General features: G+C 45.9%; 1 protein-coding gene across 1 annotated transcript; it reads left to right on the forward strand.

Annotated features, from left to right (window-relative positions):
- Positions 1-27,810: 27,810 nt before the first annotated feature.
- MFSD12 (major facilitator superfamily domain containing 12) lies at positions 27,811-116,565 on the forward strand. The gene is made up of 10 exons (XM_086947121.1): positions 27,811-28,379; positions 44,732-44,942; positions 49,077-49,209; positions 50,387-50,587; positions 59,017-59,109; positions 59,613-59,705; positions 61,933-62,103; positions 63,472-63,566; positions 64,397-64,527; positions 114,661-116,565. The coding sequence occupies exons 1-10, from the start codon at positions 28,115-28,117 to the stop codon at positions 114,744-114,746; spliced, it is 1,479 nt and encodes a 492-aa protein (XP_086803247.1). The 5' UTR covers positions 27,811-28,114; the 3' UTR covers positions 114,747-116,565.
- The last annotated feature ends 27,614 nt before the right edge of the window (positions 116,566-144,179 follow it).

Genomic DNA, 144,179 nt, shown 5'->3' on the forward strand with positions numbered 1-144,179 from the left:
AGAAGAGGTTGTTGATCGGCGTTGTATGTCATAATATTGATAACAAAAATAGTGGCTGAAATATTGTGGGCTAAATATTAACAAAAAATTGCCTTGTTGGGTGTCAATTTTGTATTATTAACTCCATTGAAGTGATATTTTTATAAACAATATTTAGGACACAGTATTTCTTTCAGACAGTTTTTAGGTACTAGGCAGTGAAGACCTGGAGGCACAATCAGATGGACACTGACTCCATGCTGGGCACATGCCTGTTTAATTTATTGGAGTTAAGCCTGTGAAGGAAGCAGTTTACTAGGTTTCTCTTCAGTACCACTCGTAACCACCATCAAAATAGCTTTATTGTGACTCTGCTGGGGAGTGTTGCTGTGTAGAAGCAGAAAGGCAACTAACCAGGGGACATGATGCTTGGAATTCACACATTCAAGTACACCGCTTACCCTTCTAGCCCATAGCCTCTAGAGTGACCCTGACTGCCACAACAGGAAGTGCCAAACTCTGAGGGTCTCCCCTCTGGGCAGCACCCCACAGAGACGGGGTACCCAATTGAACAGCCATCAAGCAACACCTTTTAACAAAATAGTAACATGGTGAATAGAAATAACATGGAAACATTTTGCGTCAAAAAGACCCTTGAGGCTTGAATGCATTAAAGTGCACAACAATGGCTCTGATGTAGTGGTGTGGCACCTGGCTAGGAGTACATCAGACAGACTCCCAATTACAGACGTCAGGAGTTGCCCTGAGGCAGGGATGCAGATGCTAAACAAATGCATGGAACTAAGGCACATTCCTAAACTTAACAAGCATTTGCAATGCAATAGGTCTCGCATTTGCAAAACTTTGAGCTACTGGCATTGTAAATGACAAACATTTTACGTACGTGTGGGTTTTCAAAACAGATCAATAAAAGGCATTGCCATTTACAATGCTAATAGCTTTTGATGTTGGTTGTGTAAACTGCTCATGTGTCGGATCCTAAAAGTACAGAGCTAGTTCATGAATTCAACTTTGGAAGAGATTCTATTTCTAAATATATAACTTAGAAGCCAATATAATTGGGGAAAATGGCTGCGAGATGCAGCATTCAGCCTTGTTTTTAAACATAAATCGTCTGCAGGAGGGGCACGCTTCCCAAATTCCCATGAGGTGTTTGAGGCTCTCGCTACAATTCAGAGCTCGTATTACACGTGGTTCTTAATTCAGCGCTGTGAAGTATAGATGGGGAGAAAAGGTGCTGTGGGGAGGAGAAACGGAGAGGTGGACAGAACATTGAGTTACTGGAACACTAGGAACATTGAGTCTTGGAGACCTGACAAGCCAGTTGAGCAGGAGGAGGAAGGAAAATAAAAGGTGAAATAAACAAGGCTGACAGCACGGGGGGGGCAGAAGGGGGGGGGAATGATAAACATCACACCGTACAAAGCCCTGCAAATACACATTTTACAGAACAAATTCCGATGGACATAGGGCCGGTGCTGCCACGCCTTCGAGGGACAAGCTGCCAGTCTCATAGTTACATCATGGCAACAGGACCCCCCCCCCCGCCCCACAACATACCACATACCCGCAAATAACACACAAGACACAAGTGTTATGTTGGGAAAAAACTTGCTGCAGGTTTATTACATACAAACATTATGTAATCATAGTGGGTTATCTGACGGGCAATCCAAGGGCAGGCCGCATTCTCGCCACCTGCCCGCCTGATGAGCCAGGCAGCACCGTGGCAAACCACCTGAGTGCTGCCCCCTAATGGTAATTAATATACTCGCTCCCCTAGTGGGACGGAGCGCAGTTAGGCAAGCCCCCGGTTGCACAGGCCCACAACCGCCCGAAGGACTACTGGGGCACCGACACGGGTTCCCGGACCTCCCCTGAGGTCCAGGTCTTAGGCTCCCTATGTGCCTGCTGAGGTACAGATGCTGCTCCTCTCTGCTTCCGGATCGCCCTGTAACTCCGCCACAGCCCGGCCAGCGGCAACCGCGGCCGCCTGGGCCCCCCACCACCTAAAGTCCTCTACTATTTGCAGCCTTTACCCTGCAGGGCTTCCTGTAAGTCCAATAAAAAAAGGTCCATACCGACCGGAGAAAGGTGGACGCCGTCAGGTTCAAAGTAACCTTTTATCTTATCCTGAATCATTTCATGCCTGATGAAACCAATGCCCTTCTGCAAGGTGAATTTACGCATGTCGCTGTTTATTCTCCTCCTCGACTTCTCTATTGCTTCGCCTGACTTAGCGCCCCGCCATACCCTGCGTGGTACCAGTTCGGACCACCAAACCTCGCAGCTTCCCACTAATCTGCACACTTCTCCCAGGTCGACTTTCATTTTATGCAAAAAGGCTGACCTTCCCAGGTTGGTGATATCATTGCCCCCCAAGTGGATGACCAGATGATGGGGAGGAGCCCCCTTAGAAGCTAGGGAGTCTTTGAGCCTCTGCAAAAGGCCGTTCCAGCGCATGCCAGGGAAACCCATCCACACGCACTTAGTGTTGGTGAAACCACGCATCCAATTTCTTATGGCCGCCCATCGGCCTAACCTTGCGACGGTTGAATGCCCCAAAACCCACACTCTTGAACCTGTTGAAACAAAGGACACAATTTCACTTTTTGTTCTTTTGTTTACACCAGTGGTACAACACAGCAAACACTGCACACAAAATTATCAATTAGCCAACACTGCAAACTTAACATCGACCCATGACTCAGGGGCGGATGTAACGCTTATAACAAAGGGATTCCCAGCGTCCAACTCTTTGTATGCTTGCTGCTGGCATGCCAGCGCAGGCAGCCGCTGTGGCCGCCCCTATTCTAAAAGAATGGCTGGAAAACCTCATTCCCTTCGTCGAAAAACCTGCTCTGGAGAGACATGCCATCATAACTTTGTCCATCTGGTACCTGGTGAACGGGCTTTGATCCTCATGCATGAGGAGGTAACCTGATACTGTTGGTCGAAGGGCGAGGTAGGCACGGACCGCTGAGACTGGACAACCCATCTGGTCCTGTAATGGAGCTAGCACAATGACCACCCCTTTCCTAGCCTGGTCCGTTTTTGACTTCCTGAGCGTAATGGTCAGGTTTGTGTCTACACTGACGTCATCCCTGTCCAGCGCATCCCCTGAAATGTCATTCTTGGAGCGTGCCACCAGCTCGCTACTACGGAAAGCTCCAAAGAAAGCTAGGCAGAAAGCTGCCGCAAACAAAGAAGATTCAAATTGAGTGTGTGCCACGGCTTGCAACACCACCAGCATAGACTGCAGAGTGTGGAAATCAATGGGGGCTCTATTGTCTGGTGTCCTGGGTTCGTCCCTTGCCCACCCCTTCAGGGCCGCTCTGATGACGAAGGACTGGGCTTGGTCCCTCAAACCTTTCAGCTTTGCATCATAGCTAACAGCGGCTTGGTGGCTACAAATCCATGAGTGAGACTTGCCCTGCTTCTTAGCCCAAACAGTGAACGCCTGTACTCTGTCTTCAAGGAGGAAACCCGACAAACCCATGCCTAAGACTGCCTCGTTGAAATACGACAGGTGCCTCCCATAACGCTTCCTGGTACTTGGCGCCAATGCTCTCTCCCCCATTAGTCTAAGTTCTTGCTCCACTCCAAGATGCGCCAGAGTGCCGGTGGGAAGGGGGTCATTTCCTTTCTCGCTTGCGGGCAGGCCGCACGGAAACGGATACTTCCCCTCCCCCCCCCCCTCACTTAAGCGGGACCAGGTTGAACCCTTAATTGAACACAGAATGCTCAAATGTCCACCAAGGGACATACGCCAGACATTATTATTATTATATTATATAATATATTATATATATTTTTGGGGCAGTTTCTTTTAGACACACACAGAGACAATGCCCCTGGGTTAGAAATCACAACAGACAGAGCCTTATTTTAACCATGATAAGAAATACTCCATCTATAAACCTGCATAGTTACTTTACCCAATGGAGTAACCTACCACTTATCCCACTTGTCTGACCCACAACATCACCCCTGAAAACGCTCTCAGTTCTGAATAGAATTTTTTATGTTGAACATGCCTGGCAGCTACACACATTCTTTGAGTACTACTGCAAAATAAGCCTGCGTATATTCATGTATTCCATTGTCCTTAGATTGATAACATCACTAGGATACTATGATCTGTGCCAAATACTACTGAGATCTTTCCCCCTATATATAGCATTGTGGTGGAAGATCTCCTGAAGCTTTACCCGCTGGACACTGTTGTTGTCTGATTGTTTTTAACTTTAGGTGAGTCATGAATAACTGCGTGCAATAAATACCAAATCGGTATTTTCTTTTTAAACACAAGATTTTGGTTTTATCTTTATCCTTCACACGTCACTCCCACTGAATTGCCACTGTTGAGAGTACTTGTCACACTTGTGTAACTATACTGCGCCACGCATGAATCACAGCATGCGTTATACACAAGTATCACAGTCTGTAAAGCAATGTGTTACAACTTGTTCGCGATATGTTTCTTTATCCCTTCTTTTTGCTCCCAACAGGTATTAACAATCGCAACCTGAAGAAGGGTAATATAGTCCCCCCTTTTTTCACCCACTAGGATGGTAGCCATATGAGCCTACATACACCACACCTAGTGACAATAGTGTAGACAGTTACATTTTCACTTAGATACTTGCTAAATTAGTCCCCTTGGTCCTGAAGAATCGCTCAATAAATTTTAGAGTAGCGAGAAACATGTCGACCGGACTCTAACACACTCCAGAAGAGAGTAGGAAACATCACTTTCCACTACTCTCCTCTAGGAAATTGTTTTTAACTAAAGCAGTGGCCCTCCTGAATAAAGTGTCTCCGGTACCACTAGCTTTATTTTATCTCACTCAACTACGTCTTCCCTGAATCCTGGCCCCATACCCGCACTTCATCTATACGGCAGTTGGAAAAAGATCTCCGCCAAAGAGCTCCTCTATGAGGTGTTGCCCGTTGGGTATTGCACCGCCGACCCAACAAGGAGCAGGCCCAAATGATGAAGCATGACACCTGAAAGGGTGTGTGAGGGCATTAAATCCAACAAAATGGATTCCCAGGGTGACCACCAGGCTACCCTGTTCTAATCCACCTGCACTACAGACTGTACAGACACCTTCCCCTGTCTTTAGGAACATCGCGACAATCTTTGTATTCCGCACGGAAACGGTCCCACTGGAAACGAGAAAGTGCATCAGCTGCAACGTTAATGACCCCAGGAATGTGTCGCGCCCTGAACTCCATGTTCCAGCGCAGGCTCCTTCTCGCTAACTCCCTGAGCAGGGAGAGGACCAACGGGCAACTGGCAGCCTGCCCATTGATAGCTTGGACAACCGCCATATTGTCCGACCAAAAGAGTACCTTTCTGTTGGACAAAATGCCGGGCCAGAGATGCAGAGCAATAACAATAGGGAAAAGCTCCAACACTGTGATGTTGGCAGTGATGCCTCGCTTGCGCCAGGCGTTGGGCCATTCTTGCGCACACCATTGTTCGCCCAGAATTGCACCAAAGCCCTCCCTGCCTGAAGCGTCCGTGAACATGCTGAGGTCCGGACTGTCAGCCCAAGGTGCCCTCCAGATGACCGTGCCGTTGAAGTCATCCAAGAAGTCATCCCACATTATCAAGTCCTGCTTCAAGCCCGCTGACAATTTCACAAAATGGTGGCGTTTGACTACATTCGCAGTTGCCCTAGCTAAACGCCTAGCAAAAACACGGCCCGCAGGGATGACACGTGCCGCGAAGTTGAGTTTACCAAGGAGGCTCTGGATGACGCCTAGCGGTGCCTTGTTCCTCCCCAGCAGATCGCGGATGTCCCGTTGCAGGTCCTGCACCTTCCCGGCAGGGAGTCTTGACACCCCATTCACTGTGTCTAGCTCGATGCCCAGAAACGTGAGCACCTTTGCCGGGCCCTCGGTCTTGCCTGGGGCCAAAGGCACCCCAAGGTGTCCTGTCAGATCCATGAAGCACGAAAGCTCATTGCTGCATTCGTCAGTACCTTCACTCCCAATGAATAAGAAATCGTCCAGGTAGTGAGTAACCGCCCTGACCTCATATCTCATCGAGAGTGACCACTGCAAGAAAGAGCTGAAAGCCTTGAAGAATGCACAGGAAACTGAACATTCCATGGGCATGCACTTATCAAAGAAATACTTGCCTCCCCACTTGAAACCCAGCAGGTGATGGCTCTCAGGGTGAACAGGCAGGAGTCTGAATGCTGCCTCAATGTCGGCTTTCGCTAACCAAGCCCCCCTCCTTGCTCTCCTGATGATGTCTATGGCCACGTCTAGTGACGAATAACATACAGAACATGCATCCTCCGCCAACCAGGAGTTAACAGAGTCCCCCTCCGGGAAGGATAGATGGAGTAATAATATAATCGATTACACCAAACAAAAGAAGTTTCTGTACAGCTCACATCCTTAACATGCATATTCGCTTCTAGAAGTTGCCAAGTTGTATAGAAGGTGTGAAGTGATACCTTCTTCTGTCAGTTTAATTGTCAAGGATGTGTGGTTTTAGATTATACTAGAAAAACACTGTAGAACAATGGGATATGCCTCGCGTATCTAATCACATATATAACCACATGCTCCACACCTTAAATTACAAAAAATAACTTCATTTATTAATCAAGGATGATGCATCACATATTCAGGCTAGCGAAAATGACGTCATGAAAAGACTGCATCTGTTCCTCCTAGCGCTTCGACGTCTGTCTGTCATCCGCACTGGGGAAATCCTGTTTGGAGGGTAATCTGAGACTTTCCCCATTAATGCTGTGGCTCTCTTCCTGACAAAAGACAGAAACAAATCTTAACCGACTTGTGACTTCAGATTGACTGCGATATGAATAAGTATGTAACATCCCCTGGCTAACATATACAAGTTAAAAACCTGAGAAGGGCGGCAGCACAGGGAGGGCATACGCTGCTCACAGCACTTCAGGCGTCCTTATCACCACCGGAAATAATTGCACCAAAAACAAACTGCTGTGTCATTCCTAACACTGACGGAAATCCGAACGACGTCAATGATAATTAGCTTTGTCGTCTTTTAAAATCACCAGAAAGGCTCTTTGCTCAGTGGTGCGAGTATTACCAAAAATAAAACACAGCAGTGCGACGTCAGCCTAATCAGATGCTGTTGCTGTGAAGGGCGCTTCATGTAGGTAGTAAAGGTGGGGCAGCGTGGCCCAGAGGGAGAGACAGCCACAATGCTGGGAACCTTCAAGCATTTTTAAATGAGCCGGCAACAAAAGTGAAAGCACCCGGCCACGAGCAGGCAAACAGCGTGCATGCATCGTGCACGCAGACAGAGAGGAGACGCCATGCGTGCGCACATTGGCTGCCCGTGCGCGCACATGGGTTGTCTCCCTTTGCGCCCCAAAGCGATGACAATAGAGTCTCCTCGCCAAGCGAAGCAGTTGCGCTGCATTCGCTACGCGAGACCTAAAAAAGTAAGTAAAAAAGAGGAAGATATGCATCGCCTCAAAAACATTATCAGGTGAGAACCCCAGGCCCGGACTACGGTCTTCGCTAATTGAGTTGAGGTGCTAGATGATCTACATACGCCTGAAGAAAGACCGACACCACAAGTTTGGTTTTTCCTGCGTGTCTTCCCGTTACAAAATGCAAACTTGGCAGCGGCGGCTCCTCCCTTATTGTGGAGGAGCGTTGCTCCCCTGCCAGCAGAGACAAACTTGAAATGTAAAATGATAAAAAATTGTTTTAATATAATTGTAGTTTTCTTCAGGGAGTCGAGTCTTGGAGGTGGGGCAATACTTACCAGAGCACTGGAAGCATGGATGATTGGTGGGCACTACTGCAAGTGCGGTTTGGTCGGCTGTCTGGGAACGGCCAAACTGAAATGCGCACTGACATCTCTCCAACTCGAGCTGCATTGCCGGGTGGAGAACTGCAGGCACAGGCTCCCAGTCCCCATTGGAGAGGAAAACCGACATGCTCAGGCCAATTCTAGCACATCTCTCATCCCCGCCGATGCCTCGCCACTTTCACCTGATACGAGCCGCTACTGAAACTTGGAATAACTTTTTGTGCCCATATCTCAAAAGCATTTTCCTATCTAAATTTTTGCATGGGCAAATATTGCCGGGTCTGGGTGGTATTTGCGTGCCAGGTTTGACTCCGAGCTCGACATCCTGTGGTTCTGGTTGAATAACTCAATCTCCCTGTGCCTTAAAAAAAACGAATCTGACCCTGTGTAATGTAATCTGATGCTCATATAAAGTGCCCCAAAGCCCTTGGGCCGAATGTGGGCTATATAAAATTGAAAATCAAAACAGAATTAATCAATGTGAAGAAGAGCTCTGTCATAGGTTATCCATGCAGGATCCTGTCTCTGGACAGAGGAGGCGGAGTATGAGGGGTTCTCCTCTTAGCTCCCTCCACCAAACCCAGTCAGCTATGTCAATGTTATTTATGTACTGCATTTTTTTTTTGCAGTTTGGATAGCATTGTTTATTTTCTAGATTTTTTAAATTTGTATTAATTTGATGCACTGTACTTCTGCTCTTATTGGAAGCATCGAGCTGAGCACACATATGTGCAATACGCGAGTTTAAGAGCAGCTCTAAAATCTTCTAAAGTTTATTTGAGCTTGTACTTTGATTGCTCCATTCTGTTTATTTGCCTTTTGAGTTCTTCCGAGAACTAGTGCGCGTGACTGCTTGTCACCTGTGACACCGTGTTCTATTCTATGAATTACCAGTTACAAGGCATTGTTTTCAACTGTGTGTTTGTCCAAGTAGCTCCTTTGAAGGGAACCAAGACTACATCTCCCAGAATGCATTACGTTGTCAAAGTCAAGCCCAGGCCTGGTACAAATAGGTTACCAAAAAACTCAGTGACATTGTTACTGCTTCTGTGGCTAGGCACTACACAGCGCCTCGAAGCTCTGTAGTGACCAGAAGCAGACATGCCAAAACAGAAAAGAGTAATACCAGAACAAATCTGCCTCTTCCTCTTCTCCTGCGTGAGTCACAGTGAGGAGTACTTGCTGACTCAACAGACATCAGATGTCCTAAAATGGACGCAGCCTGCGTCGGTGCTCGGCCTCCCAGCCCTTCTCCTCACCCCCTGGGCACACTTCAGTTGTGTCAGCTGACTGTCACTGTGCTGCACACTCAGTGACACGCTCTGCCGCACTTTCCCTAGTAGAGTAGGAGCTGCCGAAGTCACAAGACCGGTTCTTCCTTTGACCTGGGGTATGTTTTTGTTGTTGTTTTTTTCCTATTCTTTCCAGGCAGCGAACCAGGTCCCTCAGGGGAAGTTGGGCCACAGCCATCCCCACCAGAAGTCTGCTCGTGACTCCAGAGGCCAGATGTGGGTGGAGTTTACCAGACAATGATTTGCAGAGGTTTTCCCAGAAATCCAACTTCAGTTCCTGCAAGAAGTTGTGCATTGTAGCTGTGCACCTGACAAGGTGCTGGCTGGACCCGCGGACGGGGAGCACACTACGCCACAGGCTTGGTGCAAACCATCACAGTACATGGGCAGTTTGATGTGGCGCGAGGGAGCAAAGGCGCCATTTACAGAGGACATTTACTATAGAAGGATCACCTCAAACATGTAGTACAGAGACCAATATGGAGTGTAGAGTCCAGTTCAGACTGGGATGTGATGGTAAGGGGACAGAGAAGCATGAACTTGTGGCAGTACTTTGTTCAAACCACTTTTTAGATATTTTCGTTTCACATATTTACAATTTAAGAGACAGAGACATAAGAGACAGAGACATAAAGCAATTTGCCCAAAACTAGATAATAACTTTTTTCTCAAGTGATGATGTCAGGATATGTATCCGGGTCACCAGACTTCAAGGTCAGGCATTAGACCACATCTCCCCTTGTTATGCGAATTCCGTTCTGCAGAAGTTATCTAAGACCCCGCCTGAAGACATTATACAAGACCCCACAAGCAGACATTATCTAAGATAAAATGCAGAGATTATGCAACACAGCACATGCAAGCATTACACAAGACATCCTAAGCAAAGAAAACTACATTCATCGCGCCACCCTGCCTAACGCCTCACCAGCAGATCTTACGCAGTACTCCTCAAACAGGCTTTATATAAGAATCGACAAGTCCCTCTCATACAAGATTCCCCAAGAAGGTACATAGCAACCCAAAGAAGGCCTCGCTCGAAACCCCACATGGAGAACTTGTATAAAGACCCAACAAGTCACCAAAAAGATCCCAAAAACAGATCTTGCACAAGCTGCACAATATGTAGAAATCAACGTTTATACATAATCGTAAAGCAGGATGTACACAAACCCGTCACAAGCAAGTTACCTCAAAGACACACATACAGACTTTGTGATAAACTATGGTATGTTGACAAGTTAGCCGGTAGATACATTAATATTGATTTCAATTCATTTAAACATTGTAGATGGTAATAGCATGCCCCACCACGACTGGCACATCTTTTCCCTATTTCTAAGCTCCAGCAATCCAGACCTAAGCGAATACTCACCGACACACCACTCTATGCAACAGGACAGTGGCACTCAGACAGCTATGATGCCATGTCAATGTAGACCTCGCGTCTTAGACAGACCCTACACTATAAGACCAGACAAGAGAATTAAATCAGGGGAAAGTTCTTAGGTTAGAAGTCAATATAGGTATGCATGAAATCCAATTGCTTTATGCGATTCTTAGCAGCCAGTAGGCGCTGCTAGCAGGACCAGGATCTGGGAGAGGAATGTGATTGAGTGGTGTAGGTGAATCCAGTGAGGAAGTAGTAGCCACTCACCGTGAGTGATTCTGGACAAATAGTGGGATCCACCGATTCATAGTGAATCCAGTCAGGGGTTGGACCACTGGCAGTAACTGAATCTGGGAGAAGAGAGGGATCCACTGACGTGTGCTAAATAGCCGTTATTTATTTCCTACCATATCCAAAGCAGTGGAGCCCATCCTCTGCTACTCTTCAGACCTTAAGTATTCTTATAATGAAGTTTTATGTCTGACTCTCTCCTTGAATCTGAATAGAAATGAGCTCTTGTGTGGGCTTCACCTTATATCATATCTAGTTATCTGCCCTACGCTGAGAAATATCGATGGAGGTCCTGCTGCATTAACATTATGTAGGTGTAACTCAATAGGTAGACAGTTTCTATACATAATAAAATGGGGACATTGATGTTTGGAGAACAGAATATGCAAAATTGTTGAGTGTTTTACGTTTTAAAAAGTGGTTGAAAGAGATAAAGTTTAGTGGTCTGACCGCCGTAGGACCACATCTGCCCCCGCCAGCAGCCCACGGTGCTGGTGGTCCAAAGACCGCCGTATTACGAGTTGACCAGGGGGCAGGGGGTGTGAAGGCAGAGTCTTGCAGCGGTGATGAGTATTGTTCACAAATATATGGATCCCTGTGTGTGCATTTCGACTGCATATGTGTCGGATGCACACATATGCATGATATATGTGGAAAAATACTGTATACCCATTACCGGTGTTCAGCCCATATGTGGGCAGTCCTTGCAATGGGTATATGGTACGGAAAAGACGCACCTGTAGATCGCAGCAAACATCGTGGTAACCCTCGGTGTGAAGATCCTGCTGTGAAGCTGAGAGGGGCGGGTGACTGGAGAAAGGGATCCACATCGGAATCTGCCTAGAAGAAGAAGAGAGGGGTGAGTACGCACCCCAAATCCTTCATCACCACCACCTTGAAGCAGGTGCTTGTGGGACAGGCAACTCACAATACGCATGGCGGTGCAGTTCCCCTGTACTGCCCTATGGGGGCTGCCTCTCCCCGACCACGAACCTGGTGGTTGGCAGTCTGCTGGCAGTCTTGGCGGTCCAGTGGTGGTCTTCGCAAAGCCATTCCGCCCAACTCGTAATAAGGCAGTCGGACCACCGAGCTCGCCATGCTCGGACCACCACGCCGAAATGGTGGTCTACGGTAGAGCCGCACTCGTAATAAGGCTCTAAGTGTGAATGCAAGTGAATGAAAATAAGAGTTCTTTTTGTATGAATAGTGAATTGAATATTCTATTTTTGTACAACAAAAAAGTGGTGGTTAAATAAACGTTTAATTAAAAGATATTTAGGGTTCATGTTTCTACAGCATCCAAGCAAGGCCGAATAATGATATAACCAGAAGTGGGAAAGGATCCCCAATATAAACGTAAGGGTAAATGGGGAAAAGCGGATAATATTGAGAGCACAGGCATAGGGAGATGCTACTCTATTTAAGGTAATCAACAGAATTAAAACATGTTTTGTAGTTCTTCGAGTCCTTCCCAGTTACTTCTATCAATAGTTGATCATTTAAGTTTAGTATTGCTTGTTGGTCAAGTACTCTTTCTACCATCATCCTTACTGTCGACCTCATTACTTCCTCCATATTATTTTTGACTCCGATATCAGATTTGGGCATAATTGCAGGATAGTTGTCAATGAAGTATCTTCCTGGGTCTTTTCTGACATTCTCACCAGCCTCTGTGAACATCTTCTAAAGAACCAACACTTCACCTATAGCTAGGAATACAAAATAGTAGATTTTAATATCTGATTTTTTTTGTTTGAATATATTTTATTGGTTTATGCATTCAGTTTGTTAATACACATAGATGCAACGCCAGAATAGATAGGAAATAATTCACATACATTGCATTAAAAAAAATGATACATCAAGGTAGTACAATGACAGCCTTCATCAAAACAGTATCAGTGTATACCAGTTCCTGTGGCAGGAATGTTAGGACAACATTGATAGGTAATCTAGCTGCAATGGACGTGATAACACTCAGTATGTTGGGCAATGCATCCGAAGGGTGGTGTGTGGTAAAGCATAGTGGGAGGTGGCATGTTCATGTGGCTCTTGTTTTGTGTTGACATAATTCCTGATATACAGCGCGTGGTAGCACCAGACGTGGCGTGTGATCAGGAGTACCGAATGTCGGATATATTCCATCAAAAATGCAACATATTCAATATTTTAGCAGGTATGGCAAAAGAATCTACCATAGTAACTTCCAAACAAAAACCCCATTGGGGACAAAAGGTCAAACAGGAACAAACAGGGAAGAGAGAGGTCTCAAGTATCACGAAGTGATTGCTGAGAGGGGCAGAAATAACAAGCATTTGCAATGCAATAGGTCTCGCATTATTAAAGTTAGAGCTATTGGCATTGTAAATGGCAATGCCTTTTATTCATTTGTTTTTAAAACCTGCAATATTAATTATTTAAAAAAATTAAAAGCCATTGTTATTTGTAATATCAATACATCTAAGTCACGTAAATACAACACATATTGCAGTACAAATGCTATAGGTGTCACATTTGCAAAAGTTAAAACTATTGGCATTGTAAATGACAAACTATTAATTTCGCTATTTTCAAAACCAACACATAGATAAAAAAAATTGTCATTTACAAGACCAATAGCTCAAACTTTCCTAATGCGAGACCTATTGCATTGCAAATGCTTGTTTTAAGTGTATTTCCACTGCACACACTCTCCGTCTCTGCCACAAAAAGCCTTCATGTTGGAGTGCCATATTGGTGCATGTAGCAAGGGGTCCATGTTTCCATGTCTCGCATTTTACGAATCATTTTATCAAGTGACCGACTGCCCGAAGTACTAAGCCGGAGTCGCAAATAGAGGCGGGGATCCCAGCAAATTAAAAGGGGGAGCCGGTCTGAGCCAATGGTCTGCCTTTGGCTCTAAGAGCCCATGCACGATCCATGTCATGAAAACATTTGGCTTTTTTTTTTCCTCAGAGTTTTATATAGCGCAAACTTGACTCGAAGTTGTCGGATATCAGAGCGCTTTACATGACCACCCATTGCATTACAAACTGTCACATTCATTTTTGCTAGGCGCGGGGAGATTACGTGATTTGCCCAGAATCACAGGATGTTGAGCGTCCTTGCCGAGACTTGAACCCGGTTCCCCAGATTTGAGGTCGACTGCCCTAGCCGTTAGACCACATCCTCTCCTCAATGTATGCATATTATTTAAAAGACATAATGTAAAAATATGATACAGTTCCTTCAAAATGCCAAAAAGTGTATTTCTTTACCAGGCTGAAGTGTTTTTTTCATAGTACATTAGATTACATCACTGCATAGACAGACATTTATTAAAAGTGATAGTTTTTAAACATGAACTTTAAAACTTTAAAGAATTACCGCCTACCCCGACGACAATACCATTAGTGAACTAAAGGGTAAGTAATACTTATGTAAACCCTAAACGTGGCCCATATTCTTATTACAGATGGAGCAACATTATAGGCTATTAAATCAAATATAAGTGGTGCTTGTACAGTGCACTTCCTGAACTTAAGTATTTAAAAGTGCTCTTGTGTGATAAATAAAGATAAAGGAGATTTTTGCCTAGGATCACACGATTTGTAAAGCAGGGAAGCCGGGATTTACTTCAGTTTAGCTGGTTTCACATTGTGAAACTCAGCCACCAGATATATACATCTCTGGCGCTTGTTCCTCCTGTTTTACAACAAAGGTCGCAAACTCGCAACATGAAATAGCGTCACAGACAAAGCAGACCCAACTCGAGGGCATCAGACCCAACACCAAACGAAAAATGCATTTATTTGGAAGATGTTACACCCCAAACACCCCTTCTGAAGCTACGCCCGTGGTCACACAATCATACAGCAGCGCTATCATCAAATGAGGTGTTTCATGCGCCAGTCTACAAAGCAAGGCGGCGCACGTTGTAAAATAAATACATTTAAGAGACTCTTCGTTCAACCAACGGCGGAAACGTCACGCCAGCCAAATGCCTCACTACAGCCACGAGGGGGCAGCAAACTCCGAAACATTCAGAAACCTACTGAACTGTCTCTAACATTCATATGACTCTCAAACACAGAGAGCCCAATTAAACGAGTAGCTCCTTGTCTCTCACCGGTAACAGCATTGGAACAGATGAAATCATCAGAGTGAACCTCGTTAGCGCTGTCAACGCTCAAAAGCCTCCTGCTGCGAGCCTAATCACGGCCCTTCAGCAACTTGATGGATTGAGCCGGTCGCGGTCACAAAAACAAACTTTACGAACCCGGGCGGAAGTCAGGCAGGCCGGGGGCGGGATGTCAAGACACACGCTTCCGTGAGGTGAGAGCCTCGCACGCACAGAAGGATGAGACCGCCGCCGCCTGCAACGAGCCCTCGCCTGGAGACGAGTACCGGTGAGTGGGGGCCTTTGCTGAGCTGCGAGGGCGGGGGGCATGTGTGTGTGCGTGGGGCGGCGGGGGGCTCTGTATGTGTGTGAGCGTGCGTGTGTGTATGTGTCTTGGAGTCTGTGTGTATGCGTGTGTGATGACTGCGGCGGCGGAGGGGGGGGGGAGAGTGTGTGTGTGTGTGAGCGAGCGAGTGTCTGTCTGTGTGTATGCGCATGCATGTGTGTATGTGTGGGGATGTGCACAGCGCGGGAATTGCTGTGAATGTGGACAGAGCCGACGTGCGCGTGCACGAGGTCAAATCCACAGGTTAAAGCGCGTGGCACCCTCTTGTCCTAATCCCCCCGAAGTCGATGACTATAGTTGTCGAACTTGGACAGCATCCTACGGATGCTAGTCCAGCTCGACCTAAAAAGGGGGGGAATAAGTCGTGTCAATAGGAATGCAGTGTTGTGAGGTTTGTCAGTATGTGGCTGTGAGGGCGAGTGTCTGGGCCTGAGATCAGGATGGCAAAAGTGTGTTATAAGGGTCGCTTAACATGACAGGGGAGTTGATCCATCAGTAACTAGGAGGTGTCATGGTGCTAACTCCAGGGGCTTGTAGGTGTCTGGGAGATAACGTGGCCTAGCTACACAGCAGTATCACCTCCCATAGGTATGCACCCTTCTAGTGTGTCATCCCCTAAGTGAGCCCTCGATCCAAGCTTGCCTGTTGGTAGATTTTAATATCTAATAATATTACTAATAAACATACATTTACAGCAACGCAAGTTGCATATATCTTTTCAACAGTGTCTTCTGCACCAGTGCAGTCACTAAAGTTAAGAAGTAAAAATGTTTAAATCTTCGCTGTAAGCTAAAATATAAAACTGCTCACAAGCGAATAGCTGTCAGATTTCCAGACTGTTCCAAAATGTAGTGTTTTTAGGTTCTGAGCGCAAGCCATGCGAAGCTCTTCGACCTTAGAGTATAAATACGGCTATGGCCAACAGCAGCTTAGAGAGGACCATCTTACTCAGTGATACCATTTAAGAATTTTCAAATTACGTTTTTAATGTACTTTCTAACAAAGCAAACAAGCATTTGCAATGCAATAGGTCTTGCATTTGCAATGCAATAGGTCTTGCATTTGCAAGAGTTTAAGATGAAGGCATTATAAATGAGAACACATTTTATTTATCTGTTTTGATAATTAACACATAAATAAAAGGCATTGTCATTTATAATGCCAATAGCTCAAACTCTTGTAAATGCAAGACTTTTGCATTTCAAAGAAGCGGCTGCCATTGTTCCGGGTGGATTGGAAAGGGAAAGCATACATGGTGCGCTGAATGTTGCAGGAAAGCATGTCATGCCTGCAGTAGGAGAAACTCATTAAAGAAAACAATGCTTACAGAATAAATAAACTGAAAACACCATTGGGCTCCCAACAGTAAGGCCAATCCTCAAAAAAACATTTTCTTTATTTAAATATTTTCACATATCGAAAAATTCAAATTTAAACAAAACATAAACTGGTCTACGCGTAGACCAGTTTATGTTTTGGCCATAAGAGTACTTTACAAAGTTAAAGTTGTTAGACTCAAAACATCTATGCTGTAAAATAGAGTTCTATGGCTTGTATTTAAAAGGTCTTTTTATAAAAAGTCTAAAAAGGAAATTTAAAGTTTTTCTTATGTGTGAATGCTGGGGGTGTAGTGAGTGAATGCGCATATAGTATGAAGAGAATGTGAAAGTGGAACGAATTGAAGAATAGTGAATGGTTGAATAATTTTTCATTGAAAAAGTTTTGCTGAGCAACATGTAAAGATTTAAAACTTTGCAGAATTGTTTACATTTGAATTTTTGATATGTGAAAATATTTAAATAAAGAAAAAGATTTATTTCAGACTGAAAAGGTGGTCTGTGGCATATATTGTCGGACTTTCAATATGGCCGCTCTAGAGTAAAAGAGTTGGAATGAGGTAGCAGTATTGTGTGTAGTTCTTTATTATACACACTAAATAAGACATACAGTGTAACAACAGAGGTAAAAGGGCCAGTCATCATGGAAGGTTACAAATGAAGACAAGGTGGTACTAAGGAGGGACTAACAAGCCTGTTAACGAATCAGAAGCCAGCATTTATGAAGGACAATGCCACAAGCCAATGAGAAATGTGGGCGGAGAGTGGGAAGGGCTTCACACCCATACTCGAATACAGCATGCCTCGCAGAGCAGGACATGCACTGCTCAGGCTCGACCTAAAAACAAGATTGACATCCTTCACAAAGAGGCTGCTTGCAGTATAATGCAATGTGTTCTACTGCATGCTGCCTTGCATTGTGTAAAATGAATGATTCGCTCATGAATGATTGGTGTGTAGAGCGTGGTTACCCCTAGAGCCATCCTGGTACATGCCGCGGTTGAGGAAAATGTATTGCCATAAAGAAAAGTATAATAGAGACAGAAATCTTTAGAGATTTTCGTAAAAAAATAATTATTGTGCATGCAAATCTCTTGTTCATGCATATCTAACTTGCACACCTAAATAGCATATGGAGTGCGATCTGTGGTCTTGGGCGGCTGCCAACGTGGGACAAAGGTCATGATGTTGAGTTTGAAGTTTGAAGTCTTGCTGACGTTTTTCCAACTTTCATGCTTCAATATTCTTAGCATATTCTTCCACTTGATCATTGATTCTCGTCATTTCTTAGATTTCGTCCAGAAAACAACTTTTATTTAAGAGGCGTCGACGCGGGGATTCGAATTAACATTCCTCTATGATCCTCAGACGAAGGGCATCTTCAGTTGTGAAAGTGTCAAAAGCTCAGTAACATGATAAGCATTTGAGATGCGAAATGAACTGCCCCATGGACTCATCCTTTTCTTGGGAGGCAAGATGGAAAGTGTTTTGTTCATAGTCAATATTCCTTTTGTGGAGAAATGTCTTGTTAAGTGATTCCCAAACGTCTTGCTAGGAAGTCGTGACAGCTGCCGGAAGTTCCTTGATGATCTGACCAACCTTTTTGCCTATGAGATTGCGTAGGACAATGGGCTGTTGAGCCGGGTCTGTAACCTGTGACCCCATCATGAAGGCTTCAAAGTCTTCCAACCATTCTTGCCAGCAGAGGCCCATGCCACCACCAGATGCGAGGGCCAGGGGTTCTTGTGGACGCAAAAATGATACTCCAGGCATGGCTGGTATGTGCCTAACTTTGGGTGATGTGGTAGAGGGCACTCACATGGCCTTGGCTGTGCTACTTCCACTTTGTTGTGTTGAATCTGGGGATGTAGACATGCCCTGAACTGGAAGGAGTTTTTGTGAGTAATGCTCACAAAAGAGGGACAAGGAACAGCCACCAATCTGGGAGCAATCTTTGTATTGGAAGGACGTTGTAAGGGCTGGCTTCGGTGCGCAGAGCCTACAATGAAAGTCCTTTGTTAATAGTATTTATTTTTGTTTGCCATAGGGTCCAAATAAAGGTGTGAGAATTGTTATTTTTGTTTAGTTCTCGTGTTTTGCCGAATTTATAATGAGACTGGAGGCTCAGTATGAAAAATAGGCCGCTGAGAGGAGCTGCACTCTTGTGAGAGCTTGTCAGAAGGAGCCAGCAATGTGGGAGATTCGAAGCTGAGGCAGCCAGCATGCAGGGCAGAGCTTTCCACTGAAGATGTGCGTGGGGCACAGTGAGGTGAGGAGAAGGCTTCTATAGGCATCACAGGACCAGGGTGGGCTCCCTGCGTCGTGTCTTGTGCTGCACTCTGCACACTTGGGACGAGGTCCCAGATAACCTATGCACTGAGGGGGTGAAACGTTGCATGCCACAGCTTGTGCCAGATGTCTTCCGCATGATCAGGGTGGGCTCCCAACTCCGTGCTGCCACTGTGAGTTAGGTGCCCAGCGTGGTGTTTGCTCTGCAAGTGATCCTCGCCTCAGTTGAAAAATAGCCACAGGGCATCGTGCCCATACTCGTCGCCAGTTATAATGTTGTAATGGCAACAGAAAGAAGCAACACGTCAATATGGTGAAAAGCATTTCTTTGTTGAATTTAGTACATGAGCTCAGTAGGTATCAACTGTCCTGAATCAGTCCTACTCCCGATCTAGCTCCTCTCCTTCCTATTCCCTAATTTGCTTCCTTTACTCTACTGTCTCGCCATTCATAACCACCGGTCCTTGTGTCCTTGTGTCAGTTATTGGACATTATTACTCCCCCCCCCCCACTTAACAAAATAAAAGAGTCTTGTGGAGGTGTGAGTTTTAGCTTTCAGCAATGAGACGTGCAGCTCTTCGACAGGTACGCTATGACTGACATGACCAACTGGGTTCTGTTATTTCCCTCTCAGCAGGGGAGAAGTGATGGTCATCACTGCTGGTGGATACTTGAATGATCTCAAGAGCATCATTGTCTTCCAAGCCAGTCACTGACTCCTTTGTGGGTGAATTGCACTTTCTGAAGTGAGAGATATTTCAGGTTATCCTTTTTCCATCAGCGGCAGCCATGACCATGGTACATTTTTCGACTGGTTACTTGTAGCGGATGTTTATAATTTCGACTGACTTTCTCTTTTGTTCTTGCCTGACGAGTGCCAAGTCTCCTTCGTGTACAATTGATGGCTTGGCTTTCCAAAGACTGTCTGCATATGCCTTCATCTTTTCCTTCCTCATTTGGTCAAGCTTTGACATCTCGCCATTCATAATCACAGGTCCTAGTGTCCTTGTATCACTTATTGGACAACATTACAACTAGGGTCACGGAAGGGGAAGCCAGTTGTCAAACCGGTTTTACAAGGACGTGTAGCCCACATGGTAGCCACACCTCTTGATTAGGCTAAGGAGCTCTGGACGCTGACAGAGAGGCTCTGCTATCTTGGGAGTGGGCAGAATGGTGCATCCTTGGATGGCCAGATGCCACACTTCCCAGGAAGTGGTCATTAGGTAGGAGGGAACCTGGTAGACCATTGGCTACCAACTGCTTTGTATCCTGAGGGAATTTTCTGTACAAAATAGGACACCCCTGGCACCCAGAACTCAGATCTCGACTGGAAGGACGGAGCTGCTGCACCCTGGAACTGGCAAAGAGAGGCTGCACTGGTGTGAAATGCACCTGCTGAATCTGATGGCTAACAAAGGAGAGGGACTGTGCCTGCTGTGTCCTGCTCGAGGAGAAGTCTTCTCCAGAGTGCAGCCAACAGTCAGTGAGTTGGCCTCCTGTTCATAGCAAAGGGACACAACAGCTGAGAAGCCCGCTGGGGCAAGTTGGTAGCCCAGAATCTTCAACCACCTCCAACTGCCGCTATACAGCACCGGGGACCAGGACCCGACATACAAAGTTACACCTGAGTTTGCTAAACCTGGGAGTGTTGTTGAAGTGCAACTGGGATCTCTGGAGGCGGAGTTATCAACCCAGGAAGGATTGGCCTGTGAACACGATACTGGGTGACTGGTAGCCCAGTTTGCGTCTGGACTTCTGCCAGCACAAAGAGGACTTCAAGGGACGCCGACCCTGTGACCATGATCAATCCTCACCACCTTCGCGGCCCCAGGAGTAGTCGCACCAGGACACCGGTCAACCGAATCCACAGCATCCTTCATCCCTTGCATAAGGAAGGTGCCATAACAGAGCCTTGCTGGAATCAAAACCCTAACTTATGAGCCCTGGCACAATCACAGAAGCTACCATCACAGCTCCAATTTAATGAGAGTGATACCACGATTTGTCACCTAAATGTGACAAGTGGATTTACTGACCGGACAATAAAATTTCTGAAACATCTTGTCCCTAGGACAAGCAGATACTTTACTAAATTCCACACCTTTGCCCCATCCTTTATAAAGTGACCTTAGAAACACCATGTGTTACGTAGTGAGATCTAGCTTCCTCCCTATGCTAATCTGATTTATAGTTCCACACCTTAGGAACTGGCACAAACATGGTAATGGAAGCAGGCACAGGGAATGAATAATAACTGCCATTGTAGGTTTGAAAATTTGTCTTTGGTTTCATAGTACTATAAATCTATGATATTCGCACTTAGCAGGTTAACCAACAGTGACATTGCGACGGCCAAATGCTTACATTCCCACAGAGAGTTCAGGATTTAGTATATTTTCTTCACAGTAGTTTTTCCATTTGGCCTTCTTGTTTACCTTCTCCCCTTATGGTCTCCTATGGCCTTTACAAACAGTGTAGATCGAGCCATTACAGTTACAACTAAACTAGGAGGATGGAGAACACAGGAGTAGTTAAAGCCAAAAAGATGTCTGGATGCTGATAAAACTACTTAAATGAAGATTACACATTGCACACTTTTGAGATGCAGGTTATGCTCACGCCCTACGAGCACACCAGCTGCAAAAGTACTACATGAACCCATCACTACTATGAAGTCTCTTTGGAATAGTATCCCACATTGACTGTGATGTGTAGATAGGTGCACTCAAGAGCAATCAATCTAACTCTTAAAAATGTGCAGCAAGTGCCTCTGCATTGAAATGAATGCCCATAAAAAATGCATCATGTGTTCAATAAAATGACCAATTAGGTGGCAAATGTGGATAATAAATATTTGAAAAAAAGCAGCAGAATCACGTAATTCCAGTGGTCCTGTCTGTATAGATTGGTATGCCCACATTCACTGTTATGTTTGGACAAGTGCACTGCCCACCCCTACAATGACAATGACTCAGTGGTCTAACACCAGAAGAGATCCAAAACACACTACAATTAAAGCACACTTCAATAGCCTTGTTCTCTAGGGTGGCAAACTATCTGTAAATTTCACGGACCGTCTGTTATTTGAACCTATTGTCTGGGATGATCCCTTTCACGGACATCTCTTGTCCGTAATTCTGGACATTGTCGCGACCTGCGCTGCCCCCCCAGCAAGAAGCCTCGGAGTTCTAGGAGCAAGCTTGCACTCCTGCTGTGAACACGAGGGCCTGCAGCAGCCCCTCCCCGACCTAGCACAGACTATAGCGCCATTATTATTCTGTTTGCCGGCCAATTATCACAAACAGAATGATAATGGGCTTCTCTGTGCAGTTACAGCGTTTGCTGGGCCTCCTCCTGGCTTTGGAGAGGTGGGGATGTGGTTGAAGTAAAGAAACACATTTCAGATCCCTTGTGTGCCAGCACTGTATAGTCTAAAAATGAAAGTTTATCTCTAGTGATTATTGCATCTGTTTGAGGGATCTGAGTTTTGACTCATCATAACGTAGTGTAGAGGGATAGTGTACTTTCTTTACCAAACAGTGATTTTTGCCTGTATATATGTACATGACGTTTTAGTAGTGCAATCCTAGCCAAAAGGCAGTGAGCACTGTACAAGGTCCAAGACAACACTTAAGGCTGGACATGTGTGCCAAATCTTTGAAGGATATATTAAGTAACATTTCACCCAACACAGTGCAATAAGTAAAGTTGATGTGTTGCGTTGTGTGAAAGGGAAAGAGAAGAGTAGCACCATATTTTCAAAGATATGGTGTATTGGAATTGAAAGGTCTGACATGCAAGTTACAAAGTTAACCCTCACATAATTGCTCTGTTCACTCTATTCAACCTCTTCATCTCTTGGTTCCTTTTTCTCTATCTTTTTCTCTATCTGTTCTCTCCTCATCCCTATCTAGCCATTCATTTCTGCCTCTACCCCCCACATGCTTTCTCTTGGTTCCCCCACCTCACCTTTTGTATGCCCCATCTACCTTTTTAGGTCTCACCTACACAGCGCGCATGCGCTGGTAGGAGGAGACCTTTAGGAATCAATTCCCTTTTTCTGCCAAAAACATGCACGCATTGCATTGCTTTCAATGGCAACGCGTGCACGTTTGGCGATTCCCTTGCGGGAGAGAGCTTTGAAACCATCTGTTTGTAATTAACAGATGGTTCCTGCTCGCTCCCGCACGAGAAACAGGCGCAGGCCCCCTCCCCTCTCCCCTCCCCCTGCTGCCTCCCCCTCTCCTCGTCACATGCACGCTTCTCTTTCTCAACACACAAACGCACGAAAAGAGCCACAAGGCCACCTCCTCGCGCTGGGTCACACGTTAACCCGCTCTGCACCACAGCAGCTCTCCACGCGCTGGCACGCAAGGAGTTTCACAAACCCGGGTCACGCAATGCCCCGCTCCCCGCCCAGATGTGCACGTGACTTAGGGCAGTTGGAAGGGGCGCACTCGTTTCTTCTGGGACTTGAAGTTTGGCTTCTGCAGTTAGACATGCAGAACTACCAAAAAAGGGTCTGGTTGGCAGCCAGTTAAGAGTTTCTGAGCTTGCCAGGGAGTTGTAATAACTTTGGTGTATCTCATCCAGCGCTACAACGCCTCGTCAGGGGTATTTAGCACTTCATAAATGCAATTACTAAGACTGCTCTGTTTGGAATTTGTCAGTACGTGATATACCAAGTAAATAATTTCAGAAAAAGAAAATACTGCCATGTGTAGTTTAAGATGTGCCTCCCACATGCCATTACATTATTGCGCACCCCAGCCCCCTCAAGATGTCTCAGGGGCTGTGTTGCTCTTCCTACCACTACCTGCAACGGTCTGGCTGCATTCAGACCGGGGTTGGGGGTGGTCAGGGATGGGAGCTGGCTCTGCGGAGTCCGTGCTATCTCTTACCACCCGGATCTCTTACGTAGGTAAAAACCGACTCTCAACAAACACTGCCATCCACCCCTGCCGTGCGAGGGGCCCTCAGCACTCAGGGAAGCCGAAACCATCCAGGGACAGGAGTGACAATGCGAGTGAATCACTAATGCCCCCCCATTTGAGGGGAGGAGACAGGGCAGTTTACCCTAGGAAATATCTACATATCATTATAGCATTCATTTTAACAATGTGATTTAATCTCGCAGTAAGCACACACAACTTATTATGTATATCTAGATGTCAATATACATATGTCATGCCCCTATTTTGCAGAGTTCAAGACAAACTTAAGTAAATTACAAAGAGATGGTCCATAAATGCAAACAGAGAAAACATCAATTTTGTGGTGCGCCCCAATATTTAGTGTGCTTCGTCGAGCAGTGTTAGTACATTTGTCTATGAGGTGAGAATTGAAAAAAAGCACCAGAACTCACATTTTCTCTTCCAGCTGACACTTAGGTGTGATCACTTTGGCAGCACATATACTCAAATGGGAGCTGACACTTATGTAATATGAATAAATGATAAATATCAACTTCGTCCAAGGTAGACGGTTTGTCCAGATCTCTAAACTGTACAGCGTAGAAACTGAAACCCAGTTAAGGTTGGAACCCCCATATCCATGTGTGATCCTGAGCAAAGCTCTATTGTGAAAATTCACAAAGCTTTTCTGCAAGAGTGGAGCGTGTCTTGGGGAAACTTGGGGTTGACACTCAAGTCAGGAGTAAAGGTGTTTTCTGCAAGGACGCCTCGAGCATGAGTGTGCATCATAGAAAGTAAACACTCAGGGAAATTCCAAAGAGTTAGTGTCCCTTCTAATGTCTGCCTTTTTTTAGCCCAGTATTGTAAGTAAGATTCAAATGAGCAGTAAAACATGGTTAAATTGGAGCATACTTTATCCGAATGGCGGCAAGGTCACCTTTCCCCTCAGAACTTCTCAGTCACAGCTGCACTATTACCTTGGTAATTGTATCATAACGTTGATTAATTATTTTGTTAAAGTTTGGGTATACAACATTAGATTTCAAAATCACTGCACTCTTGGCATGTTTTATAATTGAATATAAGTTTACATCTTTGGAATTTCCTGTCAAAAAAGTGCAACGTGCCTTGTGCGCTCTCATAAATGAATGAATGGTAAGCATGCGTTATCAAAGCCTCAAAGTATGCGTTATCAAAGCCTCATGGGCAGTGCGCCCATTCATAATTCTCGTACTGACTACTTCCTCCCCACCCCCATTTGTCTGAAACTTACTTCAAAGATTAGATTACTTTCATAACTGACAAATTACCCATATTGCAGGGGAGCCCTCTTGACATTTTTTTTTGCAGTTTTATAGTGCTCGAACTCAACCCAAAGGTATTTGAGTCGTTTCTGGATCTCTGAACTGCAGCCATATTTCAGTAGAAGAGCCTGTGACTGCTTTACTAAGCAGCGTGCAGGATGCAGCTTTGGAAAGGACCTCTTTCACTGCAGATTTTACCCCACTGGCTCTGCATACAAGGCGTACCTTCCTCACTGTGTTAGGTGGCAATAAAAACACGACAGCATGAAAACACGTTACCACATCTAAAAAATGGGCAATGCCTAGAAAAGTTATCATTCACCTGAACACCAGATTTGGATCACTTTGCCCTCCCTCGCTCACTTGTTTCTCGTTTATCTCCCTGCTTCTGTTTTATGTTCCCTCCTTCACGCATACTTCCATTATGTTTCCTATTCCGTCCCATCTGCCATGACCATACCAATCCTCCTCCCTCCTTCCCTCTTTCCTGATCCCTCCTCCTTCTCTCCGGTTCCTCAGCCCCCTCATCTGTTCCATTAATCCCTCTCCTGTTCCCTTCTACCCTCCCACCATTTTTCCCACTCCAGTTAATTCCTTCCCTGTCCTCAGTCCCTGACTATCCTATTTCCTCCACCTTTATTTCCTCTACTGGTCATTCCTTTTGTTCTATCGTTCCTCTGTTCCGCCACTGTTCTCTCATTCCGTTCTGTTCCCTCCTTGCCTGTCCTATTCCATCTTTCATACATTGCTCTATCTTCTGTTCCTCCCTTGTCTCTCTTGATCCCTCATGCCTTCTGGCCTCCCTCCTTGGCTCTAACATTCCCTCCTTTCCTCTCTCCTGTGCCTCCCATTCCCTTTATGCATGTCCTGGTCTCTCTTTTTGTCTCACATTCTCCTGTTTACACTCTCACATACCCCTTTCCCCTTTCCCCATCAACCGTTCGTTCCTTCTCTTTCTTCTCCCTATTCTTTCTCCTGTTCCCTTCTTCCCTTTCCCGTTTTTTCTTCCCTCCGCTTCTAACCTCTAAAGTCCATTCCTTGCTCCTCCGTCTCCACGTTCCCTGTCATGTTCCCTCCTTCAACACCTGCTGCCTCTCGGTGCTTCGAAGTGTCATTTTGTCGGTATAAGCGCTATTCCTCCCATGAGGAGAGAGGATGTGGCGTAACGTCTAGAACTGTCGACTTTTTAGTTGGAGAAGCAGGTTCGAGTCTCGGCACCCGCTCAAAATACTGTGATTCTGGGCAAATCACTTCATCTCCCCGCGCCTACCAACAATGAATATGCCCTTGTGTAATATAATTGGTGCTAATGTAAAGTGCTTCAATACATTAGGGTCAAGTTCGCGCTATCTAAAACTACAGAAAACAAGCATTGGCATAGCCAATAGGTCTCTCCTTTAGGACCTTATGAGTGTTTAGACATGCAACAGTTAATGTTGTTGCAACAAGGATATTGTGCTGCATATCGAAATACTTATAAGGTCCCAAAGGCGAGACCAATTGGTTATGCCAATGCTTGTTTTTTCCTCTTTTCAACCTTATCTTTGTCACCCTCAGCATCTTTCTGTATTTGAGATTTGCTCTTTATCTGCTCCATGTTCTTCTGTTGTCTTCTTTTCACCATTTGTTCTTTCTCTTAGCTGGTGGGCCCTCACTTGCTTTCCTCTTCTCTCAATGATCCAACCTTCTGTCTCTCCCTCTTGGGGTATAGCCCTCTCTTCTTTCTCACCATCATTTCCCTCTCTTTTTCACACTCTGTAGTAGTGTTACATCCTGTGAACGCGTAACTCTATGTTCAGCAACAGAGCGATGCTCTATTAGGGGTGTATATGTTTTACTCGTTTTTTCATCTTTAAATCTGTCCAGCTAGTTGTGAATGTTTTTTCAACACTCCAATGTGTAATACAAACTAAAGAACGGAAACCTATTTTGGCTAATACTTCTGTCAGCTGTCTGTTTTATAACTATTCAGTTTTCTCAGATGTGTCGCTAAAAATGACCTTTTGTTCTCAATGTCTGTCGTGATTTTTTACCCTTTCTCCTGAATTTTTCCTATCCCGAAATGTTCTTCTTGGCAGGGGGTCACCCTATTGTTCTCCGAGGTAGCACTGGTTGTACTCCTTGTTTCAGTGTACACAACGTGTGTGTGACTCAGTGATCATAAGACCGCAAGTGATGAAACCTGGGAAAAGTAGAGCTGGCCCTCGTGCAGCAGGAAATTGGCGAATATGGATGAAACAGGAAACACCCTGACATTACACATTCCTGAACCATCAAATAATAAGCGCGTCCTTCTCTACCATTGAGGGGAGGCATAACAACATTGAAGGGGCATGTTAATACGCCTCCCCTCCACTTCCGGGGTGCATGGAAATACAAGGGACCTCAAACGGTTAGAGCCCCGGCGGCTGCGGCCGCTCGTGCCAGGGCTCGCATGTACGCGGGTTTCTTTGACCGCGCGCCGGTTTCGTCACAGACTGCCGCGCGGACCAGCTCAGTGCAGGCGGCCGGCTCTGGTGCTGCTGGTCCACGACTTCCGGTCCAGCTGGACGTCACTTTGGGGTCAGCCACACGGATGGTCTCTTCCCAGGCAACGGGACGCTCTTTTCCGGTGCCCGAGCAGCTGGTTGTGTTTCTCTGGGGATGGGGAGGGCTGTGTGTTTCGGGGCGGGCCAGGCTTCTAACCAATCGCAGGACTTACTAAGAGGGACTCTACTAGTACCGCCCCGTAGAAGGGTTAATCAGTTTAAAAACTGATTTTTTTATGGCCCCAGCGTATTGCAGCTGTTTTAGGTTAGAGTGGTGGAAAGTCAAGTAGGGCCGGCCGGATGTTTATGAAACTAGTGGCGAGCCAGCGCACCGGCCAGGATGCACAGAGTTGGCATGAGGGGCACTTTATAATAAATCAAAATTAAAAAAAAAGGGAAATTAGCTAAAAGCCAAGTCCCTTCTTGTCAGCGCCCCTCACATGACCACCTTCCAGCTGGTGTGACGGCCCCCAGGTGGCACAGACCGGACCATGTCGGACCAGGACTCCATGCCGCTGCGGCAGAGGCTGAGTTACTCCACCGGCCACTTCCTGAACGACCTGTGCGCTTCCATGTGGTTCACCTACTTTCTGCTCTACTACCACTCGGTGCTGGGCTTCAACACCACCTACGCGGGGGTCCTGCTGCTCCTGGGCCAGGTGGCCGACGGCATCTGCACCCCTCTCGTGGGCTACGAGGCGGACAGCTCCCCCGGGTGCCGCTGGTACAGCCGACGAAAATCCTGGCACCTGGTCGGTAAGTTGGTCGTTTTGCCATTTGTCTATTGGTGTCCATGTTTCAGTGCCAATTGTTATTGTTTCAGAGATGTTGTATTGCGAGTACCTCTGATATAGCACGTTTTCTAATTTCTGCTGTCAGTACCTGAGAGGTCTCATGATCCCAGGTTAGGCGTGAGCAGTTCAGGGATCTCAAGTTGTCTCACTTTGGGTGTGAATGGTTCACTTTGGGTGTGAATGGTTCAAGATTCTTGGCCACAGTGATGCTTAAGAGATTACTTTGTCCAGGGTGAGGAGTTTGGTAATTTCGGATTGTCCTTTGCAGGTGTGAGTGACCTTCAGTTGTACTGTGCCAGATGTGAGGAGGCAGAGATCTTTGTCTCATACTGGCATAAGCAGTACTTCATAGATCTCAAGTGGTCTCGCCATGCGTAATTAACTGTCCTGTCCATGCTGCTTCTTCCATTTTATACTCTCTAGTTTGGATTTTCCCATTATTGTATTGTAATTGCATTTATATAACGTTTACTACCCCTGACAAGGCGGTGAATCGCTTTTTCGGCGAGTAGCACGCTACTCCAGAACCCATTAAGGATTAGTGGTGAATTAGTATAGTGAAATATGAAATTAATTTGAGCAGTGGATATGTTAGTCTGTTATTTGGATTGAAAAGGGTAGTGGAGGGATATTAGAGGGAAGGGTTTGCTTTTATATAGCGCTTGCTACCCCTGATGAGATATTGAAGTGCTTTTCGGCAGGTAGCACGCTCCTCCAGAATCCAAGCAGGATTAGTGGGGAAGTTATTATTGGGAAGTATGAAATTAATTTGAGCGGTGTTTGGCTCACATACCTGACTACAAGTACCAGAAGGTTCTACGTCTGCACAAATGAAACTGCTTGTCCGGTCGCTCCACGTTGGCCATGCACGAGCACTCTAGTAGTGGGCTTTGCTTTTAAAGCATGTTATTTGACATGATGTGGTTTGAAGAATCCGTTGATTTCATGATTAAAAATCAGGGTTGGAAACATTGTGTCATTCTAACATTGAGTAATCTGGCAACCCTTGCTGCGTTTCCACGCTTTATTGTATGTCTGTACGTACAAAGGATGCTTTGTGGTATTGCAGGCAGCCATTTGTTATGAACTCTAACATAAATAGAATGACTGAGCAAAGGGCCAGATTAGCGTGCGTCTCTTGGCCAGGTTGACACCACCACGAGGCAGTTTGGGATGCCACAATAATGGTAGTAAAACATCAGTTTCCCCCCTAAGTGCGATGCAGCGATAAACGTGCAATAAAATAGTTGCATGTAAAACCTTGATACAAGTTACTCTAATCCCGGCTTGCTCACATGACTAAATTGTGTGCCCTTGGACATCTCAGGTGTCTGTCCCTCGGGACCCATCACTGCTGTAACTGAACACAATTCGATACAAGCTATTAAACATGAACAAAGCCAATAGGAGTGACAGCCTATATGGGCGGCATAGATGTCTTAGTTTCTTTGAGATTTTGGATAGTTTGCAAGTTTACAGCACTTTGTAACTGGTGAACCGGGTGCGAGTGTCGGCATTGACTCAATATCCTACGATTCTGGGCAGATCACTTAATCTTCCTGTGCCTACAAAAAATGAATGTAACCATGTGATGTAACTGATGGTCGAGTTTGCGCTGCAAAAAACAGATCAAGAAAGGGTAGCACAAATGAAGAGGAGCCTGGACCCTAGTGCCATCGCGGGCAATGATAAGATTAGTAAAACGGCAGACACTGACCAATGTGTTTTAATAGCTCCTCTACTGGGCTACATGGGGGGTTGGGCAGTGGGAGGCTGCTGGGAGATGTCTGACAGACCGAGGATTTGAAAGCAGAGACCCCCAATGGGTAGCTGGAGGGAATCCAAGAGATTAATGGTTTACATACCCTTTTTGTTTTTAAAGGTTGAGTTGTGTTGGAAATTGATACACAATTTATAGATTAGCTCCAATGATTCATCTATATTATGTTTGGAAAAGGCTGCACTTCCATGGAGGTTGAGCCGGATTCTGCACTCAAGTCATAAGTCAAACAAGCTTTAATGCAGGAGAGCATTCTGCACGGCCTGGTTGTAATGTACAGGGCTTCGTGTTCTGTGGGTTTGTACCTGGCAGCAGGTTATGTTCCAGTGACATCAGGCAGAGATGACATATATGCTGCTTTTTTTTGTTTTTGCAAAAATGTTTCAGTGACATCTGCTTCCATTCAGTGCTGTTCACATTCTAGTGACTTAGTTTCTGCGTACTCAATTGGGGTGGGGTCCCTGAAATGTTTTATGTGTTAGGATCCATGCATTGTGGCAGGTTACTATCACTGCTGCAGTGCATTGTGCTGCAGTAATGCCCCTTGGATGACGTGCACTGGATTGTTACCTGTAGGGTGCAGTGAAATGCGATGTGTTAGCATTTCTAGACCGGAGCATGGTTTGTTGTTTTGCTGAGGATACAGTGCAACAGGAGTCAGAGGACTGTATCTGCGGCAGATATGTAGTAGTCTCTGTTGCTTATCTTATCTTATCTTAGGTGCAATTTATAAAGCGCACTGACACCGAAGCTTCCTGGCGCTGATAGACAAAGCAAATGAGGGGGGAGCACAGGTGGCGGAATTCTAGCTGAGGGGGGGGGGGGGGGAAGGTGGGTTTTTAACAATTTTCTGACAGAGTTTGGCACAAAGGGTACATCAATGCCATTGTGATGGAGTATCCACTCCGCCAAGGTCTAAATCAGGCCTTGATTGCACAGTGTTTCTTTCCTCTTTCTTGGCTTTTGTTTAATGTTTTTTCATGTCACCTGGATGCCTTTACTGGGTGAATGTTTTGACATTGTTCAACATTCTGTCTATCAATTGTTCTCTTTGCATTTGTCACCCGTGCTCTCCATGCTGCTGGAGTCAAGCTAGCCTGGCTGATGAGGGGTGGAACCCTGAAACCGGTCCTAGGATGCTTGTTTTCCAGTCCAGGGAGAACCTATCCTGGTAGTTCGGGCATGACTAGGGAACATGGTCAAGACTGATATGCATATGACTGGATTTAAACTGGAATGGCACGGGGAGCAATAAAAACGATGGATTTAGGCCCACGACTGGCATACAAGAATATAACCTATTATTTATTTCCTCTTTTTTGTACATCCTGTTTTTACCACACGTTCCGCTTTTGTTGCCTCTATTTTTGAAAGTGTCTCGCCTTGTAGGCAAAGCACCCATGAAAAACGTCAAACAGAAAAATTAAAACTTTTTAAAGGTAGTGACACCATAAGTAAGATGTCCCGTGATCTGGTATCACTCAAAGTCACCATCCTCGTGATTATTACTTTGCTGTGATGTCGACGGAGCAGAGGTCCCATGATAACATATTGAAAGCATGAATTTGAGTCTAATAGCAAAGACTGTAGATTGGGAATCACTTGTAAAACAGCCTGCCGGTGACAGTCTTTGCAAAGTGTGCCAACCATGTTAATAATTAGCGGAGCACACAGACCCTTTAGTGGGGCTTTAAGAGGCGCTTACCATCCCATCAGTGGAGCTTTTGGACAGGCGTACCACCAATTCAATACTGCCTTTGGGTAGAGCTACTCTCCCATCGACATAGATTTTGCAGAGTCAGTGGATCCCATTGATGTGGCTGTTAATGTGGTGACATTCTGAAAGATGTGGCTTTTAGGAGGGAAAATCGGCCTTTTGGTGTGGCTTTCGAAAGAGCATACCAGCTCAACAGCCTAGCTTTTGTAGGGGCACCTGTTCCAATAGAAGTGATCTTTGGAGAGGCAGACGTCCAACTGGGTATTTGAAGAAGCAGACCGTCCTACTGGTGTGGCTTTTATTGAGGCAGACCATCCCACAGATGTTTCTTTTAGAGAGGAAGACAGTCCCACCGGTGATGCTATTAGAGATCCAGGTATTCTCACCAGCATTGATTTTAGAGAACCAGACAGTCCCACCGGTGTTGATTTTAGAGAACCATAGTCCCATCGGTATTGAATTTAAAGAAGCAGACAGTCCCATCGGTGTTCCTTTTAGAGAACCAGACAGTCCCACCAATGTTGCTTTTAGAGAATCACATTCCCACCGGTGTTGCTTTTAGAGAGGCAGACTGTCCCACCGGTGTTGCTTTTAGAGAGGCAGACCTGCCCAACGGTGTTGCTTTTAGAGAGGCAGACCTACCACCTTTGTTGCTTTTAGAGAGGCAGACCTACCACCTTTGTTGCTTTTAGAGAGGCAGACCTACCACCTTTGTTGCTTTTAGAGAGGCAGACCGCCCCACCGGTGTTACTTTTAGAGAGGCAGACCTTCCCAACGGTGTTGCTTTTAGAGAGGCAGACCGTCCCACCGGTGTGTCTTTTAGAGAGGAAGACCGTCCCACCGGTGTTGCTTTTAGAGAGGCAGACCGTCCCATCGGTGTGATTTTAGAGTGGCTGTCTGTCCCACCAGTGTGTCTTTTAGAGAGGAAGACCGTCCCACCGGTGTTGCTTTTAGAGAGGCAGACCGTCCCACCGGTGTGACTTTTAGAGAGGCAGACCGTCCCACCGGTGTGACTTTTAGAGAGGCAGACCGTCCCACCGGTGTGACTTTTAGAGAGGCAGACCGTCCCATCGGTGTGACTTTTAGAGAGGCAGACTGTGCCACCGGTGTTGCTTTTAGAGTGGCAGACTGTCCCACCGGTGTTGCTTTTAGAGAGGCAGACTGTCCCACCGGTGTTGCTTTTAGAGAGGCAGACTGTCCCACCGGTGTTGCTTTTAGAGAGGAAGACCGTCCCACCGGTGTGACTGTTAGAAAGGCAGACCGTCCCACCGGTGTGACTTTTAGAGAGGCAGACCGTCCCACCGGTGTGTCTTTTAGAGAGGAAGACAGTCCCACCGTTGTGACTTTTAGAGAGGAAGACAGTCCCACCGTTGTGACTTTTAGAGAGGAAGACAGTCCCACCTTTGTGACTTTTAGTCGAGGAAGACAGTCCCACCTTTGTGACTTTTAGTCGAGGAAGACAGTCCCACCTTTGTGACTTTTAGTCGAGGAAGACAGTCCCACCTTTGTGACTTTTGGAGAGGAAGACAGTCCCACCTTTGTGACTTTTAGAGAGGAAGACCGCTCCTCTGCTGTGGCTTTTTTGAGTTGCAGACCGTTCTATTGTTGTGACTTTTCAGTAGGCATACACTCTACCTGTGTGACTTTTAGAGGTGCAGACCTTCCTTTGGTGTGGCTTTTATAGGTGGAAACCATCCACTGATCTGGCCGCATAAATTCCAGTTCCCCTAATTCAGGTTGGTGTCTCCTTAGTTTTAAGCTAACAATAGCTTTCCTTTAGCACTCTCCCACTTAAAATTGTCTTCAATTCATTTGAACTCAGTGGGTGAAATAAATTCTTAAATTTTTTCTCCTTTTTTTCAAAATTTCCCGCTGTCCTTTTCCCAAATATTGTCATATATGTGGGCATCTAACTCTAAACAAATTGTCCCTCCTGCTAAGTGTGGGCAAGGACCCCAGTCTAATGAGAAGTTACCAAATCTCGTGGCTTTCGACACAACCGCGATCTGGGACCATAATGTGATAAATAATCCAGTTCAGTTCTGTTTGACACTTTATTCAGAAGGTTTTCCATCCATTAATAAGTAACATACATATAACAATAGACATTTCATCCAGTTAAAAACATAATGAAATATTATCGGAAGGAAAATTGCAGATAGCAGCAAGTTGCTAAAATAGTAAACTGCCACGTGCCGTCACAGCATGTCTTAACAAGCATTTACAATGCAATGGTTTCGCCTTTGGAAAAGTTTGAGCTATTGGCTTTGTAAATGACAAAATTTGTATTTATGTGTTAGTTTTGAAAACAGATAAATAAATGGCATTGTCATTTACATTGCCATTAGCTTAATCTCTCGCAAATGTGACACCTATTGTACCCTACGGACGAGCTCAGCAGACAGCAATTACTACCACACAAACACACCCAGAGCCAGCCACACAGACACACCCAGAGCCAGCCACACACACACACCCAGAGCCACACACACACACACACCCAGAGCCACACACACACACCCACCCAGAGCCAAACCTAAAAATTAAATCAAATCATGGTGAGCAACACAGGATGGAGCAGAATGTGGCCCAGAGCAATTAACAGTGCCCGAGATGAATTCCGGCATTTCACCCATCGCGTTTTTGTTTTCCTTTGTACCAAACTCTTACACATACACACCAGACTGACTGCATAAATAAACAGTGATGAAAATGCAGTGGTTAAACAAGTTTGCCGCAGTAATCAGTGTGAATTATAGCACGGGGTTGACAAATAGGCTAAAGTTTATAAAACTGGCATCAGTGAAATAGGAGTGCCTGTTTATAGCGCTGCGTGAAAGCAGGCCTGTCACAGCAGGAGCTAACAAGTTCATTATTCAACGTTTGTCAGCGCCCACCTATGCTGGAGTGGGCGAGGACAGCTGCGGGCAGACCAACAGCAGGGTTTTGTTTGTAAACGGCGGGGTCTGGTCTGCAGGATTATTCTGCAAGGAGAGGCGGGCGTGGAACTGGAATCCAGCGCCTACGGGTCGGAACGCCGGCTTCCAAGTGGGCAGATGTGAGGGGCGGGAGGGACCGTCCCACTTCACATTTTCTGAAGGGCGAACCCCCCTTGCGCCCCCACTCTATTTGTCCGGGCTCCAGGTTGCAAGCAGTTGGGTGCAGCCTTGCCGGCCACCGAAGTGGTCCCGGAAGCCCACCTGAGGCGAGATCAGCAGATGTAAGCCCTCCTGCACCAACCACAGCCCGAGCACGGAGACCCTACAGCGGCACTCCCCGGAGACCCCAGGAGGCTGGGCCCGCCGGGGAGGTGCAGCTGTGCTTTTCGAATCAAGTACCAGGCACCTTGCACTGCAGGAAACTCATGCAGTCTCACCTCGGAGGCCACCAAATGCACCCTAAACTTCACGGTCTGCCTGGGAGGCACGCAATAGACATCACGTGGCCCCGTCAAACTCACCTCCCCTCGGGCACCACGCACAAACATGGCAGAGACCACCACCACTGAACCCCCCGCTTCACTGTAAGCGACACAGCTGCGCCCTGGGGCTCGAGCCATGCACAGATGTGCACTGTCCCATCATTAGGGCCGTGTTATGCAAGAACTCACACACACTGAACACCCTGACACGATGTTGCCACAGATCTGTAAAAGTTCTAAGAGGAGGACCTTCAAAAGGCCTGTTCTTCACACAAGAGACTGACAGACTGGGGACAACAAACAGAAGACTTGTTTTTAGTTTACCCGTTTTTCCTTTGTGTAAATCTGCACGCCTGCTTTAAATGGTAGTGACACACATTATACATCTTATACTAAGGCGCAGCAGAGCACCGTTCCATGCAGTGTCCCTGAAGAGAAGAGATACAAACAATGTGCAATAGTAACAAACTTTTTGTGTGAATTACACCCGCTGCCCACGACAGCCCGAGCAGGCAGTTGCACTGCACTGAATGTATGTTGTGAATACAGCACACCACCTCAAAGGCGTTTCTGGAATTCTGCCTTTAGGAACTTCCTGAATTTTGACTTGAAGACTGAGTGTAGGTGCTTTCTCGAGGAAGAGAGGGCATTTTACGTGAAACTACAGGCGCCGGGTTGGTTCCAGAACACAAACTGTCCCCGCTGAACAGTGTCGCCAGAATTCTCAGAAGGTGACGCAGATTACCAAACAATGTTCTCTCGCCTGGGGCTTCCTCCGGGCCGAGAGCACACGAGGGTGTGCTGGCTTTACCTGTCGCACTCACAAAGCCACCAGACACGTATGCAGCAGAAAAGACACAAAGGCTACACGAATATTGTTAGACGATGATGGAAACCCAGAGTCTTACAGAGCGCAGGCGCCAGCATAATACTCTCCTGTTTGTGGTGGAGCCATTGTTAAACCGGTTTTAGCACGTCGGGGCCGCTGGTAGGCCTTGTAGCCGGATTGTTTTTTTCGGCCCTCAAAGGGAAAACTCCCTTCGGAAAGAGATTTTAAACACTGCCAGGACACTTCCGAGAAGCCAGGACATCTGGCACAATCTACACTCCGCAATCTGGCAAATTTACAGAAACGGCGACAGAAATACCTATTGGGGGGTGCGGTCAACCCAGAAAAGAACCCAGAGCCCCCCCTTGTCCAGGAAATAAATGTTCTACTCCATCCCGCCTCTGTCCGCTGAACATGCAATGCTGCTGCTAATATGAAAATACAGTTAATTTCCCAAAGGTTTGAGTATCAGGCCTTCGTTTTTGGGTCGTTAACATCTTTCATAATCGGTGCTTCGTGGCACTCGCCGGGTGAGCCGTGCTTCCAAGCGGCGTCGAAGGAATGAAATATGAAGCGTCTCGTCATGTTTTGAACCTGTGACCTGCCTGCACGTTGTACTCACGCATGGTTACTTCTGCAAGAGGCTGACTCAGCCTTTCCTGACTGATAACTGGTACGTTCCAGCGAGATACTGGCAAAAACTGCTATCTGCTTTTTTAAAAGAAAAGAATATTATTGGAGTATGTTGACGTGTAACATCTAACAATCTTAAACTTTGCGGCAAGATTAAGTAAACCTCAGCAGATGGGCCCTCCTTCTCGGTCTCGAAGCTCTGGAAACGTTTACCGGATCATATCAGAGCACTCATTCAAGAGCCTCTTAAAAACCCAACTCTTTAAGAGACCAAATGTTGGCTGGTCTCACCTCTGTTTATTTCTTCAACATCTCTTTCCCTCACCTACCTCCGGAACGTTCCTTTTGGATCAGCTGTTTTGCGCTATGCAGACATTTCATTCATTCATCGACATATCCGCAGTTAAAAAGCGGCAAGACAGTCCCAGCGCTTGCTCTGGCAACGCGCCGCAGACTGTAAACTGCATGTAATATGATTAAAAGTGTGAATCCTCTAATAGACTTAATTTGCGACTATTGGGAGACTGCGATATTTGCTGGCACTGGAACTCAGGTCTTTAGCCCCCCCTTCCATGTTTGAGGCGAAGCGTTTTGTCAGCGTTATAGGATAACACACCATTTTCATTTGTTGTTTTTTTGCAGCGACCTATCGCTTTACATGACACACCATTATCTTATCCTCTGACCTCACCGTCCTTCGAATTGTAGGGTCTCACATGCTGGACTAGCCGGGACAGGGTACTAGGGCACGTACGGTACCGCAGAACCCCCACCCCCTTCTCGGTGTGTTTTCGCGGCCCTGCTCAGACACGCACCCGGGGACGGGATTTATCGCCGCGCGGGGGCCCCGTCCGTCAGAACACGGAGTTCATACCCTGCTTCCGCCTCCCGCCGGAGGCGCGTCCATAAATCAATAATCAGCTGATGGATGGCTCGGAGCGCGGCGCGCTCTCCCTGCAATCCGCTCCAGACGGAGCGGGAGCGCCCGGCCTAATGCAAAATGCATGAGCAGTTTACCAGACGGAGGAAAACATGGAGGAAGGAGCGAGGGGGAGGTGAGCAATCACCGTGAAGCAAGTTAAATAAAAACAGAGAGAGGCTTTTCTTAAAACCGCCCGCTTGCATCCCCGGGGGCGCGCGATAGCGCACAGCGGACACCCGGGGACGGGATTTATCGCCGCGCGGGGGCCCCGTCCGTCAGAACACGGAGTTCATACCCTGCTTCCGCCTCCCGCCGGAGGCGCGTCCATAAATCAATAATCAGCTGATGGATGGCTCGGAGCGCGGCGCGCTCTCCCTGCAATCCGCTCCAGACGGAGCGGGAGCGCCCGGCCTAATGCAAAATGCATGAGCAGTTTACCAGACGGAGGAAAACATGGAGGAAGGAGCGAGGGGGAGGTGAGCAATCACCGTGAAGCAAGTTAAATAAAAACAGAGAGAGGCTTTTCTTAAAACCGCCCGCTTGCATCCCCGGGGGCGCGCGATAGCGCAGAGCGGAGCCTGGGAATCCTGACGCGCTGCCAGCGGCCCGCCGCCCCTCCCCCTCTCTCAGGCCCTCTTGCACTGGGCGGGCAAGGCAAGGCATCGAATCAGAGCGCGGCTCTCGGGACAGGCCTACTGCAAACGGCCAATCAGAGCGCGCCTCCTGTCAACAGAGGACCAATCAGGTCGCGGCCCCTTCGTTTCTCTCGCTTCAGCTTCTGATCACTTTCAGGCCCCCGGGCCGCAGCGGTGAGAACACGGGGCAATGCCGGGTGGGCACCGGCTCTTCAGTTAGTTAACAATCGAGGTGGCCACTCGATCGGGCCATAACAGGACAGCGGGGAGGGGGGACGGCGGGAGGAGGGACACAAGGCAGGACAGCAGCAAGCACGGCCCGGCCGGACCAGATTCGGGGGCGTTCCCGGCTTTTGGCTGACGTAGCCAAAAGCCAAAGATTCTCGGGAACGCCCCCGAATCTGGTCCGGCCATGACGGACGCCTCTCTGTTCCAATGGCTAGCCTCCATTTATGGAGCTAGCCAATGGGACAGGGGGGCGTATTCCAGAGTCACTACTGAAATCAAGAGATTTCTCTGGAGGCGGAGCTTACAGCTCCGTCCCCCAGCGAAACCTAAAAATGAACCTATTAGTAAACATGTTTCACTGTCAGCCATTTGAATAACAGATAAAAACATAGCTCTACACTGCCTAATGTCACAGTATTTACTTTTACAAAGCAGGATCAAAAATAACCTTGTTAAAAAAAAATAATCATAAGATTTACAAGACAATAAAATGTGTGACTTAGTTTGGCCTGTCTTACTATTGCTCTGGGAACAGCAGCGAGGTTAGTTTGATACCGAAGCGGAAAACACCGTAAATATTTGACGGTGTCAGCTCGAAACCTAAATAACAAAGAGTGTTCCCATTTCCCACAAGGCTGTCCTAAATACATAGGAGATGCTGCCGAAACACACAAATACATATAAACGGTGAATCATAGGTTTCTCTTCTGCATGTTTAATGCGTCTTTCATGCACTAGTTCATAAAAATCTGTGGCTACTTCCCTTTTATTAAAACCAGGGCATAAATCTGTCTCTGCAAAAACACTCAGTTTGCCAATTTTTCCGAATTCAGATTTAATGTGTGCCAACCACGGAATTCGGAGGGCATTATCACAGGAAAGGCAGTCAAGTTATTATATCTCTTACAAGTGTTGCCTTCTCATTACTCCAGATAGCCAAAATAGTAAAGGCCTCACTCTAATAAAATCAGTTATGTATGGAAGGGTTAACTCTTTATGCAAAATAATATGAGGAGAGGAAATTGGTACTCCGAGGAGTCGCCTAAAGAACCTATTTTCTTCGTTTTGTAAAATGTCATCCAGCCACACACACCCAGAGCCAGCCACACACACCCAGAGCCAGCCACACACACCCAGAGCCCCACCCACACCCACCCAGAGCAGTCACATACACACACCCACTGGAGCAGTCACACACACACTGGAGCAGTCTCACACACACACACTCTGGAGCAGTCGCATACACACACACACACACTGGAGCAGTCACATACACACACACACACACACACTCTGGAGCAGTCACATACACACACACCCTGGAGCAGTCTCACACACACACACTCTGGAGCAGTCGCATACACACACACACACACTGGAGCAGTCACATACACACACACACACACACACACACACACACACACACACACACTCTGGAGCAGTCACATACACACACACCCTGGAGCAGTCACACACACACACACTCTGGAGCAGTCACATGCACACACACACTGGAGCAGTCACACACGCACACACTCTGGAGCAGTCCCATACACACACACTGGAGCAGTCACACACACACTCTGGATTAGTCACATACACACACACACTGGAGCAGTCACACACACACACATTCTGGAGCAGTCACACACACACACATTCTGGAGCAGTCACATACACACACACACATACACACACTGGAGCAGTCACACACACACACACACACTGGAGCAGTCACACACACACACACACACACTCTGGAGCAGTCACATACACACACACACACACACACACACTGGAGCAGTCATACACACACACACACTGGAGCAGTCACATACACACACACACACACACACACTGGAGCAGTCACACACACAAACTCTGGAGCAGTCACATACACACACACACACACACACACACACACATTGGGGCAGTCACACACACACCCTGGAGCAGTCACACACACACCCTGGAGCAGTCACACACACACACACTTGAGCAGTCACACACAAACACACACACTCTGAAGCAGTCACATACACACACACACACACACACTGGAGCAGTCATGGTTTTCAGGTGTTTTAGTCTAATTAGTTCAATGGAAGCAAGACTACAATACCCATAATGCATTAGGTGATGACATAAAGGATGAGGACTGGATCCGATGCCCCTAATGACGGAAAGAAGGCAGTCCTGCTATAGAGGTGTGGCACCAGCCTCTCTGTGGGGGTGTGGTTCCACACCTTGTCCCGCCTGGGGTTTGACATTTGAGGCTGTCACAGTGACGGTTTTCAAAGCCTGACCTGTTTTGCGCGACTTTCCACGTAATACCACTGGCGCCCCAGGGTTGTAGCCGCAGCAAGTGTAAAACCCGGGGTCATCGAACAGAAATGGAGCAGCCCTTGCTTCCATCAAAATATCCATTCTAAATGTTTGTAGACTCTGGGGGTGAGACTACCACTTCCTAATGGCGAGCACAAACTTGCAGCAGGGCCTTATTTTATGTAAAATAGGCTTCGGTGTCATGTTTATTACTGACGGATAATCTCTTATATATGCCTCTTATTGGGCTCTTGGCAGCATGCCTGATTTGCTGTCTTTCTTAGGCACTGTGCGTCGCTTTCTCTCAACGTCATGGAGGTTTGAGCAGAAATATCCTGTGGGGGCTGTGAAAGCAGATGTTTGCTGCCTCAGCAACGCTCCCCACAACATTCCCAAGAACTGGACGGTCCCAAGGTAAAGGTGCGCGACTTCATTTACGCTCGCAAACGGATGATGAAAATGGAATCTCTTGAAAGTTCAAATTTACACAAGGACTTAAGTCGTTGTGTAAAACCTGTGGTTCTTGTGGGAATGATGGATGTTGTGTAGGAAAGAAACAAAGCAATGTAATTCCAGCTCAACGTAAATATGTGCATTGGACCGCGTATGTGGTGGACGTTGGACACTCAGCAGGGTTTTGCGGTTTTTCATCAAACTTGTTAGTGTTTGCCGTCTCGGCCTCAAGTAATGCTCCTAGGGCGAGGGTTACACGGCGGCTGATAGGCATCCGACCGACAGCAGCCTTTGGCCCATCTCACTCCACCCAGTAACATGGACAGACGCCATAGGATTGCCTCCGAGAGCTCATGTACAATGATAGCTTGTTCCTCCTTCTTAGGCGTAGGGAGACCCTATGCTTTCACTCCTACAGCTCAGTCAGCCACTGGACTGGTTACAGCTCCATACACCCCTGTCCTTGTGTGCATCTGGTGGATTGTTAACAAAAGGTGTGCTGATAACGTCACTACGATATACACTATACTAACAGCATATACTTGAACCCTCCAGCTCACCCGCTGGGCTGTTAACACTTTCGAATGTGCTGGTGGCGCGGTGGGCAGCCTTTACAAATCACATAACCGAAGTCTTCTGGATCCCCAAATCTTGTTTACAGTTTACAATGCATCAGCAGTGTTGGGGATAGAGCTTACTAACGGTATATGCCTGAGCCTCCTGGATCTCTGGCTACATAGTTTACACTTTACAATGCACCGTCAGCGTTGAGGGTCGAGTTTAAGTCGGAGATAGCATATGTATACAAGTCAGGTCCCGGGCCGGCAGATAATCATATCGCGGCCCGGGGAATGACGTCACGGGGGTGTCCCGGGCCGGCAGCCAATCACAACGCGGCCCGGGGAAGGACGTCAGGGGGTTGTCCCGGGCCGACTGCATCGTTCAGCCCCCCCCCAACACCCGAAAAGAAAGCAATGAGTAATCCTGTTATCAGAGCAGTGCCCGGGTTCACTGGAAACAAAGCCCGACCCTGTCTCGCTCCTCCGCACACTCAGGGGTGCATTAAGGGGGAAAGCAAGGACCCCGCCCGCTGCTTAACACACGCAAAGACTTAACCAATAAACATGCCGCCGGATGCATTCCATTGACGGAAAACAGAGACAACAGCAACAAGAGACGGAAAGACGTAAAACAAACATGGAGATGGAGAGGACATGAGACGGGGTTAAAACAAAATTACGAGCCGTAAAACAAACATGGAGAAAACATAAGACGGGGTTAAAAGAAAATTACAAGACTGGGCTAAAAGAAAATTTGCTTACCTGATCGCAAATACAAAGTACTTCCTGGCAACTTAAATCTCGCCGACCACTCCAGCTAAAGGCACTTCCAAAAAGACGAAAACAACACAGTAAAAAAAAACTAAAAAAAACCCGGCCACCGCCGCAATGACGTGCTAAAAGGGGCTAGATGAGAAAAAATCGCCGGAACGCCCACGAGTCGCCTCGCAGAATGACGGACGCCTCTCTCTTCCAATGGCTAGCCTCCATTTATGGAGCTAGCCAATGGAAGACAGAGGCGGGACAAAGCCCACATACTGTAAAACAAAAGATTTCACCTGCGCGAAACGCTGCTGCGCAGCTTTTGACAGGCGAACCCTAAAAAGGGACTCTTCTCCGAAACGTCTTCCAGCCGTCCTCAAATAGAATTATTTTTCTTTTTTCTTTTCTTTTTTTGGGAATAAAAATTTGAAATAAGTTTGGCCTGAGACTTATTTACACAGTAAACAATGCAGAAATGAGAGCCAACCACTAGACACACCAATTGAAAGGAAGTAATAATTGACCACCCAATTGAAAGAAGACATTTTATAACCTCTTAATTTAAGGGAATAAATGTGCATTTCCACCCTGCCCCTGCAATATATAAGCACACTTTTCCAGATTTGTGCATCCTGGGCACCTGTTGTGGCCCACACAAACAAAATACACTTGTCCTGGAGTCTCTTTGCAGTAAATGTTTGAGGCAGTCGAGTTGTCCCCCTGTGATGCTCAAGGGTGGAACCACAGACCGCGGTGTCCATCAGTTAATCGTTTTAAGTGATGTGCACCTTTTCAGAAGGCCAGTAGATTTGGCAGAGGACCGTGGTAGAATATATCTTTGTGGTTTTGTGACTGGTTCTCCCCAACTTGTAAGTGATGCCTTGTGTCAGGCCCACTTAGAATGTGTTGCATTTCTCCATCTTGTTTCCCACAATAGAGAAGACATCGGTAGCCACATGGCAGTGGTGAAAATAGGCGTACCTTTTATAAGATAAAGAGAGCTAATCTGATGATAATCTCGTAGGGTTTTTCATTTATGGTTAGTGGTATATCCAGATTTTGACGAAGCACACAAGTGAGAGATAGAGAGCACAGAAGTGGCTTGCAGCCACTTTAATGTATTATAAAGTAAAAACAAATGGACTTGCTCTCAAAAACTGAGTAAAAGCATAGTGTGCTAGAAGTGTGCATAATATATTGTTAGCTGATTGTTATGGTTATGTCCGTGTACACTTTGCTTAGAGAGAGGTTCTACGAGAAAATGGTAACGGATCAACCTATTAACAAAACCAGTAACTCTACAATTCTGTTTTTCTTTTCTGTTTGTTGCCCTGGCTTTTCTGTCTCTAACTCGCTTGGTCTTGACATTTTTATATTTTCTTGAGCTTCACCTGTATTGAATCTTGTATCCTCTTTCGCTTATCTTCTGATTTTTATATGTATATTTTAATTTTATTTGCCTTTTCTTTTCATGTCTCTTTCCTCTCTCTTTTGTGTCGCACCTCTTTCGTCACTTCCCAACTCATATCTCTTGTTCTGTTTCTTCCTTGAGCTGTTTGGCTTTCGGTCTGGCTACCTTTATTCCTTCCATTGCCTAACTGTCTTTTGATCTGTATTTCTTGTTTCCATCTTCACTTGAAGATCCTGTTAGTTCAATTTCCCTTGCTGGGAACTTGACTATTAGGCTCACAGGTCTGCTACTGAAAATTCATTATTTCATTTCTGTACGCCTAGAACTTCCTGCGTGTCAGGTAGATGAATGTTTGAAGGATGCTTTTCTCCTTCTAAAATTCAAGATTTGTGTGAATGTTAGCAGTGGCTCCTGTGTCTGTTGCCATCAACATGTCATGGTCTCCTCTGTTGGTGCACGTGATGTTTATGTACTGCTGTGGCATCAAGGGTGTAGCCTGTAAGATATTATTCACAGTCTCAGCTTTTATTGGTTCCCTTTGGTGTCTAGATTTCTAAGGCTGTTGTCCTCCCTGTGCAGATAAACGTTTGAAAATATAAACAGCTGCCTCTGATTCTTTTTTCCTTCTGACTCCTCAGGTACCATCAGTGTGATCTTATCATTCCCCTTCATCTTTAACCCTTGCCTGGCCTGCACGGAGAATACTCCGCAGTGGGCAGCATTGGTTTATTTTGCCCCTTTCATTGTAATCTTCCAGTTTGGCTGGGCAGCCACGCAAATCTCACACCTGTCCCTCATTCCGGAACTGGCGAAGAATGAACATGAGAAGGTGGAGCTGACCGCGTTCAGGTAAGAAAGCATGAGAGGCCTTCGTCTGTCCTGTCACTGGTCTTCTTCCACCCTTTCCATCAGGGTTAGACTAGCCTTTTAGTACGGTTGGTTTCGCGTCCTTAGTCGCAAATAGTGCACGTTATGAGGTATTTTTAGGATAGTGTAGCTACTCCTGCACAACAAATTGAAACCTTTTGAGTACTGCTTCTTATATTGTCATTGCTTTAAATTTCATTGAGGTACATGGGAGTTTGTTGAGGGGGAGCAGCAGGGTGGCTGTAGGGACAGAGGAGCGTTGTCTTGTGAGGACATGGAAGGAGCCGGGAAGGTAGCATAGAAATATTGCGTTCCTGTGAGCCACCATCCTTACTTCAAAGGGGTCCAAGAAAATGAGGAAGTCCCTTAACCCATACCTCCTTTCTGAACCACAGTTAGACTAAGTTTGCGCCTCATAGCCATCCTCTAGAACAGTAGCCTGTTCCCAAGCTTGCGTCTGAGCATGTTGAAAGAGCCAGGTGCCTCATCAGGTGCTTCGATATCATACATTTGAGAAATTAGGGTACAACCCACCTATACACTCAAAGTTTTTCAGAATTTCCTGAACAGTAGAGGTGCATACAATCATTGCAGTCCTTCAGAATGTCATCGGTCACTGCAGAGCGCTGGAGGCTCGCTGCTCCACCGTATGTTTTGTAACTTATTTCTATGCTCTGGTTCAAATCCCTTTTGTTGTTTCTGCTGAAGGGCCTCTGGATCATGGGATGTACACCTTTTATAAATGTATGTTTGTCTCTGTATAGTCACTGCCTCACTCACCAGATACTAATACTTGACATCTTTCTGTATCCACCCGCACAATTCAGCAATGATATAAGATCCTACGTTAAGCTTTTCGGTCTAGCGCTCAATCAGATAAATAAAACATGTCATGTGTTCATTGCCTGGAGAGTCAGAAGTTGTTATCTTTGCTGCACAGGCCTCTGTCACACCACTCACCGTCTCAGATCCTGATCACGACAGGAACTTGTGCAAAGGCTGCATCCTGTAACTGCGCTATCGCTATGAGAAGGCAGGGGCGTAGCAGATCACTCTAAAGTACATTAGTCTGACCTCTCCGAAATCTGTAGTCATTGATTGCAGAAACATCTACACAATATTCTCAGCCTCTGTCTAATGGCTGTTGAAATGTTGATTTCCCCCCGCCCCCTTATAAATACTGGAGGCAGTTAAATTTGTTTATTATCTCCATCCCATAGAGATCTTCCTATGCTGGTACTATGCCCCAATAAACAGTATTGACTCCTCCAGCATGTTCTTGGGCTACCCTTCCTCAGAATACATCCTCCTCTGCTGCATCAAAAGTGGCAGAGGTATTTTAAGGGGTTTATAAAATCTTATCGCTCTCTTCGTTCCCTAAAACTTTCTACCATAAACAAATTCTAGTTCTTGTGTGGGAAGTCCATCTGTCCCAGTAAAAGATCTATATGCCTTTGTTGGGGGCACCTGCACTTTCTCTATTGCCAGACCCCCTAAGCCTCCAACTGTTGTTGCCTTCGTGAGGCATACTTTTTGAAATGTCATATGTTTGATGAAGGCTGAATGTAATGTATTATTTGATGCATAAGTATGTATAAGCACTGTAGGGTTCACCCATTAAGTCATGCTTATTGGAATTATGGAGTTCTGCTTCTTTACCGCTAGACTTTACATGCATGATCTATATGCACCTGTCCTGAATTGTGGAATACCACTTATTAATAGAAGGTCTGGCTGATCTGTGCATTCTGGATATTTAGTCGCTTTGCTCCTTTGGGTGACCGCCCAAGGCAGGCACCGCATGAGCTTTCCTTTGTTGACTAACCACAAGAATTGCAAGGAAGTACCATACATTGCCTCTTCAGCTGTCTCTTGAAGTAATAAGAAAGCTGATCCAATCTGGCCTGCACTTACATAGAGGACCAGACCTAGCAATTACCAACCTCAAGAGATCGAGAGAGCGGAATCTCCTCCACATTGGTCTAATGTGCTTCCTACTCTGCGAAGTCGGTTGAATGTCCTTGCTCTCGTGTTTCATCTGTTTGCAGACACGGGCACTCTGCCCATCTCTCTGATGAAGGCTAATCTCTGGTTTTGGCTATAATGACAGATATGTCCCTGTAGTATTCTAGTAACGTACCACCAGTTCAATTCATTATTAAAATGTGCTGTGCGTTTTTTAGATTTCTTGATGGCACTCTTAATGATGTTGTCTGGTGTTAAGATGGTGGGTACATCTACCTTTCCTCTTATTCTCTTAGTGGATGCAACAAACTGTATTTTCTTGTCAGAGAAATCAATCAAGAAGGGTTGCAAAGACCAATTATGAATTGACTTACTGAGCTTTGGCCAATCACCAGCTGGTCCTTGAGCACCGTTTTTAATCCCTGAAGTAGCTTAGGTGCAGGAGGTGGCAATAACTTCTCCCCATTCTTAATTAGTTCAGGATTTAAGTTGCAGTCCAGTCAAGTGGCTGAACATGCTTTGACTGTTCCCTTATCTGTTCTTTCTAGTATGAGAATATCTGGTGCTCTTCAGTGACAGATTCTTTGCCGGAAGACCTCTATTAGGGGCATTTTAATCACCAACCCCTGGTTCTGAGCTCTATCAAGAACTACTGAGTCCTGAACTTTTTTTTTTTTTTAAAGATTGCTAGCTTCAAGAACTTTGAGATTGTTGATTTTAAGACCTTTAAGGAAGGTTTGCTCAGTCAGTAGTTCTTTTCTGGTTCACAGCCGGTAGCACCTATCTGCTACTAACCGGGGATTCACCAAATGCATGACGTTGTATTTCTCTGTAGGGATTCTTATTTGTCCTTTCTTTGCCCTCTCAACGTATTCTTAAATGCCTCCACATTATTGCCACTTGATATCGTGTGCAAAGACACACTCCCTGTCACCCCATGCATCTACCAGACTGCCGGCTGGTGTAGAGCAGAAATCCCTGATTTTTGTGTTACGTTAGCAGATATTTAACAGTTTTCTGTAGCACAACTGCCCTGAGTTGTATTCACATTGTTTACACATAGCAAACCATTATAAACAATCTAACAGTGAGTAGCAAAAGAGAAACTTACATGGAGACGATGTGTATGTAAAATATAAAGTTGGGAAGAGAGAGTCAACTTAAAACGTAGTCACAATTCTAATACTGACGGGAGTCGGAGGTACAGAAGCAACTGTGGCAGCATTTAACAGTGCATCATCCAGAGGGTGAGTCGAAGGCCATTAGGATATATAAATGGAAGAATGAAACATGGCTTAGTTAGACGTTTGTGTGATAACAGCCCAGGCACATCTTGAATACGTGAATGTTAAAAGCGCCTCTCGGAGATAAAATGCGGGCTCTCCCATTAACTGAACCAGAAGAGGATAACATTACTGGTTGTGTCTCCTGAAAAATATTGTTTTAGTGCAGGTGTTCACTTCAAGAGAATCTGTAACCCCCTAGTATCGACAGAAAGTTAGCTAGGTAGCTTGGTTATCTCCTGTGTAAAACTTTGTAAGGTAAGCAGCCACGTTTTTAAACCTGTTCCTATCCATCCTGTAAGGTTATAGCCAAAGAATATGATATGATTACTTCTGCTGTAGAGGGGAGTCCTAGGCTTTATGCTAGTAAGGCACTGCGTTTGGCACTCCATTGGTCGGCTCTTTAAGCGCTCGCTTGTTTCACTACTAAACTTTGTTCTGCAATGTAGTTGGTTCCTAACCCAGTTCACCGCCTTGAGACATAACTAACGTACCTTTTGCGTGCAGACACGTTTCATGCAGGATTGTTTGTTACACTAGCTAGCGCTACGATCCCCATCCATAGGTTATGACGTGATCTCCTTATGCGATGATAATAAGGTCCATAGAATCTATGAAAAGATTAAACTCTGAACCTCCTGCTACCAGGGAAATCCACTATGAAGATTAAGTCTCTAATTGAAATAACTCCAACCAATGTCTGCCAGGCCCCTTTGAGTCTAAAATCTGGCTCTTCAGATGATCCATGTCCTGTGAATAAATTGCAGGCACCTTATATTACTTCTCCACATGTGACTGCATTAATTTCTTGCTTGCCTCTGCCTTATGGAGACCCCCTCCATAATGTTTTTTATTTGTTTTTGCTTAGGTACGCCTTCACTGTCATTGCCAATATCACTGTGTATGCAGTGGCGTGGGTGCTCCTCCACTTCCAGGTGGGGCAGGATGAAGACCTACCTCAATCTAAACACCTGGGCAGAGAGGATGTGCCCATCTTTAGGGTGAGTTGTGCTTCTACTTCTTTCAGTTCAGAGTTATAAAGTGTGGGTTTTGTGTCCTAGATCAGAGTAGGTCATGAGGAGCAGGAACTCCTAATTGTAATTTTTTCTAAAATGAGTCCCTTTGTAGCATGAACGGGTCTGCCCTCAAAATGGGGCACCTGTGCATGACACTACCAGCTCATGGTGCCATTCTGGTGTGGCCACTGTTCTTGTGGGCTCAATAAATAAATTGACCCTAAGCTTCCTCATTCTGATCAGGGTAGATACCATTATACATGACTGACGCATGACTGATTATACCAGACCTGCACCAGTTTTCCAGATTCAGCGCCATATTGGGGACACTCACCTAATTTCATAGTGCCTGCTACTACAGCCGCATCCTCAGCGATTGAGGGAGGGCAGACAAGAAGAGTAAGTTCCCTGTTCCCATAGTGCCACTGTCTACTTTCAGAGCTCATTCTGCCCTCAGTGAACTCCTTCTTCTCGGTTTGAGAACTTACTTCCCCCAATGACCCCGCATTAGTCAGATTTTACACTCACTGGAATGTCTGCAGTCCTGTCCATGCTTGTTCCAGTGCTCACTGTCCCTCAGTTGCCATGCATTTGAAAGGTTTCTGTACTCTGTGCCATTCATGGCTCAATCCATGTCTAGCTTCAGAGCTCACTGTGCCCTACTTGATACTGTCCATTTCTGGTTTCAGAGCTCACTGTGCCCAGAGTGAGGCTGTCTGTGTCTCATTTAGATCAAACACTCCCTCCGTGACCCTGATTTGGCCTATGTTTTTCTCATTGAATCCTTGTCCATGTCTGCCTTCAGAGCACTACGTGATCTCTTGTGTGGTTTCAGATCCCCGTACCCCCAGGGATACTGTTGATGTCTGATTTTTGGAGCCCTCTGTGCCCTACGTCACCTGATTCTTGTCTGGGTTCAGACTCCCTGTGACCTCTGTGATTCTGCTTATATCTGATTTCAGAGCTCACTGAACCCGGACACGGACGATACGACGTAGAGCGCAGACTCCATGCCCCCAGGGATCCTGTTGATGCCCCTCTTCAGAGGGCATTTTCCCTTTTATGATCTGTTTCTTGTCAGGTTTTAAGCTCACTGTGTGCCCAGAAGTGTGTGATTTCAGACCTCACGGTCCTCATTGGCTATGTGCTTTTCTGGTTTCAGAACCTGGCTTTCCTCGTGGTGGGACTGGGTGCGTTGTTTTCGTTGTTGTTCCATGTTGGAACGAAAGAGAAAAATAGAGACTATGCTCCGATCCCGGAGCCCGAGGAACACCTGCCTGAGCAGACCAGCGAAAAGCGAGCAAACTCTGCTCATCTTCTCCTCCTCTGGAAAGACTGGTTGAAGGAACCATCCTTCTATCAGGTGAGCAATTTACAACATCACCTATTCTTCCTTCATTCCTCGGTGGTAGAAAAACCTATACACCTTATAGAGAATCTCACCTTTATTTTTCTATAGGTTGGTAATAGGCTGTTTTGTATTCCGCACGCTGTATTTTTCCACCCTTTACAGTTCACCGAATGAAACAGAAATGAGTTTGACTGCTATAGCTCTTAGAGTTGAGGGCAGTACTTAAAGACCATGTTGTAATATTTATACTTGCCTGAGTGTCCCTACATTGTTCATTCCACCATTTCATTCTGTTTTGCATTTCAATATATAATGTTTGCACTTTTTGTCCCCGCAACTTCTTCCATGCATTGTTGTTCAGCTTTGTCAGCCCTGACCCAATGGTATGTGTGCTTGTAGGGTAGGGGCGGTTGCTTTATATGGCTGTCCATTTATAGAGCCCACTCGAAGCTACAGAGTATCCAATCAGTGGCTACTGTCATCTCTCTCTCTTGGGATCAATTGTGAGTTAGGAGGTATTTCCACCTCCTCAGGGGCTACCCCTTTTGGAGAACTTTCAACTGTGTCCAGTTCAGGCTGATCTCCGTTGGATGAACTGCAAATCACTAAGGTCACTAAGAACCTTGCTTCCTTAGTCGCTAGGTCATGTATGTGGCTTCTCTTTAGAAGAGAGAGGAACAAGGATAAATGCTGTACACTGCAAATTAAAACCTAAATAGTGGAAAGTCACATGTATGGCTAAAAAAAAATGTATTGAGTTCAAGTACATGGGAAAAATGTCATAATAGTTTTTTCACCAAACAAGACCTAGTATCTCTTCTCCTCAAACCTTTTTTCCTGACTGCCCAGCCACACCCAAACTCAGAGACACCCTGTGCAAATTCAGCTGGGGTGTGGACTTCACACAGTGAAGACTTCCTGTTCTTGATATCTTGTTTTATTGAGGAAGCTAATTTCTGAGTTTGCATATGTTTAATCGCTGAATGCGGGACATTGCAATGCTTGGAGCAATAACATCCTAAGTTTGGAACCATCCCAGGACCCTCATAAATCTATGCTAGATGGAGGATTTTGATTGTTGTCAGTTCAGAGTGCTGAGCTCTAATGGTGTTGAATCTGTATCGGCGGAATTGGTTCGAATTATAGCTGTGATCAGCAGAGTTGACAGCTCAGGTGCGTCTTGTCTGGCTGAACCTTGACCTGTCACTTAAAGTTAATTTTATGTACAAAAAATGACAGTTGTGCATTTTTGGGACTGACTTTTTACACCCAGCCAGTGCCTGGTGGAAGTCGTTAAGACCAGCTCCATTGCCATAGTCTGGATTAGAGAGTTAAGTTACGTGTATTGTATTTGTAAAGCGCACTATCTGTGTGGGACAACTATAGGAATGTGCCTTGCCCCTAAATCCAAAGGGAATATGCAGCCGGGTCTGAATTTTAACAGACATTTTTCAATTCTCTGTTTAGATTCACTTTGTCTCCTATGACAACAGCTTTTGTGAATACCATCACAATTCACCATTGAAGGCTTTTGCTGAAAATTCCTGTTTGACTGCCCAATAGTAAATTTCTTGTTTATACTGTCCTGAAGAGAACACCAAATGTATGTCTTGTTTGGTTTCCTTTCAGTGTGTTTTTTACTTGGTTTTTTTTCCATATTACAAGTGGATATAATGAATTGCTTGACTTTTCAGATCCATATTCTGGCTGTGGATCAGTATAAAGGTTAATACATTTTTTATTTATTTGTTTATTTATTTAAGGCTGAGGCATCTAATGTATGTCTCGTAGCACTAAATCTTTTTATAATGATTACTATTGTGTAAATGTTTTTATACATTCATAGTATGTACACTTAGGTCACGGATGTCCATTTGTAATGATATAACACAAACCACGTTTTTAAAAGTTTTAATAATGTACACCTAAAGCCTTCTAGCCGGTCCCAAATATTTAATAAGATGTGGAAAATGGAGATAACCTTTTGGTCAAGTTTCACCCCTTGTAGGAAGCGACTTTGAGAATGGGTACCTGGTATTATTTGGGTGAACATTTAAGTGTGTGTGTGTGTGTGTGTGTGTGTGTGTGTGTGTGTGTTATACTCGGTCTTACGCTGCCTTGAACAGGTGTATTTTCAATTTCAATAGAACATTTGCAATTGTCTACAGTTCTGATATGGCAACTAAGAGAATTCTAGCGGGTTGGAGTCTTAGTTGTGATGCTCTTACCACCCTCCTGGGAACCACTCCTTTTTGTCTTGATCAGGAGTCTCCAACCTTTTTTGAACTAAAAGCTACTTCCGTTCAAATAAAATCCTCAAAGCTACTAATATTATCAGAGATGTAACCATAACCACATCAGATGACATTATATTTGTGGCCACCACATACAAAAAAAAACAGCAGCGACCACTTCATCACACCAGGCACGTTTGGCAGAAGTAATGTGAAAAACGATTTGTCAATATGGAATGCCTCTACATGGGTAATGTATAACAGCCATAGCTGCAAGGTTCCTAGCACCAACGTAATAATATTGTCAATTGTTTCCCCCACTGTTTGATTTTTATATTTGAAATGTAAGCTTTGAATATATTTCTAAAACTATTTGTCTCCAAATATCAGCTTATGAATTCTAAAAATACATACATTTTACATTTTTGTCTCTAATACACACTTTTCAATTTGGTATAAACATAGTAATTGAACCTAGGAAAAGCTTCTATTTTAGTTCACTGGGCTGTACCCAGTAGACCTACTAACAGGTAGCTGGAGAGCTACCGGTATCCAAGAGCTGCTTGTTGGTGAAGCCTGGACAAGAAGAAAGGCAAGTGGGTTACAAATGTCTGTGCTTGCTTACAAATACAAAAGACCTACATATTCATAAAAGGAAGCTAAAAAGATCAGTTGCTGCAAGGGAGGGGGGGGGGGAAACATGAAGTATGAGTGGGAAATCCTATGTCGATGCTCATGGTCCTCATATCCTGCTCTTATCTAGGGATGCGACACTTGTACGTTAGCTTATTCAGTTTTAAATCCAGGACTATGTTGCAAATATGCACCTGACAAGTTAAAGAGAAGAAAAACGCAAATAAATGACAAACTGGCTCCTACAGGAAGTGGCTAGTGTAGGAAAACATTACATTGATTGCTGGCCGTTCATCATCATAATATTATACAAGTCTCACTATCTAAAATCAAACCTTCACTATTGGTATTCAAATCATACTAAAGACCAAACTTACTAAGCTGCTAAAACTGTGTTATGTATCTAAATAATAGCTAGCAGACATTTACTGTTAAAGCTGAAAAAAGAACCTCCATCGCTATTTGTGCAGATCTTATTTTCTTCATATTTTTATTTTTCACATGGTCGCCCAAGTTATAGATACACTTTAAAAGTAACAGAAATGTGACTCGATGTCATACACACAACTAGTGTTAGTGAAACCGGTGGGAGAGGGAAATGCTTGCAGTATATGAATAAGATACGTAGGAGTGTAGGGTGATGATAGAAGAAGGCGGCGAGAGGCATCTCACGCTGAGGCAGAAGAGGAAGTCTTGAAGCGGAATGAGAGGTCATGTGGGAGGTGGCATGATGAGTAAAGGCAGAGGCATTAGACAGGATGAGAGAAACAAACCTAGCTGAGTGGAAAAGAGTAGGGATGGCAAGCTGTTGATGGGGTGATGGAAGTAGATAAGAGAATTAAACATGAACAGGAGAAGCTCAGAAGAGTAACTTCTGAGGGTAATGGGCTAGTCCTATGATTTAGTAGGTATTGTGGGACAGGTACAGTCTAAAAATATGAGTCTTCAAAAGACGTCAAAAGAGTTGCTGTGTTTGTCTGACAAAAAGGACACTAGGAAGGTCTTTGATTCCATTTTTACAGAGCTGACACAACCCATCTTTGGCTTCTTGCCTGTTCCACAATCTTCAGTCTTAGCCAAAAGAAGACCATTTGATTTTAGACTTAAACAGAAATGCACAACATTTGACCTTAGATTGGCCTTCAAATAAAATCAGGAGGAACCTATTTTTGTTCTCTTCCAGATGGGCTGTCGTTTCTTAATTACTAGAAAACTTTAAACTAATTAACTTAAAAGTGGCAACTTAACTTGGGCTTTAAAATCGGGTTATACCTGAACTTTTGAAAATATCATAGTGGTACTGTTAGCAGTGCTAATAGTTGCGTAGCTATCCCTTGCATACTAGGGTAACAGATCAAGTTCTCCCTGGACGCCAATCGGGATAAGAGCTAAAAAACAAAAAAATTACCCAAGGACAGGTAAGTCAATTTGGAGAACAGACCAAGATTGTCCAATTACCATGGATAAATCCACAGTAAGCAGTGCAAACCATGAAGGGCCTAGCTGACCGCCTTATTTTAAACTATTCACCACTTGAAAAGCTTTAGAAAATTGATTGTGGTATGACACTTGAATGTGATAGTCGTAGATGTTTGTCGCTGGATAACTAGTGCTAGTAGCTGTCAACGGATGCCTCGCTGGAACGATTGCAGCCTTAAGAAGACCAATCACTGCAGTTGAATGTGCTAGAGAAATCAAGAGACATCTGTCTCTTGTGCATCATGTATTAATATTCAGGATCATTAATTAATTAATTAATTGTGGGTTTTGTAATGCGCTAGAATCGACTCACGAAAGAGTATCTCTGCGCAGTAGACCGCTGGGGAACCCGTCCTGGCTTTCCCTGTGAGATGGTCCCTACTGGGTATCTCCAAAGTAAAACCAGGCATCCCCGGCGTATGTGGGGGGCCGTTGTGGAGATGAGGCAAGCTAATGCCCAGAGTTGCCGAGTGTGATCCCTGGTTAGAGTAGGCACCGAGATGAGAATTATCGAGTCCGCTGACCCTGGTCCACGACCCTGCCGCGTCGGGAATTGAACCCTGGTCCCGGGCCGTCCTCTGCTCTCGGGTCTGCCGCCTCTAACCAGTGAGCCACACCACTCCACTCCACTCATTCTCTGTGCATTAATGGGCTCTAATACCAGTCTGCACCCTTCGATTATGCATCCGTTCTGGATGAACAGTTCACACTGGACATGGCAGTTTGAGGTCTCTGGGGGTGAGTAACACTAAGATTCCAATATTTTTTGTGAACATCTCTCTGTGCCAAGGCGAGGACATAGCGTGTTGCTTCCTAGCTATGATTGCCCTGTGTAGTTCCAGTACACACGTATGCATGTAAATGGAAAACTATGGTGACATAATTCCTGCTTCTAGTACATAGAGCCTGATGTAAACTCCACAGAGGGGTGAACATGGGAAGTAAGCTAGGATACCTGCTCCAGTCATTTAAACTCTGGTGTGGCTTGCTGGGCTGGCGGAGCCCTTCATCTCTCTCTTCCACCCCTCAGCGAAAGACAAATTGCCGTATTTAGAGATCCCTGGTTCCTGCAAACATCTCTTTGCTGAAGGTGCATCTGCTAGTGTAATAGATCCATTTTCAACAAAGCTGAAGACCAGTAATTTTTTTATTTTTTGTCACAAAGCTGGGTTTTCTTTATGAAAAAAATCCGATGGTAGAGCCATACAGTAGAAATTTGCCCTGAATGTGGCAGTCCTCTCAATGCATAAAAGATGGAGGTTTTTCCGCTGATGGGTCACTGTCTTCTATTGACCACTGGCAGTGGCTGCACCAGTGGTCAGTCAGCGGCTCCTGGCAGGGAAACCACAAATTTGGTGGACCAGGAGAGCCCCTGGTATAGCGCTTTTCCTGGCCCGCCAAACTGTAAACAACCTGGCCCCTCTTGTTTATTCCAGCAAATGTAAGGAAGACAAATGTCCACTTTGTAGCTAACATTTAGGCCAGGCTCTAACTAATCCTTTCCCGTCAGATGAGGGTATTACAAGGGAATTACATGTACCCCTAAACTACACCATCATTTACAGAACACTTTGCTGCTTCCTCTTTTTAGGTCGAGCAGCGTCTGCTCGAGACTTATTGTTGCCCGTATTTGGGAATGTAGACACGAGAGTGGCACGGGCGCAGATTTGACCTCGTGGGTGCGCACGGCGCCGTGCCCCTCTCGTGCCTCATATTCCCGTGCGCACACAGCCAGCCCCCACACCCCTGCACACAGACCACACAGGCACACGTACACACGCTGCTGCCCCCCACCACACACACAGATACAGACACGCACGCATACACACGCCGCCGCCCCCTACCCCCCCCTGCACGCACACAGAGACACACACCCCCACCCCATGCATCGGGAGATCTGCCATACCCCCGAATCTCGGTACTTACTAGTTAGGCGCCGGAGCGGTCAGCGGAATCACCACCTCTTCCTCCTCGTACTCCGGCCCGTCTAGAGTCAGGCTCCTCTGCAGCTCCAGAGGCTCCGGGTGGAGGAGGCAGTGGTGGGAAGGCGGGCCCGGCTTCAGGGGAAGGACCGAGAGTGGCTGCAAAACCGGCAGCTTCCCCCATACCAGGGGCGCATCCCCGCCAGCCTCTGCCAACATCGCAGGGAGCGGCGGTTGCAGGCCCCCAGCGTAGGAAACAGGCCCCCGCGGTGCGCACACTGGGAAGAGCAAAAGGGGACGAGATCCACGGCGCGCGACACGGCACAGGGAGGCGGTGCGCGCCACGCCTCCGCTGCCTGGAACCTGTGCGCGTGCTCCCCAGCCTGTCGCGAGCACGCCTCCTTCTGGCTACTAGTGTGTCCCAGCCGCCGCGGTCACAGAGCAAAAGTGGTGGCAGCATCTTTTCAGAAGTGAGTACTAGGCACACACACACTCTCGCGCTTTAGCTCACGAGTGTGTAAAAGGACATCTTGAGGCAGAATCTACCGAGCATATGTTTATACTTAACACTGAAACGCAAATACATTGTGACTGGCATGGAATTCTGAAGTTTCATTTGACATACCTGGGGACCAGGCTGCAGTATTACGGCACTAGGCAACAACTCCAGCGGCGGCCACCCACGAGTCTGCCGGGGGTTGGTAGCTTTGTAGTAAGTGTTCATTACCACGCTGGGAGCCCCGGCAGCAGCGCAGCACAACACAGTCGGAGCTGCCGCAGAGTCGTGCTCCCGGCTGCGTGCTCTGGCTTCAAAAGTTTAAACTATGCCCACCCTAGCTCTCCCACAGCCTATATGTGCACGGGATTCACAGACAACGTGTGTCTTGGCAGGATGACTCGACAGTATTGATTTGGGAATAACTTACTCAACTCATGAAGGCTTCCTGAGCGAATATGCTGCAGCTCCGGGATCACGCGACGTAGGAATGTTTTTACAGTGGCCGCAATGACTCGTCCATCGGCGGCAAACCGCGCCACCCGAGCATGATTCTTCAGGCCCTCAGTTCAGTCCTCGTGGTATCATGATGTTGATTAATTTTAAAATTGACCCGTGGCTCCAGTCGCGGCCCCGGCCCCGCTCAGCTACTGACCGACCTTGCCTGTTCCAGGTCTCGTGAGGTCACATCCGATCACCTGCCCCCCACGCGGGGCCACAGCCTGTAATGCAAAGACTGCTAAGGTCAGGCCCGCCCGTGTCTCCGTAATTGGGCAGTCAAGAGGCAGTGACTCACTGTACTACCGCGCCGCCGGCGGGAATGTTAATGCTAACTTTTATTTTACTATTAATTATTGTTAAAAATAAAAGCCATTGTTCTTTGTAATATCAATACATCTAAGTCATGTAAATACAACACATATTGCATTACAAATGCTAAAGATGTCACATTTGCAAAAGTTAAAACTATTGGCATTATAAATGACAAAGCTATTCATTTCGCTATTCTCAAAACCAACACATAAATAAAAAATGTGTCATTTACAATACTAATAGCTCAAACTTTCCTAATGCGAGACCTATTGCATTGCAAATGCTTGTTATTTCTGTGAACAATTGGATGAGAGCCATCCTTTGATCTTAACATCGCCTCTCTACGTCGAATGTGTGCTTTAATGGCTGTGAGCTGATAGCGCTCAAGAAGGCACGCAACCTATATGAATGTTTCATGCTCTTCACCCTTACAGAAAAATAAATAGATTTGTGTTATTCTTCTGTGCATTTGTATGCTTCATGCATTTGTTTAGTAGTTGTGTGACAATAGAATCCTTGTGCTTGAGAAGGGGGGATGTGTCCTGAAGGAATTGCTCAAGACCGTGCTTGGAATGAAAATAAAAATGTGCAGCTTCTCGCTATCTCAGGGTACCTATTTGCTGTTGTGAAGTGCCACCACTCTCGCATTAAAAGTATAGCATCCCTGCTGAGAAGTGCTAGTACCAAATGTGCCCCTTCCAGACAATGACAATGCTGACTACAGGTGGGTGGCTTGTTTCCTGAGTTGTATGCTTTAATGATGGTTATCTTGCGCATTGCCTGCAAAGCTCAGAGAAGTACATGAGGACCTTCCTTATACAAGTCCTGTCTCTCTAGTGATTGTGGTGTGGTCTCTCCTCACAGGTGGCTCTGTTGTACATGTCCACGCGTCTCATTGTTAACCTGTCGCAGACCTATATACCCATGTACCTGACCAACTCTCTGCATCTGCCCAAGGTGAGGCCTTCCTATTGTGTACAATAAAGGGCGATATTAAAAATTGTGGATGTATCCCCTTAAAGTGTGTATGTATATGGCACAGAAGTATACCACCGCATGTGTTAACCGCAGGGAAAAGGGAGCAGATTTTTAAGGTTTTGATTACAAATATTGAGCGGGAGTAGCACCCATTAAAAAACTTACAAAAAAGCTATGCCTGTTTTAAAGTCCAGTGGGGATGGTAAATCTTTCAATTGCTGGAGGAAAACAGTAAATCCAGAGAAGAATATTCCTGCAAAATGTCCTCCACTGTATCACTGTTGGCAGGACGCTATTTGGGGTATTTGCGCACTCAACAAATCGATTAAAATAGGAACATAGTAACAGTTCTGTGCATGCAGGCCTAATCTCATGCAACCACAGGCCATGGTTCCCTTTGAAAACTATTTCCCTTGTGTCCCAGGTGTGGTTTGTGGGTTGGCAGTGACGTTGAGTATCCTGTCCTTTTCTCTTTTTGACAGAAGTTCATCGCGACCATCCCCTTGGTGATGTACGTGAGTGGCTTCATCTCCTCCCTCCTCATGAAACCCATCAACCGCTGGATTGGACGAAATGTGAGTGAGACTGACTGGTAGGGTTTGTGCTGAGCATAATGAGTGGGGGGAACCACAGAGGGAGAATATTGTAGTGTACGGGTACAGTGGGAGAAGAGATAGGCTGCTGTCATTTGTGGGAAGATTTAGAGAAGAGTGTTACCAGTGGCAGCCTCCAGTTGCGTAGGGGAGAATAGAGGGAGAGCACACCTGTGTGGGTTGAGAAAAAAAGATGGGGAGCTGAATTAGAGAAAGGAGTGAAAACTCAACAACTCGAAGTTAATTTGGGAAATCGGAGCAATTGGGGTTTAATGTTGCGCGATAGGTGTCTCTTGCTGTTGTATTTTATGTTTTTAATAATTCTCTTGCTGTTTGATAAAGTTTTCATGGTAGCTTGTTCTACCTCCCATAATTTGTTTTTTCTCTCTCTCCGTTTATACATTTTGTACCCGAGTAGTTGGTTGCCTTTGTTTTCTTTCTCCCTCTTTGTTGTTTACTGTTTTTTTTATTGTGGTTTCTTTGCACTTCTTGCTTTTTTTATTGCTATTTGCTCACCTTTTTCTCTTCTGTACTTCACTTGGGGTTTTTCTCTTTTTCTTCTGGCATTCCTCTGTTTTCTCGTGTCATGCTTCTCTTCCTGTGCCCGATGTTTACTTTTTCTGCCCTAGTGTATTGTTGGTGCTCTTTTCTACGGTTTCTTACGTTCTTCTATCATCCTTTCCTGTTGGTCGTTAGTCCCTGCCTTCCTTTCTTTTCTTACTGCTTTCCTTCTTTTTCTCCTAAAGTTTCATAGTGTTATTTCTTCATTTCTTATAGCTGTTTCTCTCGAGTGGGATCTTGACATATCTTCTATCTGTGTGTCATTTGTTTAATCTCTTGTAGCTTTTTGTAGATCTCTCTCTTCATTGCTTGTCTTCTGTTGTTTAGACTTTTTCTGGCTGTTCATTTGCCTCTCATTTATTTATATTACTATGTGGTTTCTTGCTGTTAATATTTTTGTGTTTCTTGGTGTACTCGTCTCATAATTTCTTGCTTTTCCTTTCTCTGCCTTTATTGATATTATTCTCTGCCGGTTTCTGTTTCTTGAGAGCTTGGATGCTGCTCTTTTTGTGTTTTGCCTTCACTATCTTGCTGTACCTCTGGTGCTTTCCTTGTGTTACCTTTGTTTTGTGCGTGTTTTTTTTTTCTTTTAATACTTTTCACTTAATTTCTTCCTTCTCTTTCACCATTCATCTTATCCTCTTATTCTCCTTTCTGTTTCTGACTAGAAGTATACTGATTACTCATATAATGTGTTTAATCTTTTCTGTTGTTCTCACCACTCATTGCTATTATCCTCCTATAGTTTATTATAATGTTTACTTTACACACCCTTTCTTGTGAAACCGCTCCAGCAGCTGGTTGAACAGTTTGTCTGAAGTGTTGTGCTTCGCTCTTCCCATTTTTAACATTTGTTCCCTTTCGTATTGCTGCTCTTTTTCTCCGGTGATTTCTTGCTGTTCTCTCGTCTTTCTTGTTCTTATTTCATATTTTCTTCTATTGTTTCTGGTGAATACCTGCCTTTCTGTTCTTGCTGATGCCTACTTTTCTGGCCTTTTTTTTTCTTCTTCATTTTTCTCACAATCCTCTATCGCATCTTGCTGCTCTCCCCTAACAATCCATGTCATTCACTCCCCATCTGTTGTTCATCTCCTTAGCATTTACCCTGTTACTCTATAACTGTTTTGGCCTTTCTTCACCCAAGGGTCTTGCTTGTCATTGTTTACAGAATTTTGGTGATCTGTAACTTGTCTTGCTTTCCTTATTTTTTGAGTTTTTGCTGTTTATTTCTTTCCATCTTGCAGTTTTGAGATGCTGTTTGCTTTTTTTTCTCTCATGTTTTCAAACTGCTTGGGAGAATTTTCAATATTGATCTCTTAGTGTCTTATGCTGTTGTTCCTTCACAATTTCTTGCTAACTTCTACTTTCTATTACTTGCTATTTTCTGGTCTCCTTTAGATATACCTGCTGTTTTTCACGGTTCCTGGAGGTTCCTCTGTAGAGTGTTTTTGATTTTCTTCTCATGTGATTCCTAGATATTTATTCTGATTTTCTTCTCTTACCATTCTTGCTAGTTACTCAAACTTCTTGATGGTTCTTTCTCGCCTTTTCAATCAGGTAATTGCAGGTCTCTTGTTAGTTACTACTGTCTGCCTCTTACGATTTTTTTCATTCTTCTCTTTTACGTTATCTGTGCTGCTGAACTCAGTTGACCTATTTCCTGGGTCTTGTTGCGATCCTAGTCTTCGCCTCTTGGGTAGCGTTGGACCGTGCGATTGGGGTTGCAGTTTATGGAGCTGCTGTAGTGCTGGGAATCGGCTGTGCCACCATCTTAGTTACATCACTCGCCATGACTGCCGACCTAATTGGTGTTAACATGGTGAGTATCACCAAAGTGCCAGAGATGGAGATGGTTTTAAGCAGAAACTGTATACAATGCTTCAATATGGGTACTGAGATTGGAGATGCACCTCAGAGATGCAGTGTTTGTGTGGAATCCTCAAAGTTACTAGATTTGAATCGTGCTTCAGATACACCAGGGTTTAAAGATGTTTCAGTGATGTCCGGATAAAGGAGTTTGGGAACTTCAGTGAAGCTTAACCACATGGCTGCTGGGCGTTTTCCCCCCCTGTGCTGGAAAATGCCATTTTAGTGGCACCATGACGAGCTCAGCTCGTCATCAGCACACGACACCCGTGGGTGATGACGAGCTGAGCTCGTCATCAGCATCGAAAGGGTTAAGATGGGGCACATTGGACGCTTCTTTGTTTGATAAAGATGGTTGTACCCTAATGATGTAATGAGTGAAGCACTTGGGAGATGTCCTTGTTTGCTTGGATTGGGCCTTCAGTTTTCTCAAAGATGTTGGACCATTCCTGGCCTGGTTGACTGTTAGTTATCCAGGTTCAGGAACTCTGACGGAGTTCTGTGGATGCCTTGCTCTTTGCAGGGATCAACCCCCTGAGGAGGATTCCTTGATAGTGGTGGCATTGCAGGGTCTGAGGCCGTAGGAGACTAACAAAAGAATTTGCATCAGCATCAAGGTTTTCTCTGCACCTGTTCATAAAGGGTGCTATGTAAATTAATCATCCCACGAACGGGACATAATCCGGCATATGTCGCAAGTGGAATACATTTGTTGTGTGGACATATGTAGCAGCATAACATCTCAATTTAGAGACAGTCATACATTCTCACTTGGTAAATGTGGTTTAGTCCATTCTCCAAAGGGGGTGTAGATGAATGTTTTATCCAGCATGGAGGATGTGGTTTAACACATTTTGTCAGAGGGCCATGGCTCAACTTATCCTCCAGTGGGGGGTTTGGATGAATGCATTTTCTTGTGGGGGTAATGTAGATGTATCCATTATGTTAAACTCGAATTGGATTGATGCATTATCCCATAGGAGACATGTGTAAATGCATTAGCAGTAATTCAATAGCAATTTGTAGATATGAATACAGGCAATACAGGATGGGGACACCGGTGAACGTGTAAGGACTAATGCAGCTCCTGGTTTAAAAAGTGGCTTTTAGGCGTTATGAAGCAAGTGGGAGCTAACTGTGACAGAGTGGCATTAGGAAAGTCTGTAAAATAAACAGCAGTGTGTTCAGGAGCGTCGAGCACGAGAGTGGAAGTGAAGCTGGCCTCTGTTTTGGGTAACACAAAGTAGTTTGTCTTTGCTTTTGTGATTTGTGTATGGATCTGTGCCCTCTCTGATACTTCTCTCTGTCTCACTGTTGTCAGCAAAGCGGGGCCTTCGTGTACGGAGCGATGAGCTTCACTGACAAGGTGGCCAACGGGCTAGCGGTGGTGCTGATCCAGAGCCTGCATCCCTGCCAGTAAGTCCTGAGCTTGCGCGCTTTTCGACTTGAGGTAGGATATGTTGCGCTCTGTCCCTCTTCCTCTCCACATCCATTGTATGAATGCTGCCTCAGTATATGGATTATATTCATTACAGACAATATTAAAGAGCAAATGGGACTGGCCACAGAGGATCACCCTGGCTAAACCCCAGGAAGCCAGTGAAGGCAACTGCTCTACATACATTTATATTTTTTTGCAGGGAGCAGGTACCCTACGGAGGGAGCTAGTTTCTTCCTTAGCTTTCTGTCCCTCCTTTGGCTTCACATGCAGGAGAACCCTAGCTTTCCCTTACATTCGAGGCACATCAAAGGTCTGAATGAACTGTTCTGGGATGGTTGCTTTTTAACAAAAGGCAGGGAAACTGTTTGATTAAAATAAAGTACGGGCACGCTGTTCCCCACAGATCCGCCCACTTTGGCTTCTGGTCTGCTTGCTTTTGCGGTGTGTTTGGCTGCCTTCCCACAGTGTTTGTATGTGCGGTGCATTGCTTCACTCAGTGGGAACACACTGCCTACCTTCGTGTGTGTGTGTTCGTTCATTCACTCTTACTGCCTTCTTCCACCAGGGAGAGCACTCTGCTTACTCCCTGTGTTGTGGATGCCTGGATTTACATCACAGTATGAGTGCTCTGATTGCCTCCGTGCAGTGACACTTCTCTGTCTGCTTTCCTGCAGTGTGAGCACTCTGTCAGCCTTCCCCTCTAGTGTGTGCTCCCTTAGATGGTTTGTTGTCATCTGCACTCTTGCTTCTCTTGCCTGTTCTGCCTTTAAACCCTTATGTTTCAAAATGTTGCCCTTCCCTCCAGGTCCAAGTTGTGCTGCCCGGCCTGCGTCCAGTATTACCACTACGTGATGGTCCTTGTTACAGGAGGTGTTGCGGTCCTGGCTGTTCTCTTCCTCTGCTCTATCATGATCTGGCCAATCAGTGTTCGATTCCGTAAGTAATGCTGATTGAACCCCCTGGGCAAAGGTGTACCCTCTCTACATTACCTCTGTCTCTATACTGCATAATACACATCCGGGCCACTGTCGCTGCACTATGTAATCAAATCTTTCTCTGGGCAAGCACCTCTGGTGTTCATACACGGTACTTTAATGTAGGCAGGAGTATTGCCTCAGTTAGAACGGGATCATAAATCACCGTCGGGGGCTGGTGGGGAAACTTCTAGTCTGAGTCGAACTGGAATGCAAAATGAGCCCTGTAAACTGTTTAGACCACTTCGCTCTGCAGGAATCTGCTTCTGTAATGGCGCCATGGTTGACTCATGGTAGCAAGGGGTGGTTGGGCCTTTTAGTCCACTGGATATTTCCCCAATTGACAGGAGGCCTTGAAGGCTAGTTTTGAAAGCCCAGGGCAGCTCCCAGTGCCTCGGTCACTATCCCTCAAGATTAATTTCAGAAGGCACATACCGGCCTAAAGAACGAGAGAAATTGATGAGTTAGAGAGACAGCAATCAGAGAAGGAGAAAGGAGTGATTGAGAGAGAACGGATGGAAAGAAAGAGAGATAAAGGGAGCGGGATTTGTTTGAGCATTTTACCCAGGGCTGCTTTGGGTTCCCCAGTCTGGCCCTTAGTGTTAATGTTAATTGCGTTTGTAGAGCGCAACTGTTACCCGAAGGTGTCTTGGCGCTAGGTGAAGACCTACTGGGGAATCCAGCATTTGGGGTATTGAGCTACCTAATTTGTGAAAGCCAAGTTTTTAATGCTTTCCTGAAGGCCATTAGATTGGTCATGCGTCTCAGATGTATTGGGAGGGTATTCCAGGCCTTAGCTGCTTTGGCCATGAAACTCTTTTTTTCACCAAGGGCATCACCACCAGTTTAGCATCTGATGACCGAAGTGCTCTTTTTGGTGAATACCAGCGGAAGTGTTGTTTTAAAAAGTCAGGCTCCGTTATCTGAATAGCTCTAAAGACCAGCCATAGAGCCTTGAACTGAGTGCGCTTCCTAGCCGGCAGCCAGTGAAGTTTTTTTGATCACGGATGTAACCAATACATACTTAGGAGTGCATGTAATGAGTCTGGCCGCTGCGTTCTGTAGAATTTGTAGTTTGTTCCTTGATCCTTCATGTAACTTGAGGTAAAGACTGTTACAATAGTCCAGTCTGGACATTATTAACGCAGTGACCACCGTTTGTTGTGCGTCTTTAGGTAGTAGTGGCATTATTTTTTACATGAACTGAGGATGTACAAATTGGTTGATGCCACAGTGTTCACCTGGTCCTTGAAACTTAGTGTATCATCAATCCACACTCCCAAGTCCTTCACCTTCCTAGTCTGGGAGGGCGATGGTCTTACAGAATTCGGCCAACTGTTAGGGGTCCAGATGATAGGATTGTTGCCGAAAAGCACAACCTCTGTTTTACTGGAATTTAGTTTCAAACAGTCTGTGCCATCCAGCATCCCTAGCCCTACGCCTGCCAGGAACATGTCAGAGTGGCACAGTGGCCTGGCTAACCGGGCTTCTAGTCCAGAACTGGTGCTGGAAAAAAATATTTTGTCTAAGCAATTGCCAATTTTGCACTCTGACATCATTTTTCAGGTTATCTGCTAGAGAAGGGCTTTCCATCACAACTGGTTGGACTAGTTCTGAAAGTGCTTAGCTAATGTAATTTTAAAAACTGTGCTTTAATGTACACAATTGAACCCATTTTTACTGGGAGGGCAGCCACTCCACACCTTTTCGCCAGGGATGATGTTGGAGCCCAGCCGAGTCCGTCAGTAAGATTGTGCAAGGGGCAACAGTGCCAACTCATTCAGAGTCTAACTCAGTTTACCAATTGTTTAACTGGAGGAAAGCCACCACTTAAATGAAGTGTGTTTTTATGTGGTAGGTAATAACCTATATTTACTAAAAATGCTTACGTATAGAAACACTAATGGCACAAGGCCTCAAATGAGCCCAAATTTACTTGTTTATTTTTCATTTTATTTACATCATGCAGGTACAACCTTCTGCAAGATACAAACATAGCGCTCAATCTAATTAAAGTCGAGTCGCTCTGTGGTGATTGACTTTACTGGGTCTGTGATATCCGTTGATTTCTTAGGGACAATGATCAGCAGACACCTCACTGAATGCCCCAAAGACCACCATCACCTTGACAAACCTCAGTCTGGTTTCTGACCCAGCCATAGCATTGAAACTGCCCACATCGCTGCAACAGACGATATTCGCATAATTCTGAATGGAGGAAACACTTGACCCTAAATTCCTGGACCTCTCCTCCGCGTTTGACACAGTAGCCAACCCCATCTTCCTCCAGCACCTACATGACCTCGGAATCCAAGGACCTACACTGCGATCGATCCAGTCTGTCAGCCTTGCTCCATACACGTTGGACGCCCATGACTCAATGTGCGGAGTTCCACAAGTGTCCTGGCTGAGCCAGACCCTCTTTAACTCTAAATTATCCCTCTAGTTGGTATAATCCTCTCTCATTACATCAACATCCTCTTCTGCATCATTCTCTCCTTTACGGACAAGACACCCAATACCCAGATCCAAGTTAGATGCCTGCATGACTGAAATCGCTCACTGGATGAAGACCAACTGTCTATAACTGAATACCGACAAGCCCTAAATCACGATCTTCAGGAAGAGCACATCACTGTGGGACTCTTTATGGTGCCAACATAACTAGGCCCCACCCACACTAAGAACCTCTGTATCATCCACAGCAATCTTGACATGGCCGCTGAAGTCAATGCCGCCATCGCCTCATACTTCCATAACCTGAAGATGCTGAGCGCCGAGACACCCATGGGTATTTGTGTGCTTAACAAATTGCATAAATAAATAAATAAATGCTCAGGAATATTTTCAAATGCCTCCCAATTAGCACCCAGAAAACAATTGGGCACACCCTGGTCAAAAGCAAGCTGGACTACAGGAACACCCTTTATGAAGCGATAAATGACAAACTCACCAGAAGGCTGCAGACTGTTCAAAACTTGTCATCCTGAATCACTCTTATCCAACGCCGCACCTGAAGGAGCTCCTCTGGCTTCTCATTCACCAACAAGCATAATTCATACTCCTCACCCATGCTTTCAAGGCACTATGTAACACAGACCCAGCATACCTCAACAAGCAGATCTGCTTTCACAAACTTTCCAGACACCTCCGCTCGCCAGTCTCCTACTTGCACAAATCCCGCGTATACGGAAAACCAGATCCGCAGATCGAGCCTTGTCCTACATCACTCCTAAAGCATGGAATGACCAGCCCCGTACCCATACTAGCCTCCCCTTTACTTCTTGAATTTCGCTGGAAGCTGAAGACCTGGCGTTTCGAGTAGTCTCGCTAAGCCGAAGGTGTGCCTTGACTCACACCTGCTCAGTTCCTGTATGCCCTCCCAGTTGATGGTGAGCTCTACGGATCTGCATAATGTCCATCGGTCTGTTCTTGAAACTGTGGGCAGTTTACAAGGGTTTTGGCATTATGTGTTTTTCTAGTCTGCTAAATTAGATTACTTCTCTCTGAGACTTGTGGTTATTATCACAAAGGGTCTACCAGCGCTCAGGTGCACTTTTCATCATTTGCCACTAGAGGGCAGAGTCTATCCATTGCAGTAGTTAGTTTCTGAAAGCTACAAATGCTGGCCAAAACCTCTGATTATTCCTTGGATGCAGCTACTCCGCAGACTGACTTCTTGGTGGTCTGCTTGACAGTGCAGCTTTTGCCAGACAATTATGTGAGCATCACTAGAGGGGCTTTATCTCCGCCCACATATTGGAAGCCGGAAGTGTATGTTTTGATTGTGCAGACGTGCATTTCCACAAAAAAGTGCTTGCTGTGATCATTTTGTTTATTTATCCAGCTGCCTAAGCTTGAACTTACAGGGGGCATACAAGTGACACTGGAATGCTGTAAAAGTGTCTTAGTTATCAAGATCATTTGATGTTTCTCTGGCAGCAGCACCGATCGGAGGAGGGAGGTCATTAACTTGCATGCATTTTTAGACCTGGCTTGACAGTACAACTGGCATCTTCCCTTTTAATCTACACCAATATTATTCTGCAACTCTTTGCTTCTACACAAATACATTTCTATTCCCATTTACTGAGGCATTTACTTGTAATGCTTCAGAATGCCATATAACTTTTCTTTCAAGCCAGACCCATTAGCATTGCAAGTGCTTGTACTCTTTTGTTTGGAAATCTCCACATAGAATAGCATATATGTCTTAAAATAATTGTAATGAAGTGTCTAAGAGACCGGCGCACCCAGCTGCTAGACCAGGGATAACATTTGCTAAAAACAGCATTTATTTGAGTGTTTATACTGTTACCGTTTTCGCCACAAGGGGATTCTGGGATTGGAACTCTGATCCTGCACTTTATCTGTTCAACCACAAGTCCCATGCAGCCTGTCATTTACTATAACATAATCAGCCCATGTCTTTAAATAGTGCCTGAGTTGTTACTTTCAATATAGGTAAGGGGATGTTTTTACAGGTGGAGTGTCGAGGGTTTTGGGGTAGAGGTGGCTAATGTTTGTGTGGGGTTTGGGGGACTAGCTTAATGATTTTTTTAGGGATCAGTTTATTATTTATGTTTCTGGTTAATGGGATGGGTTTTTATGATTTAGGATCCGGAACAGGTTTTGTTGCATTTTCAAGATTTGCACAAAAGCGCAGTACTTGTCCAGGAAGTCCAAGTGGTCTTGTCTCATTCCAGCGCCTAGTTGACGAGGCAGGTATGGTCCATCGTTCTAGATCTCAGAGACACATATTTAGCGTAACCAGATCCCCTAAGCATTACTACAGAGCTCACTGGATGTTGTCATAGGTATTACTGAAGAAATCAGTGGGGTCAATGCAGATCTGACTGAGCCACCGTCCCTTGAATCAGACAGCCCTCGCTGACGTTCTAACAAATTTCACTAGGATACTGTTGCAGATATTAGTAGGATTACTAGTGATTTTTTTGGGATGCTCTTGCAGATTTCAGAGGATTACTAGTGATTTCATTGGGATGCTCTTGCAGATTTCAGAGGATTACTTGTGATTTCATTGGGATGCTCTTGCAGATTTCAGAGGATTACTAGTGATTTCATTGGGATACTCTTGCAGATTTCAGATGATTACTAGTGATTTCATTGGGATGCTCTTGCAGATTTCAGATGATTACTAGTGATTTCATTGGGATGCTCTTGCAGATTTCAGATGATTACTAGCGATTTCACTGGGATACTCTTGCAGATTTCAGATGATTACTAGTGATTTCATTGGGATGCTCTTGCAGATTTCAGATGATTACTAGCGATTTCACTGGGATACTCTTGCAGATTTCAGATGATTACTAGTGATTTCATTGGGATGCTCTTGTAGATTCCAGATGATTACTACTGATTTCATTGGGATGCTCTTGCAGATTTCAGAGGATTACTTGTGATTTCATTGGGATGCTCTTGCAGATTTCAGATGATTACTAGTGATTTCATTGGGATACTCTTGCAGATTTCAGGTGATTACTAGTGATTTCATTGGGATGCTCTTGCAGATTTCAGATGATTACTAGTGATTTCATTGGGATACTCTTGCAGATTTCAGATGATTACTATTGATTTCATTGGGATGCTCTTGTAGATTTCAGATGATTACTAGTGATTTCATTGGGATGCTCTTGCAGATTTCAGATGATTACTAGTGATTTCATTGGGATGCTCTTGCAGATTTCAGATGATTACTAGTGATTTCATTGGGATGCTCTTGCAGATTTCAGATGATTACTAGTGATTTCATTGGGATACTCTTGCAGATTTCAGATGATTACTAGCGATTTCATTGGGATTCTCTTGCAGATTTCAGATGATTACTAGCGATTTCATTGGGATGCTCTTGCAGATTTCAAATCAGGCCCGGACTGGCCGTTGCGGACACCGGGCAATCCCCCGGTGGGCCGCATGGTTGGGGGCCGGGTTTGGGCCCCTGTGGGCCGTTTTTGTTACAGGGCCGTTTTTGCAGCTATGCTGCAGAAACGGCCCTGTAACAATAACGGCCGAAAACCGGCCCCGGCACAGAGCGCGGTCGCGCCCTCCCCCTCCCCCTCCTCCTCCCGGATGGGGGTGGGGGGGGCCGGCCGCGCACTTTGCCAGGGCCGGTTCTGGTTCCCTGTTTCAAATGATTAACTATTGATTTCATTGGGATCCTTTTGCAGATTTCAGAGGATTACTAGTGATTTCATTGGGACCCCCTTGCAGATTTCAGAGGATTACTAGTGATTTCATTGGGACCCTCTGGCAGATTTCAGAGGATTACTAGTGATTTCATTGGGACCCTCTGGCAGATTTCAGAGGATTACTTGTGATTTCATTGGGATCCTCTTGCAGATTTCAGAGGATTAACTATTGATTTCACTGGGGTACTCCTGTAGAGCTCTTTGGGATTACTACAGATTTCAGGTCTCGGAGATTACTACAGGATTTCTCTAGGATGCAGACACAGATCTCCGGATTACTACAGATTGCACTAGGACACTGCGCAGAACTCAGTGGAAATACTATAGTTTTCCCGTGGATACTTTTGCTGACCTCCGTATCACCACAGATTTCAGTGGGATAACTTCACAGATCTCAGGAGGATTACTACCGATTTCAAAGGGACACTGTCGCCAATCACAGTGGGATTATAACAGATCTTGCTGGGACATTGTAGTGATTGTTCAGAACTCTGGACACTTTAATAGATGACTCTTGATTATAGTCCCTGGAATTGTTGCAGATTTGTTACATATCTTACTTGTTCTCAGCTCTCGCAGGGACACTTACACTAAGGTAGTTGCAGTTCTCCCTGCTGTAGATTCACTTGGCACATTTCAGATCTCACTTGGGGTGGTAATTCTAGATCTCCCTGATAGCACTCTCGCTGGGAGTCAAATGTCAGTGGGGGTATTGCAGATGTCAGCAGGAGTGTGGTAGATTTCGCTGTAGTAAGTGCAGATCTCACTTGGATACTGCCACCAGGTCTACTAACACCTGAGTAGGATACTCCCTGAGTCTATGAAGATCTCTCTTAGATACTGCCACCAGAGCTTCTAATGCCGCTCTGGGACTTACACTGAGCCTATGCAGATCTCACTTCGATACAGCCACCAGTGCTACTAACACCTCGTTGGGACACTACTTGTGTCTTTGAAGATCACACTTAGGTACTCGTTCCATGCGTTCGTAGGACTGGGACCTTGAAATGTGACGTTTTAATGTTCGTGATGAAAATGTACACCGGTGACTAGCTCTCAGGGAGGGGAGACAGGAGAGAAGAGAGGAGAGAAGCGGATGGCAGAGGAGGTTGTGGCCAGGGGGATCAATGGCAGAACAGGGTCTCACATGTATCTTTTCACTGGGGTTTGGAGGTGAGTGCCACCTGGGGTACTTCTCGAAAAACATCATGCTACATATCTAGAGCTTGCATCGAATGTAAAAGTGAAACCCACTGAGCTAGACTTCCAGTGTTGCCGTTATCAGATCCATTCTCCATCCATCAGACTCTGTCTTAGAAGGTTGCCTACCCAAGCGTAGACGTTATTGATAGGAAAAGACAGAACTGTGGTGTGGGCATCGTCTGGGCGAGAAGAGGGCAGTTATCGAAGGAGCATCACTTGCTCCCATTGTAATAAAACCAGTTCTGGTGTTTCCGGACCGAAGATTACTGGCATGCTATGCTACCATTATTATTGTTTGCATATGATGAACTTTTCAGGTAATAGGTTTTGATTGTTATCCTGATAGTAAGCAAGGATTACGCCAGTCGAGGTGCAAAGTTTTAGGCAGACTCTGAGAAGGGTTAGTTGTGAGTGGTTTAGACTTCCTGAACCTATTAATTTCCCGGCACAGACTTAGATGAGAGATGTGCCGCTCTTGTTCAAGAGATGACCGTGGCCTGTTTTATATTTTGAGGCCTTCGGGCGCAGCAGGCATGCAGGCCTGCTTTGTGCGTCTCCTGGGCACATTGGTATTACAGAAGGGGCCGCAGATGCGTGTGTGTCCCCTTCTGTAATGCAGATGGCGACGCTGGAAAAGTTCCACCACCGCTATTATCAGTGGGAGTTCCCTCATTTGCGTGGGGACATAGCCCCATGAAAATGAGGGAATCACTTTGCCTCTTCGCCCGTGCCATATTACCGATGTGGGCGCAGAGGCAAACATGCCTTTAAGAGGCTCACTAAAAGTATGCCACAGAAAGGTGTCACACTCTCCGTGCGCCTGCCAAAGACAGTTCTCTGGGGGTGACAAACGGGGTCCCCTGGACTCCCCAGACATTCCCCTGCAGTTAACAGCATGTTGCCGTCTGCACAGTGAAACACAGCAGCTTTTAAACAGCTGATCCCTATTTTATTAGAATACGCTGCCCAGGGTGAGTTTGTGGCTGCCCTGGAGACAGCGCATTCATTTTAATCCAACACATTTTTAAGTCTCGTGACCTACAATGCGCGCAAGCGCATTGAGGGAACGAGAATTCAAGTGGCCAAAATCGTCGTTAAACCACGGGCTTTCAGCCGCGGTTTTCTTTAAGTTCACGTGAATCATGTGATTAAACATGCACGCGCATCGGCAGCATTTCTCCTGCACAAGGCTCGCAAAAGGCTCTCCTCCCTCCCCACATCAAAGGCATCAATCACCCTTCCACAGCCTTCCCCAGCGCTGCCCCGCACCCTGCTTCACGGCCAGGCCATCTGTTCCCTGCCAGACCTCTCACACCTCCGTCACAGCATGCCTGTGTACTTCAAAGGCTTATCACTTCACACGGCCGCAGGCCGTGCAACCAGAGCACTTCAGTTGGTGCGCAGCCCCCCTCCCAGCACTGCCTTGTTACTCTCGGCAGCCATGAGTCCCTAAACACTTTTTAGGTCTCGGCTAAAAGACGCGCGTAAGCGCGTCTCCGCCGAGATCTTATGTCAGCGAGTAGCAGTCCCAGGAGACACTCCTGGCCGCGCGCAGGCGATTCTAAACTGGCACGCGCATTAGCACGAGCGCTGCGCGAGGCTCCCACACAACACACGCATACATAGAAACAGAAGCGCTCACGCACGCACATACATACAGAACCCCCCCTCTCATACACACACACACACACACAACTACACGTGTTACCATCCTTGTGGGGACTATGTGTGAATACCAGCCTTGTGGGGACTAACCTTTCCCAATGTTTTTAAAATACACTAATAACAGAAAAATGTTAAGAAAAAATTCATGATACAGGATCCTGCTTCAAATTTGCAAATATATTGTTATTTAATCGTGCGCACAGCACCATCCTTGTGGGGACTTGAACACGTGCTACCATCCTTGTGGGGACCTAGTCCGTAACACTATTTGTGATTGAATACAGTCAAAGGTACATGGCTAAATGTTTATTTTATCAACAATATACACAAACAACATTATAATCTATTCATATATGAATTGCTGCATATATACTAGGGGTATACATTAAAGACAGATTCTGTTAACGTGCCAGAAAATATCATATCACGCTTAAAGAAAGACCCTTAAAGCTGTATTTAACCTATTTATTAGCGCTTAAAATCTTAGGAGATAAGGGAACGAACACATAAAGAAATTAACATATAGAACTAAGGAATATGTTCAAGTGGAACCCGGAGCTTGATTAGCTGCTAACATTTTTGCCAAAATAGATGTTCAAGTCCCCACAGAGATAGTGGGTGAAGATCATTGTGTTTAAGTCTCCATAGCAATAGTGTGTACATTCAAAGCTTAAATCCCATTATAAAGAGTGTGAAGCTAATGATGTTCAAGTCCACACAGAGGTTGGGTGTAATTATAGGAATGCTCAAGCCCCCACCGAGATGGTGTGTTATCATAGAGATGTTCAAGTCCCCACAGATATTGTATTATTATAGCGATGTTCAAGTCCCCACAGAGATGGTGTGTTATCATAGAGATGTTCAAGTCCCCACAGAGATGCTGTGTTATCATAGAGATGTTCAAGTCCCCACAGAGATGGTGTGTTATCATGGTGATGTTCAAGTCCCCACAGAGATGGTGTGTTATCATAGAGATGTTCAAGTCCCCACAGATATTGTATTATTATAGCGATGTTCAAGTCCCCACAGAGATGGTGTGTTATCATAGAGATGTTCAAGTCCCCACAGAGATGCTGTGTTATCATAGAGATGTTCAAGTCCCCACAGAGATGGTGTGTTATCATGGTGATGTTCAAGTCCCCACAGAGATGGTGTGTTATCATGGAGATGCTCAAGTCCCCACAGAGATGCTGTGTTATCATAGGGATGTTCAAGTCCCCACAGAGATGGTGTGTTATGATGGTGATGTTCAAGTCCCCACAGAGATGCTGTGTTATCATAGAGATGTTCAGGTCCCCACAGAGATGGTGTGTTATCATAGGGATGTTCAAGTCCCCACAGAGATGCTGTGTTATCATAGAGATGTTCAAGTCCCCACAGAGATGCTGTGTTATCATAGAGATGTTCAGGTCCCCACAGAGATAGTGTGTTATCATAGGGATGTTCAAGTCCCCACAGAGATGGTATGTTATTATAGTGATGTTCAAGTCCCCACAGAGATGGTGTGTTATCATAGAGATGTTCAAGTCCCCACAGAGATGGTGTGTTATCATGGAGATGTTTCAAGTCCCCACAGAGATGGTGTGTTATCATAGATATGTTCAAGTCCCCACAGAGATGCTGTGTTATCATAGAGATGTTCAAGTCCCCACAGAGATGCTGTGTTATCATAGAGATGTTCAAGTCCCCACAGAGATGCTGTGTTATCATAGAGATGTTCAAGTCCCCACAGAGATGCTGTGTTATCATAGGGATGTTCAAGTCCCCACAGAGATGGTGTGTTATCATGGTGATGTTCAAGTCCCCACAGAGATGCTGTGTTATCATAGGGATGTTCAAGTCCCCACAGAGATGGTGTGTTATCATGGTGATGTTCAAGTCCCCACAAAGATAGTGCATGAAGATGATTGTGTTTAAGTCCTCTTTAAAATAGGGCCGAATTCACAAAGGTAAACTTAGACAAAAAGTCTAACTTTACTACTTTTCATTATTCACAAAGGTAAACTTAGACCAAAAGTCTAACTTTACTACTTTTCATTATTCACAAAGATAAACTTAGACCAAAAGCCTAACTTTACTACTTTTCAATATTAACAAAGCCCCATACAGAGAGTCGAAACAGAGCCTGTGTTTAAATACAGGAATGGTCAAGTCGGGAAACAACCATTACAACGCAGTCATTACAATGCACTACATTTACAACGCAGTCATTACAACGCAACTGCCTTTACAGCGCATGCCATTACAATGCACCCATTACAACGCATGTCACTACAACGCATGCCATTACAGCGCATTATAAGGTAAGTAATGGGGAATAGTCATTTTTAACCCTTCACTATCCAATACTTACCCTACTGTTGCACTCACTGGAGTGGGAATAATAATTTCTACCCCTCCGCTATCCAAAACTTGCCCTACTGTTGCACTCACTGGAGTGGGAATAGTAATTTTAACCCCTACACTATCCAACACTTACCCTACTGTTGCTCGAAAAGTATTATGCGTTGTAATTGAATGCATTGTAAATTTAGTTTTAAGAATAAGTTGTGATGGCATGCGTTGTAAAATCATGCGTTGTAATGGATGTTGTGATGTAAAAACCCCGTTATAAAGGCATACGTTATAAATGTTTGCGTTGTAACGTGTCCTATTCCTTAATTCTCCGCAGAGATGGTATGTTACTATAGTGATGTTCAAGTCCCCACAAAGATATTGTTTTATTATAGTGCTGTTCACATCCCCACAAAGATAGTGTGTTATTATAGCGATGTTTAAGCCCCCACAGAGATAGTCCATGAAGATGATTGTGTTTAAGTCCTCATTTAAAAAGGGCCCAATTTGCAAAGGTAAAAATATTTAACTTTACTACTTTTCAGTATTCACAAAGCCCCATACAGAGAATGCAAAGCTGATGATGTTCAAGCCGAAACAGAGCTTGCATGTAAATACAGGAAAGCTCCGGTCCCCACAGAGATGGTGTTCCAATACTGTTGGAAAGTGGGTTAATGGTAGGGGCAAATGTAGGTCTGCCACTGGCAATAAGGCCACTAACACATGGTAGGACTCAGCGTAGGTCTTAGAAAAATATTCCGAATCTCAACACTTGGTAGCTTGGCTGCAAGCAGACAGGCTTCACTTCAAAGACAGGTATGTAAAGCATTTAAAAATAAAAATTCAGTAAATAATTAAGACACAACACATAATAGAAATCCAACACCAATTTATAAAATAGGAAATCTTTTTATCTTTAAAATGACACCCAATTGACAAAAATCCAATGTAGGGAACCAGAGATATGAATTTTCAAAGATTTAATAAAATATTCAAATTCAGCTTGCAGCAGGTCCCGTTCTCAGTTTCGACCTTCACACTTGGAAACTTTTCTGGAGCTTTTCTCCTCGAGGCCCCTCGAAGATCTCAATCAGTTCGGATTCGGTGAGGGCTCGCCGGATTGACTTGTGACGAGGTCCCGGTCAACTTCCCTGGAGCGGACTTAGAACATTTTTCAAGATCGCTTCAGCTGGGCAACCCAGGAACCAGACAGGCACGCGATGACAGGCAGGCGGCTTGGCGTCCGCAGTTGCTCCGGGTCACCTTTTCTACAAGCAGACTTAGAAACTTTCCTGGAGCTTTTTTTCGCGGGGTCTCTCGATGCTCCTCATGTAGCCAGATCTATGGCCAGATCTATGGGGTAAAGAGAGCCCTCAACAACCAGCCAAGAAGTTCTCTAGGGGGTGTCACTCATTACGAAGTCCTATTTGGGACGAGAATGTGGGTACCTGATCTTGATTGTGAAGGTGCAGTGGTGGATGACAAACCATTTGATATCCATGATCGTTTGGCTGTTTTACAGGATCTAAATCATGGGTACTCATAGTACGGCCCGCGGGCCGTCAGCGGCCTGGCAAGCCTTCCCTGGCGGCCCGCGGACCTTGCAGGCAATTTACCCGTGTTAAAAAAAAAAAAAAATTACAGTGTCTGCAAACACTGGGGGCCGAGACTCTGCTGCTCTGTGATAGTCAGAGTGGAGCTGCAGGGGCAGGGGCACTAAGAGGTGAAAGATAAAAGCCTCATTAACATACAAATGGTCTTTTAAAGACCTGTGAAGTGCTCGGGTGCGGCTGTGTGTGTGTATGTGTGTGTGCCCTGAAGCTGTCTCAGCCCGGGCACAGACAGGCAGGGAGAGATGAAGAGGGTGACAGAGGGAGGTAGAGTGTGAAAGACAGAGGGAGTGAGAGAAAGGAAGGGAGACAGAGGGAGAGCGAAGGAGGGAGGGAAAAGGAGGGAGGGAGAGGGCGGGAGAGCGAGGGAGGGAGGGAGGGAAAGGGAGACAGACAGAGGGAGAGCGTGGGAGGGAGGGAAAGAGAGGCAGAGAGGGAGAGCGAGGGAGGGAGGGAAAGGGACGCAGACAGAGGGAGAGCGAGGGAAGGAAGGAAAGGAGGGAGGAAAAGGGAGGCAGACAGAGGGAGAGCAAGGGAGGGAGGGAAAGGAGGCGGAGAGAGGCAGAGCGAGGGAGGGAGGGAAAAGGAGGGAGAGGGAGGGAGAGCGAGGGAGGGAGGGAAAGGGAGGGAGAGGGAGGGAGAGGGAGGGAGGGAAAAGGAGGCAGAGAGAGGGAGAGCGAGGGAGGGAGGGAAAGGGAGACAGACAGAGGGAGAGCAAGGGAGGGAGGGAAAGGGAGGCAGAGGGAGAGCAAGGGAAGGAAGGAAAGGAGGGAGGAAAAGGGAGGAAGACAGAGGGTGAGGGAGGGAGGGAAAGGGAGACAGACAGAGGGAGAGCGAGGGAGGGAGGGAAAGGGAGGCAGATAGAGGGAGAGCGAGGGAGGGAGGGAAAGGGACGCAGACAGAGAGAAAGCGAGGGAGGGAAAAGGAGGGAGAGGGAGGGAGAGCGAGGGAGGGAGGGAAAGGGAGGCAGAGAGGTTGCGAGCGAGGGAGGCAGGGAAAGGAAGACAGACAGAGGGAGAGCGAGGGAGCGAGGGAAAGGGACGCAGACAGAGGGAGAGCGAGGGAGGGAGGGAAAGGAGGCGGAGAGAGGCAGAGCGAGGGAGGGAGGGAAAAGGAGGGAGAGGGAGGGAGAGAGGGAGAGCGAGGGAGGGGGGGAAAGGGACGCAGACAGAGGGAGAGCGAGGGAAGGAAGGAAAGGAGGGAGGAAAAGGGAGGCAGGCAGAGGGAGAGCAAGGGAGGGAGGGAAAGGAGGCGGAGAGAGGCAGAGCGAGGGAGGGAGGGAAAAGGAGGGAGAGGGAGGGAGAGCGAGGGAGGGAAAGGGAGGGAGAGGGAGGGAGAGCGATCGAGGGAGGGGAAAGGAGGCAGAGAGAGGGAGAGCGAGGGAGGGAGGGAAAGGGAGACAGACAGAGGGAGAGCAAGGGAGGGAGGGAAAGGGAGGCAGAGGGAGAGTAAGGGAAGGAAGGAAAGGAGGGAGGAAAAGGGAGGAAGACAGAGGTTGAGGGAGGGAGGGAAAGGGAGACAGACAGAGGGCGAGGGAGGGAGGGAAAGGGAGGCAGACAGAGGGAGAGCGAGGGAGGGAGGGAAAGGGACGCAGACAGAGAGAGAGCGAGGGAGGGAAAAGGAGGGAGAGGGAGGAAGAGCGAGGGAGGGAGGGAAAGGGAGGCAGAGAGAGTGCGAGCGAGGGAGGCAGGGAAAGGAAGACAGACAGAGGGAGAGCAAGGGAGGGAGGGAAAGGGACGCAGACAGAGGGAGAGCGAGGGAGGGAGAGAAAGGGAGGCAAACAGAGGGAGAGGGAGGGAGGGAAAGGGAGGCAGACAGAGGGAGAGTGAGGGAAGGAAAGGAGGGAGGAAAAGGGAGGCAGCTAGAGGGAGAGCGAGGGAGGGAAAAGGAGGGAGAGCGAGGGAGGGAGGGAAAGGAAGGCAGAGAGAGGGAGAGCGAGGGAGGGAGGGAAAGGGAGGCAGAGAGAGGGAGAGCGAGGGAGGGAGGGAAAGGGAGACAGACAGAGGGAGAGCAAGGAAGGGAGGGAAAGGGAGACAGAGAGAGGGAGAGCAAGGGAGGGAGGGAAAGGAAGGCAGACAGAGGGAGAGCGAGGGTGGGAGGCAAAGGGAGGCAGAGAGAGCGAGAGCGAGGGAGGGAGAGAAAGGGAGGCAGACAGAGGGAGAGCGAGGGAGGGAGGGAAAGGGAGGCAGAAAGAAGGAGAGCGAGAGAAGGAAGGAAAGGAGGGAGGAAAAGGGAGGCAGACAGAGGGAGAGCGAGAGAGAGAGACAGAGAAAGGGAGAGGGAGGGGGAGGGAAACAGAGGGAGACAGACAGAGGGAGGGAGACAGACAGAGGGAGACAGACAGAGGGAGACAGACAGACAGAGGGAGGGAGATAGACAGATGGAGACAGAGAGAGGGCAACAGACAGAGGGAGGAGGGAGGCAGAGGGAGACAGAGAGAGGGCGACAGCCAGAGGCAGGAGGGATACAGAGGAAGGGAGACAAAGAGAGGGAGACAGACGGAGGGAGACAAAGAGGGAGAGGGAGGGGGACAGAGAAAGGGAGAGGGATGGAGACAGGGAGGGAGACAGAAAGGGGGATGGAGGAAGACAGAGAAAGGGAGAGGGAGGAAGACAGAGAAAGGGAGAGGGAGGGAGACAGAGAGGGAGTGAGACAGTCCGAGTGAGTGAGACAGAGGGAGTCAGGGAGAGAGGGAGAAAGAGGGAGTGAGAGGGAGAGAGAGTGAGAAAGAGGGAGTGAGACAGTCTGAGTGAGACAGAGGGAGAAATAGGGCGAGAGGATGAGAGAGAGGATGAGAGAGAGGTTGAGGGAGAGGGAGGGAGAGAGATGTGTGTATGCTGGGTCTGGTGGTTCAGTGGACGAAGGCGTCTGCTGCAGGGACCTGTGTTCAACCTCATGGTCACAGTTTTTTTTGTTGCTCTAGCCCCGCCCCCTCCTCCACTGACCCCGCCCCCACTGGTGAGGCCCTCAGACACAAACCACACTGTAAATTGAGCCCCCGAGAGAAAGTTTGTGAGTACAAATGATCGAAATGATTCCAGGACACAACAAAGTCACATCCACATGAAACAGACCACCACTGGGGAAGTCAGGGCAGTCACAGCAAGACCTGTCTGGATCCCATGAGTCGGGGATCTGGTCAGAGAGAAATAGCAGACAAAAAAGAATTTGGACCATCCTACAGAAAACCTGTACCTGTACTAGCAATTCAAGGAACAAGAACTGTACTTTTGCCAAGAAAAAGGAGAAAATATTTGTCTCAATCAACTTAATCAAAGCACACTATGTGGCCGATACTAACCAGTAGGCCACATGTCCTCCAAAGTAGCAGACGACCTTCTCTCGCTACAATCCAAGAAGTTCAAACAGAAAGACTCATCACGTTTTAAAAGCCTCCTGTACGGAATGAAGGACTATGCAACAATGCTATGGAACATGTTCCCCTTGAACCTGAAGTTCAACTTCAAAATGAAAATCAAAATAACAACCAAGTTGCAATTGGACCAAATACAGACGTCTACATCAACATGCCTCGTCGAGAGCAAAATGCAATTTCAACAAATCCCGATGCAATTCCAACGGGCTTCAGTTTTCTTCTAGTCCCGGTCAAACTCGGGAAGTTGGACCTATGGAGCTTTTAGCGGGACGAACCTGGATGGCTTGGCCGGCTCGCGGTTGAAGGCAGGCGGCCTGGCTGGTCAGGTTGAATCGGTCCCTCTATGGAGCTTTTTTCAAAAGTTGCTCCAAAGTTCTCCAAAGTTCTTGAACTTCTTCCTGAAGTTCCTTAGGGGGCCCCAAAGTGTATCAAACTCAATCCAAGGGCTTGGAAGCTCCAAGATGGTCCTTGAAAGATGAGGACTTCAGTTCCCACAATACACTGGTACAAAACTCTTACAAATCCACTGGTTGTTCTCAAAGGTGTAGATTTAGTTGGTGATGTTCCAGTTGAGCTCTTTTAACCTGTAGCTTTCAGGGAGTCCACTTTTTAGTTCTTTTTCAGTGAAAGAATCCACAGGGCTGTAGTTTCAGATGGTGCAGTTTTCAGAGGTCAGGCCTTATCAATCTTTGCACAGCAAAACCTCTCAGCTTGGCCATGTCTTGCTTCAGTAAGTTTCAGGCAGCAGATCTGGAGGGCTTAGATACCTATTCCAAGTTCTCTGGGTCAAGCAGAAGGTCACTTCCGGCAAATGGGAGCAGGGTAACTCCTCCATGATATGACCACATCCTGTAGAGTGTGGCATTATTTTGTCCCAGAGTGCATCAAATCTTCCAAATCCATAATGGCTGATTTTCCAGAAAGGATGTAAGAGTTGACTAAACACACCCCTAGGATGGCTAATTTACTTAGACTCTCCCCCCTGCATCTGCTCATACCTTCCTTAATCCTACAATCTGCCTAAGGTGGGAAGTTCAGAGTTGTAAATTACACTGTTCTCTGCTCTCCTCTTTGAAGAACATAGTTTACAAATATTCCCCCTGGCCTGGCATTCCTATGGAACAGCACACTGCCCTGCCAGCAGAGCTCATTAACCCCAGGGGCTCTTTATCACCTCCACAAGACAACCCGGCTAATCCACTTAACTCTGACCAATCAGGGCAGACCCCTGGAAGGATGAATTTAGACTTACAAACAAGAAAGTCTTATAACTTCTTGTATGTACACTTTAGGAGAAATTCAACAATATTATATTGTTTGATTTATTAATACCATTCTGGGAAGTCTTTGAATGGTATTTCTAGCCCTCTCCTATCAAGAGTTATTAATCAATAACTTTCTACCATGTTAACCTATGTAACAGGGGATTTGCAATAGGAAATATGACTTGGGCCATTTTTCCAGCACCAGGACTTACAAAAACATATCTTACACGTACTTGCCTTATATCTACAGGAACCCCACCTCATGTACAACTACAACTTCAGGGGTTCTGAATCTGGAGAAATATTGCAGATCCTCCCTCCACAGATCTCCTAGCATCAAAGTTGAATTTGAGCAGCACTTTAATACAATGTGGGGGGAGTGAAATGTGAAATTTCATTTCACTCAGTCATATACAAAATAATTTTATAAGGGTGTACCTTATAAATACCTGAACCTCAACCCCTGGGATACCTATGGAAGACCCTGTGGGTCCCTAATATGCCAAAACATTGTACGTTTTAAGTGCCCCAATCACCAAAGTTGAGTTTGGGCACAATTTACTTTTTAAAAGCAGTCCTGGCACCCAGGGCTGTTTTTAAACTGACCTCAGTCTTCAGCAGTGCACACATGCAAGTGCAAAAAGAGCTGCTGGTCTCTAAACTGCCATGCCCTTGGGTACTAGGGACTTCTAAGTAGCTTCAATCCCCTGCCCTATTATATACTAGGGGCCTGTAGAGGGGATCGTGCCAATCACAGGGGTACCCCACCATTCCATTGTGTACCCTAGTATATGTAGGTGTTTTAACTGTAATCTAGTGTGTCTCTTTCAGCTTAGCACTAGACCTGGGCCTGGTTAGGCAGAGCACAGGGTCAGTCAGAGTCAGTTGCCACCAGTATCAGTCAGCAAAAAGTTGGGGGGTCCCCAGAGCACAGGATGACGTTGCAACAAATACCAATACAACATAAAAGTAAAAACATTCTGCTTACCTGCAAGATACAGTCTCATTGAAGACTGGTGGCTGAACTAGATTATCTGATATGATCCATCAAGAGCCCCATACCCCTAAAAGAGAAATTTAACATGACAATTGCTCAGTTGATTCTAGGTGATTATTTGCTGTGTTGAAAATATTTCCACATAAATGATCCACGTTGTTTGTTACTCATGGTCCTCATTAGCAGTATCTGGTCCAACTAGGCAGCTGTGAGTCAACACTCCCTCCCTCCAGGTGTTTATGATGTTTCTGTCTGAGGTGTTAGCCTTCCTGCATCTTGGAGGATACCGGCATACACCTTCATGGATGAATACTTCAGCCTGATCCAGATGGTAAGTAAGGAGTTGGAGGAGATCTAGCACTGCCCTTCAGATTCACATTATTTTGGAAACAAAAAAAAGTCTAAGTTTCACCCTCAACTCAGGGTCCTCTCTACATTATCTTACTTTTTGCTATATCAGACCACTATAATTCATTTATATTATTTGGCATTTGTTAGTAGCAACACTTCCTTTACTATGGATGGTATATGAATATTTCTGTGTTTGCAGAAAGTGGTAGGTCTTCTCTTCAATTGCGATCTTGAAATTTAACACATTTACTGGCCCTGTTGTTTCACAAATGCAATGCTCACAGGCTACTTAGAGTGAAGTAAGTCAAGAGAAAAACCTTGAACCACAATGGGGGTTCAGAGTGCTACAGGAGAGAAGATTTGGTGTTATGGCAGAGCTGCTGATTTTGGAACTGGGGGCCCAGGTTCACTTAGTTCATGTATTTGGATAGTCGGAGGCCAGAGCAACTCTTACTTAAGACCTGATTAGTAAGAACATGACCGGTAAATAGCAGCATTGATGTAAAGCCTAGCATGCTTAATGGTAATCTCCAGTTGTTCCAGTACAAGTCTTCTTTGTCATAGTCTTTACACCCTACCAAACATCTATTCACCTGTAGCTTCGCTTTGCCTGGAAGGCTTCTATAATTGGTATGCTTCTCTTTTAGCACATTTATTTGGTGAGCAAGAAAACAATCTCATACAGATTTTTAGTGTTTATAAATGTAATTTCTTTTCTCTGAGCTGGAATCCATCTCATTAGCAAGGCCTGGGATGAGAGAGTATGACCGTGTGTAATTAAGAGAACCTGTACAGTACTGATTATGTGTCTGGCAGTGCAGAATTCTCATTTGGAAATCAGTTCTGCCCTGTCACGACTGGAACAGGTTTTGCACACACAGTTTTCCTGTGTGCCGGAACACCAGATCTGATTTTCCTGGTTGGAATTTCAGGCTGGTAAAATTTCATGAAGCTTTGGCTGCAACAGCAGACAATCCTCATTCTCAATCCTTGACAAGCATTTTCTCTGGCAACAGGGAAGCATTCACTTTCCCCCTGCCAGAACTTTTCTTCCCTTTGACTCCCCAACCTTCCCAATCCCTCCATCCACCTCCACCCACTCAAAAGCAGGGACTACTGCGTAGAATTCCACATAGAAATTTGGTATCTGCACAGTTATTCCCCATTCCAAGGGGTATAGCTCATGCTAGGTCAGTACAATGGTTCAGCTCAAGCGCTACTTGGCCTAGTCGTTGCTCTGAGCTATTGAAGTGTCAGGCACCATTAGGCCGATGCGTAGTCTTCATTAGTTGGGTGAAATCCGAAGTAATTTGATAAATTTCACATAATGTCAAATGTGCAAAATTCTCACCATTTCACATAAAGCTTTTTTTAATTATTTTTGCCTGCTGGAAGCTGGTTTGAATAGAAATTGTATCGCTGAACAATCCAGTTTCTGCTTGGGCCAACCTCTTTGTCTGCACATTTTGTAACTTTTCTGTTCTGGGTATGCCCACAGCCATCACCTATCACTTGAAAAAGTCATGTAAGATACACATTGAGTAATTGAGCAACTTTTTTCCATAACTTTTGAGTAAAAATAAGTTATGCAAATTCACCAAAACCCAAATAATTATAAGTATCTGAGCAAAATACCCCTAGCAGTAGCAGACTGGAAGACACATTAAAATCCATATTTTAATTAAGTGTATAATGCTGCTTGCAACATATCAGGTTTCACAAATATTATGACACCCGTGAGGTAGAAGACAACTATGAAATCACAATGCAGTAGGGGGATAGTAAATTATAAAGCCAATGAGTTGGGATCTTCAAGATAGTGGAAAATGCAACTGGGTGTAAATTAAAGAAACACCAACAGCTCACAAATCAACTTTTTGAAATCAAGGGCCGCCTGAATCCCATGCTAACTAGCATCATGGCAAATGTTGTGAAAAAAGCAAATCTCAAAAAAATTAAGCAGCCCTCCCTATACCATCCTGAGGCTGAAGTGGACCTTCTGGAGGTACCAATGGAATTATTTACAGCTTGCTGTTCAGCTGTGCTGCATGTCGCCTCTTTGTGTGGGAGAGCACCCAAATAAACATCCACAGCTCCCAGAGAGGTGGGAATAGCCATGACTCTACAGAAAAAAAAGACAAAGCCAGGTATCGCAGACCCCTCCTGTTTGAATTTGAATTTGTAAGGTGCACTGCTACCCCGAAGGGTTTCCCGGGGCCTGCCCGAAAGAAGAGAAAATGCAGAGCAAAAGATTACTGGTTAAACAACTAGGTTTTTAAAACATCTGCAAAATTTACCATAAACTGTTCCGCTACGTAATGACAAAGGAAGAGAGTTCCATAGGACAGGGCCTAGGTAGGCAAAAGATCGACCACCCATACGCGGCAGTCTGATTCTGGGAACTGAAAATTTCAACTGAGAAGAAGAGCGAAGAAGGCGTGACGGTGTGTAAGGCTGAACCAAGGATTGTAAGTATTGAGGGGCTGTACCAATTTTAATCTTAAACATGTAGCTCAAGGCTTTGAATTTAATGTGGTTCTCCACCTTAAGCAAGTGAAGATCCGGAAGAAAGCCAGAGATAGAGGCAGATCTAGGAACCTGGCAGAGCAGCCTGCACTATCTGCAGTCTTTGTGTGACAGCTTTATTAGCACCAAGGTACAGGATGTTACCGTAGTCCAGTCTAGAAGTGACAAGGGCCTGGACTATGGTTCTCTGAGTGGCTCTCTGCAGCATCCAAATACATTTTTTTTTGCCATTTGAGGAAAGTTAAACAAGTCTAGGCCACCTTCACAACTTGCTGTTTCATAGATAACTGATCATCTATGATAAAGCCTAATTTGCGAACTTGATGAGTGGGTTGGGTTAAGTCTCCTATTTCTGAAGGCCAATGCTGAGGACCCCAGAGGCCCTGTTTTTTTCCTAGAATCAGGACCTCAGGTTTTCCCCATTTAGTTTTAGTGAATGAGTCTGCATCCAAGATGCAATTTTCCTCAGACCAAACTGATGAGTAGATTACTACGATTCCCTCTCTGCGGAGAGAGAGAAGATGATCTGGGTGTCATCAACATAAGAAAATAGGGCCAAACCTGCTTCTTGGGCAATCACCGCCAGAGGCCGAACATAAACGTTCAACAGTAAAGGGCTTAACACAGAGCCTTGGGGTACCCCATTCAGGGATGAATGGATTTTTGAGCAAGCCGTGGAGGAGAAAACCTGAAACTTACGATTCCTCAAAAAGGAATAAATCCATTTGAGTGCAGGGCCATCAATGCCCAAAGGTTGCAGAGCTTTAAGTAACACAGGGTGTGACACCATATCAAATGCGGCATTGAGGTCAAGTAAAATAAGGGCGACTGTGTTCTCACTGTCCAAGTGGAACTGGAAGATTTCTGTGACTCCTAAAAGAGTTGTTTACGTTGAAAAACCTGCTGCTCTAAAGCCAGATTGTGAGGGATGTTAAAATTTGTGAGATTCAACAAACTGAGCCAGCTGCGAGTTAATGTGCTTCTCAAACTTTTTCGAGAAGGCCGAAATCAGGGAAATTGGCCGAAAATTAGAAATCTGAGAAGGATCTGCATTAGTCTTCTCTAAAAGTGGAAGAACCATTGCATGCTTCCAATCAGAGGGGACTATAGCTTCCTGTAAGGAAGCATTAAGCCGCTCATTAATTAGCGTGAGTGATGACAACTCAAGCTGCTTCAGTGCGGAAATGGCGAGTAAATCGCACGGAGAGCCAGATTTTAGGCTGCCAATTAGCTTCTTAAACAAATTCATGTCCATAAGGGATCAGGTTTCCAATTTTTTGGTAGCTTCAATACTCTTGCGATTCTCCGTACCTATGCTATTGACAGTACCAGAGGAAGTGTTATCCTGCTGTGCGGCATAGGTAAGCTTATCACCCTCTAGTTCAGAATATATTTTTTCAACTTTCTTCAAAAAAAAAAATGGCCAGATCTTCACATTGCGAGGATAAGGGGGGTGGTCTGGCATTCTGAACCAGATAGATCTTTGATCACCTTGAACAGAGATCTAGAGCAGTTCTGGGCATTGGAGATAGTGAGAGAGACATATCAGCCTGGGTTGTTTTGCAAAAGGATTGCTAGTCCTTGATGGTTTTTTTATAGGCAAGTTTGACATCAGAAGCATTGTTTTTCCTCCACTGTCTGTCTCTCTAGAGCTTTACATCTGTTTTTGTCCTTTTTTAGGCTCTCCGTAAACCAAGGGGCAGGAGGGCAGTGATTTTTTTTCCCCTCTTCTTAGAAAGAGGGAGACAAACATCTATAGAGTTTAAAATCCAATTATGAATTGCCCCACAATCGGCAGTTATTTGTTTGATGACCGGAGCATTGTCAGATAAAAGATTGTTTAAAACTCCAATGTCAAGTTTTCCCTAGTTTCTAGATTTGGGTTTACAATCCAATGCGACTGTGTGCGAACTGGAAGTAGCTTTTATTTAAAAACCAACCACAAAGTGATCCAACCAGCACAGTTGGAGGGCCGGAGGGCAGGAGATATTGGGTAAAGTGGCAAAAATAGGATCCAATAACTGACCAGCCACATGAGTAGATCCTGAGTTACAAAGCTGCATGTTCATAGCTGCTAATTCAGAAATAAGTGCAGCACTTTTTACACACGTCGGGTCATCAAGATGTAATTTAAGATCACCCAAAATTGTAAAATTAGCCGCAGTAAGAAGATGAAGGGCAACCAGATTGGAAAACAACAAAGCCAATGGTCCCTAAGGCCTAGGGGGGCGGTACACTAGTATACCTGACAAAGTGAACTGAGGTGTCAATATAAGTTTGAATAGGGAGGACTCGCAGCCTATGGCAGGAACATCTTCGAATTTACAATCGAAAGACTTGTTATAAATTACAGCAATGCCTCCACCTATCTTAACTTCCCTGTCTTTCCTGACAATGGCATCATTTGTAGGCAATGCTATAGCTACATCAGGGCCAGAGCTCTTATGCAGCCAGGTTTCGGTGAGGAAAATAGCGGCAGGCTGCTCAGCGATTAAAAGATCAAAAGATGTCCTCCTTATGTTTTGGAAGCGATCAACGGTTAATATAAAAAAGGTAAATTCCTTATAGGGTGAAAGGCAGTTATTTTGTGAGGAATTAATCAGTGGGCTAGTATGAATAGAAGTATTTACATTACTTGGACTAAAACATACTCTATCTGCAACCTCCTTGTGAGTTACTGTATTAAAAGCAAACTTGCAGATCGCACATCTAGTGCACTCTTCCTCAAAATTGAATCGAGGGCAATCAGGGTGTTGCAGTCTACAGTACTCCAGAAGCTGCTTAGAAGAGTATCTACAGATATTCGTTCTAGTTTGGCCAGGGGTCGTGGCCCCTGGTCCCAGTCGGGCGCGGACGGCGCAGACGGGCTAGCCTTTGGGGCACCCGTCCGCTGTGCGTCCGTTCTTGGGCCACTAATAAGTGTGCGAGGCAGGACGGCGTGCAGCCACTGGAGCGCTAACCAGAGGGAGCGTGTGGCACAAGGAAGATGGCCACCGGGGGAAAAGGCCCTTTTAAGGTGCAAATGCAAGCTGAGTTGAACACACTTAGGGCAGGAGCTAAGTAAAAATAATGACCGATTTTTAAAAACAGTATTCACATACAATGACCATTCTAAAATTCATTACATTGCAAGTACAGGCTAAAATAGTGCGAAGCAGGAGGAACAAATAAAAAGAAACCGTTGTCCTACAACAAACTCATTAGGGTTCTGGATAATTAGTGCAAAATATAGTAGGACTGGCTCAGCTTGCAGGTGTGTAGAAAGAGTCCTCCTCCCCTCTCACTAGCTGAAAAATCGTAATATAGATTTTTTCCAAGATATCACTGTGCCTAGTCAGGATGGCAACCCACTACAAGATGAAGGTCTTGGTTAGCATTTGTTGTGTAAGGATAGGTAGCACCTATTGCTGAGTAGATAATTTAATAACCCATTGCTGGGCAGAATGGCATGTCAGCCAGTATGACAGATAAAGATTGTATAGGCCATAGTGTATAGCTTAGGCACAAAACAGGCTAGTTGAGCAATTTCTATAAGATATTATATAATATGTAGCAATATACACTCAACCAAAATATACATCATTATTCATATAAGTCATATCCTAAGAGCTAGTTAGTACAAGGGATTTGTACTGTACACTACAATAGAATATGGGTTATCATGTATTGCATGGATGCAACATCGCGTGTTGTGTTACAGGTAATAGTAGGAAAGAAACCATACAAGGTGGCAAGAGCACACCTGGGGCTGTATTACACAAAGTGCCCCGGGGCACAACAGGCGGTTGCGCCCGCTTTGCGTGCCCCGAGGCACTAAGGTATTTCAGAAGGAGCTGCAAATTCTCGTGCCGCCCCTTCTGTAAAACAGATAGCGCTGGTGCATTTTTAGTGCCAGTGCTATCATCACAGGATGTTCCCTCATTTGCATGGGGCCCCTATGTGTCGCGCTGTACTAGAAACGGGGGCGCAAAGACAAAGAAGCACTCAGGAGGCACACTGAGTGTGTTGAACAAAAAGGTAGCGCACAGTCAGTGCATCCCCTGATGGCAGCCTTCTGGAAGGGGTCAAGACAACACCTTGCAGGCTGGTGCAGTCACTCACTACACCTGCCTGCAAGGGGATAGCTCTCCATCTTAAAAGTACAGGCGGGTTCCCTCATACACGGTGAAACACAGAGCGGCTGCTTCAAAGCCACTCCGTATTTCACTGGAATGCGCTGCCCTGGGGATAGCTGCCCTGGAGGGAGCGCATTCTTCCTAATATGGGGTATTATGCTTGTTTGCACAGGGAGCACCTTTTGAAAGGTGCACCCTGGTACAAAGAAAATGCACCATATTCGTAATACAGCTCCCGGTTGAATGGCAAGTCTGAAAAATGAAAATGATGACAGGTTTCAGATTAATCTGTGGGAAGACAACCTGGAAAGAATGGTGTATGTTTCCTGGAACAGGTGGATGTTTGGGGCTATGTAACATTCCACTGCAATCCCTAAGTGAATTGCTTCTTCCTGTGGCATCATCCCTGATTGATCTTTTTAGGGCGTCGATAGAGCCGCAGGCCACAAACCTACAACGTTATCTCCTTCTGATACAGGCACACTACTTCAGAGGAATCAATTTTACAATCCCTACTTCCTAACACATCTTTGCCCAACAGGAAGGAAACCCAATGGACAGTTCCATGACATCCTTGGTTCAAAAGTTTCAGTCTTACACCTGTGGGCTTGGGTTACAGCATGGTCTTCATATTATAGCAAAATTTGCAGTCCTGAATGGGTCTCATCCACCTAAGGCTTCAGGCTTTTATAGCTATTACTAGGGTAGCTACTCCTTACCAATTGGGCCTCTCAGACCCACTGCTGTAGGTTTCTACGAATATGGCTCCAGTAGTAGCTACACTTTCCTAACTGGGTAGTTGTTCTACTACTGTAGGTACTGTATGAATGACCGGTCTTTACCCTCCCTCTTCTGTAAGAAAGTACATAATGCATAGCAGCTTACAAAAACCATAAATACCCAACCAAATGGCATTGTTTGTGACAACAGCATGACAAACAAATTTCCTTATGCATGACACAGTTAGTGAGGATAACTTTATATAAATGTGCAGAGCAACCTGTGTCCATATCTATGAAACAAATGAGACAAAAATACTGCATGCAGATTGTCACACCTAGCATGACAATCATGGGAAAAAGATCTTGACAGTCAGTAACCCCTTTGCAGGAACACCATGACAATTTGTATTTCCTTTTGTTAGATGTATCATTCCCATTCACAAACCAGGGAAGGGCTGAAGTATAATCCAGTTTGTGAAACTCCTCACATGAAGCATATCAGATCTTCATCCCTCAATTTGCTTTCCAATAAGGAAACATTTTTTTTTAAGAAGCAGCTAGTTGATGTACATTTAATGTACATGTGCTGTGTATTAAAAATATATGTTTCATATGGACAAATTCCTACTGCCCCCAATACCTCTGGCACGATTCACCAAAGCGAGAGTGTACCCTTTGCGAATCACTTACCACCACAATTAAGGGTTTGGTAATTCATCACACCTCTTTCATTTTCCTACCTATTTACATTGCAGAAATAATTGCATATGCCCTCTGATTATGAGAAAGATCTACTAAGATTGGATTCACAAAAATTAGTCGCACACACTTTTTGTGAATCCAGTCTCATTTTGCAAACTGACCTATGCACTAATAGGTCAATTTGCAAAATTCCCATTTAAAGTGGCTCAAATTCCAACCCACCTCAAGAATAATAATGACATAGTTTACAAAGTGTGTCTCAGTCCAAATGGTAGCCCTTCCAAAGTCCAATGTAGGAGTTGGTAGAAGTTTACAGACACCTAAAACCTGATCAGTAGATAGGGAAATCCCAGTTAGCTGTTGCAAATCCAGAAAATTTGCGAATTTGACATCACAATTTGACATCACAAAGTAGGTTAATTCATCTGGCCCTTTGTGAATTGCAAGGTTTAAGACAGCCATAGAGCTTTGTACATCTGGCAACTAGTCTCTTATTTAAAGTTTTGGAGACTTATTGACAACTGTGGGATACACAGTGTAACAATTGTAATTTACTATAGACAACAACGTTTCTAACAGTATAAACATCCTTTTTGTGAAGTTTGCACAACAGTCCGTAATATTCATACATTTAACAGTGAAACAAGAAAACATGCATACTAAATTGTTACAAACAACCATGTAATAAACAGCATCATAATTTGTAATTACAAGTTGCTGTGCATGACAACCCGCAACTCCTGATATAAGAGTAAAAATTACTAATTTTCACCACCTATAGAGCATTGAACTGTCCTTCTACGAGTCACTTCAGCCCTTTGGGTATTAGCCCTATATAATATCTATACCATACCATATTTTCTGTTCTCCATCTCCAAACCTAAAACCAGGGCCAACTTACATTTGCATTACCTATCTTATCACAGAACATTTTTATTTTTAACTTCTGGAGCTCTATATAGCAAATGTGTGCAAAAGGTTTGCATTTTCAAAAGATTCTTACGCATGTCTTAGTTTCACTTCTTGCACTCTGCTAATGGAAAAACATTTTTGGTGCCATGTATTTCGAGTGCGCAGCATAGATAGACTGCTTGTGTGCGCTAAATATATTAGCACTAGTGCAACGTGGAATTGTACTACTGACTAGTTAGTGTGTGGCTATTCCACATTATCTCTGTATGTTAGGGGCAATGGGTTGAATGCTAAATACAAAGGGGCATATTTACAATAAGTGGCGCATCCCTGCATATCAGCAGGGATGCGCCACTTATTGTGCGCCATGCCTACACCAACATGGTTGCGCTGCATTTACAATGCGGCGTACCATGGGGCAAAAACGGCACAGATGCGTGACGCATCTGTGCGTAAAAGTGTTGCATTGCTGGAGTTGCGTTGCAAGCACGACGTAGCTCCAGCAATGCTCAGGGGGCCCTATTCTTCCAATGCTGCGTCAATCCTTACGCCTACATCAAGCAGGCGCAGGGTTTTGACGCAGCATGGGCACCAAAATGACTGAGTGAAATCTTGTAGATTTCACTCAGCCACTTTCAGGAGGCGTTCCTGCGCCGGTACGCCCCCCCTGCGCAGGAACGCCTCCTTCTGGCGCAGAGCTTTACAACATGACGCATCTCCCAGATGCGTCACGTTGTAAATACCCCGCACCATGGCACATCTTTGGCGCCGCCGCTGCGTCACAAAAGTGACGCAACGGCGGCGCAAAAGCGGCACAAGGGGCTTGTAAAATATGCCCCAAAATAAGAAGTAAAATTGGGGTTCGCTTAGGACCTATGCTTTTAAAGGTTGTGTGTATTTTCTTCCCTTTTCCTCTCAATGTTTCTGCCATTTTCATTCAAAGAGAATGTGCATGATTACAACAATTAAGAATATTTTCGTTATTTTCGACAGCTTATGGAGCCACAGTTAGATATGAACTAGAACCCAGGTGGCCTCTGTGCATTAAAATAATTTCAAACACGGGGGACTGCAATATATCTGCTTAACTGCCATTTACGAAACCATCGATTAAACAAATTTGTCTGTAACACAAAGTCATTGCGACATACTGAAGGAGTCACTACGTTTTAAAATTATATTTGCATGATCTTACTACAGACCGCATTCCCTACAGGATGTATTTACACCTGCCAGACTTCCCTGTGAAACTCACTTTACACTGCTGCTCCGGAGAGGTCAAAGGCACAGCGCATCTTAAAGTCCTGCTAAAGCTTGGAGATTCCAGCCGGGCCGAGGGGGATGGGAGCAGTTGCTCGGCAACTATAGATATGTTAAATGAAATCCTTTAACTCGTGTTTTGTGCTACTGTTGAAGGAAGGGTGTGCCGCGCAGCCTAGCCCAGGTGAAGAGAGGCGCTAATTGCTGCTTTGTTAAGCATAGGTGCCTCACGCTGTGGCTCGGGCGCTCATCATCTTGGAGTCACTTTCAAACAAATTCAGTTTCAAGTAATCCTAGCATTTTAAACATCGCAACCTCCAAGAAAGCCCAGGCCCCTGCAGGAACATACTTGGGATGTGTAAACGAAATTAAGCATATTTCTTTCTGCAGTATATTTCCCTTAAGGGATTAGAACACCCCAACAGCAAAAGATAAAAATAATTCTGTTTTATTTACAAAATATTTGTAAAATGGATTAACAGAATGTTTAATGGCCCTCAAGAAGGCATTCCATTAGTCTTTATATTTTAACTTTTCACACGCAACAAATCCTGCCATTATAAAGTGGGGAGTACCCCGAGGAAGGGAGGTAGCATAATTATATCACTTTTCATTTAAAAACAACAGAACATTAAAAAAGTGATCCAATTTTTACCTGTTAAAATAGTGTGTACTGGGCCCTTTTGCAGTCCTATGGGTTTATGGAAACCCACTGAACTGCTAACAAGAACAATTGATTTAATTTGACTTTTATCCTGCATCTAATTCTTTATATTGTATAAACTGATAATCTAACTGAACTAGTACAGCGTTTTTAATTTTTTTCGAAAAGCAATAAGCTGCATTGTATTTCCTGTTCCTTCTGTTATACTGAATAACACTGAGGTAGCTCTGTCCCTAAAATTATTGTAGCATATGGTATTGGCGATTACCAATATGGTTTTCCCACATAAATAAGAACGAGGACCATGGTATTAAGTATTACATTTGCATTGCTAGACATTTTAGTAGAACAATGAATCAACGGCTCCTTTTGACAAAATACCTTTATTCCCTTTGTCAAAATTGCTCAGTGAGTCAAACGCTAGATGCTGAAAAGTCTGCCAATCTGTGTGTAGGTCATGTATTGGAATCCCAATAAAACATACTCAATCTTCCATTCTCCTATGGTTTTTAAACTGACCACCATTAAGGTGGATAATAAATTCTCTTATTTTACAAATCTTAGACAAGACAGATTTGCGCTCCGGAAAGAGTACTTATTATTATGCTACTTCTTTCACTGTCATTTTTTGGGTAAAAGACACACATTAGCTATGCAGCATCATTTTTTTCAACCTGAATTACAAAACTGGTACAAAAAGAATTTATGCTCGTATTTGCCCTCCCCCGATTACCATTCAAGTGCAAACTGGGCTCACTTGCATTTTGTGCTCTATTATACCAACTGTTTTTGCAGATTGTAACATGGCACATAAATGGTGAAGTGCAAAAACTGATTATATGCATATTAACTTGCACATCTGCTGTAAAGACACACTAAGCACCCAATACAAATGTTATTTGTGCTAGTTGTTTTTGCACCCACTGCTTACAATGAGGTATTATTGCTAGCTAAATTGAAATGTTCCAAATTCTCTCGCTGTGAACATGCGCAGAGCAATTGCAATTGTGACAAGAGAGAGAGCAACGGTGCAGACAGGCATGTCCCAACTCCCAGAGGGTTCTGTCGACCAGACTTCAGTATCCACAATATGAATGCTCAGTGAGCAACAGTGATCATGCATACATCATCCTTGCTGTTCTTCGTTGGCATATTGGCGTGACAGCTGGTATTGTACAAATAGACTCCAAAAACGTATTGGTCGGTTACAGGGCGGAAGCAGTTCATTTAAATGTCCGAATGCAGATTACTATACACCATATCTTTTTCCCACTCCTCCGCTGTAGGTATGGGCCCTCGCATCCATCTCATTGCTAGTCTACGTTTGGCCAGAAGTAAACCAATGGCAATCAATTTGCGAACATTTTTGCGCAGAGGCTTCGTGTATCCCAGCAACGCCATCAGTGGATCTGGCACGAGTGTTAAACCCACAATCTCATTTAACATCTTGAAAATATGGTTCCAAAATTCCGCCACAGGTGGACACTGCCATGCTGGGTGGAAAAAGCCAGCACCAGCATATCTCAGCGCTCACAGCTATAAATATCACGCAGACCATATCTATGTATGCGTTCTGGTGTGTAATGAACCCTATTTAAGAACTTAAAATGTTCTAGCCTATGTTGGCCATTCAGAGAAACTTTTTGAGTGACCTGACAGCAGTAATACCAGATATCGTCCGTGAGTGGCATCCCAATATCTGCTTGCCAGGCCAGCCAAGCCTTTGTGTATGGGGCACCCTAGTCTGTAAAGCCAAGGCATATAGCCTAGAGACTAATTTAATAGGAGACTATGAGCGCAACAGTATGGACAGCGTCGGGATCTCCATGGGTTCAGCGTGCTCGTCTCCAAGCACTGCCCGGAGAGCATGTCGAGTTCTAAAAAAAGTGAAATTGTGTTAATGCAGAAGGCATCGCCCTTCCAGCCACCGCCTCAGTCCAAGATACCACTCTGCCATTTCTAAAGAGATCTCCCATCTCAGACATACCCAGGTCACTCAGTGAACAAAGTGTGCCTCGCACTGAGCTAGGAGCAAACCATAGACACCACTCTATGCGCATACAAGGCTATTACAATTGTGCTCCAGCAAACAGTCCAAGAAGGACGTGCCAAGCAAGGCTCTCCAGGATACCTACAAGGCTGTTCAGGCACTGTTGGACTGCAGGTTTCGCAACCAAAAAATTATTTGCCAATCCCAACTGACAACTGCAGCAAATCTCCATCCTTTTCGCAATTCAAACAAGTTTCATCCACACAAATCTATGACCTCATTCTCACCATCAAATCAGGTTCCCCTCCAGATCCTTGCCCAGCCTCGGTATCAAAACTTTTTGCCGACCAACTAGCCCCTAAACTCACAGACATCTGTAATGCCATGTTCAACACCGGTATCTACTCAGCAACCTGGAAAAAGGCAACCATCAAACCTCTGCTAAAGAAACAGCATCTCGACCCACCAGACACAAAAAAATACAGACCCATCATGAGCCTCCCCTTCCCAGCAGAAACTTTTGAAAAAATAATGAACACACAGCTAGCTCACTTCATCGAAGAAAACAATCTCCTGGATGATACACAGTTTGGCGTCAGGAAAGGCCAAGGCACGGAAACCGCCCTTATTAAACCTGCAAACGAGATTAGAGCCACCCGAGACCAAGGTGGAACAGCAATTCTGATACTGCTGGATTTGTCAGCAGCTTTCAACACGGTTGATCATGTAACCCTGATCGACCGTGTCTCAAATATGGGCATTAAACTCAAAGCCAAAGATTTACTGGAGTCGTTCTTGGCCAACCGCACTCAGCTAGTGAGTCTCGGCAAATATAACTCCCCGTCTTTTACGCTTCCATGTGGTGTGCCACAAGGATCATCCTTGAGTTTGACATTGTTTAATAACTATGTGTCATACCTGGCCAAGGTCATCAAAGCCCATGGGATGTGGTCAACATCTTACGCTGATGACACCCAGCTGGTGCACGCAATTAACAACGATGGAGGAGCAATTGCGGCGTTTTCAATTTGGTATGCTTGCCATCAGTTCCTGGATGGCCCAAAACTGCCTAAAGTTAAATTCCAAAAAAACAGAGGTTATGCAATCTACACCCAACATGGTTCCCCACTTGGTGGCCTACCGCCCTGGGCCCAACCCCCGCCACCCCCCCAGTACCGAAAGTAAGAAACCTGGGCATCATGTTTGATGATAAACTAACTTTCTTAGCTCATGCCAATGCCAGTCTCATCTTCCTTCTACACTCTTAGAATGATCGAGAAACTGCTACCCTTCCACCAAGCGCAGGAAAAACCCTGATTAGCACCCTTGTTATGTCCAAAATTGACTATTGCAACAGCCTGCTCCTGAATGTCCAGAAAAAGATCACTAACAAACTACAGATGCTACAGAATGCCGCTGCGAAGTTAATTACAGGTACCCCTAAATACAAATCCATCTCCTTGGTGGTGCGAAACTTGCACTGGCTTCCAATCACAAGTCGCATAAAATTCAAGGCCCTCTGCATTGCCTTCAAGGCCATTCATAACACAGGTCCGCCCACTTACCTAGCAGAAACCTACCATCCTCAACCGCCAATCTCATCACGATCCCCGCACAAACAAGGTCTCCTGGGGAGACAAACAATTCACTGTTTCCATGGCCAGACTGTGGAACACCCTCCCTCAGCAAATTAAATCCTGCCCATCGCTGCTGGCTTTCAGGAAGCTAAAAAATACCTGCCGGATTTCAGGAAGCTAATAAATAGCAATGAGCAGCACACCAATTCACTAATGCCTCTCCCGTCTACAGCGCCAAGACACCCACGGGTATTTGCGTGCTCTACAAATTGCTTAAATAAATAAATAAATATAAAACGTTATAAATAAATAAATGGGGAAGCAACAGAAGCCACTTCTCACATACTTCTGCAAATGCCTCATTCTCACTAGTGCTGGGCTTGTGTCACTCCACTTTGAAGCACTTTACATGAGCACCAGTTAAGTCATGTACAATTTCTTTAGGCACAGGGAAATTAAGTGATTTGACCAGAATCACAGGATGTCAAGCTAACGTCAAGAATTGAGTTTGAAGTTTCAGCTCTAGCATAACGCCACATCCTCTCCACCCTTCCGTATTGAAGACTTTGTCACTCATAAGGCAGGTGGTTGAGCACAGCCTATGCTACTGCAGTATGTTGTAGTAAAACTAGTATGATCTTGGAAGGCAAACTTTATTTAAATACGGAGGAAGGGAAAATTGAAGTGGACATCAACATGAAGGTGCCCATTTTACAGCAGAACTTTGCACCTTAGCCGAAGCACTAAGTCCAAACAGTAATAAGCGTGGGTGCCAATGCAGTAGTAAGGGAACTGTGACCGCAAATGCAAGCTAGGGTTTTGGTCTCCTATCCACCTCCCCTTTTTTGGCTTTTAAAACATACCCACTATTTAGGGTGAACCAGGACTCTGTGCCTCTACACCTACTTCACTACGGTTGATATATATCAGAGTCTGCATTTTATAATTGAATAAGGCCAACGAGGCTCTAACAACTTCTTTATGTACTGTGATCAATAGTGGCAGTGTCAGTGATTTTTCTTTTCCCTACCCCCTCCGTTGATAGTGTTGACCCCTCACATGCCCCCACCCTACTGCCAGCAATAAAAATAAATGTCATGAAGTGGTCTGTTTTGGCTGCATCATAGTGCTTTAAAAAAAATTATTTCAATTTCATCCATGAGGCAAAGCAGGCATGCTGCTGTACAACAGGGCAAAAATCTCTGTCACAGCCAGTAGCTGTCTCGTAGGTAACACCTGTTGGCTTTGCCAATGCTTGTTATATGACTGTTCTTCACCCATCTATGGAAATGAAGCTGATTTAATTTGTAAAAGCATTAGGAACAGTTTGAAAATCAAGCAATTCAATTAAATGTAATTTCAACTTATGGCAATATTTGAATATATTTTTTAAGATTGTCACTAATGTTCTAAGAACATGCTTTTTCTGTTAAAATTAAACTTCCCATTGCTGTGGGCATGACATTACTGCAGTTCAGCATCTGAGAGAGCATAGCTGTTAGCACAATGCAACTCTACGCACTCACTCATCTAGCCATCATCTTAAGAACGTATTCCAAAGTGCATATTAATATGTAATCAAATTTGTAAAAAACGAACAGATCAGTTTATATTGTATCATGTTTTAATGCACCATCATTCTTTAATTGCAGATAAGGATCATACCACAATAGTGATGTAATCTGGGATTCAAATCGTATCCAAATTGCTTGTAACAATGTTTAACAATTTTTAAACTCAAATAGTCTGAATTCAAAATTTTCATGTAAATAACGTTTTACTTTATTAAATGGGGAAAATGTTACTTTGCATGAAAAATATGTTTTAACCCCAGGTTTTGCAGATTTTCCTTTTAAATATCTGTGCTTTCTGCTGCTAGCTTGTGTTCCTGGTGAACAAAGTGTGTTTAAGACTGCAGTACCGCCTCCTGTCTATGGGGGCAGAGGGAGCAAAAATATAAACACACTTTCTGAAACACAGGTCCCCACAAGACAATTTTTTTAAAAGTTGTAAAAATTGACACAGATGTTCCTGAAGTCATTTTTTATCATTTAAAGGACATTACCTTGTGGGGACCTGGGTTCAGGTCCCCACAGCGTGAGTGTGTTATCACACCCAAGTCCCCACAAGGATACTAACACACACACACACACACACACACACACACACACACACACACACACACACACACACACACACACACACACACACACACACACACACACACACACACACACACACACACACACACACACACACACACACACACACACACACACACACACACACACACACACACACACACACACACACACACACACACACACACACACACACACACACACACACACACACACACACACACACACACACACACACACACACACACACACACACACACACACACACACACACACACACACACACACACACACACACACACACACACACACACACACACACACACACACACACACACACACACACACACACACACACACACACACACACACACACACACACACACACACACACACACACACACACACACACACACACACACACACACACACACACACACACACACACACACACACACACACACACACACACACACACACACACACACACACACACACACACACACACACACACACACACACACACACACACACACACACACACACACACACACACACACACACACACACACACACACACACACACACACACACACACACACACACACACACACACACACACACACACACACACACACACACACACACACACACACACACACACACACACACACACACACACACACACACACACACACACACACACACACACACACACACACACACACACACACACACACACACACACACACACACACACACACACACACACACACACACACACACACACACACACACACACACACACACACACACACACACACACACACACACACACACACACACACACACACACACACACACACACACACACACACACACACACACACACACACACACACACACACACACACACACACACACACACACACACACACACACACACACACACACACACACACACACACACACACACACCCCCCCCCCCCCCCCCCCCCCCCCCCCCTACCTACCCCTCTCTCTCTCTCCCCTTTAACTTACTGCTCCGCACCGGCAGGGAGAGTTGACGCTGCGGCTCCTATCCCGGGACTCCCTCTTGGTCAAGGGAGCCCCGCAACACGCGTGCAACGTCCTGTTGTCGGCCCCGGGGGCTCTCCACGCTCGCAGGAGCCCCGGGCCGCTCCACGCATTTCCTCCGCCTGCCTCCTCTTCCGGTCCGGACGCGGCTCCGCCCCCGTCACAGGCGACCTTGCCTGACTTCCGGTGCGGCCGCGGCGGAATTCCGGGGGCAGTAAGTTATTGTATATTTGGCTGCTAAATGAAAGCGTGTCCATCTGCCACTGACATTTAAATTTACTAAAAATATGTGAATATGCCCTAAATCCAAATGTAAATTTAATTTAGCTAAAAACTATTATTATTTTAAGTGAAATTAATGTTTTCATGTAAATCAAAACCCATGCTGAACAGTTTGTTTCGGCATTACTGTTTGCATGTCATATTTTTATCTTTTTGAAGGAAATGTACTACTTTTGAGTAGAGAAGTAGTCTAAAGCGTGATTTAACACATGCTGCTCGAAATGTGAACTTGGCGTGGTACAGACAGCTTCAGTGTGTTTCCTTGTTTTCTCTGTTTTGACATTATGCACTAGTTCTAGCTGTGGAAGGAAGCTGTAGTGAGTGCAGAGTAGTGAGTGTGAGTAGTGAGTGTGAGTAGTGAGTGTAGAGTAGTGAGTGCAGAGTAGTGAGTGCAGAGTAGTGAGTGCAGAGTAGTGAGTGTGAGTAGTGAGTGCAGAGTAATGAGTGCAGAGTAGTGAGTGCGAGTAGTGAGTGCAGAGTAGTGAGTGCAGAGTAGTGAGTGCAGAGTAGTGAGTGCAGAGTAGTGAGTGCAGAGTAGTGAGTGCAGAGTAGTGAGTGCAGAGTAGTGAGTGCAGAGTAGTGAGTGCAGAGTAGTGAGTGCAGAGTAGTGAGTGCAGAGTAGTGAGTGCAGAGTAGTGAGTGCAGAGTAGTGAGTGCAGAGTAGTGAGTGCAGAGAGTAGTGAGTGCAGAGAGTAGTGAGTGCAGAGAGTAGTGAGTGCAGAGTAGTGAGTGCAGAGTAGTGAGTGCAGAGTAGTGAGTGTGAGTAGTGAGTGTAGAGTAGTGAGTGTAGAGTAGTGAGTGCAGAGTAGTGAGTGCAGAGTAGTGAGTGCAGAGTAGTGAGTGCAGAGTAGTGAGTGCAGAGTAGTGAGTGCAGAGTAGTGAGTGCAGAGTAGTGAGTGCAGAGTAGTGAGTGCAGAGTAGTGAGTGCAGAGTAGTGAGTGCAGAGTGCAGAGTAGTGAGTGCAGAGTAGTGAGTGCAGAGTAGTGAGTGCAGAGTAGTGAGTGCAGAGTAGTGAGTGCAGAGTCGTGAGTGCAGAGTAGTGAGTGCAGAGTAGTGAGTGCAGAGTAGTGAGTGCAGGGTAGTGAGTGCAGGGTAGTGAGTGCAGAGTAGTGAGTGCAGAGTAGTGAGTGCAGAGTGCAGAGTAGTGAGTGCAGAGTGCAGAGTAGTGAGTGCAGAGTGCAGAGTAGTGAGTGCAGAGTAGTGAGTGCAGAGTGCAGAGTAGTGCGTGCAGAGTGCAGAGTAGTGCGTGCAGAGTGCAGAGTAGTGCGTGCAGAGTAGTGAGTGCAGAGTAGTGCGTGCAGAGTGCAGAGTAGTGCGTGCAGAGTGCAGAGTAGTGCGTGCAGAGTGCAGAGTAGTGAGTGCAGAGTAGTGAGTGCAGAGTAGTGCGTGCAGAGTGCAGAGTAGTGCGTGCAGAGTGCAGAGTAGTGCGTGCAGAGTGCAGAGTAGTGCGTGCAGAGTAGTGCGTGCAGAGTAGTGAGTGCAGAGTAGTGAGTGCAGAGTAGTGAGTGCAGAGTAGTGAGTGCAGAGTAGTGAGTGCAGAGTAGTGAGTGCAGAGTAGTGGGTGCAGAGTAGTGAGTGCAGAGTGCAGAGTAGTGAGTGCAGAGTAGTGCGTGCAGAGTGCAGAGTAGTGCGTGCAGAGTGCAGAGTAGTGCGTGCAGAGTAGTGCGTGCAGAGTAGTGAGTGCAGAGTAGTGAGTGCAGAGTAGTGAGTGCAGAGTAGTGAGTGCAGAGTAGTGAGTGCAGAGTAGTGAGTGCAGAGTGCAGAGTAGTGAGTGCAGAGTGCAGAGTAGTGAGTGCAGAGTGCAGAGTAGTGAGTGCAGAGTAGTGAGTGCAGAGTAGTGAGTGCAGAGTAGTGAGTGCAGAGTGCAGAGTAGTGAGTGCAGAGTGCAGAGTAGTGCGTGCAGAGTGCAGAGTAGTGCGTGCAGAGTGCAGAGTAGTGCGTGCAGAGTGCAGAGTAGTGCGTGCAGAGTGCAGAGTAGTGCGTGCAGAGTGCAGAGTAGTGCGTGCAGAGTGCAGAGTAGTGAGTGCAGAGTAGTGCGTGCAGAGTGCAGAGTAGTGCGTGCAGAGTGCAGAGTAGTGCGTGCAGAGTGCAGAGTAGTGCGTGCAGAGTGCAGAGTAGTGCGTGCAGAGTAGTGCGTGCAGAGTGCAGAGTAGTGCGTGCAGAGTGCAGAGTAGTGCGTGCAGAGTGCAGAGTAGTGCGTGCAGAGTGCAGAGTAGTGCGTGCAGAGTGCAGAGTAGTGCGTGCAGAGTGCAGAGTAGTGCGTGCAGAGTGCAGAGTAGTGAGTGCAGAGTGCAGAGTAGTGAGTGCAGAGTAGTGAGTGCAGAGTAGTGAGTGCAGAGTAGTGAGTGTGCAGAGCAGTGAGTGCAGGTGCAGAGTGGTGTGTATTGGCAATGTAAATGACAATGCCATTTATTTATGATTTAAAGAAAAAAAAAGAAATGTCATGAGCAATGCCAATTGCTCTACCTTTAATGATGCCGAGACCATTGCATTGCAAATGCTTGTTATATTTAATTAGCAGCAGCAGCATTTCTCCTGCGCCAGGCCACATCAAAGGCTCTGTGCCACTTTCACCCACACAGCACCACTTACAGACACGCAACGCCACTCACACCCACGCAAGCCCACTATCACCCACGCAACACCACACTCACCCACGCAACGCCACTCACCCAAGCAACACCACTCACACACGCAACGCAACTCATCCACCCAACCCCACTCATCCACGCAACCCCACTCATCCACGCAACGCCACTCATCCACGCAACGCCACTCATCCACGCAACGCCACTCATCCACGCAACACCACTCATCCACGCAACGCCACTCACACATGCAACGCCACTCACCCACGCAACGCCACTCACTCACTCACGCAAAGCCACTCACACCCACGCAGTGCCACTTTCACCCACACAGCACCACTTTCAGACACGCAACGCCACTCACACCCACGCAAGCCCACTATCACCCACGCAATGCCACACTCACCCAAGCAACGCCACTCACCCAAGCAACACCACTCACACACGCAACACAACTCACCCACGCAACCCCACTCATCCACGCAACCCCACTCATCCACGCAACCCCACTCATCCACGCAACCCCACTCACCCACGCAACGCCACTCACCCACGCAACGCCACTCACCCATGCAACGCCACTCACCCATGCAACGCCACTCACACATGCAACGCCACTCACACATGCAACGCCACTCACCCACGCAACGCCACTCACCCACGCAACGCCACTCACCCACGCAACGCCACTCACCCACGCAACGCCACTCACCCACGCAAATCCACTCACACCCACGCAGTGCCACTTTCAGACACACGCCACTCACGCCCACGCAAGCCCACTCTCACACACGCAACTCCACACTCACCCATGCAATGCCACTCACCCACGCAACGCCACTCACCCACGCAACGCCACTCACACATGCAACGCCACTCACACATGCAACGCCACTCGTCCACGCAACACCATTCACACATGCAACGCCACTCACACATGCAACGCAACTCACCCACGCAATCCCTCTCACCCACGCAACGCCACTCACACATGCAACGCCACTCATCCACGCAATACCACTCACACATGCAACGCCACTCACACATGCAACGCCACTCACACATGCAACGCCACTCATCCACGCAACGCCACTCATCCACGCAACGCCACTCACACATGCAACGCCACTCACACATGCAACGCCACTCACACATGCAACGCCACTCACACATGCAACGCCACTCACACATGCAACGCCACTCACACATGCAACGCCACTCACACATGCAAAGCCACTCACACCCACGCAGTGCCACTTTCACCCACACAGCACCACTTTCAGACACGCAACGCCACTCACACCCACGCAAGCCCACTATCACCCACGCAATGCCACACTCACCCACGCAATGCCACTCACCCACGCAATGCCACACTCACCCACGCAATGCCACACTCACCCACGCAATGCCACACTCACCCATGCAACGCCACTCACCCAAGCAACACCACTCACACACGCAACCCCACTCACACGCAACGCCACTCACACATGCAACGCAACTCACTCATGCAACACCACTCACCCACGCAACGCCACTCACCCACGCAACGCCACTCACCCACGCAACGCCACTCACCCACGCAACGCCACTCACCCACGCAACGCCACTCACCCACGCAACGCCACTCACACACGCAACGCCACTCACACATGCAACGCCACTCACACATGCAACGCCACTCACACATGCAACGCCACTCACACATGCAACGCCACTCACACATGCAACGCCACTCCCCCACGCAACGCCACTCCCCCACGCAACGCCACTCCCCCACGCAACGCCACTCCCCCACGCAACGCCACTCCCGCACGCAACGCCACTCCCGCACGCAACGCCACTCCCGCACGCAACGCCACTCCCGCACGCAACGCCACTCCCGCACGCAACGCCACTCCCCCACGCAACGCCACTCCCCCACGCAACGCCACTCCCGCACGCAACGCCACTCCCGCACGCAACGCCACTCCCGCACGCAACGCCACTCCCCCACGCAACACCACTCCCCCACGCAACGCCACTCACCCACGCAACGCACTCAAAGCCACTCACACCCACGCAGTGCCACTTTCACCCACACTGTGCAGTGCACAATAGGTCTCGCAGTAGGAAAGTTGGAGCTATTGGTTTTGTAAATGACAAAGCCCTTTATGTTTTTAAAATAAAAACAAAAACAAAAATAAAAGGCATTGTTATTTGCAATTGTAATAGCTCCAACTTTCCTACTGCGAGACCTATTGGCAACGCCAGTGCTTGTTATTGTTTGCGCAGGGTGCACCTTTTTGAAAGGAAAAAGTGCGGGAAAGTGCAACATATTTGTTATCCGTTCCTTGGTGTGTTTTTATTTTCGACCTGGTCAGACAGGCCAACTTGAAAATGTATCTGGCCTCCATGAAACCGTGAAGCAAAGCACTGGGGTACTTGGATTGAATTATTTTGGTGCTGGACAGCATTCCATGGATCCATACAAAAGAGTGCGATTCCTTCAGATTGTAGCTTTTGCTTTTCTTTTAATGCAGTAATATTTGAATGGTAATAGTCTCACAGAAAAAAAAATTGTGCCATAAAATAGTGTTGGAAGTATGAACACAAGACAGCTGCTGGTGAAACAAGATGGCTGCCAAGGTGTGCCATCTCTTCTATGTAGCCATTGTCCTGTCCCACTTGATCACTTGGTCAGATCACTGAAGTGTCATCAGCCAGACTTCTGTATGATCCTGTTTCTCAGAGATACAATATTTGTTATTAGAAACAATTGGGCATCCCCCCAGGGTTAGCCGAAGACCCAAATGAGCTGCAGATCAGAATCAGAAAAGGGGTGACCTTTAACTGTTTAAGTCACAGGCTGGTGAACATGACATGCTTTACCATTTGTGGTGGCTTGGTGTGCCTTTAGCAACTGCACTGAGGGGTGGAAATTACCTCAGTCTAATGGACTCATTATTGTCTCAAAGGAACTTAGACTTTAAAAAGAGTGAGTTAATGGTTGACGGGACTCCGTTTGTGGAGGAGAGATGGCAAAGAGGCGGTGGAGTTTTGCTGTGGGTAATGAGCTGTCTGTCTAGCGCCTGGCAAGCTGAGTGGTTTCTTGGAAGGGCACAGGTTGTTGGAAAATGCCTGGGGCTCCTGCAGGCAAAGAACATCCAAGTCTGGCAGCCATTTAACAATGGAGGCTGTAAGTCTACACCACCAGGGGCTCCTACAGACAAAGAGCAGCCCAGCCTAGCAGCCATTTAACAGTAGAGGGTGTACGTCTACACCAGCAGGGGCTCCTACAGGCAACGAGCAGCTCAGTCTGGCCGCCATTTAACAATGGAGGCTGTACATCTACACCACCAGGGGCTCCTACAGGCAAAGCGCAGCCCAGCCTGGCAGCCATTTAACAATGGAGGCTGTATATGCACACCGCCAGGGACTCCCACAGACAAAGAGCTGCTCATCCTGGCAGCCATTTAACAGAGGAGGCTGTACATATACATTGCCTGGAACTCCGGGATTATGGGACGCGGCTTGGGGAACAGTTGTGTAGTGCTTAATCAATATGCAGATAAGTATAAAAAAAATAACGAAACTAATCCTATTCCATGTGGATTTGTTGGCATGCGTGCATCAAAAATGTTCAGGTAGAACACGCTGTGATAGTGGCATGTGGCATGTGTGTAATGAACATTTTGTCACCCTCGAACACAGACTTTTGACATGTATCCACCCAAAATATTGCGTAGCCCTCCTAAGCGTGGGCATTCTGCATGTATGTATCAACAATAGGTTGTCCCTCCCACATAAGGGTAGTTGGCATGTACAAAGTTTGTCCTTAAGGATTTGTGTCTACATGGTGGGGTGGTGCGGAATGTTCAGTGTATGGAGTCCTGGTGGTCACTCTTCTGTATACTTCACCTAGGGCAGCTAACAACCTTGCATCTGTCCTGTGATGGGTCTGCCTCTCTGAGTCACAGGCCTGTACTTGCCAGATGTTGAAGGAAATGGAACCTTTCTGTTTCAGATCAACTGTTGCAAGGTACTCCTGGGTGAGGTGAGGGTACGCTTAAATGTTTAGTAACTTTGGGCCACTGGAGTCCACTAGCCTTGGTTTTGTTGTACACTGATCAGTGGAGACTACAAACTTTTGCTTTGTTGTGCATGGACATCTGGAGACACATACATTTGCTTTATTGTACCTTGACCATTGGAGACGACAAACTTTGGCTTCTTGTGCATGGACCATTGGCGCCTGGGGACAACTAACATTTGCTTCGTTGTGCATGAACCACTGGACACCACAGAACTTCTCATTGTTGTACATGGGGCACTGGAGTCCACTAGCATTGGCTTCCTTGTGCATGGACCATTAACGAGCACTAGCATTGTTTTTTTGTGCACACTAGCATTGGCTTCCTTGTGCATGGACCATTAACGAGCACTAGCATTGTTTTTTTGTGCATGGACCACTGGAGTGTACTAACCTTGGCTTTCTTGTGCATGGACCATTGAAGTGCGCTGACCTTAGCTTCTTTGTGCATGGACCACTGGAGTACATCAACCTTAGCGTCTTTGTTCATGGACCACTGGAGTACATCAACCTTAGCGTCTTTGTTCATGGACCACTGGAGTACATCAACCTTAGCGTCTTTGTTCATGGACCACTGAGGTACATTAACCTTAGCTTCTTTGTGCATGGACCACTGGAGTACATTAACCTTAGCTTCTTTGTGCATGGACCACTGGAGTACATTAACCTTGACATTCTTGTGCATGGATAGTGAAATCAGCATACCTTAGCTTCCTTGTGCATGGACCACTGAAGCGCACTGACCTTAGGTTCCTTGCGCATGGACCACTGAGGCGCACTGACCTTAGATTCTTTGTGCATGGACCACTGAAGTGCACTGGCATTGGCTTTCTTGTGCATGGACCACTGGAGTGTACTAACCTTTGCTTCCTTGTGCATCGATCACTGAAGCGCACTGACATAGGCTTCCTTGTGCACAGCGCACTTTGTGCACAGCGCACTGACCTTGGCTTCCTTGTGCATTGTTGCCTCTGTCCTCGATGCTCTGAGAGACTGTGAACCCCTTGTGCCCACCTTAAAGCTAGGATTTAGACTATTCAGAGGGGATAAGAAAGGAGAAATCCTGGAGTGCCCCACCCCCTCCCACTCCGTAGGTGGGTAAACGACACCACATTCAACTGGGAGTGGTCGCACTAATCATGTGATACCCGACAGTCAAGTGTGCGCCATGCACGGTATCGATGAAACCCGCAGAGTGAAGGCAGTCCTTCTAGCACTTTTAAACAATGTCATGGCCACATACAATCTCCTTTCTTCCCCCTTCTTTTCTCTTCTTTTCGTTATCTGTCCAAATGATCTCCCTTTCCTACATGCCGTCACTCACCCTGCCTCCTTTCACCACTCCTACCTTCCTCTACAACAGCATCTTCGCCCTCCCTTCCACTTCTGTTTTCTTTACTTCACTCTGAAACAGCCAGTTGCATGCATGTGAAGTAGAAACCCCTATGCAAAAGAAACAATTGATGGACGGAATGCTGGACAATGCAAACATTCACCCCCAGTCAGAAGGATCTGGGATAAATCCATCATTCTTTTGCTCACCACACCACCCCAGTTTGGACCCAGCCATATGCAAATCAGTCCTGACCCTGTTCCTTGTGGAAACAGCCCAGCCCGAACCGCAGAGCCAGGTCCTCCCTGGACCAGGAACAAGCACCGTGGGTCCGGTTTCAGGGCATCACCCTTCATCAGCCAGGCTAGCTTGAATCCAGTGGTGTAGTGAGCACGGAACCCACGTCTGGGCATACCCTTCCCACTTAGTGCGACATATGCAAAAGAAAAAATTGATGAACTGAATGCTAGACATTACAAACATTCAACCCCAGTCACAAGGATCTGGGTTAAATCCATCATTCAAGCTATCCTGGCTGATGAGGGGGTGCAACCCCGAAACCGGTCCTAGGATGCTTGTTTCCTTTCCAGGGAGGACCTGGCCTGGCAGTTCGGGCTGGTCTGTTCCCATGAGGCACAGGGTCAAGACTGATTTGCATATGGCTGGGTCAAATTGGAATGGCACGGTGAGCAAAAAAAACGATGGATTTAGGCCCAGATCTCTCAAATGGGGTGAATGTATGACATTGTTCTACATTCCTTTTTTTTCTCTTCAAAATACTTTATTGATTTTCCAGGTCAGACAGAAAGCCTGTAACAGGGTTAGCATGAGATATCTAAGGCAAAGTTAAACATATATTGTCAAAAAGTGGGGGTAATGCGCCTATATGGGTAAGATGAGACTAACCCAAGTGATCAATAGTAAAAGAAGAAAGGGCAGACAAAAGAAGGGAAAAAGGGAAAGAAAGAAGTGAAGGGGAGGAAGAGTAACGGCTAGTCGGGCTATGTCAATCACTTCCAACATTCTATGCATATGTCGGCACTAGAGCAATCTGATATTGGCAGTCCTAACATACAGCAGCAGCCTAGTACAGGCAACAGTGGTTATTACACTGAAGTACAAATATTCAAATGGTACGTCAGTAAGGGCACGGGATATGAGTCAATGGGATACATTTAGTTCATGGAGGTTCGTAAGAGTCTAGATATGTGTCCAAAGAGTCCCACATCCTCCTGGATGAAGGCTTCCAGGGAGAGGTTTGTAATGCTATGTTGTCTGCCCCTCTGAGATGGATGATCAGTTTATCCAGCTCTCATAAGATGTCTTACTCGTGTCTTTCCAGTTGGCAAGAACCATTTTCACCGCAGACGTTAGTAACAGGTCAAGTAGATCTTTGTCAGAATCAGTTCTCAGGGTTGTGCTCATCAAGGCCATGGGTTCTGTCCATCAATTGTTCTTTTTGCAAGTAGAAACCCCTACCTGGGGCAAGCCGCAGTGCGTTCAGCAACCTGAAGAGGGCAGCATCGTGCCGCCAAGCAGACCTTGTGGGTTATTTACTTATGATTCGCTCGTTCCACTAACCCCAGTTTCCGTCAGAAACATTTGTCACAATGGGCTTTTCTCCTCTCACTTTCCAAGAGGCTGTATTGTAGGTCATCCTATGGATTTATACATATTAAGTACATGGTCCGAGCAGTGCCATTTAAAGATTTTGGGGGCCCGGGGCAAGACAAAGGTTGGGCCCCCCGTACGGAATAAATTTGAATTTTGTGACCCATTAATGACTCACCAGGCTGGCATAATGGAAACCACAGTAAATCATATGTTCATCTTTAAGTTGCTTGTGAACTCGCAAATCCTTAAAATGACACGGGGCAGAGAGCCGGAGTCTGAGGTAGAGGAGAGAGGGAGAAAGGTTTAGATAGAGAAATAGGGCAGACATAAGTGAAATAGAGAGAAAAGTCACTTTACCAGGGGTCCCTCTGGAAGGCAGGGCCTGAGGCAATTGACCATGCCTTAAAACGCCTCTGAGCCCGAGGGAGGCATTGTGGGCACATACACACAGAGTTGAGGAGTCACGTTTGCAATGCACATTCAGGAAGCATAGAATTGAGCAAATTTTAAAAAATCAAGTGAAATTGAGAATCCACATTTCGTCTGTTCCAGAGCTCATCATTAACCCAGAGGGTTTCAGGATTCGAAGGAGGCCTCTCGTCCTGTTTCTTAGGGCTTGTGGTTTCGGCCACTAATGAGACCCGGCCCGCTGCCCCCGGTCATCCACAGCTGGGCGATGAGTCGAGTCTGGACCGATGAGCCGGTCTTACTGTGCAGAGTGTCTTCGGTGTCTGGACTCGCCCTCTCCATTTCTGTGGTTAACCTCCACAGGCGGTGCGGAGGGCTCTTCCCTCTCATTCCTTAGGAGGTCCTCGGAGTCGGGTCTGGAGTATGTGCCTTGTGAGCTCTTTACTTCCGCAGAGCCTTCCTCCAGGATGCAGAAGCTACTACTGTTGTAGGCTACAGTGACGCACCCTGTGCAGATAGAATGGAGGCTTTTAAAGAGGAGCTGAGCGCCCTGCTCCGGGTGCCTGACTGCTCCATGACCCTTTACTGGCGAAACATAGTGATCAGGAGCTAAAAACCAACAAACTCACCTCAAATATTTCTGCTAAAGCAACAAAGACTGCGCAAAATGCGAACTAGCAAACACTATCTCACTGAACACGTGCAAAGCACCTGAAACTACAGTGATGTTGGGAACTGATTGAGGAGCCTATATACATTTTTTTAGGCTTTCTTGGTTTGATGGCCATTTAGAGTGGAGGTGAAGGATGCCCTTACAGATTCCATGGTCAGGCTTCTAGTCCTCCCATCCTCCCCGTCACAGACGTTCTGCTACTCTCTTCGTTTTACGTCGGTTGGTACCCAGTGCATATCCTGGTTTCATCGATGGTGTAGACTAGGTTTGATTTTGTAGCACCGGACACTGGACAATAAGGGGCCGGGGGAATGTTTATCCTGGCATAGCTTGGTGCATCATATGCTTTACAGGGCACTCACCCAAATACCTGCTTCTCTGTTGAAATCCTCCATATGTTCGATGGCTTTCACATGGACGGTGCTTGTTAACTGTCCTTGGGAAACAGCAGAATGGGTACTAGGGGGAGGATCAAGTTTGGCTTACAAGTCTAGGAGGACATGACATTTACACCGGTTTGCAGCCATTCCCGATTCTTCCCTCCCTCCCAATTTGTGAACTGTGCAATTTAAGCTTACTTTATTCTGTATACTGCTAAATACTTTTCTCCACATATTGAGTAAAATGTTCACTCCAATCAAGCCCAGCCTAGATGAAAAATGTATGCTCTCTTTTCCTCTTCAAGTTACCTGTTGCACAGTTTTTCTCTTTAAGTTTGTCTTTAGCAACAAGAATTACCTCAAAAGTTCATATCTTCAACCAAGTGTTGCAAATGTTAAAATCTTCACAACTTTGTGAAGTTGCAAAGCTTTCCATTGAACTTCACAAAAGTTGCGAGGAAAACAAACATTTGGATTTTCACACACTCCTAGCTCGGTCACCTTGCCCCACGAGGTTTGTCACTCCAAAAACATGCATGCTCTCACCAAACCACAACACTGACGTCTCCCACCGATATCCCCACCCCTTCTATCACCCTGGTGGAGGTTTGGACACCTAAGGCACAATTTTTACCAAAGCTCCATTCACATCAGTCTGGTGGTTTCATGCTGGCTGCGTGCGGGTGGCCATTTTGAGGCTTTATGTGTCACAGTTCACGAGTTGATAGCACATATAGTTCTCTCCCTTTGATTGCACAGAGCTGGTCGGTGATAAGGCACGCTCTTTGGTTAAAACAGCTGTTTACTCATGTTTTCCTTCCTTGTTGGCAGCAAATCCAATTTCATTGAGCAAGAGACAGGCTCGACGCCCGAGTAAAGTTGCGTTGCTAACTTAAATCTTTGAAGGTAAGACAAGGGAACACGTTCTGGATCTGGGGAACATTTTATCACAGGAGCTGTGGTCAAACATTTCTTTAAATCTCCTCCTTTGTTCTGGGTTGTTCTTGATAAATGTGAATAATTGATTTTTACTCTGCTCTTTAGCTGGTATTCATTATGGAATGACGGACATAACTGGAGAGTCAGCAACATCTGTAATGACTGCCACAGGTGGAGAGCTGGGCAGGCAGTGTAAATCTTTTTAGTTTTCCCGCTTTTGCAGTGTATAAATCTTTGTGACGCAGGCGTGCCCAAAAGGTCCACATTACATGCTTTCTTCTTTGATGCATTGTTTGCCTGTGACCGTGTATGTTTTACGAATTGGAGTATTTCTACATCTGTAATATGAAGGTGGGCATGGGTATGCTTTACAAAACAGATCTGTATTCTTTTAAAAACATGATAGTGGTTTTAGGCTTGGCCTGTGCTTTTGTTTAGTTCTTGCTTCGTGGTATTCTGCTTTAAAATGGCGGTCTGGTGCCCTTGCAGTAGGAGAGCGTCGGCACGGAGAGTAACGAAGAGAGCATTTGATGGGTCGTGCCTCTGAAAGGGTTCTGTTGGAGTCCATCACAATAGAGCTTGTTCTATCCAAGCTTGACTGACCTTTCAGAGACGCATCCTACTACCTGAAATTCGACTGACCCCCACCTGGGCCCTACAGTACTTGCAGAAGCCGTAGTATGGCTGGAAATCAGTGATTCCTTTGTGCGCACAGTTGCCTTCAATTTCTCAACAAAGAAAGCGTTTCCTGGTATCCACGCACATTCAGTCAGTTCCATTTACTTTTAAGGATGATAATGAAGTATTCCATATCCGTGAAGAATCCTGTGATCAACGGTTTGACGATTTATAAAGAATTTGAATAAAATGAGATTCAGTATGGATTAAAATTTCATGAATTCTATCTTTCTGGTATAGTCTGTGCCAGTGCACCTTGTGTCTGTTTCTCCTTTGCTATTGTAGTAGCAATATTCTCTTGCCGGTTAGTTTTGCTCCAGATTAAGTTTCCAATAAGAATTTTTTTTAAAAAAAAGGTTTCGTTGAAACATGTTTAGCAACAAAAGACCATTACTAACATGATTTCCTCTTTCTCTCTATTTTTGGTAGATGAGGCGTCGGTAAACGGCATGGTTGTGAGTGTACCAGTTGACGACGAACTTCCCGCTGCCGAGCAGAACATACTTGTGAATTGACGCTACTTCTTCATTTGTAGGATGGAAAGTATTAGCCCTCAAAACCTGCGCTGCACCCAAGCATCATCAGTCTGCAGAGAAAGGCTTGTGATATCTCCCCACAGCACTTTATACAGAGGAGTATTCCTGGAAGTTGACGGCAGAGTCCATAGCATCTACTCTCTGAGGTCCATCTTAGATTGTTTGATGGGACTTGAGTTGATCACTTGCCGGATGTGTCAGATACAAAATATGGCGAACACTTAAAGCCTGCATGGGATATCTGCACATCCCCCTTCAAGTCTTGGGACTGCATATAGGTTAGAGGGTCTCTGAGGGGGTGTTCAATTTGCTGCTATTTCTCAGAAAGCTCCAGATGTAGCAGGGGCAAGTACAAAGGTCAGACGTTTTTCATATATATTATTTTTTGTAAATTTATTAAGAAGGAATGGACTGCACTGGACACTAAATTCTTAACAGTCCAGTACCGGATGGATTTCTACTTGTGGAGTTACCCATTCTGCATTCGGTCCGTGGCCCTGAAATCATTCGCCCCAAGAGTGAACCAGGACTGCCAGTTCTGGGATCTGCCTGTTCTTTCGCGCCACGTGTGACAAAGACATCACTTTTAACCTGAGCCAGTAGCGGCCTGCAAGACTGGAATAATGGTGGGTTTGAGGGGGAATTGGAGATTCTCCTGGTGAGAATGCCTTGCCACCTCCAATACCTTTAAGTGTTCCCTGAAGAGTGTGACAGTCGTCACTTGTGGTTAGTACCTGGGTGGATGAGTGATGCGCCCCAACACGCTTGGACCATGGTTGACATCACGTTCTATTTGTTAATAGCTCTTCATTAATATTATGCAGTAAAGTGAACCAGTCACCTTTGATATAGCCAAACAGAGGGACACGAGACTTCTACATGGGTTTAATGTATATGTCTCTGGTCTTAATAACCTCACTCCTCTTTCTGCCAGAAATCTCCCACCGGCCCAGTCATGTGTGACTGAGGCACTGGGAGGCCTTTAACATTGCTCTTGTTCAGCCTGTCAATCAGACATTGGCTTCTCCATCAAATGTATTACTTTTACTTGGTAAATGCTGTGCTAGTTTCTAATTGGCTTTCAGACAAATTCAATCTGAGTCAAGTTTTCTAAAACATAGGAATGGGATGTCTCTGAAGTTAGGTGGGGTGGGGGGGGGGGAGGTCTCAAAATTGCACTACAGGGTTGTTAAAAGGGATGATAAAGTAGCCACTTCGGCTTTAAGGTTTTCAGAATCTACTTGTTATTACAGAGATAATTGTGATTCTTCATAATCCTGCAATGAATTCATAATCTCCTAGAATGATGGATAAAACCACTTAACTATTTCTATCTCATAAAATAAATGCTTAATCTCTTGTTTTGATATCAACAGAGCTCTTGGCTATCTGTCACAAATTGTTAAATATTTAAAACTGATCAACTCTTTTGAAGTATTGTGCGTACAGATGCCTACATTTTGTCTTCTATATCAATAGCAGGCTTTGATACAAGAGCCCTTTTAAATCTACTTGAGTGGAGATTGAAGCTGGGAAAGGTAAACAGTGCCAGTAAATGTAGAGACGTACAACCCTTTGGGGTATTTTGGAATTTCTAGGCTAGCTGAGTCCTATTTAAGGCTCAGTAGGGTTTGAGACTGGTTCTACCTGATTTTTCTGATTGCTCCACATTTTCCAAGAGGGCAGTCCTCCCACTGTAGTTAAAGGGGAGGTGGGGCCGCGCCCTCCCTGCCTTGTCCAGTTACATTGTTTTAGTCAATGCTCCAAAACCCAATTAAATAAGTGATTTTCAAGGTGATTTATTTTTGTCTTGTCTCACTTAGTGATCCGGCATCGGGCAGAAGCATTGGTCGGCAACAAGGGAAAGGGCTGGGAAAGGAGACAAGATGAAGACTGATGGCCAAATAATTTGGGAATTGGGAGAGTCGGAAAGTGGAATGTGTGTTGGGGGGAAAGGAATTGAGAAGAGACCTATCATTGAAGCAAGAGTTTTAGAAGAAGAGGAGAGTAAAGGAGGTGGAGTAAGGGTGCCGTGATGGAGATTGGATGATTGGGTATGGAGAGACATTTGGAGTGAAGGCAAGAAGGATGATTATAAAGGGAATTGAGATAGAAAGAGACAGAGGAACGGTTTAAGAAGAAATTGGGGGACAAGGGCAGGAGATGTACGCAATAAAAAAACAAGCACCAGGCAAGTCTAGCGGAAAGAAATTGAAAGGAATGGAAGGTGAGGGTGGAAAATGAATAGAAAGGGAATGGGAGGCTTTAGGAGAGGTGAGGAAGGAGGAGAGAGCAGGGCAGAGCGAAGGAGGCTTGACAGAAAGTATGGACAAAAGGAGTCTGAGAAAGTAGAGGTGAGAGAAAAGAGCTTGGTGAGAGACTTTGAAGGAAAGGAGGGAAGGACCAGAGTAAGACGTGGGCATGGCAGTGACGAGAAAGATGGGAAAGGTGCGCAGTTATGAGATAAATAAATGCGGAGAAGTAATGAAAGGCGATGGGCGGTGAAGTGAAATAGAGGCTAGAGCTGCACGGATGATACTGAAGAACAAGAGAAGTTAGAAGTGAGTTGGTTGACTTGCAGGGAATGACCGGCAAAGACCAAGTGGGAGGAGGTAATGGCCTGTTTCCTGTGCATGTTCTGACCAGGAGAGAAAGAGAGGGAGAGAGAGAGAGGGAAAGAAAGAAAGAAAAAATAAAAACGTCTGGTGTGTGGCATACTTTTCCTTTAAAGATCTCCTGATACTTTACTTGCAAACCAGTGTGGCCATTCAATCATTACAAATGACAAAGAATATCAGGTAAGCTGATAAAAACAGAGGCTGCCCAGAGTGTCCTTAATATGATTTTGGGAAGAACTTTAAACATATTATTCTAACCCCACTCTATGGTGTTCCATAAAGGATGGAAACCCTCACCCAGCTTCCGGTGGCATGCTTCGTCATCTGGTTCCTCCTCACCATAACCAACTCATTGGTGAATTGTGGTCTTACTTAGAAGCGCTTTATGGGATTTTTAATGTTGTTAGGTAGAAATAGCTATTGAGCGAGATTTCCTTCAACTGGTGTGAACAAAATGAAAGAGTGACTTAACAGCTCTAAAAAGGAAGCGACTAAAGGGTATAAAAATGTAAACCGCTAACAGTGCACTTGTTTCTGACCTCAGTGAAGACCATGGTGTGTCAGTGGAACTAGTCAGGACAGGTCCTTAGGCACCAAAGCCTATATTTCAGTTTCATGATCGCGGTCTACGATCATGTCTAAAGGACCGGGAAACTAAACTGGAGGATGACACACAAGTCTTGCCTATCACAGGAAGATCATCATGCACTGATGAATTAGTCATGGTGAGAACGAAGCATGCCGCTGGGAGAGTGCGAGTGTTTTATTCCCTTATTTTAGGAGAACCATAAATGCAATTTAAGGTTATACGTTTCCGAATCTTCCCTAAGTCTGGGAGTTAGCATCATTCTGATCCTCCACTCTATCTCTATGTACCTGATATTCACTGTGATTTGCCATACTATTGGAAATACCCGTCTGGAAGCTTTTTCCTCAGTTTCCCTCTTTTCATGTGGATGGTCATGTAATCATTACCATGAAGGCATTCGAGCTTTCCTTCCTGCACCACCGGTAGGCAGTCCTTGTGCTCCTGTACCTACCTCATTGGATGGTAACACCATCCCACCTTGCGTCATGGGTGGAGGTTCTGTCGGAGCGGTACTCGTTTTCTCCTCTACCAGTCACGCCAGTGGTGAACGACCCAGCCCCTAGGCTTATCTTCCATGATCTATGATCATAAAATTGTTATCGGTTGGTAGATCTAACCTTGAGCCTTGTAATTGCTCTTACCACATCACTCTGACATTGGCAGATGCGATACGTTAGTAGGAAATTACATCTCCTCATATTGTCTTTCACGTGCTTCAGAGTTGAAGGCGAGTTTGTTGAACAGCCTGGTGTTTTTTTGTTTTTTTTTAAACGTAGGACTATTTGAGAATCTTCCTTCAGAGGTCAGTTTGAATAGGTGAGCCATGGTAGTCAAATGGTAGGTTGAGGTTTTTGAGTTTAGTGTTTTTTTTATGTTTGAGGATTTCTTATTGTTGCCCCAGGATATGATTAACTTTTTAATCATGTTTATTTGCTCATTCTGTAAAGTACATCAGGTTTGCGAAACTCAGTTCTGAGCACTTGACTGTACGGCTAGGTATCCATCAGCCGCAGAGGTGGATAAGAACTAACCGGATGTGACACGAAGGTCCCGGCCTGGTTTGCTTGAATAGATGCCCCTTTTTGAGTCTTCTGCCAACGGACAGACTGGGTGGCTTGTAGAGTTGGCATAAAGGATACCTAGGAACCAATCTCTTTGATAGCCAACTTTTCTGTATGAAAGCAACATTTAAAGTGATACCACCACCCCTAAACTATCCAAAACAATGCTATTATATCATAAAATGATTCAGAAAAGGGGGTGGTGATGGACAGAGTATCTGAATTAAGCAGAGCACTCGTACCCAGTCAACAGATCAGGGCTTGATCCATCACCGTTCTTTAGCTCACTGCACCATCCCAGCTCAGAACCTGGCTACATGCAAATTAGTCTGTCCCTGGCCCAGTGCATCATGGGAACAGGGCAGACCAAACTACCAAGCCAATTCTTTTACTGGAAAGGAAACAAGCTTCCGGGGACCGGTTTCTGGCATTACAGCCGTCTTCGGCCCGGCTTGCTTGAATCCTGATGGTGCAGTGAGCAAGGGACTCATGTCTGAGCATACCCTTCCACGCTTATGGTGGACAAAACGATTCAGAAAAGGGGGTGGTGATGGACAGAGTATCTGGTAGTTTGGTCTGCCATGTTCCCATGATGCACTGGGCCGGGGACAGACCAATTTGCATGTAGGCAGGTTCTGAGCTGGGATGGTGCAGTGAGCTAAAAAACGGTGATGGATCAAGCCCTGATCTGTTGACTGGGTACGAGTATTCTGTTTAATTCAGATGCTCTGTCCATCACCACCCCCCCTTTTCTGAATCATTATATCATAAAAAGCATTTTCAGAAATTGTATCTAAAACCACAACAATCTAGGGTCTGGTAGTTTGGTGAATGGGTACTCTGTGACAAGCATGACCTATATCCCATTTGCCGTATTACAAGTGCCACAGGATATAACACACTTGTAACATAGCAGACTGGGTATCCTGTCCACCAAACTCTAAATTAGGCTCTTCATTTTCTTAAATATGTGCCTTAAAGCACTACTGTGTACTTGGTGATGAAACACCTTGCATGCCAAACAAAAGCTGTGCTACCCTGAACCTGTTTGATTTTTCTGGCTGCCCCCCCCACCCGCCTGCCCCCATCATCCCCGCTTCCCACTAACTCTGGCAAAGCCACCCCTCCCAGCCTCACCCCACCTGGGTGCCACAAAGATGTAATATTTCAGCTGACCACAATGCAATTATTTAAAGCCCCTTGAAGGCCTGCAGGATATATCCCAGCATTGAGAGTATGGGAGCTTGCATTGCTCCACCACACCCATAACTTCCTGGACATTGGAGGAGCCAATGCATCTCCATTTCCAGCCCAAGCAGAGCACAGTACTTATCCACTTCATCTTGGGTCTTAGGAGAGTGTTCGTTTGGCAGAGGATGGCGATTCTGAAACCAGAACTGATGGAACATTTACTGGCGACCCTTCCAGTTTCAGAGATACTGTAGTTTGAGGTCTCGGCTGGACCCGTTCCCACTGAGGTCCAATGGGTGTCCAGTCCCATAGATACTCTTTAAAATTGAAATTTTCACCATTGCTGAGTTTCGTGCCTTGAGATGGCATACCTGCCTTTGAAATTTGAGCAGGCTCTTCGAGTTACAGGTTCAAACCTTTTGAGTGGTCTGGGCTGAATCCAGGGCAAGCGGTACACAGCACTGGTGATGCTGCACATCATTCTGGCTGTCACTCATGTGCATTGACTGGATACAACATTCAGGACGGGAGAGATCGAACCAGAGGCTATAATCTGCACCACAAGAGGGCAGCCTACCCATCTCTCCCGGTACCCCATGGGGAATGTTTGGTGAGTTCAAAAGCTGAGAACACATGCATTCTCGCTTGCCGAAATGAATAATACCGGCGGGATAATCAGATCCAGGGGATAGTATTCCACCTGAAGTGAGTAATATAGAAAAAATAAGGGGGGATTATCCTTTCTCCCTACTAATGCGTCCTGACGAAAGCCATCGACCCGGCAAGGGTGCATGTCTGCTGAAACATGTAGACCATTCTTTTAACCTTCTTGATAGTGATCTGAAGGACACATTGCAGATCCTATTTTTCACATCCACCGTTGTTTTTAACCTTCTCATTTTTTTAAATAAAATTTGAGTCTATGGTAAAGAGGTAATTTTAACTCACATTTTTACAACGTAGATCCCAACCAGTTCCTCACGATGACCTCCTGGTGGAGGGCAACAAAGACCCGATGATGATGCTACCAACCGGGATTACTCCAGTGGCAAAAGACATACGAAAGGCAGAAAACGGCTGTCGAGAGTCCCATACATATTTTTTATTTAGATCCCTCGAGGCCTCACAGCTCCACTCATGTTTGTGTTGACTGGATGCTTTGCGTAAAGCCCATACTACAATATCAGAGAACCAAAGATTCATAAGTCCCAGAAGTCTTTTCCCATTGCACATCATTGATCTTAGGACCCCATGTTTCTTGTAGCCTAGTGCCTTACTGTGTAAGCGCTCGCAATGTGTTTGGTAGTGGATCTCTGGCCCATAACATGCTAGAAGCGTTGTTTTTTTTGTGTCTTTTTGTATAAATATTACTGTTGTACAGCCCAATCTTTAAGTACGTTACCTGCTTCTTTATAACACAATAGCTTTAATGGACATTTCGTTTGTATGACTCTTAAGCCATCTACCCTGATTGGAGTATGCGATGGCAGCTCACCCACACTACCCTTCAGAAGTCCAGTGTGTAGCGGAAGTAACTCTTTTGTTCATTTGAAGTGTGGCTCAATGATTAGAGCAGCAGACCCTTATGCAGAGGTCTAGCCCGGGACCAGGGTTCAATTCCCCGCCTCGGCGGGTCTTGGGCTCAAAAATTCCACGGACCTGATAATTCTCGCCTTGGTGCCTATTCCAATCATGGAGTCCCACTCTGCAACTCTGGGCAATAGCTTGCTTAATCTCCACAACGGCCCACACAACGCTAAGGATGCCTGGCCTCCACCTTGGCGGTGCCCAGGAGTGGACGCCTCACAGGGAAAGCCAGGATGGGTTCCACAGCGGTATTCATACAAGCGCCTTGAGACCCTTGCGGGTGAGTAGTGCGCTATACAAGTATCAATTTACAATTTTCGATTTACAATTTTTTTTGGAGTGCAGTGTTACCCTAGCATTTCAGTGGTACCCACAATCCCCACCATGGAGATAGCCCAGTAACCACAGACTGTCACAGGATGCATAGAAAACGCCTCACAAGCAACAACAGTTCATCTTGAGCATCGCCAAGAGTGAACTCCATTGGCCTCAGTTTACAGGACGGCTATCTTCCCAGCTACTGACTAAGCACGGACTCTTGAACATTGATTTTATACTTTATCTCTCAAGATAAACTGGTTTAATCCCTTCCTCTATTCACCACAAAGACAACCCAACAACTGATCTTCACTACCGCTTGCAATAATTTGTATCCAATGATCTCTTGACTCAGCTGTACTTTAGTACACCACAAACTAGTTGGCATTCTCCTCGACTAGAAGCAAGCAATCTCTTTGCGTTCAGGATCACTCCATCTTTACGATTTATTAACCTTTCGTATTCTACACAATTGAGACCAAACAATCTCTTTGTGTTCAACTTAATTCGGAATTAATGATCCATCTTCACTCCGTATTCATCTTGCTCGTAACCAACATTTCTTTATCTTCTTCATAACTCAAACTCCATAATCCACGTTCTGTGAGTATTCTGCTAGTCTAATCAATACGTCATTGTAGACTTTCGTCATCACTCATAATCAATGATGTATCTTCACTCAATATTCAGCAAACCTCTAACCAAACTTTCTCGGTTTGCGTGCATCATGACCGCATCTCGGTGAGCCATCTACCGTGAGTATTCCACATGACTCGAACCGAGAAATCTCTTTGCATACGTCACGGCTGAAACTCTATCCTCCAGCATCACTCAGTATTCTGCAAGATCCTCACCAACCTCTCTTTAGATCTTCATGACTTGAACTCAAATATCCATCTTCAATCATTATTCAGCACCCCACTAACCAATAAAACTCTAGTGATTGAGCATTCCCCATAACCCCAAGCAAGTTATCTCTTTCCAGTAGACATTGAGCGTGACTGATCCAACTGGGGCGGTACCCGTCCGTTCAGCAAACCCAAGTGAGTAGCTTGGAAGCAGCATGTCCCTTCACTCCGCTTTCCACAAGACCCTGTCAAAAAATGTCCTTTTACTGAGCAATTAGAGATCAGAGAGAGACTTTGCAAAAGTTTCTGCTCACAACTTTGTGAATTTCTTTTTAAAAATCTTTGTCGTCTTTATGAATTTAAAGTTTGAAGCATTTTTATTTCAAAGTATTTTATTATTTTTTTTTATAAACAAATACATTAGCATTTCTGTTACGAGGTTTAGCCAAACTTAGCTTGTGTTGCAAAACAGCAGGGCATATGTTTAGAAAAATATTCACTAAAAGTGGGGTTGCAGGAGGAAAACAACCTTCAGAAAACACACTTTTACCGAGAGAATTGACTTGCACTTGTGTTTAGAAAACAGTTCCTTAAATTAAAAGTTTGCGTACGAGTAAACTTAATGCAAAGTTGAGGGTGAAATTTTGAACGTTCCCTACGCATCTGTACTCGGCATGTACTCCCATCGTGCTGTCAACCCTCATTAATCAAGGTGACCTCAACCCAACAGTTTCGCTTCCCTAGAACATTTACTTGGACTCTCACCTGAGTTCTCATTAACTTATTAAACATGTCTGTAACAAAATAATGTCTCTTCGCTTAGAATAGAGTGCATTGTACCCATCGGAATACACCTTCGCCCTACAACGGATGACTACTTTTTGACCAGAAACTTCACTATGTAGCAGCTTCCTAATAAGTGGCTGAGTGTGACACTCATACGTAGCCCAAGGAAACAGGAGGAAAGGCACCAAAATATCACACGCAGCACCTCTACAAAAAAGCATTGACAAACCCATCATGCCTCGCTCTGGCAAAGTATAAATTGTTTTTTAATTTTATTTTTTGTAAAAAAATATGTCAAAATGGAAAAATAGACTGTATTAAAATAAAGGAGTTGCCAATATGCTAATACTAGCCAGCCCTTGCACTTTACTTGTGCAAAAAAGGCACTGGAAAAGCCAGTGGGTCTGGCTTTGGCAGATTTGAAATCGTTTTTTAGTATTTTACAAAAAATGGCAAAATAAACAGCACTAAAATAAAGGCATTGCTAAGCTGGTCAAACAGACCAGCCCTTGCACTGTAGTGAAACTTTGTTTTAGGCGGATGTGCACATGTAATTCGGGTAAATGCCGTTGCTCACAGGACAAGTGAGCCAATGGCTGAAGAGTGCTGACCCATTGTAACATGCTGTTGGCCTGCTGTGGTGGACGGAAGAAAAATATAACTGTTGAATTGGTCAATGAATGAAGATGGGTGATCTATAACCGTGTATGTTTGTCTGTGTTTTATTATGAAAACAGGAACCTAGACTATACCGAAAAAGGCAATGATACAATCCTACATGCTATGCACTCCATCAGGAGCTCTGAGAACTTTTTTTATTTTTTGGGGCAGATGCCAGCACCCTCCACACAGCATTATTACAGATGCAACAGAGTGTAGTTTTCCATTCAGCAGATGGAGGAGTAGAGGCGCATGGTGTTTTGTAGCACTTCGCTGCCTACAGAGTGGTACTTACCCTCGCACTACTGCACCTGCACTCAATCTTTTCACTCTCTAACCAAGTCACTGCTAAGCCCTGACTCTATGATTGTACAAAGCTATGATTGGCTGAGAGAAGGTGGAAGAGGGGTAAGGTGGGGGGCAGCGAAGGAAAGAACACATCACCATTACAAAAGAAAATCTGCCCTAACGACAGTCCCATTACATGAAAAGGACCGGATTTTTTTTTCTCACTCTTACCCAGTTTTACCTTTGTGCATCTTTCTTTTTCCATATTAGTTATTAGTTGTGAACCCACTGGGAGATTATCTATCTATCTATCGATCTATCTATCTATCTATCTATCTATCTATCTATCTATCTATCTATCGTTAAATAGATAGATATAGATAAATATGTTGATTTTGGAGCAGGTCCTGTGCACAGAAAGAAGCCTGTGTGTCCAGCCAGGATGTAGTTTGGCCATTAAAAGATCGCCAGCCGGGCCAGCGTCCATGCCTTCCTCAGTACAAGCAATCACAAAGCGTAGCGTTAATAAAGACCTTTAAAGTGGGTCCTGGGGAGCAAAGCTTGTTGTGGTACATTGCACATCATATGATCTTTTTTTTTAAGAATGATTTTTATTAAGTCTTCAATAACAGAAGAAAGAAAAGTGCCAAAAGCAGGGAAACATATACAAACCTTATCAGGCAAATAAGGAGAGAAGTGACCTCAATGGGGGAGGGAGCAAACAGTCCAATTAGAGCATGACAAACATCACAATTGCCTTAATAATACGTGTTTCGCAAGATTAAAGACCAAAAATGAGACCCAGATCTTATTATACTTAGCAGAAAATTGGTGCGGGAGAGAATTGTGGGAAACAAATGGGACTACACAACTAGGTGGACCATTCCTGAAGAGCAGCTGCCTCCGCCAACCAGCCCCACCAGGATTCCAGATCTGACCCGTTTCCTCTGAGGATCATTCTCAGTTAACACCATCACCAACATACTTGAATTAAAAAATTCCTGCCACCAGATCCATGGATCTGGAGCCCCCCTAGAGAATCAAAATCTTGCCAGAACCAGTCTAGCTAACACTATTGAAAAAAAAGTAGAGCCCAGATAAGTAGGAAGGAATAGCTGGTAAATCCGCTACAACCGCCAGCTTAAGAGATGCCACCTAATTTGCCGAAGACCAATTCCCAAAATAAGCATAACACTGAGCAAGACGCAAAGACATGAACTGCGTCGGCTCCCGCAAGTCCACAACTAAAAAAATGACCTTCCGGATGTAGATTCATAGTGAAGAGGCGATACAGGGTATAATACCACTCGTTAATACATTTATGATGATGTACCTTTGTGCGAGATACATTTGAAGCTGAATGAAATACCAAATTGCTTAATCGAAGATCCGCACATTACTTCTATGTAAAGCCAAGTTGTCCACTTACTTGCACTCGTCTGAAACAGGTCGTTCACCTGATTATGAGATGACAAGTAGATAGACTTGTAGAAAACCCCAATATTTCCAATGAATGGAGCTTTCCTAATAAAGTTGTGGCAGGGGTTGTCCATACAACTCAAGTCCTCTTCCTTAAGTCTAAAGATAAAATGCAGCATCTAAAGAAACTGTTGACAGTAGGGAAACCTGTTGCTGTAGATTACTGAATGAGGAGAAAAACACGCCCTCAAACAGCTGGCCTAAAGTCAAGAGATTAACCTTTCCTCAGGCCTTCCTAAAACCACCTTGAATACAATTGGGAAAGTTGGGGTTACAGCCCAAATATGTGAGCTCTTGAATAAACCATAAATAAAATGGAAGACTCAAAGTCTTAAACCGGGTTCACTTGAAGTATATTGTCTCCATGGTACCCATACTGGGGACTATCGAGTCGCCCTGCAGAAGAAACTCACTAAACGTGCAACACAATGACCATTACCCCCATCCTAATACCAACCGGAGTCGTGAAAAGAATAACGCCAGAAAATAAAACCTGTGGACCGGAAGTGAGACCCCACCCTCTTCCTTGACTGCTGTAGAAACTGGATCCTACACTGAGGCTTTTGATAAGACTAAATGCACTTCTGCCATAATGCCTCTACTTTAGTAAAAAAAAAAAAAAAACAGGAACTAAAAGTGGGATACAAAGGAAAGAATAAAGAAACCGAGAGAGAATAATTATCTTGATAAGATTGCAGCAAATGGTTAGCCCCAAATGCTAACGGTTCCACTTGAGAAACACTTCCGCTAAATATTGAAACAGCTTCCCATAGTTGTTTTTCAAGATCTCAAGAGTATTGATCATTAAGATGACCCTAAGACAAATCAAGTACTGCATCCACCTTTTATCATGGCCAAGAGAAGACACATTGGATAGGATACGAGTCTTATCAAAGTTTAACTTGTAACTGGTGACTTCTGCAAAAGATTGGGCTGCCACCACTACTGCACCTTGACCGCTAATCATAGCTGGGGTCAAGATGGCAATGTCCTCTTCATATGCAAGGATTTAACTTCAAAGTGGTAAAGTCTCAGTGATTGTATTTCTTTTGTCCGTTTGAGAGATGGAACAAATGGTGCAATGTAAAGAGCGAATAGCTGAGGGGAAAGAGGACACCGCTGCCTGGTGCAGCAGATTCTGGAAATAGGATCGGATTGTTTCCCCGTGCTACATATACTTGCATTAAGGTCAGAGTAAAGACACCTGACTCTACGGACAAAGACTGAGCCTAAGCCTACGGTCTCCATGACCCCCCCAAAGGAAGCGCCAGGATACCCTATCAAAGGCCTTCTCTGTGTCCAAACATCATACCGACTGGACCACCTCCAACCGAGGCTACCTCCAGAGCCATAATATCCGTATTGACATGCGATGTGTCCCGGCCAAGGGTGAAACCATGCTGGTTCAGGTCTACCAGTTCCACTCTGATGACAGACAGCTGAATAGAGACAACACAAGTACAGATCTTAGAGTTGGCATTAATTTACTTAATTGGGCAGTATGACCCTCAGAATGTACGATGTTCCCCTTGTTAGGAAAGATAATAATGTTTGTCTCCCTCCAAGACTCAGGAACCCTATCCAACAGATCAAAAGAATTAAACAAGTCTCTCAACACCGAATCCAGATACTGTGAGAATGTTGCATAGACTCTAAAGGTTTCTGATCAGGACCAGACGCCTTCCCACTGGCCAGGGAACTGATGGCATCTTTAACCTCCAAAAGAGTAATAGGGGCCTCCAACTTAGACCCCTGAGTAAGGGTTACCATATCATCTAGATATTGCGGGTTTAATCGAGCTATGTCCTCGGTGGAAGAAAAGCCGGTCCTGATAGAACCTACAAAAAACTTCAAAGACTATGAAAGAATCTGTAACTAAAGACCCATTCTTGTCCCTGATCTACTGAATGCCATTCAAACTGGATCCCTCTCTTATCCTGAATGATAAGATTCGCCCCATTTCCTCACTATTTTCAAAGTAGGTCATCTGCCGGGCCCTTCCCTTTTTAACTGCTTTCTCCCAAATGTGTTTTCTAAGGGAGGCTCTAAGAACAGTAGCTTGCTTCTAGAGCCGGTCGGCCCAAGGCCCATCCCTTACCATAAGGCAATAACCCAAGGCTGATTCTAGGGAGCTGAGAGTCTGTCGGGCCACGATTTCCTTTGTCAATGCCTTCTTCCGTCGACGGGAGGCAAACTGAAGGGTCTGTCCACAACACAAGGTCCCAGACCACCAGGAGTGGGGCTGATCCAATGTTAAATTAAAGAACTTCCCTTAAGTGAGCATTCATAGAGCTGACATAACCATCTCCCAACACTTCCGTACGTTCTAATGTCCACCTCCGAGGGCTTGATGCCTGAGTATACGCCCCAAGTGAAATAGACAATGACAAAGAGTTGTTGTTTGACATAACCCTTGGGTTGTGTGTAATACTTGAAGAGGAAACCAAAGTTCTACTCAACAGGAACATGTCAAGCCTTGCCTTAGTTTATGGGGCACAGAAGAAAACGCAAACCCTGGATCCCTAGGATGCTTGGACTGCCAGAGATTGACCAGAGGGTATGAGGAGAGTAACTGATGGACAACCCCCCCACTTCCCGGAGCCAATACTTGGCCTTTGAGCTGGGTCATCAGAAAGCTGGTCAGAGGGCACACGCTGGGATGCTGTATACTTTTTAGGACACAGTGTCACATTGAAGTCTCCACAAACAATATGAGGAGGAACCCACAGATGCATCTTGGATAAAAGGAATTCAAGGAAAAAGCCTCTTGGCTGGTTCCCACCCCCGTCGCTGCCTGCTCAGTCTACCAGGGTATAGGAGCTGGGAAACTTTAGGAGATTGTGGCATGGTTTGCAGGCTCAGATGAGAAGGCCCTACTTCGGGATGAAAGGAGTGCTCTCGGGCCGCAGACAACTCAGACAAATGCAGTTGAGATGGCAGGATGGAAATAGAGGGAGTTGGCTCCTTACTACAAGATTTAACTTCCACTGGGCCAGCTGCTGATGCAATAATCATGTACAAACAACAGGAGTAAACCCTTCAACCGCGTTGGGATTGGGGTAGAGAGTATGTAAGTAACATATGGTATCCCAACTGGTATGATTTAGAGACAGTTAGTTAAGATATGTATAAAACATTATCACAAGGAGATAAGGAGACTCTTTTTGGTTTTTCACATATGTGCTTGTAGCATCATATTTAATATAGGAGTACGAAAAAGGGAAGAAAACAATAAGCAGGATAATTTTGCAGTTATTACAGCACTGTAAGGAGCAATGTAACACAATTGAGGGTAACCCAAATTGTACTTGGTGCTCTGTGCGAGTGAGTGAGAGGCACGGTAGCGACACAAGTGACAATCATCAGCGACGGCGGCGAAAAGTGACTGGTGATCAATATATACTGTGAGTAAAAAACACAATATGGTTCCACATTTGTTTGAAATATTGACTTCAATATGATTATGCAGGTATTGTTTCTGGAACCATTTAGTCTGGAGCGCCTATGTTCGCGCTGGACGGTCGACGGCGTTTCGATCCCTTTTAAATCAGGATCCTCATCAGGACTTGGGTTGGGTGCAGTGCTGTAAGAGGGGGGCAAGGGAAGGGTATTAATCAGGGGCCGAGAGATAGAGAAAGGGCGAACTAGGCCACGGGAGGGCCTACACTAGATAACGTAACTATTATGTGGGCGTATGTGAGTCACCGAGTGGCTTGAGTCACAGCGTGAAAAGTATGAGGCCGTTTATGAATGAGTGGGGCAAGTGCTCGGGGGTAGGTGAGGATGAAGAGGAGAACGAATTGTGGGAATGTGACAACTGTCCAAAACCCCAATCACAGGGGTGCGGGTGTGTAATTGAGGCGGTGGCTACAGGGGGGAGCGAGCCGTAGGTAAGCATCAATTGGCAATTCCTACAAGAGAGGAGTGATGTGACGAAATGGACATGGAGAGATCACAGATCGTCTCTTGTATCGCAGGTAAAGTGGGAAAAGCGTGAGGTAGATGGGTGCTCAGGCACTGGAAACGGACTTGGTGTGATCAAACTCGTCCGCAGGATCATAAGTAAAGTGGGTCAAGCGCTAGTTGGTTGGTTGGGCATGCTCAAGTACAATCATGTGTAGCGCTAAGTGAAAAACCGCAATCAACGGGGGGGATAGGCTAGTTGGGCATGCTCAAGTGCAATCATGCGTAGCACTAAGTGAAAAAACGCAATCAACGGGGAGATATGAATGGATGTGAGGGCAATGAGTGAAGCGCGAGGTGGCCGGGTGGGCGGGTCCTGGTGAAACCCAGTGTCTCACTAAGCAGAAGTGCAATGCAATCGACGGGAGGAATAGACATGATTACGGGGGCAGTGGGTGACGTGAAGCGGGTAAAAGTGAACCTCGGGTGAGTGTGCAAACCGATAAAGATAGAAGAGAATTAACCAAAGGAACCGGAACTGGAGTAGCGGTAGACATACCTTGGTCAGCGTAAGTCTTGAAGGACTGGGTTCTTTGGACCCAGCGGTGCCAGGGCACAACACCTGAAACCTTCGTGGGTAACCTGCTCCGGCGTACAAGTCACAGAGACACGGGACACTTCCTTCGGCGTCAAAGAGTCAAGGTTTATTTACTGCAGGGAACACAGAAGTCACAGGAAGTACATCGAGTGTAGTTCGGGGAGACTGCTTCAAATTGTATTTGTGGATCGCTCCTTTTATACAGTTTCTACCCATAGGATAACATGATACACAATAGTTTACAACCTGGTTCCCACAAGTCGCTCTCAGAGGGGTCGCTTAGATCACTTTGAAACACACAAGATCCGGAACATAAGTGCGGAAACATTTGGCGGCTCCCAACTGTAAAAACCCATCTTCCCACCATTAGCAAATTCCAATCAGCAGTAAAGTAGATCGAAACAGGAACGAAGACAGGTGCAGAGGAAGACGGAGACAGTGGGGAGATCGGAAAGGGTGTAAAAGGGAAGTGTCGAGAAGCACGAGATACAGGCATCAAAGGGACGTGCCTAATGAGATGCACGGCTGAGACAATAAGCCCGTGCGGCAAGATGAGCCTCGAGCGGCGCCATCTGCCTTACAGTAGCATCCCCCTCGTCATAAAGACACTTTCAAAGAACATGTGTCTTTCGCAAATATCTTGGGAGTCCCAGGGTCGCGAAGCGGACAGCGTCCGTTCGCTGGCTACTTGAGGGCAAGAGACAAAATGGATGCCGTATCTAAGATGGAACCCGTGGGTACAGATGACAAACCCACATAACAAACGAACGGTTTAAGTTAGCACAGCGAAACTGCGCACACTTGCTAAACTCGTCATTTGCGGTTCATAGATACTAGACTCGACCATATTCGTGTGAGTCGAAAACACCACTTACAATTGTCACGGAACCTCAGACGCTCCTTTTGCCCTCATGTAGGCAAGCACTAGTCGGAATCATACTCGATATTCATCAGACCATCAAGATGTCGTTGTAGCATAGCTCTGTCCAACCGAGTCCCCTTGGTAACAGATGGTTGTCTCATACACGTTGTAGCACAGAGGCCACATAAGGCAGGACCACACTGCACACAAAGGCAACACGTGAACAGGAACACTACCACAACCCCGATGATCGTCAGAATCTTCCAACCCCAAGTCGACACCAGGCCCCAAAACCAACCAAGTAGCGTCCAATCCCCTACATCCACGTGTATGGATTCGGAGATCTTGTGCAACTTCGAGATGGCTTGATAGACAGTAGGAGCATTATCTGGAATGAAAATGCAACAGCTCGAATGGATCACTTTACATACCCCACCGCGATCTGCTAAGACAACATCTAAAACCATACGGTTTTGTAATGTCATAAGTCTCTCCGCCTGAAGTTCTGTGGTGATATTACCAAGGGCACTGGCAGTAATGTTAGCTGTCGATTCTACCACTCGAGTCAAATGTCTCAGGTTCCTACTATTAACCATAGGTCCCCAAAACGGGAGGAAACCCTTGAAAAAGTCTCCTGCCTCTTGACCGGCAGTATCCTCTTCACTAATTACGCCTCGTACAACTCTAGTCTTGTGGTAATCGGCATCTACAGTGAACGTCGGAGGCAACAGATTTGCAACAAAACATGAGCCCATGAAGTCTGCGGGCAACCATGTGTATGCACGATCATGACAGATGAAGTACGTACCCTTGGCAGCCAGAAGCACAGGGATCGGGGACATTGACAGAACGTAACTTTCAGTGCAAGCACTTACTCCAAGTGAGGCTTGCGAGCCACGACCCACAAGACAAAGATTACCAGTGTGGGGTACGACCCATATTGGAGACGAGCTTTTAAGCTGCTTTTCATTAGTGAACGTACTATATTCCCCTCTATTCGGTGCCCTATAGGCTTGTACCTCTGCCTTAGGGATGAGATAAGCATCATGGATCTCATCTTCCAAATCCTGTATTATCATCGATACCACCCACTGCCATGAGGTAGGACCCGGTTTGGGGGAACGTTCTGGAGAGGGGTGGAAACCTAGTGCGCTTCGAAGCATTGTTTGGTATGCTCGAGCTGACCCTTGGGAACTATACGGTAACACCAGATATGGAATTCCCTTACCCGTAGTATGTGGCATCAACCCACACACCCAACAATTAGTAGTGTTAACCACTAACTGATGCTGATGGAGGAGCTGGATAAAGGAATTGTTGCGGAATTCTACACGTCTAGCCTGTTCGTGTTCTGGTAACATATGAAAGGAATGAGGAGAAGCAGTAGAAGTAATGTTAGGGTAAGGAGTAGGAGTAGGGGTAGGAAGTAAGAAGTAAGACATAGTGTAATACACCCCACCCGCCAAAAATGCGGAAGCAGTTAAAAACAATACAAACAATTGGAATACAAAACATTTAGTACGACTAAGTTTCTGCAGTTTGACTCTATACGCCTGCGTTCCTTCCAAATCGTTCAGCTTTGAAAATGCCATTTCCCTATGACCGTCCGCAACGTTTCTTGACGCACTTCGTTCTGTGCAGCAATAGTCAATTCCCAGGAGTTCCTAGGAACCGACGGCCTTTAACCTAGCGTCAAGACCTACTGTCCAGAAGGAAGTACGCGCGCGGCCCTACGGCCCTCAATACACAATATGTATTTATTTAGCACAATAATTCAGCTGTGGAAGGAAAAAGATACAAGAAAAAAATCTTGATATATGTACAAAACAATTTTCAATGATACGAATGTTCAAAGTTGATCAGGGGAAACGAAGATATTACAGTTATCAATTTCAGCAAAGCAAGAAAAAAATTTATTTGTCCTTAGTATGAGAACGCAAAGAATATCGATGTTTCCCAGGACGTGTCTGCTCGTCAAACAAAGGATCTGTCGAAGAGACAGCGTCCTGCTGATCAGTTCGTTGATTTGGTCTTGAGTCTTTTGCTGACAATGTTCCAACAATGGCTTTCTGCTGCGCTGAGTGTTCACCAACAAGTTGTGCGTCACTGAAAGGTACAAACGCCGGCAATGTCGCTGCTTCTGTTGACGCAATGCCTTTCCTCACCCACGGGTCTGCCGGCAAAGGAATAGGGACTCGCTTACAATGGGTAGCATGTACCCAGTTCTTCCGTCCCTCAAGACGAACGGCAGTCCTCGTGGCCAAAAGCACCTGGTGAGGTCCAACAAAGCGGGGGTCCAGATTCTTCTTGCGCGAAAAATTTCGGGTGACAACCCAATCACCAGGCTGGAGCTGGTGGCCTGGACCCTCCGTCTGCGTCGGCAAGGCGTCGTAAACCTGTTGATGAATTAACCTCAGTTTAGCAGTCAAGTCATGTAAGTAGTCAATCAACATCGGGTACTCAAGATCAACGAATATACCTGGCCTAGGAACCCCCCATACATTCGCAGGACGGCCGAACACTATTTCATAGGGACTAAGCCCTATTCGGGAGTGTACAGTCGCCCTAGTTGACAGTAATGCTAGAGGCAAAGCGTCAGGCCACGAAAGTCCAGTCGTAGCCTGGATCTTCGCTAATTTTAGTTTAAGGGTGCCATTGTACCCTTCAACCAATCCAGCTGACTGGGGATGATTGGCGCTGTGGAATTTTTGACTAATTCCAAGGCCCTTACACACACTCTTCATCACACTTCCAACAAACTCACTTCCGTTATCTGACCACACGACTCTAGGCATTCCATACCGAGGAAAGTATTCCTTCAGTAGGATTTTCGCAGTAGACAAAGCAGTATTATCTTTGAGGGGATAGGCCTCGATCCATCGGGAGAATGCGCAAACCACAACCAAAACGTATTTCAGGTTATTGCATCGCTCCATATGGATGAAGTCCAATTGGATCACCTCAAAGGGATACAAAGGAGGAGCAAAACTGCCAGGGGGAGTTGGGGTTCCTTTGCCAGGATTGTACATTATACACACCATACAATTCTTCACCAAACGTTCAGCACACTTAGTAATTCCATCATTCTTCCACACATCAGCCAACAACTTGCAAATACCTTTCGCGCTAATATGTGCTAACCCATGTGCCATTTGCACAACGGCCAGTACATACGCATCAGGCAACATCCATCTTTTCTGATCTGACAAATCAATCCAGCAACCATTCACATCCAACCTTCCCGTACTTTCTTTCCACTTCATCTTTTCAGTGTCGGTGGCCTCGTTCTGAATTGCTTTCACACTCTCTATAGTATTCTCACACATACTTGATTCTGTAGGCCACCTAACCGAATTCGTCACATACATTCGAGTGCTAAGGTTCCGGGCAGTCTCCTTAGCAATCTCATCTGCAAACGCATTACCACGACCAACATCATCCGTCACCTTACGATGCGCACTACATTTAACAATTGCAACTTGAGCAGGCAAAGTCAATGCATCCAAAAGATCGTTCACAAGCTGGCCATGCTGTATTTTCGTGCCATGTGACGTCAAGAAACCACGTTCTCGCCACAATCGTCCGAAACTATGCGCTACACCGAAAGCATACTGACTATCGGTGTACACATTCACACGTTTACCTTTTGCTAATACACATGCTCTAGTAAGAGCGATCAGCTCTGCAGCTTGGGCAGAATTCTGACTCAATCTCGCAGTCTCAACAACAGTATTCAATGTCACCACAGCATAAGCAGTAGTCACATCACCATTCGGCAATTTAAAACATGACCCATCCACATACAGGGTGCCATCCGGGTCTTCCAATGGGGTGTTTTTAAGGTCCACACGACCTTTTGTTTCCTCCTCTGTCCGCAAGTAACAGTCATGTTCTGTTACTGCATCTGACTCTGCACTAATTGGTAACAAAGTTGCCGGATTTAGGACATTACAACGTTTTATCTGAATGTGGCTTGCCAAGAGCGTCAATTCGTACCCAGATAACCTCGCACTCGTCAAGTGCTGAGTTTTCGTACGGTTCAAAAGAGTATCGACTGCATGCGGAACCATCACCGTAAGCATATTATCCATGACCAATCCTGCTGATTGTCGGATGGAGACCGCAGCTGCCGCAGTTGCTCTCAAACAACTCGGCAATGCTCTAGCTACTGGGTCTAAGGTCGAGGAAAAATATGCACATGGACGTTGCTTACCACCAAAAGGTTGCGTTAAGACGCTTAAAGCACAACCTTCCCTCTCGTGAACATATAACGTGAACGGCTTGCTGTAATCAGGGGTACCTAACACAGGGGCCGAACACAATGAATCACGTAATTCAGAAAAACTTTTCTGACATTCTTCCGTCCATGGTAAAGGAGTCGAAACATCCTTGCACGTAAGAGCCACCAATGGTTTCGCTAGCAATGAAAAATTAGGAATCCACTGCCTGCAGTACGATGTGATACCTAGAAAGGCACGCACATCTCTTTGGGTTTGTGGCACAGCCATGCGCGCAATCGCTGCAATTCTCTCTGGGGTCAATCTCCTTCCCTCCTTTGACAATAAGTGACCTAGATAGGTTACTTCTTGACAACAATATTGGAGTTTAGAAGGTGACACCTTGTGATTTAACTCACAGAGATGTTGCAGCAACGACACTGTAGCAATTTTGCAAATGTCCTGAGTATCAGCAGCCACCAATAAGTCGTCGACGTATTGGATTAAAGCCGCACCAACCGGCAACCTAAACGCATCTAGTTGACCCTTCAAAGCTTGACTGTAAATCGATGGACTTTCACAGTAGCCCTGAGGAGCGCGTTTGAACCGGAAGCTACGTCCACCAAGAGAGAAACCGAAAAGGTCCCTGCTCTCTTCGGCAATCGGGATGCTGAAAAACGCATTTTTCAAATCAATCACCGAAAACCATGAAGCCGTAGCTGGAATCAGAGTCAGTAGCGCCGTAATGTCAGGCACAACAGGGAATTGAGGAACCACAATTTTATTCACCTCCCGTAAATCAATAACAAAACGATAAACAGGCGGTTTGGTAGGATCAGTACGTTTAAGAATGGGCAGTACAGGACTATTGCACACGTTTCCCCGAGTTTCTTCAATGACATCTTTCTCGATCAAATCATAGATGATCGCTAACAAAGCTCGTTCACCATCCAGGGAGATACGATATTGGGGAATACGTGGCAATCGCACATTCGATTTCAACTGAACAACATAAGGGGAGATATCAAGTAGGCCCACGTCGTTTGGACCCGTCGCCCACAAAGATGCAGGAAGAGAATCCAATTCCGGTGGAAGCTTATCGAGGGACAAATACATGGGAGAGACTACTTTCTCTCCGAACGTAAGCTTTACACCCGCAGGAGAACAATACAAAGTCGCATACAAGCCTTTAAGCAAATCCAGACCCAAAAGATTTTCACCACAACCAGTGGTTAAAATCAACGGAGCTTCGAGCTCACGAGGCCCAATTTTAAGGGGCAAAGGGCGCGAAACTGGATTGCTAACGGGGGCGCCAGAGAATCCAACGGATACATTTGTTAAGCCAGACAAAGGTGCGCCAGGGAGTTTCGAATGCATGATAGAACTTTTCGCTGCACCAGTGTCCAACAGAAAAGGCTCAACGACGCCCGATGTAGCAACTGCGACGTAAGGCCCTCTCTGATCAACCGGAACTGATACCACTCCCTCTCCTTGTCTTTGGCTGTCCTAGTAATTACTATCGTCAGTTCCCTGATCGACGTAATAATCGTCTACATTGTACTGCGCAGATCGTCCTTGCGATGATCCACGTTGGTCGAAACAATTATTAGAATTTGACGAGTTATCAGAACAGTCGTTCTGAGCACCACGACCTCTACCACGTGATGCGTTCTGTGAACCACCACGACCTCCTCTAGACGAATTACCACCACTACGGTCATTTAAAGCAGGACAATTGAATTTAATGTGTCCCTCCTGTCTACAATAAGCACATTGATTGTACCCCAACGAAGATCTCTGAAAAGATGAATCATTACGCGGCTGCGATCGATTTGATTGCGACTGCGATCTATTCTGCTGAGGCGCATTCTGATTAGAACGCGGCGGATATGCTTGTTGTAACAACACTTTAGTTTTCAGCTCTTTCGTCTTTTTATCGGCACGGTCATTTTCCTCTTTTTCTCTATTTTCGTAATATTGTGCCGTAGCCAATATCTGAGCTGAGGTAGAAACGGCCCACGCACTTTCTGAATTCTTCAATTTACTGCACAAGTCGGGCAATAAGTTCGATACAAATTTATCCACAAACAGCCTTTGTCCACCCTCAGTACCCATATCCTGCCCACTATGATCGACGAATGTTTCCTCGAACCTCGTAAAGAAGTCTGAAACACTCTCATCTTTCTTCTGCTTACAGGCTGACAACTTGTCCCAATTTACCCTCATAGCTGGCATAAGCGTTTTCATTAACGTAATGATTCGCTGGGGAAGAAGTTCAATCAACTGATCGGGTTTAGTAGCAGCCACTTGTCCAGCGTCTGCCGCTGTAATGGCAGCCCAATCACCACCTAATTCATTCGCGTGATCTTGGTGACGAATCTTGGCCCATACCGGTTGCGGTACGACATTGCCAAACAACATGTCGATATCGGCCAGATTCATTATCGTAGCGTCTACGAGCTGCGATAATTCTTTGTAATACCCCGCAGGATTTTTGCGAGGATCAGGCAAAGTTTGTTTCACCTGAAGCACTTCCGATCGTTTCCAAGGGAGGTGTATCCACACTCTCTGGAAATGTGCTGGTATTGGAGCATTAGCATTAGTATTATCAGCGGGTACCCAAACTGGCGGAACTTCTCGCATAGGATATTGGCCAGACCCATCTCGTTGTTCAATGTCCTCAACGAACAATGCATGAGGAATAGGAGCGGGACGAAGAGATAGCAACCGTTCAATAGCACGTCGGACATTAGTGTCGACTATCAGTCCAGTTGCGAACTGAAGCCGAAGATTAGACAGGGCGGTCAGCACCTCGTCAGGCGCAACAGCCGCTATCTGATCATGTAAGAACTTGCACATTTCATCAAACACATATCTCTGAGTAGGTATGTTGAATTGATCAAACGTTTCGAGGACAACACGAGGTGGATTTCTAACAGGGTTTATCATCCAACCCATCGCCATATTGTATAGCGCAACACGTTCTCTATTACCAGGAAGCTGGCTACGTCTCTGTGGACCATCAGAACCAGCAGACCCAAAAACAGGTCCGAGCGACTGAAAGAAGTTTGTCGCAAGGGGAGAATCACGATTACGAGTAGAGGGAGAAGAGTAAGACACAGGACTAACAAGAGAAGGAGTAGAGACATTAGCAACAACAGGGGTTAACAACACAGGAGCAGTAGCGTGAGTAGGAGTATGTGGAAGCGGAGGAGCAGTAGGAATAGACACAGGCACAGGAGCAGGAACAGTCGGAAGAGCGGGTGCAGGTTGAGGAACTGGTGGAACAGGTACGGCAGGGACCACAGGAGCTGCGGTACCCTGTACGTACGGAGGTGGCGACTTCATAAGATAGGACATTAAAGAATCCTCAACTGCCTCTTCCTTCTTATCCGACTCCGTAGACAAAACAGGATAGCATTTGTCTATGGACATACGCTGTAATCTCTCAAACACTTCCTTATCCTTATCCTCCTTATCACGCTGAAACTGCTCAGCTTTCTTCACTATAGTAGCAACAGTATCTCGCTGACTACGTTTATTTTGTCTGATCTCTTTCTGTCGGGCTTCTTTGCGCCAAAACCGAAAGGCATCAAACATGGCCGGCCTTGATTTACGTTCGAACAACTTTATTTCCAAATTATCTAAGATCGACGCTTCGAAGCTACCGTGAGGTGGCCAACGAAGATCGCCGTCTTTCTTTGTATATTTGATCCAATAATCGTTAAAAGCAATCGGGCCTAGCCCATGTTTGCTATATAAGTCATATGTAGGAGTTCCAACCGGAGGTATCGGACACGAGTCCTCCAGCAGGGAATCCGCACCACAAGGTCTAAAGCAACTGAACAAAGTACTGCGACCAGGCATCTTGCACACTAGCCGAGTTTCACAAACTTCAAGGGTTACGGGATTTACCAAGTCCCAGCAAGAACAAAACCCTCGGTCTTTGGCGGCTGCAGTCGTCAAACAAATACAACAACAACAAAGTACGCTAGCAAAGTGTCACCGACAAAAACACTCACACAGCGTGTACAACAAAGACACCCGCTAAAGTGTCTACAACAAAAACACTCGCTAAAGTGTTTACAACAAAGACACTCGCTAAAGTGTCTACAACCAAGAACTCTGGGAGCGACCCACAAATACTTAACTCAAAGATCAATGGCGTCCTCAGGAAGGCCCGTCAATCGTCTCGCTATACCAAGGTCTACGCCAGGCGCCAAAACAGGTCTACAGTCAGGGTAGCAGTCCGTCGCAGCCGTTAGGAGGCGGGAATCTTCGCGGGAAAAGTCTTCGGGCCACTTATTTCGACAACAGGATCGATGAAGCGGGGTGCACCTTCCCTCGGAGATTTCACACGAAGTTCCTCACGATCGTCAGGCTTGGACCGGTACCACTGATGCAGCCCCACGTTGGGCGCCAACTGAAGGACTGGGTTCTTTGGACCCAGCGGTGCCAGGGCACAACACCTGAAACCTTCGTGGGTAACCTGCTCCGGCGTACAAGTCACAGAGACACGGGACACTTCCTTCGGCGTCAAAGAGTCAAGGTTTATTTACTGCAGGGAACACAGAAGTCACAGGAAGTACATCGAGTGTAGTTCGGGGAGACTGCTTCAAATTGTATTTGTGGATCGCTCCTTTTATACAGTTTCTACCCATAGGATAACATGATACACAATAGTTTACAACCTGGTTCCCACAAGTCGCTCTCAGAGGGGTCGCTTAGATCACTTTGAAACACACAAGATCCGGAACATAAGTGCGGAAACATTTGGCGGCTCCCAACTGTAAAAACCCATCTTCCCACCATTAGCAAATTCCAATCAGCAGTAAAGTAGATCGAAACAGGAACGAAGACAGGTGCAGAGGAAGACGGAGACAGTGGGGAGATCGGAAAGGGTGTAAAAGGGAAGTGTCGAGAAGCACGAGATACAGGCATCAAAGGGACGTGCCTAATGAGATGCACGGCTGAGACAATAAGCCCGTGCGGCAAGATGAGCCTCGAGCGGCGCCATCTGCCTTACAGTAGCATCCCCCTCGTCATAAAGACACTTTCAAAGAACATGTGTCTTTCGCAAATATCTTGGGAGTCCCAGGGTCGCGAAGCGGACAGCGTCCGTTCGCTGGCTACTTGAGGGCAAGAGACAAAATGGATGCCGTATCTAAGATGGAACCCGTGGGTACAGATGACAAACCCACATAACAAACGAACGGTTTAAGTTAGCACAGCGAAACTGCGCACACTTGCTAAACTCGTCATTTGCGGTTCATAGATACTAGACTCGACCATATTCGTGTGAGTCGAAAACACCACTTACAATTGTCACGGAACCTCAGTCTGCTGCCCGGTCCGTAGGGTTGCGGAATCGGCAAACAAGGAAAAAGCCTAAAGGGGGGAAGGAAAACCATAAGGGCCTGAGGGTAGAGGATGGGGCGGAAAGGGGAGCAAAATGCCACGGACTTACCCGGTCTGGTGAAGCATCCGGACGGCACGGTAGGAGGCCGGTCAAGCGATCCGGTAAGAGGTCAGGAACACCGATCTTGTAGGTGATCGGCGGGTAGGGGAGTAAATCTACCAAGGACAAAGAAAACCGGGTCAAGCTCGTGATCGGTCCCGGGGGGTGAAAAAATCAGGAGTAGAAGGGCGTAAGGGACGTACCTCAGATAGGCGAGGCACCCGTGTGGAATTAATCCGAGCTGGCGTTGCCGAGGAGACGGCAGCCCAAGCCGGAAGGAGATGTGCGATTGGCCAGTGGGAGGAGCGCAGTGACGTCGGGAGTCAGGCCGAGACACGGCTATTTCGATTGGATAGTCTTTGACTGACAAGAGTGGGTCGTCAGGAGGCAGGGAGGGGGAGAGACCGAAGCCTCTTGCGTCCGTGTTTCAATGTTAGAGACATCGTGATTAGAAGCAAGAAGGTGTCATGGGAACGCCTGCGTGTATAGCGCTAGATCTGATAAAAGTACAACATATGTGCAGAAGTCAGCAAGGAGTGAAGGCGCTAAATCAATAACATCAACTGAAGTATAACATGAACTCAAGCGGCAAACAATGGCTAATAGAAATCAAACTACTCTGTGAGCAATCACATCTAAAAATTCATTATTCATGTCATACATACATTGGGAACGTGAGGTATAAATAAACGTTAACATTGGCAGACACATGGTGAGGAACAATTACTTCGATGAGAATGGCATAGATTAGATATGCTGTATTGACAAAAAAGGTCACGATAGACAAGCGTGACATAACTAGATATGTGTGTGGTGTCCTGACAAGGACTGAGGTAGGGGTAACGGGTGGGTGGGGCACTGAACCAATCAGAAGGTCATAAAGGGAGCAGAGAAGAGAGGGAATTGTGCCATTTAGATGGTAATGGTACTATTCCATTCATCAATAGTGTTCAGGCCTGGTTGACAGAGTCACATAGTATCATCCACTTGCATTCGCATCTGTTCAATAGTGATTTTATGTCTCCTCCCCTGGAGGGGAGTGTAACCTGTTCAACCACTCGCCACTTAATTTCCGTGTCCCTATGGTTCTCTTCTAGGTAGTGGGACGCCAGTGGGGCAGTCGTCACTTTGCAGTTTATCCTGCTCTTGTGTTGGATGGTCCTGTTTTTGATGGGTTGGGTGGTTTGGCCTATGTAGACCAAGGCGCAAGGGCATTTAATGGCATAAACAACATTGTGCGATCTGCAGTTGGTGTGAGTCTTCAGGGTATGGGTTCTGTTTCCGAAGGCAAATACTTTGGTGTTAATGGTGATGTCGCAGACACCTTCTCGCTTCTGATCACGAAGTCTCTAACATTGAAACACGGACGCAAGAGGCTTCGGTCTCTCCCCCTCCCTGCCTCCTGACGACCCACTCTTGTCAGTCAAAGACTATCTAATCGAAATAGCCGTGTCTCGGCCTGACTCCCGACGTCACTGCGCTCCCCCCCCGGCCAATCGCATATCTCCTTCCGGCTTGGGCTGCCATCTCCTTGGCAATGCCAGCTCGGATTCATTCCACACGGGTGACTCGCCTATCTGAAGTACGTCCCTTACGCCCTTCTACTCCTGATTTTTTCACACCCCCCCAGGACAGATCACGAGCTTGACCCGGTTTCCTTTGTCCTTGGTAGATTTACTCCCCTACCCGCCGATCACCTACAGGATCTGTGTTCCTGACCTCATACCGGATCGCTTGACCGGCCTCCTACCGTGCCGTCTGGATGCTTCACCAGACCGGGTAAGTCTGTGGCATTTTGCTCCCCTTTCCGCCCCATCCTCTACCCTCAGGCACTTATGGATTTCCTTCCCCCCCTTTAGGCTTTTTCCTTGTTTGCCGGTTCCGCAACCCTACGGACCGGTCACCAGACTTACGCTGCCCAAGGTATGTCTACCGCTACTCCAGCTCCGGTTCCTTTGGTTAAATCTCTTCTATCCTTATCGGATCGCACACTCACCGACTCACCCCGATGTTCACTTTTACCCGCTCCACGTCACCCACTGCCCCCGTAATCATGCCTATTCCTCCCGTCGATTTTATTGCACTTCTGCTTAGCGATACACTGGGTTTCACCAGGACCCGCCCACCCGGCTACCTCGCCCTTCACCCATTGCCCCCCACATCCACATCCATTCATATCCCCACCGTTGATTGCGTTTTTTTCACTTAGCGCTATGCATGATTGCACTTGAGCATGCCCAACCAGCCAACTAGCCTATCCCCCCCGTTGATTGCGGTTTTTCACTTAGCACTATGCATGATTGTACTTGAGCATGCCCAATTAGCGCTTGACCCACTTTACTTACGATCCTGCGGACGAGTTTGATCACACCAAGTCCGTTTCCTGTGCCTGAGCACCCATCTACCTTGCGCTTTTCCCACTTTACCTGCGATACAAGAGACGATCTGTGATCGCCCCATGTCCATTTCGTCACATCACTCCTCTCTTGTAGCACCTGCCAATTGACGCTTACCTACGGCTCGCTCCCCCCTGTAGCCACCGCCTCAATTACACACCCGCACCCCTGTGATTGGGGTTTTGGACAGTTGTCACATTCCCACAATTCGTTCTCCTCTTCATCCTCACCTACCCCCGAGCACTTGCCCCACTCACTCACAAACGGCCTCATACTTTTCACGCCGTGACTCAAGCCACTCGGTGACTCACATACGGCCACATAATAGTTACGTTATCTAGTGTAGGCCCTCCCGTGGCCTAGTTCGCCCTTTCTCTATCTCTTGGCCCCTGATTAATACCCTTCCCTTGCCCCCCTCTTACAGCACTGCACCCAACCCAAGTCCTGATGAGGATCCTGATTTAAAAGGGATCGAAACGCCGTCGACCGTCCAGCGCGAACATAGGCACTCCAGACTAAATGGTTCCAGAAACAATACCTGCATAATCATATT

This window comes from Lissotriton vulgaris, chromosome 12, assembly GCF_964263255.1.
Source record: "Lissotriton vulgaris chromosome 12, aLisVul1.2, whole genome shotgun sequence".
NCBI lineage: Eukaryota > Metazoa > Chordata > Amphibia > Caudata > Salamandridae > Lissotriton > Lissotriton vulgaris.

Coding starts and splice junctions, on each gene's coding strand:
- MFSD12 (XM_086947121.1), top strand. CDS start 28,115: ATGTCGGACCAGGACTCCATGCCGCTGCGGCAGAGGCTGAGTTACTCC. Junction 59,110..59,612: donor ACTCTCTGCATCTGCCCAAG/GTGAGGCCTTCC, acceptor TCTTTTTGACAG/AAGTTCATCGCGACCATCCC. Junction 64,528..114,660: donor GCCAATCAGTGTTCGATTCC/GTAAGTAATGCT, acceptor TATTTTTGGTAG/ATGAGGCGTCGGTAAACGGC.